Raw genomic sequence first — 140,285 nt, 5'->3', positions numbered from 1 at the left:
GACACATACACACCCTACCATACACTGTCACACACACACACACACACACACAGCCTACACACACAGGAACACACCCTGTAACACACCCACACAGAGCCTACACTCACAGAAACACACAGAGCCCATCACACGTGCACACTCACACAGAGTCTGCACACACAGAAACACACACAATGCATGTGTGCACATCAGACACTGTCACATGCACACTCACTCACACCATCATACACCCAGACAAATAAAGAGCTTCCACATGCAGAAACACATGATGCACTGTCACATGTGCTCACACACACCATCACACATGCACACAAACCATCTCACACACACACACAACTTGTCACACACACACACACACACACACATCTCACACACACAATCTCCCATCCTGTACACACAATCCTCTCCCCCCAAAACACACACATATCACCTCCAAGGGGCAGCAGGGACACACACACACACACACACACACAGAGCCTTTCCTGGTGGCCCAGGCAGCCCATGGTATGGGGAGTAGATGGGAGGACACAGAGCCTGTGTGTCTCCACTTTCCTTCCCCCAATGGCATCTGCAACTCCCTGAGGCCTGGTTGTGCCCCTGGGTGTCTGCCTGTGCCTGTGTGTCCTACTGTCTCTGTGTGTGTATCCACTTATGTCTGTACGTCCACCTGTGTCTGTGTCCATCTGTGTCTGTGTGTCCATCTGTGTGTCTGTCTGTGTCTCTGTGTGTCCGCCTGTGCCTGTGCATCCCCCTGTGTCTGTGTGTCCATCTGTGTGTCTGTCTGTGTCTCTGTGTGTCCGCCTGTGCCTGTGCATCCCCCTGTGTCTGTGTGTCCATCTGTGTATGTGCATCTGTGTCTGTGTGTCCGTCTGTGTCTGTCTGTGTCTGTGTGTGTGTGTCTGTCTATGTCTGTGCGTCTGTCTGTGTCTGTGTGTCTGGCCTTTCTGCCCCTCCCCCCGGCCCACGGTGGGGATTAGTGCGATCGGTGGATTATCCCCTCCTGGCACCGCTCACCCAGAGAAGAGAGAAGAGACACATGGATGGCCCCGTCCCTCCCCCGCAGCCAGCCCCTCCCCCACTGCTAGTCAGCCCCCTCCACACCAACCCCGCTCCGGCCTGCCCCATCTCCACCCCCTCCCTCCGCACCAGCTCCACCTCCCCACACATGGCCCCACACCAGCCTCATGTTCGCCCCCCTCCTCACCCTCCCACCACTGGAGCTCTGCAGAGGATCTAGGGGCACTTCCTACCCCCCCAGCCCTTGTTCCCCCTTCCCTCATATCAGGGGTGCTCCCCAGTCCTGCCCACTGGCATCCCCCTGCCCTTCCCCCACCCCTACTCCCCTCCCACCCCTGGACTCAGTCCCTGCCCACCCAGCACCAAAGCCCCATGACCACAGCCCCATGCCCCCAACCTGAGCCCAGAGAGGCTGGGGAGCCAGACTCCTGGGTTCTGTCCCCAGCGGTGTCCCAGACTTCCAGTGTGACCTTGGGCCAGACATTGCCCAATTCCCCATGCCTCAGTTTCCCCTTTGTATCTTGGTGGGGGCCTGCCCCAGAGTGTTCAGTGAGGGGCCAGTGCGGGGGGCCCAGATGTTGCTGTGATGGGCCTGAGGGACATACAGAGGCTCAGAAACCCTGACACCCTCCCACCCACCCAATACATCTCACCCCTTCCCTCCATGACTCTGCCCCAGAGAGACCCCCACGGGACACCCCACCACACACATCCAGCCCAACTCCCCCATGGGACACCCCACCACACACACCCAGCCCAACTCTGGCCTGGCCTCTGCAGTGCCCAACGCTGGGCTCCTTCTTCCCCTCACCACCTCTCAGCCATGCAAGGGTTAATTCCCCCTCCCCCCCCCATGCCAGGGCGGAGTGGCACAGGGCCTGGGCTGCACAGGGTTAATCCGAGCCTCAGCTTCCAGCCCCGCTCCCCGCTGCGCCCTGTTCAGCTGCAGGAGCCCAGGGGCGCTTTGATCTGGGAACAGGCAGCGGCTGTGATCTGCCTTCCAGCGCCAGCTGAGCTCAGCTGGGGGGGTGGTGGTGTCTCTGTGTGTGCAGAGTCTGGCTCTGCCCATGCTCCTCACTCCCGGCCTGCAGCCCCTGCTAGCCCAGCCCTGGGAGCCCCCTGCCCTGATGGTGCCCCTCACTCCTGACCTGCAGCCCCTGCTACCCCAGCCCTGGGAGCCCCCTGCCCTGCCCTTCTGGTGCGCCTCGCTCCTGACCCATAGCCTCTGCCAGCCCAGCCCTGACCCCCCGCCAGCTCTGCTGGTGCCCCTCAACCCTCACCCACAGCCCCTGCTATCCCAGCCCTCTGCCCTACCAGTGTCCCTCACCCCCAACCCGCAGCCCCTGCTAGCCCAGCCCTGGGCTCCCCCCAGCTCTGCCAGTGCCCCTCAACCCCAAACCCCAGCCCCCTGCAACCACAGCCCCAGTCCTGCCCCTGGGTGAGCGTTGGGGGAAGCCTGGGGGTGGGATGTGATGGGTTTGCAGGTTAGCTGTGATCTCTCCCTCCCTGACCCACTAGGTCCAGCCAGTCCCCAGAGTCTGTGCCTCACTCTCTAGTGGGTGAATGACCCTGGATGTGCTGGGCACAGGGGGTGACACCCAGTCCATGCAGCCTGGCCTCAGAGACCTCTTGAACTGTGCGTGCACACTGTATACACACACTGCAGCACACACATCACATTATACTCACCCTCTGCACACCGTGTGTGCACATGTACTCATCACACTCACCCTCTGCACACACACACATCGTACTGTACTCACCCTTTACACACTGTCATGCACACATACTCATCACACTCACCCTGTGCACACACACTCATTATACTGTACTCACCCTCTGCACACCATGCGTGCACACGTACTCATCACACTCACCCTCTGCACACACACACACACACACACACACACACACACACACACATCGTACTGTACTCACCCTCTGCACACCATGCACACGCACACACTACACCACATCTTCCTCTGCACACACTGCACAAACCGCACACACTGCATGTGCTCAGGAAACTACAGTCCCTCACACATACCCCCCCAAACCATTCGTGCACACACACACACACACATACACACGTGCATACACACATACAACCATTCACAAACACACTGACACATTAATTTTGCACATGCACACACATGCATAACCACAAATTCAGCACCAGCCACATGGACACTTGCACACTTGTGAACACTGGCTCTACCCACAGTGCGAGCAGGGACATGTGTACACCCATTGCACTCACACACATGCATGTGCACATACAGCATGCACACATACGCTCCCTGCTGTGTTCCCAGGGACGCAGAGGGCCCCAGGCCAGAGATGCTCTCACCTGCCACATCACACTGCACAGGCTGCGCTGATGGGCTGCAGGCCCCATGGCAGCTCCCCCATCCGCCTGGGAGACGGGCTCCTTAGAGAGGCCAGGTGGCCCAGAGGGGGATGGGATGGGGCGGAAACGCACAGAGCCATGCCAGGAAGGGCCTAGTGCCCCTGCCAGGGAAGCCCAGCTCATCTGCCCAGTGCCAGGGACATCGGGGATGCCCAGTCTCCAGGGATTTGGCCCCCTCACCTGCCCCACAGGGAGACATGGCCACAGATCCCCACCACACACACTGGGATGGGGCCCCCAGACTCAGTGGGGTTGAGCAGATCATAGAGAGAAGGGGTGGCAGGCTGGACTAGAGCACGGGCCTGGGACCCTGGGGGTCTGTTCCCCATTTGGCTGCTAGGTGACCTTTGGCCAGTCACGTCCTGCCCTGTGCCTCGGTTTCCCCATAACTCTGCTGGCCTCCATTGTACAGAGCTCTGAGCTCACCGCAGGGAAGTGAGGCGAGAAGAGACTAGGAGTGCAGAGGGGCCTGGACAAGGGACAGGCAGGGTGTCTGGGGCAGGGCCGGGGATGGACTCCGGAAGGGGAGGGTTTGCTTCAGTTGTTGGGGGGCTGTATTTATTGGGGGGTCTGGCCAGCGACCCAGCCAATCACCCCCTCTCCCCATACATATGCTTCCCGTTTCTCATCACCCCTTCCCAGTGATGAGCTGCCAAAATCTTAACAACCGGTTCCCTATAAAAAGTTCTGATTTAAGGGGGGGAAGCAGGGGAGGGGCTGGGGCGGGGGGAGACATACTCGTGGAACCAGGGGCCCCTGCAGGGCCTGGGGAAAATTGCCCCCCACCAGCAGCCCTGGAGCTTGCAGCCCCCCCCCCTTACCTTGCCTGCAGCTCAAAGCAGCAGGATGACTCAGGAGCTCAGATGGCCACACTGGAGCTGGGGGGGAAATGGGGGAGGGGCCAGGGGAACCTTAGCCTCCCCAGCTGGGAATCCTGGGAGCAACAGGATGGTCCAGCCCACTGACTGGAGTTCTTTGCCCACCCCCTGGCCCTTTAACAACCGATTCTCCACGGAGGTCTAATTTTAGCAACCGGTTCTTGGGAACTGGTGGGAACCTGCTCCAGCTCACCACTGCCCCTTCCCCTGGCTCCAGGTCTCCCTGTTACACAATCCCCAGCCATTCCCCCCACCACAGAAAGGAGATGTTTAAAAGGGGACTGGATAAATTCATGGTGGCTAAGTTCATAAATGGCTATTAGCCAGGATGGGTAAGAATGGTGTCCCTAGCCTCTGTTCGCCAGATCATTGCCTGTTAGGTTCACTCCCTCAGGGGCACCTGGCATTGGCCACTGTCGGTAGACAGATACTGGGCTAGATGGATCTTTGGTCTGACCCGGTCCGGCCTTTCTTATGTTCTTATGTTCTTATGAGAGAGAGAGTGTGTTCATTCCCCCTTCTCCATCTGTTTGCTGCAGGAGGCTACTGGGTTGGCCATTCCCTCCAGGTCTGGGAGCAGAGTCCAGGAGAAATGTAAGCCTGGGTGCAGGACCAGGGGCTGCTGAAGTAGAGTGAGGACTCCTGGATTCCACCCCTGGCTCTGGGAGGGCAGTAGGTTATAGTGGTTATAGCGGGGGGGGGCAGGACTCCTGGATTCTACCCCTGTCTCTGGGAGGGAAGTGGGTTATAGTGTTATAGCAGGCGAGGGCAGGACTCCTGGGTTCTATCTGCCGGGTGCTGGTCCAGCCCACTGACTGGAGTTCTTTGCCCACCCCCTGGCCCTTTAACAACCGATTCTCCACGGAGGTCTAATTTTAGCAACCGGTTCTTGGGAACTGGTGGGAACCTGCTCCAGCTCACCACTGCCCCTTCCCCTGGCTCCAGGTCTCCCTGTTACACAATCCCCAGCCATTCCCCCCACCACAGAAAGGAGATGTTTAAAAGGGGACTGGATAAATTCATGGTGGCTAAGTTCATAAATGGCTATTAGCCAGGATGGGTAAGAATGGTGTCCCTAGCCTCTGTTCGCCAGATCATTGCCTGTTAGGTTCACTCCCTCAGGGGCACCTGGCATTGGCCACTGTCGGTAGACAGATACTGGGCTAGATGGATCTTTGGTCTGACCCGGTACGGCCTTTCTTATGTTCTTATGTTCTTATGAGAGAGAGAGTGTGTTCATTCCCCCTTCTCCATCTGTTTGCTGCAGGAGGCTACTGGGTTGGCCATTCCCTCCAGGTCTGGGAGCAGAGTCCAGGAGAAATGTAAGCCTGGGTGCAGGACCAGGGGCTGCTGAAGTAGAGTGAGGACTCCTGGATTCCACCCCTGGCTCTGGGAGGGCAGTGGGTTATAGTGGTTATAGGGGGGGGGGCAGGACTCCTGGATTCTACCCCTGTCTCTGGGAGGGAAGTGGGTTATAGTGTTATAGCAGGCGAGGGCAGGACTCCTGGGTTCTATCTGCCGGGTGCTGGGAGGGCAGTGGGGTCTAGTGGTTATAGCACGGGGGGCAGGACTTCTGGGTCCTATCACCAGGGTGCCGGGAGGGCAGTGGGGTCTAGTGGTTATAGCACAGGGGGCAGGACTTCTGGGTTCTATCACCGGTGCTGGGAGGGCAGTGGGGTCTAGTGGGTAGAGTGGGGGAAGCTGGGAGCAGGACTCCTGGATTCCAACCCCACTCAGGAGGTTGCCCTGGATTGAGAGCCCTTTACTGCTAGCGTGACATATGGAGAGGAGGGTCTGAGAGTGGAGCCTGACTGGCCCCGGCTCAGCAGAGATGGGAGCCCAGCCTCTCCCCACACTTCCCTCTGCCCTCCCCACATGGCCAGACAATAACTCAGCTCATCCTGCATCCCCTAGCAGCCGCTGCCACGTTGTGGCTCATGGACAGGGGCAGGCGAGCCTGGGCTGTGCTGAGCAATCTGGCTTTCTGCATGCACAGCCCCCTTCCCCCGCCCCTCCCGTTCCTGGGCCCTGGCCCAGGGAGTGCACACATAGGCCTAGATTGACTTCTGTATGGGGACAGCTCCAGCCAGGCCACCGGGGGCAAATTGCCAGCTTGCCCGAGGGTGTAGGGCTGGGGGTCACCGCTGGGCTGTGGGGCCGGGCACCTGTCCTGGTGTTTGTTCAGATGTCGCACAGGGAACAGGCGGGTGAGGGGAATTTAACCAGTGTAATGATGCTGGCTTTGGTGGGACCCAACAGAGTGTCAATTCAGGACAAATTGCTTAAAGCTGGGCAGTTACAGCCCAAGGCTGGGGTCCTTTGCACACCAAGGCAAACCAAACCAGCCAAACAGAGAAGACTTCGGTTTTACTCACTGGCTAACCACAAGTCACACAAGCAATTCCCTTAGACACTCCAGTTTCCCAGTATCACCACCAGTGCCACTCATTATGGGGACGAATGGTTATGAAAACCAACACCCCAATACAAGAAAAAGGTTGTCCCGATCCCAAAGGACCAAGCCCCAGACCCAGGTCAATATACAAATCAGATCTTACCCACAAATCACGCTGTTGCCAATCCTCTAAAATCTAAAAGTTTATTCATAAAAAGAAATATAGATGAGAGCTAGAATTGGTTAAATGGAATCAATTCCATACAGTAATGGCAAAGTTCCTGGTTCAGGCTTGTAGCAGTGATTGAATAAACTGCAGGTTCAAATCAAGTCTCTGGAGAACATCCCCAGCTGGGATGGGTCATTCAGTCCTTTGTTCAGAGCTTCAGTTTGTAGCAAAGTCCCCCCAGAAATAAGAAGCAGGATTGAAGACAAGATGGAGGAGCTGCAGCAGCCTTTTATAGTCTCTTACCATGTGGTCTCTGCTTTCTTTGCCCCAAAGACACACTACCCAGCACATGGCATGAAAAACCGTAGAGTTCTGTCCATAGGCAGGTCCCTGCCTGCCTTGCTGAGTCACCAGCTGTATCTGCCTTGTCTCAATGGGTCAGTTGTATAGCTGATGGTCCTTAATGGGCCATCAAGCAGGCTAGGCAGTGCTGACGCCATATTATCTGGGGTGTCACCCGGAAGCATAGCACAAGTTTGAAATACAGACAGTATAGAGCCAATACTTGTAACTTTAAATACAAAAATGATACCTGCATACAGATAGCATAATCAGAACCAGCAACCAGAACCTTGCCTTAGACACCTTATTTGACCCCCTTTATACAAGATTTGGTGCCACAACAGGACTTTGGTTGCAACAATGATCTACACGGTCCCAGTTCATATTAATATCGTCACAACCAGGGCCATGGGGTGGGTGCAGGGCTGCCTCACTCCCATGTGTGGGTTTCTTGTTGACTCAGAGTAGCCCCCCCCTTTGGAGGCCGGGTGAACTGCTAGCCACACCCTGCAGGGAGAGGCAGGAGCAGCAGCTGGGTGCTGCAGGGAGGGGCCACTGCTTTCTGGGAGGGGAGACTGAGGCTAATGGGGCAGGGGGCCTGCCCAGGGGGGCCATGACTCAAGCTGTTCAGGGGTGGACAAACCTTTAAATTGTGTCCCCACCCCCACTATCAACATATACAATGTTGGGGGGGCAATGCCCCCCCCATTCCCACCCAACTCCATCTATAAGTGCACTGGGTTTGCATGGATAGTTCCGTGTTCCACACCGCCGTGGTAACGGTCGGGGGCAGGGGGTGGGGGTTGCACACAGGGAGCAGGTGTCCGGTTGGGCTCGGATTTTGCACAGACCATGCTGTGTGCACAATCATGGTAAATGCACACACACAAGCAGGCCTGGCTGCTGTCACAGGGCCACCCCGAGTGGTGCATCTGACTCCCAGAAGAGAGAAGTCAGACGCACATCCCCTTTCACTGGAATAAAAGTTTGATCGGTAGCTTCCAGCATCTGAACTGCCTCCTTCCCCAAACCAGCAGAGCAGGTCTGCTCTGGTCCTGACTAGCCCCAGACTCTGCTTTCTTCCAAGGCCACCTCCCTCCCGGGGTCAGGAGGGAGGGCTGGAAGTGGCACTTGTCCCCCGGTCTCCAGGCAGGTCAAGGATCAAACCATGACAATTAGCCCCTGTCTTTCCTGGCCAGATAGGGGTTAAGGGCCCCTTGCCATTCCCAGGGGTCAGGAATCTCTGCTGTTCATTTCATTCCCAAAAGTGAATCAGAAAGGAACTGAAATAAACAAACCAAAGATGCTGAAGCAAAGACAGATGCTGTCCCTTTGCAAGGAAATTCCTGTTTAAAAACCCTTAACTCTGCCCCTTTGAAGACAAAGGAATTTAACACTCTTAATTTTGCCCCTTTGAACGCAAGGGAATTCCCAGCCAAACACCTTTAACTCTGCCCTGGCATGATCAGAAGTTCTATAAGACTGTCCTGCCTTTCCCCCAGTGTGGGTGTTACTGTACACGTTGTCCTGCCCATCTCCATGGCCTTTCTCTGCCCCGGAGGTAGTATGGTGAGCTGCGTCCCAGAGCTCCAGAGCAAGAAGAAGGGGAAGAGAGGTTCCCGGGAACAGCCGGTGAAGGTGAAGATGTGTGACATGTTCCCAGCATTGTAGAAGGCCAGGCTGCCCCGCTCGCAGTCCAGGTGCACCCGGACTATCCTGGGTGCTGACTCCAGCTGCAACAGGGTCTCAGGGCAGGTGAGAGCGCTCCACTCCCCCTCCTGGCACTGCAGGGCCCAGACCCCCACATCTGGGGACAGCCGGAACGCCCTGATGTGCTCCATGGAGACCCGGGCTGCCACCATGGCCCAGTCTCTCCGGGCTGCCCCCATGGCCCAGTCTCCCCCCTGACCCACCTCCACATCCCAGTAGCGTTGCCCAGCTGCAAAGCACTGGGAGGCCAGGACGCAGGGGAGGGGGTCGAATCTCCGGTCGCTCTTGGGGACGTCTTGCCAGAGGATGCCGCACGTCACACTCCTGCCGTCCACTGAGAGCACCAGGAAGGGGTTGGCGGTGCTCTGGTCCAGCGTCACCTCTGCTGCTGACAGGGACACTACAGGCAGATGGATACAAGCTCTAGGGCAAGTCACAGCAATATCCTCTCTGCTCAGCTCCTCAAGTCTCTCGCTATGGGGCCTAGTGGGTAGAGCACTAGGACACCTGGGTTCTATTCCCAGCTCAGGCCTGCTGGCTGACCTGGGTCAGTCACTTCCTTTCCCCCCCCCCTCGCTTTCCCCATCTGTAAAATGGAGCTAAACATGATTTGGATCTTTTCTGACCCAAGTAGTCAACCTCTTTTGGGAGGACCTCTGAATGGGACACTGGTGGGATATTTTCCATGGGAACAGTTTTTGGCTGGAAAAATTGGACAACAGGGGATGGATCACGTGATGATTACCTGTTTGTTCATTCCCTCTGGGGCACCTGGCATTGGCCCCTGTCTGAAGACAGGATACTGGGCTAGATGGACCTTTGGTCGCACCCAGTCTGGCCATTCTTATGTTCTAAAATTCTATGCCTGCTTTCTGGGGACAGAGTGGATGCTTTGTTGAGAAACCAAATGCTCCAAAACCAAAATATTTTGGCCAAAAAACCAGACAAGCTTCACCCAAATCCAGAACGCTTTGGTCCCAAAACCAGAGTTTGCCCAAAATATTTTGTCCCCAAACCAGATCATTTTAATCTAAAATACAGAATACTTTGGTCAAAAGCCGAATAATTTTCATCCAAAAACCAAACTAGGGGGATTTTCAGCTGGAATGTTTCAGGTTTTGGCATTTCGATGGAGAGTCGGAATTATCCACAGAAAACAGGAACAAAAATGAAAAAAAAAGAGAAAAATCTTTCTTCTTGGACTTTTCCATGGGAACAGACCCCTCTTTTCCACCCAGCCCTGTGCCCAGAAAGGATCTCACTGGGGCCATCTACAGAGGTCACGGCATCTCCATGCTCTTGCTGGGGAAAGCTGACGGATATCACAGTGGTGTCCTGTGCTCTGTATTACACAGCAGAGCTCCAGGGGTCAGGAGGGAGGGCTGGAAGCGGCACTTGTCCCCCGGTCTCCAGGCAGGCTGGGAGCACAGCCGAGCCACCGCAGGGCTGCCTGATCACGCATGGATGTCAGCCCACCAGCAACAACAGATTGTGCCCCCAGCTGCGATCTCTCCTGGGCCAGCCCTGCTCCCAGCCTTGTCCCCTGTCCTGCCCAGTCTGCTCCATCCCTGACCCGGCTCTGACTGTCAGCACTGTTTCTAGCCACTGACTCCAGCTCCAACCACGAGGCCTGGCTGCCCATGCACCAGTTCTTAACACCCGTCCTCATGGTCCTAGCCTGGGAAAGATCCATGGTCTAAGCTCAGCTGGGAATCTCAGATCCAGGCTTTCAGTGTGATGACTGTGGTCAAGCCTTTTAGGCCCAGCTCCTCAAAGGTACTTAGGCACCAAAGGGAGTTGGGCACTGTTCCTTCGAGCCCTACCTCTGGCCTGTGCTAGTCAAGACATGGAAGACAGGGAGGGAGCTCAGAGACAGCAGGAGTCAAAACCATGTGAGTACCGGAGAGAAGTAGAAAACATTTTTTTTTACCTTTATCTAGAAATTGTCTCCATTCTGCAATGATAAAAAAGGAGGTCACAATTAGCTGGGGAAGCAGCGAGAGCAGATGAAACAAATCCCATCTAAATTGTTGGGTTTTTTAAACAAATCCCAGCCATTTTCTCCCCAATGAAAGTTTTCATTTTGTTCAAAATTCTCCTTTTTTTTAATACAAAACCACAATTTTTTAAAGTAAAGAAACAGTTTTGGTTTGCAAATATTTTCAGTTATTTGCTAAAAAAACACTTGGAAAATTTCTATGAAAAGTTTTTTTTTAAAAATCTTTTTAAACTTTACTGAGGGAAATTCCTTCCCATTTGCTCAGCAGCCCTTTACTGAACCCCAGCTCGCACACTCATTGGGCTGGAGTCTGATTCCGGCAACCGGAGAAAACGGAGCAAGCAGGCCAGACCCCCAGCTGGTGTCAATCAACCATACCATTTGGGTAAACATGATCACAGCAACTGGCAGCAGCTGTGGGTCTGGACCCCTCCCACACTGGGAGTCATCCCCTGCAGATCTCTCTCCACCTCAGCTGACTCTGGCCCCAGACAGCATCTTTTGCTTTCCCCAGTCCAGCCTCTGAAGCATCTCTGGTCCTTCACCCTCTTCCACGTCCCTCAGCCTCCTTCCTGGCTATGCAGGTGTCTGTACAGAGCCTGGCACGATGTGGCCCTGATCTCGATCACTGTGTGTCTGTGCAGCACCCGGCGCGACGGGGCCCTGATCTCGGTCACCGTGTGTCTGTGCAGCGCCCAGAACAATGGGGTCCTGATCTCGGTCACTGTGTGTCTGTGCAGCGCCCAGAACGACGGGGCCCTGATCTCCGTCACTGCGTGTCTGTGCAGCGCCCGGCGCGACGGGGCCCTGATCTCGGTCACTGTGTGTCTGTGCAGCGCCCGGTGCGACGGGGCCCTCATCTCGGTCACCATGTGTCTGTGCAGCGCCCGGAACAACGGGGCCCTGATCTCGGGTGGGATCTCTCAGTTCTGCCCTGATAAACTATTATGCGATGGGCACTGAGGCGATGTTACAGAAACACGAGTGATTGTGTGCCGGGAATACTCACCGCGCTCTTTGGACGTCTCCTCTGGAAGAGAAAGGAAGAGGTGAGGCAGTGAGCAGGAGCGACACTCAAGGGGGATTTCCTGCGCTCTGTGCGGCTCATCTCTACCATCCCGCTACGGCTGTTTCTCCCTCACCTCCCCACTGAGCACACACGCCATTCCCATCCCGTTCCCACCTCCTGGGACAGACCAAGGGGCGCGCGTGGCTCTGGGGAAATGTATGCGTGTCCTAGAGGGGGCAGCCAGGGAGAATCCATTGGCCCAGGCCCCCAGCGGGTGTCCATTTTCACCCTCTAGGAATTAATTCTTAGCCAGGTCTGTGCTCCCGGAAACCCTCCAGAAAGTGCCTCATTGCCAGAGGCCATACAGGCCGATCAAGCCTGAGAGAGAGACGCGGCTGGCCAGGCACAATGCAGGGACTGGCTCGCCCAATGGCCAGTTTCCCTGGGATCCATGGTGCTGGGCAGAGCTTAGGCACAATCATTTGGGCTTATCTCTCTCCTTCCTCTCAGCTTTTCCCCTAATTAAGCCAAAGAGGCAGCATGGGCCAATGGTTAGAGCACTGAAAAGGCCTTTAGAAGTGCTGACCTTGGTTCCTGGATTTGCTGCTAAACTGCTCGGAGAGCTTGGGAAAGACACTGCCGCTCTCTCTGCCTCAGTTTCCCCTCCCACCCTTTGGTTATTTTGACTCTTTATTTTGCTCTTTAGGGAAGGGAGGCTGTCACCATGTGTCTGTGCAGTGCCTGGCGCAATGGGGCCCTGATCTCAGTCACTGTGTGTCTGTGCCGTGCCTGCCACGACGGGGCCCTGATCTCAGTCACTGTGTGTCTGTGCCGCGCCCGGCGCGACGGGGCCCTGGCTTTGTTTGCACAGGGGTGACTAACTTCCGCCTTCCAGGAAAGTAGTTTTTATGGAATTTTCTGTCTGTAACCCACACGTTCCCCTAGGAAGAAGTATGGGCCTCTCAATGAAACACGTTCCCTACTGCACTGCCTGGAATGAGGTTGTTACCTTTGAGAACCCGGAGCTTTCGGAAGAGATAAACCGCCAAGGGCACGAGGAAGAGAGATACTGGTAGAAAGATGAGAAAGGCCGTCATTTCCGGAGCATGCCTGGGGAAGAGCCCTAAGGGAGAACACACATTGCAGCTTCTCAGAGGAGCAGAGAGAGCGCTCCTCAGCACTTTGCTGGGAAAGGTGAAGTCAATGGAGGTACTGAGGGTTGAGAGCCAGATTCTGAGCTCAGCTCCCATGGGCTAATCTGGAGTCACTCCCCAACTGCAATGGGGACAGGGCTGGATTCCGATCTCAGCTCCTCTGGGGTCAGTCTGGAGTCACTCCCCAATGGCAATGGGGACAGGGCTGGATTCTGATCTCAGCTCCACCAGGGTTAATCCAGAGTCACCCCTGCCTGCAATGGGGACAGGGCTGGATTCTGATCTCAGCTCCACCAGGGTCGATCCGGAGTCACCCCTGCCTGCAATGAGGCCACGCAACATGGCTAAGCATCAGGGAGGAACCTGAGGTTTGCGGGCAGCCCACCTGTGATACGAATTGTTGTCTCTCTCTCTGGGCCAGAGAAGACGGCTCTGATGGTGCAGGTCAGTGCTGGGTCCGAGCTCTCTAGCACCACCAAGGAGCTGGAGACGTTGAATAGGCCGTCGTCACTGAGCGGTTTCTGTTCAGACTCGGGGCTCAGGGTCTCCCCACGGCCATTCCTCCAGAGCACGTGGGGCTCTGGGTACCACCCCGCAGAGAGACACAAGACCCACACCCCTGAGTCCTTGTGCCCAGCCATGTGCAGGACGGGGTCTGAGCCAGGGCCTGGGGGATGGACAATCAGTGGCAAAAAGTTAACACAGTAAGAATGACTAACACATCTGTGATAGCAGTGATCTCAAAGCACTTTACAAAGCCGTGGCTATGCCCCACTGACATCAATGGAGCTGCGACCCATTGACCCCAGCTGGAGATCTAGCCCCATTGACTCTCATGGAGCTACAGCCCATTGATCCCAGCTGGGGTCTGGACCCACTGACTCCAATGGAGCTACGGCCCATTGACCTCAGCTGGGGTCTGGCCCCATTGACTCCAGTGGAGCTACAGCCCATTGATCCCAGCTGGGGTCTGGCCCCATTGACTCCAATGGAGCTATGGCCCATTGACCTCAGCTGGGGATCTGGCCCCATTGACTCCAGTGGAGCTATGGCCCATTGACCTCAGCTGGGGTCTGGCCCCATTGACTCCAGTGGAGCTACGGCCCATTGATCCCAGCTGGGGTCTGGCCCCATTGACTCCAATGGAGCTATGGCCCATTGACCTCAGCTGAGGATCTGGCCCCATTGACTCCAATGGAGCTACAGTACCGGCATGGGGTCTGCCCCCCACAATTTTAAGCCTTTGATTCTGGGAATGGCACTTCTAAAGGCTGCACTCGGGGGTGGCATCCCAGGGAATTTTAATGGGAGCTGGTTACCCAAATCCCCATTTCTTCCTCCTGCTGGGGCTCAGCGTGACAGGTGAGCAGCTCTGACGCATGCGGCTTGCTCCCATGGGAGCTCTAGGTGTCACAGTGCAATGGGGGATCGTGATGCGCCCTCAGACCTGTGCGCTGTCCTGCTGCATTTCACCCGCAGATTCAGGAGCAGAGGCGTGACAGGGCTCTGATCTCGGCCACCGTGTGTCAGCGCAGCGCCCGGGGCGACGGAGCTCTGATCTCGACCACCGTGTGTCGGCGCAGCGCCCGGGGCGACGGGGCTCTGATCTCGGCCACCGGGTGTCTGCGCAGCGCCCGGGGCGACGGAGCTCTGATCTCGACCACCGTGTGTCGGCGCAGCGCCCGGGGCGACGGGGCTCTGATCTCGGCCACCGGGTGTCTGCGCAGCGCCAGACACTATGGTACCTCTAGGTGCTACTGTAACAGTAATTACCTCCAATGACACTACATCAAAAGAATACTAGGTAGTCAATCAAGCATTCAAAGTCAGGAGCGCTCAGATTTCCAGAGGCTTGAACAACCTCAACTCTGCTCCCCTTGTGGGCTCGTATGATGCGCTGAAGAAGTGTAAAACCAGTGTGTGAGTGTGTTATTACAGACCAAGCCCAGAATGAGGAGGCCTAGCTACAGCCGTGATGTGAAATAGATTTAACTGGACCTGTGGGTGCGTGTTTGCACGTGTGCATGCTCTTAAACCAGTTTAAAATTGACTTTTAGCCACGTAGCTCACACTCATCAATTTCCAGGCCTGAGGCCAACTGGGAGAACTAGTGGGAAGCCACCAGAGAGGTGCCCACACTAGTGGTAGGGCCAGTTTAACTAGAGAGCTTTTAACCCATTCGCGTTGGCAAATTGTGGGGTGTAGATGAGCCCCAGTAGAGGGTGGCGGGTGTATCTCGGAGCACCGCCCCGCTAACTAACAGGGCATCTTCTCTAGCCCCCAGCACCTTGTGAGGGTTCGATCCGCCCATGGCTCGCTGGGCACTGGCCACCTGAGATGGTTTGGGCCCTGTGCTACCCTTGGGATGTGGAACTGAGATGCAGCAGTTGTGAAATTGCACCGGAGGTGGGGGAGCGCTGGTTTGGAACAGACTGGATCACACCCTGACGGTGCCCCTTGGCACACATGCCAGTCTCACCTGGGGCTGCTGCCCCAATGCCCAGGAGGAGGCAGAGGGCAACTGGTATGGCCTGAAAGCAGGGTCGGGCGCTCTCCATCCTGCAGGCCTCTGGCAGATGTCTCCTGGCACTGCCACAGAGCATGGGGCACCGCACAGAGCAGGCATCGGGCTCCTCAGCCGCGTGGGACCTGGGAAGGCACAACACCCGTGAGGCCCCAGCGGGTCAGGTCTTCAACCAAAGCTTCCCCCTTGAAACAGCCGGGCCCCTGCAAAACCAGCATCTTCTCCTAAGACATCGCTTTCACTTTCCACAGAACCGTCAGCGCCAAAACCTGCCAGGGAAGCGCCCCCCGCGCGTTTACCTGGCTCTGCCAACCTGCGTTTTGCTTTGAAATGGCAGCAAAAAGCCCGACTTTCCCCCTCCCTAGTGCAGAAAGGAGGAAGAAATGTCAAAGCGAAAGTCACCCCGCCCCGCGCCCAGCCCTTGACTGTCTCCCTCTCGGAGCTGGAGGAAGTGACAGCCAGTAACATGGCGGTAAAACTAATTCAGCGGGAGAGAAACTAGTTAATTAACTCATTACAAAGCGGGGAAATGGAGAAACCGCCCTCCCCCCCCCCCGCTGGTGAATAAGCCCCGGGGCTGGAACTAGGGGGCTGCCGCACCCCCTGGGGAAGTGGTTTCCCGGGATTTACATTCCAAAGCCCCCCGCACATTGTTCCAGCGCCGCTGCAACTGATCCTGTCCTGGCGTTGTCCCCCGGAGCCCCCCGTCTTTCTGGCCAGGGGTCCCCCCTCTCTTTGCCGGGGGAAGGGCTGCCCCAGTCCTACCGGCGGAGGCGGGCTGGGAAGCGGGGTGCCAGCTCACAATCGCCCCTTCCCGGAGGCAGCTGGCCCAGGAAGTGTGTCCGGGCGCTCAGGACCAGGGCGGCTTCAGGGGCTCAGGAGCAGGCGGATGTCCTGGGGATTTGTAAACGCGAGACCCGGACGGGAACCAGGCGGAGCATTTTGGAGCGTCTCCCGCGGGCTGAGCTGGCCCCTGACGCGTCCCGCTCCGCTGGAGGGCAAGGAAACCCCCCCCCCCCCCCCGCCACGCGGGGGCGTGCCCAGCCTGGCCACTGCGTCCCGCCCCAGAACAGCCAGACATCGCCTGGCTGGGGCTGGGCTGCACAGCAAGGCTGCGCCCTGCGGACTCTGACGTTCCCCCTCCCTCCCTTAAATCCCTTTTTTGGATTAAAAAAAAAAAAAAGCTTGTGTTCATTGTGTAGACCAGGGGTTGGCAACGTTTCAGAAGTGCTGTGCCAAGTCTTCATTTATTCACTCTAATTTAAGGTTTTGTGTGCCAGTAATACATTTTAACGTTTTAGAAGGTCTCGTTCTTTAAAAAAAAAAAACTAGACAAATTAGAGGATTGGGACAAAAGAAACCTGATGAGGTTCAACAAGGACAAGTGCAGAGTCCTGCACTTAGGACGGAAGAATCCCATGCACTGCTACAGACTAGGGACCGAATGGCTAGGCAGCAGTTCTGCAGAAAAGGACCTAGGGGTTACAGTGGACGAGAAGCTGGATATGAGCTGACAGTGTGCCCTCGTTGCCAAGAAGGCTAATGGCATTTTGGGCTGTATATGTAGGGGTATTGCCAGCAGATCAAGGGACATGATCATTCCCCTCTATTCGACATTGCTGAAGCCTCATCTGGAGTAGTGTGTCCAGTTTTGGGCCCCACATTACAAGAAGGATGTGGAAAAATTGGAAAGAGTCCAGCAGAGGGCAAAAAAATGATTAGGGGGCTGGAGCACATGACTTATGAGGAGAGGCTGAGGGAACTGGGATTGTTTAGTCTGCAGAAGAGAAGAATGAGGGGGGATTTGATAGGCGCTTTCAACTACCTGAAAGGGGTTCCAAAGAGGATGGATCTAGACTGTTCCCAGTGGTAGCAGATGACAGAACAAGGAATAATGGTCTCAAGTTGCAGTGGGGGAGGTTTAGGTTGGTTATTAGGAAAAACTTTTTCACTCAGAGAGTGGTGAAGCACTGGAATGGGTTACCTAGGGAGGTGGTGGAATCTCCTTCCTTAGAGGTTGTTAAGATCAGGCTTGACAAAGCCCTGGCTGGGATGATTTAGTTGGGTTTGGACCTGCTTTGAGCAGGGGGTTGGACTAGATGACCTCCTGAGGTCCTTTCCAACCCTGAGATTCTATGATTCTATGATTCCCTGCCCCCCCAGCGGTGCCAAAACTGGGGTTCAAAACCAAGGGGCTGTTTTCTTAGCCCCCTGCTAGGATTATGATCATTAATAAGAACACCGAGCAGCTGGAGCGCTGGGACAATGTGTATGGGGGGGGGGTGCTGAGAGCCACTGACCCAAGCTGTGAACCCCATGTATCTTGCAACACTTCTACCTTCACCTGTGCATTTCTTGCTGCTTTCTGCAGCACTCGGCAACTCGCCATCTTGTTGTACAGAGATGAAGAAATAAGGGACGTCCCTTGTAATAAGGGACTGTTGGCAACCCTAGGTCAAACCCACAGGCTCAGCCAGTCTGGTACTGCCCCCCTTGCCACCCCACATTAGATCAGTGGGTCCAGCCAGCCGGTATCTCACCCCCCGCCACCCCAGAACAGATTGGGGGGTCCAGCCAGCCGGTATCTCACACCCCTCTACCCCAGAACAGATCGGTGGGTCCAGCCAGCCAGCATCTCACCCCCCACCACCACCACCCCAGAACAGATCAGTGGGCCTAGCCAGCCCAGTGTCCGATTTCCAACAGCACCAGCTGTGCAGTGGCAGGTGTAACAGCCCGGTGATGGATGTTTTGCGTCCTAGGCAAAACTTCCACCTTGTGCCCTCCCCCATCCCCGAGCCCCTGCCCTGAGGCGCCTCCTCACTGCGGCAGCTCCCCACCCTCCGCCCTGAGGCACCCCCCCGCCCCAACTCACCCCTGCCCTGCCTCCTCCCTGAGCACTCCGTGGATGCTTCACTTCTCCCGCCTCCCAGGCTTGCAGCGCCTAAGCTGATTGGTGCCACAAGCCTAGGAGGCGGGAGAAGTGAAGCAGCGATGGCGTGCTCAGGGAGGAGGCGGAGCAGGGGAGAGCTGCTTCACTTCTCCCGCCTCCCAGGCTTGTGACACCAATCAGCTTACAGAGATAATTTTTACCTTTCTTTCTTTAATTAAAAGCTTTCTTTTTAAGAACCTGATTGATTTTTTCCCCCTTGTGTTAAGATCCAAGGGGATTGGATCTGTACTCACCAGGAATTGGTGGGGGAAAGGAGGGGGGATGGTTAAATTGTCCTTGTGTTAAGATCCAAGGGGTTGGGTTGGTGTTCACCAGAAACTTGGTGAAAAAGCCTCTCAAGGCTGCCCAGGGAGGGGAAGGTTTTGGGGGGACAGAAAGTGATCCAGACACTGAAATTTCTGGATGGTGGCAGTGTTACCAGATCTAAGCTAGTAATTAAGCTTAGAAGTGTCCATGCAGGTCCCCACATCTGTACCCTAAAGTTCAGAGTGGGGGAGGAACCTTGACACAGCACCTCTAGGGTATGTCTACACTACCCGCCAGATCGTTGAGCCATCCCCGAATGCGCTCCCCGTCGACTCTGGAACTCCACCAGGGCGAGAGGCGGAAGCGGAGTCGACGGGGGAGCGATCTAAGATACGTCAACTTCAGCTATGCTTTTCTCATAGCTGAAGTTGCGTATCTTAGATCGATCCTCCCCCCAGTGTAGACCAGACCCAAGTGTCACACAGGGCTGGATTAACCTTTTGTGAGCCTGGCGCCAAGCATATTTGTGGGCCTCCCATGGAGGCAATGGAGTGTGTTGTATGTGTGTGTGGGGGAGTGTTGGTCGGTTCCCGGAGCAAGGGGCAGGCCAGGGGCATGGCATGGGAGGGGCAGCCCCGCTCTGCCCAGCCCAGTGCGAAGGCACAATTTACAAACCAGCAGTTGCCAGATGCACAATGGCCTGCCCAGCCCTGTGCTGCCAGCGTGCCCTTTCCTGTTGAAGGTGGGCCCATGCCGTGCCACACAGCCCACACTGGCCTGCCTCGCCCTGTGCTGCCAGCCTGCCCCTTCCCCTCAGGGGCGGGCCCATGCCACACCACACAGCCCACACTGGCCTGCCTCGCCCTGTGCTGCCAGCCTGCCCCTTCCCCTCAGGGGCGGGCCCATGCCACACCACACAGCCCACACTGGCCTGCCTCGCCCTGTGCTGCCAGCCTGCCCCTTCCCCTCAGGGGCGGGCCCATGCCGTGCCACACAGCCCACACTGGCCTGCCTCGCCCTGTGCTGCCAGCCTGCCCCTTCCCCTCAGGGGTGGGCCCATGCCACACCACACAGCCCACACTGGCCTGTCCAGCCCTGTGCTGCCAGCCTGCCCCTTCTCCTCAGGGGCGGGCCCATGCCGTGCCACACAGCCCACACTGGCCTGACCAGCCCTGTGCTGCCAGCCTGCCCCTTCTCCTCAGGGGCGGGCCCATGCCACACCACACAGCCCACACTGGCCTGCCTCGCCCTGTGCTGCCAGCCTGCCCCTTCCCCTCAGGGGCGGGCCCATGCCACACCACACAGCCCACACTGGCCTGCCTAGCCCTGTGCTGCCAGCCTGCCCCTTCCCCTCAGGGGTGGGCCCATGCTGTGCCACACAGCACCCTTGTCCAACATCAGAACATCCCCCCTGATTCCCTATGGCCATAACCCCCCGGACCCACTATACCCAGTGCCCCCCCAGACCCTGCCACAAATGCACAGAGCCCTGCACACCACCACCCCTGCCCAGCGCCTCCCTGCCTACAGCCCCAGCACCCCACACGGAACCCCCACTCCCTTGTGCCCCAATACACAGAGATCTTCCCCGCCCCCTCACAGCCCAGCACCCCCTCCCTCCAGGCCCCCCAGAGACCCACTTCTCCACACTCTGCCTCCCGGCTGCACTCACCAGCCCTCTGGGAGGTGACTGTGTCTGCCAGGCTGAGCTGCCCATGCAACCAGGGCTGGTCCTGGGGCGGGGAATTGCTCCGGCCCTTCAGGAGTGGTGCAATCAGCCAGGCCAGGGCCTGCCTCAGGTGGGCTCCTGCAGGACCCACTTGCCTGGAGGGGCCCAGCCAAGTCCCCCACACTGTCCCCCCCAACTGGCCAAAACTGGCCAGGCTTCTGCACCAATCCCAGGCGCCTCAGCTCCAGGGAGACAGGCGGAGCCCCTCAGGTGGTGGGAAGCAGAGACTGCCCAGAACCGGAGGCTGGCCAGGGGGCAGAGAGAAGCCAGCAGGTGGGGCCTGGGAGTGGAGAGGAGCCCTTGGCTAGTAGGCCGAGAGGAGCAAGTGGTGGGCATGGGGGGAGTCAGCGGCTTGGCGGGGTCTCAGGGCACAGTGCGAGCAGAGCAGGCTGGGACCCTTTCTGAGCATGGGCCCTGCTCCATGGCACCACCAGCCACACCACTGTAAACCCGGTACTGGTGTCACTGGGTCTGGTCTGTGTCAGGGGCTCCCAGGCACTGCCATACTACAAGCACAGCCATAAATATTAATCACGTAACAGCTGGGGGGCAGGGGTGTTCTTTATCTTTGTCCATTCAGTACCACACGTCTGCAGCTTTGGCAAAGTGACAGAGCAGCAAAAAGAAGAGAGAAACTAGGTGCTGACCCGCTGCAGTCTGGTTACCGGATCCCCTGTTATCTGGGCACCTGGCCAATGTTCCCTCTAATCTTTCCCAGCCACATGCAGAATGAATTTTGTTATGTGCACCAATATGGAGGTGATGTGTCACACATCACCTTCATATTGGTGCACATAACAAAATTAATGTGGCGGGGGTAGGGCCAAGGGCTTTAGAGTGTGGTAGGGGACTCAGGGCTGGGACAGAGAGTTGGGTACAGGGGATGCGGGCTCTGGCTGGGGATGCGGGCTCTGAGGTGGGGTTGAGGGGTTTGGGGTGCAGGAGGTTGCTCTAGGCTGGGATTGAGGGGTTCAGAGGGCAGGAGGGGGTGCAGGAGGGTGCTCTAGGCTGGGATCGAGGGGTTCAGAGGGCAGGAGGGGGTGCAGGCTCTGGCTGGGGGTGTGGGCTCTGCAGTGGGGTTGAGGGATGAGGGGGTGGGGGTGCAGGAGGGTGCTCCGGGCTGGACTGAGGCGTTCGGAGGAGGGGTTGCTGGCTCTGGCTGGGGGTGTGGGCTCTGCAGTGGGGTTGAGGGGTTTGGGGTGCAGGAGGGTGCTCAGGGCTGGGCCTGAGGGGTTCAGAGGGCAGGAGGGGGTGCAAGCTCTGGCTGGGGGTGCGGGCTCTGGGGTGGGGTTGGGGATGAGGGGTTTGGGGTGCAGGAGGGTGCTCTAGGCTGGGATCGAGGGATTTGGAGGGCGGGAGGGGGATCAGGACTGGGACAGAGAGTTGGGTACAGGGGGTGCAGGCTCCGGCTGGGGCTGCGGGCTCTGGAGTGGAGCTGGGGATGAGGGGTTTGGGGTGCAGGAGGGTGCTCTAGGCTGGGATCGAGGGGTTCAGAGGGCAGGAGGGGGTGCAGGCTCTGGCTGGGGGTGCGGGCTCTGGGGTGGGGCTGGGGATCAGAGGTGTGGGGTGCAGGAGGGTGCTCTGGGCTGGGATCAATGGGTTTGGAGGGCGGGAGGGGGATCAGGGCTGGGGCAGGGGGATGTGGCACGGGGAGAGGCTCAGGGGTACAGTACGGGTGGCACTTACCTCAAGAGGCTCCCGGAAGCAGCAGCATGTTCCTTCTCTGGCTCCGACACAGAGGCATGGCTAGGCAGCTCTGCACGCTGCCCTGTCCGCAGGCACTGCCCCTGCAACTCCCATTGGCTGTGGTTCCCAGCCAATGGGAGCTGCAGGAAACGGCACTTGGCTGCCTCTATGCGTAGGAGCTGGAGAGGAGCCATGCTGCTGCTTCCGGGAGCCACGCGGAGCGGCCCCCGACCCTGCTCCCCAGCTGGAGCGCCGGAGTGGGGCAAGCCCCATACCCTGCACCAGTGGGAGATCGAGGGCCGGATTAAAATGGCTGGTGGACTGGATCTGGCCCGCAGCCCGTAGTTTGCCCACCCCTGTCGTAGAGACTTGTTCACACTTCAGGGATTCACACATCTCAGCCAGGATTTGTAGTGACACTCAAATAGCATTGTCCAAAAGTCGGGTTTATTAGTCAGCTGGACACAGCCTAGGAAGTCCTTAGGTTAGCACAGAGAACTGAACATTAAAGTATAGACCTTTCTGGTCAGTCCAGAGCCCAGCCAAGCTGTAGTGAACCCCCCTGGTCAAGCTCCATCTGTCTCCCCCTCTGACCTCTTTGGTCAGACTCCAGGCGAGCAGCCAATTCTTATACCCGCACCTCCTGACTCTCCAGTCCTCTGTTCTCCAGCTAGCAGATGTTGCTCTTCTCCCTGTGGAGATGGAATCCATCTCCCTCTGGGTCCTTGGATGGTAGGTGCCAAGGTCCTGGTGACTAGATTTGCCATGGTATTCCCAGTTGCTCCACTGATATGGGGACTGAGGCCCAGACAGCCGGGCGACACCCACACCTATGTCTCTTAGCCTGCTCTGAGAGCAAACAGCCCTTTTCCCCCCACTGGGTAACAAAGCAGCATGTACGGGAAACTGAGGCACATATAAGTGTCATAAAAATATCACAGACGATTTCCACTTTGTCAGAGGTGGATGTTACCTTTGCGTGTGATGGAATTTGCGTTTCTTTTTTAAAGAACAGGTTTATTCCCATTCACGTAGTGTGAAAACAGCCTTCCAGCAAGGGGTCGTCACTAATAAAACATGGCCACAGCCTATACCGACACCACATGCATCCCCCCACCCATTGTGGTGGCTGGTGTGTTGCGTCGGCAGGTTTCAATGTGCAGCGATCTGGCTGGGAAAGGCTCAGGGACACAGTCTAAGGGAGGTCCCTACAGACCAGACCCAGAAGAACGGGTAGATCTTCCCTGTAAAGAGGGCAGTGAAGGTGTGGAGGGGGGCCATGGTGTCAGCATCGTAGAAGCACACAATCCCTCCTTCATAGTCCAGATACACTCTGATCTTGCCAGGGGTCTGGGGCGGGTCCAGCGGGCTCCATTCTGCAGTGACTTCCTGGTACTGGCCCCTGGAGAGCTGGATGGCCCACGTGCCTTGCTTGGGGCTGAAATTGAACCATCCCTTCCTGCTGGCAGACTCCCTGGTGACGCCCAGAGCCCAGCCCCCTGTGCCGGCCACCTCCACATCCCAGTAATGAGTCCCCGACTCGTAGCCGTCAGAGCCCAGCACGCAGGAGTAAACGTCGAATCTCCCCGGGCCATCAGGCAGTGATTGTCTCGGACCTGTGTTCCTTAGGCTCTTCCTCTCTGCAGACAGCTCCAGACTGGGGTGAGCTGTTCTCGGGTCCAGGGTCACGTCCGCTAGAGACAGACACGTGTGGGGTGGAGGGTGGGGACAGTTTCAGGGAAGGCAGTTTGCTCATTTCAAAGACTTAAATTGGTCCAGCTGGAGAATGAGACGTTTTAAAGCAAAACTCCAGCAAAAGCTGGGAGAAACATCTGCCTAGGAGCACAGTGCACGCTGCTTAAACCATGACTCTCCACGCCCCTCCCAGAGCTGGGACAGAACCCAGGAATCCTGACTCCCAGCCCCCACTTCTCCTTAACTACTAGACTCCTCTCCCCTCCCACAGCCAATCTTAGAACCCAGAAGTCCTGACTCCCAGTTGCCCACCCATATCCCACTAGACCTAACTCCCCGTTTTGGATTTACCGGCTTTGCGAAATGCTTCTTTCCAACCTGAAATGAGAAGAGAACAACAGGCCAGGGCTTAGTCCAGGGCAGTCAGCTGCCTAGCTAAGTTACATATAGTCTAGAGATCAAATTCACACTCACTCGGTCTGCCGTGGCTTTTCTCTGTGGACACAAGGAGACAGCACGTTAGCTGGGGCCTGGGTTCCAAACCCGTCCATTTCTTGCTCTGGGCCCAGCATTAAACCCACCCCGCTGGAAGAACCGATGCTCAGAAACACCCAGGGCAGCCTAGGTCTGCCCACCTCCCTTGTCCCAGCAGAAGAACCTCCTCAACCCAAACAAAACCTTCAGTTCCAGAGTCGAGCCTTTTTAAACTTATTTTTGTATATCTGAAATTCAAGGCAATTCTGAGAGGAAAAATCCGCATGGTTCACATAGGGAAGGTTGAATCCAAACATTTTGATTTTCTTCAGCATTTTAGTTGATTTCATTTTTTCCCCAACTCAAACAACTGGGGGAAATGGACATGAATTCACAACACATTTCAGTGTCATTGAATTTGCATTTTTCACTGAAAACAAAGTTTCAGTCCAAAAACGGCACCCACAATCTAGACACCACGCTGGGTGGGAAGGGCTGATGGATCCCCTAAGGGAACCACTCACTGCCTCTCTGGGCGTGACACCGCAGCCCCGGATTTGCTAAGGCATTTGCCTCCCCCAAGTCGCTTGCGCCGGCGCCACCAGAAACCTTGCCCGGTAGAGCCTGATTTAAAGGAGTCGCTACCCAGTCTGAGTTAACATGGCCCAACCCCCACGAATGGCTGAAGGTGAAGAAGAAACTTACTTAGCTCTGTGTAGATGGCACCTGTAAAACAAACGGAGAAACACATTCACCGACAGAGGGTGTTGTTAACTCTCAGGACAGCAGGGACCATCTCTTCCTGGGTGTCTGTGCAGCGCCCGACACAAGGGGGCACAGATCTCAGGTGGGGTATCTAGAGGCTACTGTGGTACGCACATAGGTGACGACTGGGGGTGCTCCGAGGCTGAAGCTCCCGCGGAAAAAAAATACACCCACAGACCACACTCCCACTCCATCCCAAGGCCCCGCCCCCACTTGGCCTCTTCCCCGGTGGCCCCACCTGTGCTGCACCTCTTCCTGCCTCCCCGCTTGCTCCTCTCTGCACTCTCCCCCCATCACTTGCCCTCAGGGCAGGAGGGGTAGAAAGGAGCAAGTGGTAGATGGGCAGGTGGGGGGGGGGCTCAGGGAGGGAGCAGGCAGGAGTGGGCAGGAGACATTCAGGGACAGAGAGGAGTGAGTGGCAGGTAAGTGGGCGGGGGGACATTCGGGGCGGGGCAGAGAGGAGTGATCGCAGGCGGGGGGCACTCAGGGTGGAGAGGAGCGAGCAGCAGGTGGATGGATGGCGGGGATACTTGGGGCAGGGGCAGAGAGGAGTGATCACGGGCAGGGGGCACTCAGGGTGGAGAGGAGCGAGCAGTGGGTGGGTGGATGGTGGGGACACTTGGGGCAGGGGCAGAGAGGAGTGATCACGGGCAGGGGGCACTCAGGGTGGAGAGGAGCGAGCAGTGGGTGGGTGGATGGTGGGGACACTTGGGGCAGGGGCAGAGAGGAGTGATCACGGGCAGGGGGCACTCAGGGTGGAGAGGAGCGAGCAGCAGGTGGATGGATGGCGGGGACACTTGGGGCAGGGGCAGAGAGGAGTGATCACAGGCAGGGGGCACTCAGGGTGGAGAGGAGCGAGCAGCGGGTGGGTGGATGGCGGGGACACTCGGGGGAGGGGGCAGAGAGGAGTGAGCGCAGGTGGGAGGCACTCGGGGACAGAGAAGAGCAAGCGGCAGGTGGGGGACACTCAGGGGAGGGGCTGAGAGGAGCCAGCGTGGGCGGGAGGCACTTGGGGGTGAAGGGGAGTGAGTGGCGGGTGGGCAGGCGGAAGCACTCAGGTAGGGGGCAGAGAGGAGCAGGAGGGAGGCACTCGGGGGCAGAGAGGAGCAAGCAGCAGGTGGGTGGCTGGAGGACACTCGAGGGAGGGAGCGGAGAGGTGCAAGAGTGGGCGGGAGGCACTTGGGGGCGAAGAGGAGCGAGTGGTGGGTGGGCAGGAGGGACACTTGGGGGAGAGGGCGGACAGGAGTGGGCGGGAGGCGCTCAGGGGAGAGGGCGGACAGGAGCAAGCGTGGGCAGGAGGCACTTGCAGGTGGAGAGGAGCAAGCGGGGTGGGTGGGCAGCGGGACACTCTGGGGAGGAGGAGGAGAGACGTGGGCGGGAGGCACCCAGGGGTGGAGAGGAGTGAGTGGTGGGTGGGTGGACGGAGGGATACTCAGGGGAGGGGGCAGAGAGGAGCGGGCGGGAGGCGCTCGGGCGAGGGGTGCGAGCTTGAGCAGGTTGGAGAGGAGCGAGCAGCGGGCAGGTGGACACTCAGGGGAGGGGGTGGAGAGGCGTGGGTGGGAGGCACTTGAAGGTTAAGAGGAGCGAATGGTGGTGGGTGGATGGGGGGGACATTCAGGAGGAGGCAGAGAGGAGCGAGTGTGGGTGGGAGGTACTCGGGGATGGAGAGGAGGGAGCACATTGTGGGCGGGTGGAAACATTTGGGGAGGGGGTGGAGTGGGCAGGAGGCATTTGGGGATGGAGAAGAGCGAGCACTGTGTGGGCGGTGGGGGGAAAGCACTCGGGGAGGGGGCAGAAAGGAGGGAGCGTGGGCAGGAGGCACTTGGGGGTGAAGGGGAGTGAGTGGCGGGTGGGCAGGCGGGTGGGGGGAAGCACTCAGGGAGGGGGCAGAGAGGAGCAGGAGGGAGGCACTCGGGGGCAGAGAGGAGCAAGCAGCGGGTGGGTGGCTGGAGGACACTCGAGGGAGGGAGCGGAGAGGTGCAAGAGTGGCGGGAGGCACTTGGGGTGAAGAGGAGCGAGTGGTGGGTGGGCAGGAGGGACACTCGGGGGAGGGGGTGGACAGGAGTGGGCGGGAGGCGCTCAGGGGAGGGAGCGAACAGGAGCAAGTGTGGGCAGGAGGCACTTGCAGGTGGAGAGGAGCAAGTGGGGTGGGTGGGCAGCAGGACACTCGGGGAGGAGGTGGAGAGGAGCGAGCGCAGGCGGGAGGCACTCGGAGGGTGGAGAGGAGCGAGCGGTGGGCGGGCGGGAAGGGGGACACTTGGGGGAAGGGGTGGAGAGGGTCAGGCAGGAGGCGCTCAGGGATGGAGAGGAGTGAGTGGTGGGTGGGTGAACAGAGGGAAACTTGAGGGAGGGGGTGGAGAGGAGCAGGTGGGAGGCACTCAGGGGTGGAGAGGAGCGAGTGTGGGCAGGAGGCACTTGTGGGTGGAGAGGAGGGAGCAGCAGGTGGGTGGACACTTGGGGAGGGGGCGGAGAGGAGTGAGCGAAGACAGACGGCGTTCGGGGCGGAGAGGAGCGAGCAGTGAGTGGACTGGCAGGGGGACACGCGATAGAGGGGGCGGAGAGGAGTGCGTGGGAGGTGCTCAGGGGAGGGGGCGGAGAGGAGCGAGCTGTGAGTGGACTGGCAGGGGGACATGCCGGGGAGGGGCAGAGAGGAACAGGCAGGGGGTCTTAGGGGATGGCGGAGAGGAGTGTGCAGGAGGTGCTCGGGGGAAGGGATGAAGAGGAACAAGCAGAAGGCGGGCGGGTGGTCTTGGGGGTGGGGACAGAGTGGGGGCAGGGCTTCAGGGCGGAGAGGGGGTGGAGCACCTACCAGCAAAAACAAAAGTCAGCACCGTGGCTACACACAAGGAAAATACTGATAACGGAAGGGCTGGGAAATGTTATAACATTTGACACCCAAGTGAAGATTAATTTCCTTTGCTCTCTTAACATGAATTACCAGCAATGGGGAAAATATGCCCAAGTAGAAAGAGGGCGGGTCAAGTCATGTGAGCATCCGAGGATCTATGCGGCCTACAGCGCCAAGGACCTGCAGATCTGTCGAAGGACGGTTCGTTTCTTTCTTTCCAGTGGCAAAAGGGCTAAACAGGAGCTTTACCTTTCTCTTTGTGAATCCTCCATAGGAAGAGGGCAGCCAAGGCGAGGAAGCAAACACAGATCGTCAGGATTACAAAGAAGGGGACCCGCCAGGAGGAAACTCTGGGGAAGAAAGTGTCTGCAGGGAAGAGAAGAACACAGCTTAACTCACATCACCCATTCTGCCCCATGCAAATGTAACACAAAATAATTAACAAACCTAGTAACAGGTTGTGGGACCCTTTTAGCTCCTTGTGCTAGATAGAATAGGCTGGAATCAGTTCTTTTGTTAATATTTATTTCCTGAGATTGCTTTTTAACATTAGAAATATCGGGCAAACTGGTTGGAAAATGGACTTTCCATTCCACCGGAAATTTTGATATATCAAAATTTGTTTGTGTTCCTGGCTGGAATGTACGGGTGAAATGTCAGAAAGAAAATTTTAAAAAATCCAGTTCTGAGCCCTCAGAATGTTTCGTTTCAATGACGTCAACCCGTTTTGGTTTTGGTAATGTCAAAATGTTACAATACAATACAAACTATTAAATAAAAATATATCTTATGGGTTTAATATTGTGACAGAGTCAGGCCAGATGGCTACAAGAGAGTGATAGACAGCAGATATATTAGCCCCAGGTTAAGTAGGTCCCCTTTCCCTGGGTGAGGTAACAGGGAAGGTTCCAGAACAATCAGGATCTTTCTGGAAACAATTAAGGCAGACAGGCTGATTAGAACACCTGAAGCCAATCAAGAAGCTGCTAGAATTAATTAAGGCAGGCTAATCAGGGCACCTGGGTTTAAAAAGGAGCTCACTTCAGTTTGTGGTGCGTGTGTGAGGAGCTGGGAACAAGATAAGGTGACCAGATAGCAAGTGTAAAAAATTGGGACGGGGATGGGGGGTAATAGGAGCCTATATAAGAAAAAGCCCCCAAAATTGGGACTGTCCCTATAAAATCGGGACATCTGGTCACCCTAGAGCAAGAGGCGCAAGGAGCGGAGAGTGAGAGGGTGTGTTGCTGGAGGACTAAGGGTACAAGCGTTATCAGACACCAGGAGGAAGGTCCTGTGGTAAGGATAAAGAAGGTGTTTGGAGGAGGCCATAGGGAAGTAGCCCAGGGAGCTGTCCATGCAGCTGTTACAGGAGGCACTATAGACAGCTGCAATCCACAGGACCCTGGGCTAGAACCTGGAGTAGAGGGCGGGTCCCGGTTCCCCCCAAAACCTCCCAACTCCTGATCCAACACAGGAAGATCTTTGAGGCTAGCAAAATCTGCCAATAAGCGCAGGACCCACCAAGATAGAGGAGGAACTTTGTCACAATATAAAATATATAAATATACTATAATCTAGTACAGTATGAATATGCCAATATAATATCAAAGTCCAAACAAACTGAATCCAAAGGATGACACTTTTGGAACAAAATGAGAAAGTCAAAATGATTCGATTTGACTAATTACAGTCAAATATCTGGTTGAAATAGATACGTTCCCAGTAGAGGTTTGCTTCCAACAAAAATGCATCTGCCTTGAACATTTTCAAACCAGCTCTAATCAGGATATTCCACTATTATTACTTATTATTCGTATGACCTCAAGTCCCTAGCCATGGACCAGGAACCTACTGTGCTAGGGGCTGGACAAACACAGAAAAGGTTTCAGAGTAGCAGCCGTGTTAGTCTGTATCCGCAAAAAGAACAGGAGTACTTGTGGCACCTTAAAGACTAACAAATTTATTTTAGCATGAGCTTTCGTGAGCTACAGCTCACCTCTTCGGATGCATCCGAAGAAGTGAGCTTTAGCTCACGAAAGCTCATGCGAAAATAAACACTGCATTTAGCCGTATGGAGTGGAAATCCATCAACTTCATGAAAAAACTCGTACAGATACAGACAGACATCCTCTTCCTTTCCAAATGCAAACAGAGCTATGCATCCGAAGAGGTGAGCTGTAGCTCACGAAAGCTCATGCTAAAATAAATTTGTTAGTCTTTAAGGTGCCACAAGTACTCCTGTTCTTTTTACAGAACCAAAAGACAGTCTCTACCCCAAACAGCTGACAATCTAAGAATAAGACAGGAGACAACAGATGGATAAGACAGATGTGGAATACAATGGAAAAATGAGACAACAGGGGTCAGCATGATAGATGAGGGTCCCAGGGCTCCAGCAGCCTAACTGAGATCAGATTCCTGTTGTGCTGGGTGCTGCACAGACACACAGTGACCGAGATCAGGGCCCCATCACCCCGGGAGCTGCACAGACACACAGTGACCGAGATCAGGGCCCCATCGCCCTGGGAGCTGCACAGACACACAGTGACCAAGATCAGGGCCCCATCGCCCTGGGAGCTGCACAGACACACAGTGACCGAGATCAGGGCCCAATTGCCCTGGGAGCTGCACAGACACACAGTGACCGAGATCAGGGCCCCATCGCCCTGGGAGCTGCACAGACACACAGTGACCGAGATCAGGGCCCCATCGCCCTGGGAGCTGCACAGACACACAGTGACCGAGATCAGGGCCCCATTGCCCTGGGAGCTGCACAGACACACAGTGACCGAGATCAGGGTCCCGTCGTGCCGAACACTGCACAGACACACAGTGACCAAGATCAGGGCCCCATCGCCCTGGGAGCTGCACAGACACACAGTGACCAAGATCAGGGCCCTGTCGTGCCGAACGGTGCACAGACACACAGTGACCGAGATCAGGGTCCCATCGTGCCGAACGGTGCACAGACACACAGTGATTGAGGTCAGGGCCCTGTCACGCCTGGCGCTGCATAGACACACAGGGATTGAGATCAAGGCCTGCTGCGCCAGGCGCTGTACTGACACACAGTAAGAGATTGCCCCGCCATAAGGTTCTCACTATCTATAAATGCCATTCTCCACCAGCTCTGTGTTTCCTTGTTCCATCAGCAGCTCACCGGAGATGAAAATGGCCGACACTTTCTCTGGGCCGGGCGAGCCAGGGCTGAGGGTGCAGGTCAGTGCTGGATCCGAGCTCTCGGTCATCACCATGGTGCTGGAGACGTTGAATAAGCCGTCGTCACTTTGCAGTTTCTGTTCGGACTCTGGACTCAGGATTTTTTTATGGCTGTTTCTCCAGAGCACATTGGGCTCCGGGTACCACCCTGCAGAGAGACATGTGACCGAGACCCCCTTGTCCTCGTACAAACCGACGTCGAGGAGGGGATCCGAACCAGAGCCTGGGGGAAACAAATCAACAGGAATTCTCCCTTGATTTCATGCACTCCTCGTTGCTGCTGCTCACACCAGGGCCTGGTTCCCCTCTCGCCCACCCCCGTGTAAGTCAGTTTACCCAAGAGAAGACTTACAGTCACAGAAATGTTGGGCTGGTTGGTATCATCATGTCCAGCCCCCTGTGCTGAGGCAGGATCGAGCAAACCTAGACCATCCCTCACAGGTCTTTGTCCAACCGGTTCTTACAACTCTCCAGTGACAGGGTTTCCACAACCTCCCTTGGAGCCTGGTCCAGAGCTTAATTCCCTAGAGTTACAAAGTTTTCCCTAATATCTCACTTCAATCGCCCTTGCTGCAGATTAAGCCCGTTACTTCTTGTCCTACCTTCAGTGACCCCCCAGCTTGTCCATGGTTTTGTGGCACCCTGAACCGGACACAGGCCTCCAGCTGATGCCTCACCAGCACCACAGAGAACAGGACTTTTGCCTCCCGCGGCTTACAACACTTCTCTTGCTGGGTTCTACCCAGGGAAGAGTCTCTGAGGGTAGAAGGCTCCTCAGACACAGGGAGAGGGAGAGCCGACGGCTGGGCACTGGAGCTCAGATATCCACACTGGAAATAGGGGGCACATATCTGCCATTGCAGGGCATCCTCTATGGAAGGAGGCTCTGTCGGGCTGCTGGGGAGCCCACATCCCTCGGGGTCCTTACGTGCAGCCTGGGCGTCTCTGCCCCACAGGCTCTGCTCTGGCTCACCAGGAGAGCTGGGCTGGATGGAGGAGTCACTGGGGGAGGTTTTCTGGCCTGTGACTGCAGAAGGCTGCATGGGGAGGTCCCCCCCGCGACCCCCCACCCACCCCCACCCCAGAGCTGCACAGGCTGAATCCAGCCTCTCCCCACCCCAGGATCACTCACTTGTCAGGCGGAGCTCCAACGCGGCATCGCTGAAGTAGGTTTCGGACTGGAAGTCACAGAGGTAGCGCCCTTCATCCCGCAGGGTGAGGTTCCAGATCCGCAGGGCCAGGCTGCCACTCTGGATCCCGTCCCGCAGGAGCTCTGTCCTGCCCCGGTACCTCTCACCCTGCACCTCTCTCCCGTCTGGCAAGTACACGTGGACGTCCTGGCCTAGCTGGGGCCGGCTCCATTTCACCTGCATGGCCTGGGCACTGAGCGCGGGGGAGAGGTGGCAGGGCAGCAGCACAGTGCCCCCCAACGGGGCAGAGAGGGGGCCGGCGGGAACTAGCACCTGGAAACTCACTGGGGAAAGGGGCAGAGAGACAAGCCTGGGGTCAGAGGGGAGTGGTGGGAAGCGGCTTCACCTCTCACACAACCCAGCTCCCAGCCCCATCACCCAGTGGATCCTGGAGAGAGGGGCTCAGGGAGAGCTGTGGGAGAGGGAGGGGTAGAGTGGGGGGAAGGAGGCAGGGAGGGAGGAATGGTGTTTATGTGGAGGCCAGGATGGAGGGGTGTGTGTATGGGAAAGGAAGGAGGATGGATGGATGGATGACGGAGGGGTATGTATGGGGATGGTTATGGGGGGATGGGTGGAAGGATAGAGGGGTCAATATGGGGATGGATGGAGGACTGTGTATGGATGTGGGGGGATGGATAGAGGGGTGTATATGGGGATGAATGGAGGGCTGTGTATGGATGTGGGGGGATGGATAGAGGGGTGTATATGGGGATGGATGGAGGGCTGTGTATGGGGATGGATGTGGGGGGATGGATGGGAGGGGATAGATGTGGAGGGATGGACAGTGACCCCATTTGTCACATGTTACTCTGCGTGTGAGCGAGCACTAGATCCTGCACTCTCACCCCCGAGCCCAGTGCATTACCAGGGCAGTCACCCCAGACTGTCCCCACCATACGTGAGAGCCGGCTGGGGCCCCGTGACCACCCAGCACCGTTAAGGACAGAGTCTCCTTACCAGCCGCTGCAGCCTGAACGTGCAGGAGGAGGACAGCGGAGAGCAGGGCAGCGCCGGAGTGTGGGCGACGGGCTCCCAGCATCTGGCAGGGCGGCTCTTCCTGGCCTCAGGGCTGGACAGGAGCTGATGAACTACGGGGAAACCAAGGAGACAAGGGATGAGAAGGGGACTAGCTGCTCACCCAACAACTCCCTTCTTGTGTCAGTGGGAACCAGGAGGGTGGTTCCTCCCACGAGGGAAAGCTGCTGCACGGGGATCCTACACAAGCATTGGGCGTGTCCCCCTTTGGGCTCTGCTCCATGGAATAGGATAATAGTCTGCTATTGCCACCACCTGGAGGAGCTACTCCTTCAGCTCCAGCAATTGAGGCTCCTGCTTGAGCGCTGAAGGCCTGGGGGTCAAACCCCGCAGTCCACTTACATGCCGGCTGGGGGATGCTGGACAGCTTGCTGGGCAGGCAGCACGTCTGGGACTCTAGGCTGCACGTTTCAAAGGAGCGGAAGGGAATCAGGGGCCTGAGCGGAAGAGGGGGTGGGAAGTTTTGGGGGGATGGGCGCCTTTTCCATTGAAAAGAGCCGTTTAATCATAACTGAAATATTTTGCAGGAACATGTCCACTTTTCACAACATTTTACCGGGGAAAAGTCAACGGGACTCAGTTCAGTTCAATAAGGGGAAAATATTGCCTTGGAAATGTGTCCTTCCAATTAATTTCACTGTGACTTTTATCCCATTAAAGTCTGAAATAAAATATATATTATTTAATATTCCATATCATGCACAGTATTTAATAATGTATATCATATACCGATTAATGACTACAATATATATTATAAAATAATAATTATATAGCCTTGGGAGAATTCTTTTTTTTTTTTAAATAATTTCAATGGATGAAATCAAAGTTCGTTTTAAGCATTTTTTCCCCAGTTTTTATCGATTTAACTTTCCACAGTTGCGCCAGATCACGGGTTTAAACATTTTCCCACATTTTTATTTATTTGAATTTTCACAGCGGTGGGAAATTATTGGGGACAGGGTCAGATAACTATTTAACGACAGTAGGCGCTGAGATACCACAAGTGAACACTTTATAACTGGTAAATCACAAACTGTTCACATCGCATGGCAAAACATACAAAGTAGCACGTTTAAATAACTCTAAGAAGTTCCCAGGCAGCGGTATTCTTATTTGCCTATCTGCAAATTTCCAGTATCATCGAGGGAAATATTTTTTTTATCCGTTTGGTAAAATCGATGTTTACTGACATTTACAGATACAAATCGAATTCTTCTGAGCCTACTTAGCATTTAATATAATAATAAATGTAATATACACTCTATATTAGTTAATATAATATAATATAGACCATAGTATACATATCATAATAAACTTAACAATATTATATAATAGTTTAATATACAATAGGACTTGCTAAACAAAATGAACTGAAACAATAAGGTTAAAATGAACCAGTTTACCTCCCCAAATGCAGGCATTTGTATAGAAAAGAAATGATGAGTGAAACAAAGATCGAGATTTCGCAGAATTTTCATTTCATGGGAATTTTTGGGGTGGGGGAGAAACAGGGGGTGTCACGCCAATTTAGATCAGAAACATTATTCAGCCTGTCAGAATTCCCCACGGAAGGGAAATTCTGGTTCCCACCCGGCCCCACCGCGTGGCCCGTTGGCAAAGTCAACATGCCCAGATTTCAGGAAGGGCCTCAGCAAGGCCTGACGCTAGACGACCCTTTGTGCTGGAGTGGCTGCAGGGTTTTGAAGGCGCATGGGGCACAGGGGCCATGGATGGAACAAATCTGCTGTGCAGGCCTGTGTTTGGGGCCATGATTCTCAAACCTTGCATGGGCAGAGCATGCTATCAATGCAGGCTGAGGATCTGTGGGATGGACAGACAGACAAAGGGGTGAATATAGGTTGCACAGACAGGCAGAGGGTGTTTGGGATGCACAGACAGACAGAAGGGAGAGCATGGGATGCAAAGACTGATAGAGGGATATGGGATGCACAGAAAGACAGAGGGGTGTTGGGGATGCACAGACAGACAGAGGGTGTATTGCATACACAGACAGAGAGAGAGTGTGTATGGGATGCACAGACATACAGAGAAGTGTATGGGATGCACAGAAAGACAGGAGTGTATGGGATGCACAGACAAAAAAACAGAGGGGTACATGGGATGCACAGACAAAACTGTGGATGTGATATACAGACGGACAGAGTGGTGGTTGTGCTGCACAGACAGACAGAGGGCGTGTATGGGATGCACAGACAGACACAGATGGTGCGTATGGCATACACAGAAAGACAGAGGGGTGTTCAGGATACATTAATAAACAGAAGGGGTATGGGATGCACAGACAGACACAGGGCATGTTTGGAATGTAAAGACAAACGGACGGTGTATAGGACGCACAGACAGTCAGAAGGAGTATGGGATGCACAGCCAGCCAGAGGGTGTTTAGTATACACAGACATAGGGGTGTATGGGATGCTCAGACAAACAGAGCGGTGTTAGGGATGCACAGAAAGAAAAAGCTGTGCATGGGATGTACAGACAGACAGAAGGTGTCTGGGATGAACAGATGGACAGAGGGGTATATGGCATGCACAGATGAACAGAGGGGTGTATATGATGCACAGTCAGAGGGATGTTTGGGATGCACAGACAGAGAGGGGTGTTTGGGATGCACAGACAGAGGGGTGTTTGGGATGCAGAGAGAGAGAGAGGTGTATGGGATGCATAGACAGGCAGAGGGTGAATGGGATGTACAGATGGATAGAGGGCTGGATGCGATATACAGACAGACAGACAGAGGATGTTTGGTATGCACAGACAGAGGGCTGTACTTGATGCACAGACAGACAGAGGAGTGTATGGGATGAACAGAGGGACAGAGGGGAGTATGGGATGCACAGACAAACAGAGGGATGTATGGGATGCACAGAGAGCGGTTTATGGGATGTACAGACAGAGGGACGCTGGGATGTACAGAAAGAAAGCGGTGCATGGGATGAACAGACAGACAGAGAGGAGTATGGGATGCACAGACAGACAGAGGGGTGTTTGGGATGCTGGGACATACAGAAGGGTTTGGGATGCATGGACAGATGGAGGTGTGTTTTGGATGCACAGACAGACAGAGGAGTGTATGGGATGCTGGGACATACAGAAGGGTTTGGGATGCATGGACAGACGGAGGTGTGTTTTGGATGCACAGACAGACAGAGGAGTGTATGGGATGAAAAGATGGACAGAGGGATGTATGGGATGAACACACGGACAGAGGGGTGTATGGGATGCACAGACAGAGTTTATGGGATGCGCAGATGGACTGAGGACATGGGATGACAGACACAGGTAGTGGGTGTATGTGATACACAGACAGAGGGGTGGACGGGATGCGCAAACAGAGAGAGGGGTGGATGGGATGCACAGACTGAGGGTCTATTGTGTGCACAGACAGTATCAGGAGTGATCCCTGAGCCCCTCTTGGTACCTGCAGTCCCTGGCAGCGCGTTGGAGCTGATCCCCTAGTGCGTGGGAGGGTGCGCCCAGTCCCTCACTGCCTCTCGTGGCCAGGCCTAGCTCTGGGGCGATTCTTGTCTCCAGCCACTCTGAGGGCCCAGACCCCCAGTTCAGCCAGTTGTCCTCCGTCCCTGCAAGCTGGGTGGAGCATTTCCTGTCATATGCACTTGCTGAGTCTGTCCTGAAAGCGGGTTCCAGCCGCAGCAAACGCCCCCAGGGGTGGAACCTAACTGGGCGTGGCAGTCCTGCCCTCCACTCTCGCTCCCCCCAGATTAACCCACTGGAGTCCCTGGGGCTGGCTCTCCTCTCGCTCACCCGGTGTAAATCAGGAGTAACCCCACTGGAGTCCCTGGGGCTGACTCTCCTCTCGCTCACCCGGTGTAAATCAGGAGTAACCCACTGGAGTCCCTGGGGCTGACTCTCCTCTCGCTCACCCAGTGTAAATCAGGAGTAACCCACTGGAGTCCCTGGGGCTGGTTCTCCTCTCGCTCACCTGGTGTAAATCAGGAGTAACCCCAGTGGAGTCCCTGAGGCTGGCTCTCCTCTCGCTCACCTGGTGTAAATCAGGAGTAACCCCACTGGAGTCCCTGGGGCTGGTTCTCCTCTCGCTCACCCGGTGTAAATCAGGAGTAACCCCAGTGGAGTCCCTGAGGCTGGCTCTCCTCTCGCTCACCCGGTGTAAATCAGGAGTAACCCCACTGGAGTCCCTGGGGCTGGTTCTCCTCTCGCTCACCCGGTGTAAATCAGGAGTAACCCCAGTGGAGTCCCTGAGGCTGGCTCTCCTCTCGCTCACCCGGTGTAAATCAGGAGTAACCCCACTGGAGTCCCTGGGGCTGGCTCTCCTCTCGCTCACCCGGTGTAAATCAGGAGTAACCCACTGGAGTCCCTGGGGCTGGTTCTCCTCTCGCTCACCCGGTGTAAATCACGAGTAACCCCACTGGAGTCCCTGGGGCTGGTTCTCCTCTCGCTCACCCGGTGTAAATCAGGAGTAACCCCAGTGGAGTCCCTGGGGCTGGTTCTCCTCTCGCTCACCCGGTGTAAATCAGGAGTAACCTCACTGGAGTCCCTGGGGCTGGTTCTCCTCTCGCTCACCCGGTGTAAATCAGGAGTAACCCACTGGAGTCCCTGGGCTGGTTCCCCCTCACTCACCTCGCATAGATCACGTGTAACCCCACTGCATTCCCCGGGGCGGGTTCCTCTCTGGTTACAAATGTAACTTTCGCTTTCGCTTTCCGTATCCTCTGCTGCCCCCGTGTGGCTATTTCCCAGAATTGTGAGTCTCTGCCACAGGCTGCCTGGGTCACCTTGGGCAAGGTCCCTGAATGCTCTGTGCAGACAGTGCTCGCGCCTGCCCACAGGGGGTGTGGTGGGTGAACACACCCTTTGGTGGGAGGTGTTCAGATACTACAGTGAAAGAAGCAAATAAGCACTGGAGCTCCATCCATGACTAAAACCCAGGAACCGTGACACCTCCTCTGCCCTTATGGGACCCCACCGCCCCTCCCAGAGTCAGGAATAGAACCCAGGAGCCCTGACTCCCAGTCGTGTGCCCCCATGTGGAGAGGAACAAGCAGCCCTCAAGTGAAGTGCTGCATTTTGCACAGCTAGGTTTACTAAAGCCATGACAAATATCAGCGCATGTATTAAAGAAATCCATAAAGTCCCAACCCAGATTGGGGCCCGTCATATTGGGCGTTGCCCAGACACACAGTGACCAACATCAGGGCCCCGTCGCGCCAGGCGCTGCACAGACACACGGTGACCGTGCTCAGGGCCCCGTCACTCCGGGCGCTGCACAGACACACGGTGACTGAGATCAGGGCCCCATCGTGCCGGGCACAGCAGAGACTCAGTGAGAGGCAATCTCTCCCCCAAACCTCAACAGAGAACAGTTTTCTCTCCATTTGCAGATGAAGAATAGAGGGAAAGAGCAATGAAGTGTTAGATTTTTAAAGTTATTTAGGTGCCTAATTTTGCAGAGAAGCACCCTGGGGACTGTGCAAGGCACCTACTGGCCTAACTCCTCTTTAGTGCAATTTAGGCCCATGGGCACGTTTGACTTTCCCCAGCTGGGGATCTAGCCGCATTGACTCCAGTGGAGTGACACTGGGGGTTACGCTGCCGCTGTGGTGTAGCAGAGCCTTCTCCATGGCCAAGGCTGTTGCTCCGCCCTGGGCAGCCCTGGCTGTGGTCTGTGGTCTGGCTGAGCCAGGCCCCTCTGGGGCGTGTGGGGGTCTCTGCCCTCCCCTGCAGGCCTCATCTGGGCGCTGAGCTCCCCATGTGTTGACCTCTGCCAGCCTGGCCCCAGTTCCAGGAGGGGCGGGGGAGGGGGGATGAGATCCCTCCTGGCTGTTTGGGGGACTTTGGGAGGTGTGTGCACAGCCGTGGGGTCAGCGAAACAGGCCGTAGCCGCCTGCTCTGGGCTAGTCCCCCGTGGGGTGACTCGGGACCAGTCACCCTCCCGCACTCCCCATTCATTTTCAAGTGCTGATAAGCCCCAAGCCGGGAGCTCGGCCTGCCCCGTGCAGCTGACAGGAAATGATTGGGTGGAGGGGAAGTTTCTCACTGAGCTGTTGCACCCTGGCTGTGCAGAGCTGCTCCTGAGGAGCCTTTTCCTGCAGCTGGGCAGGCCGGGACAGCAGAGATCTGAGAACAGGACAGGGCAGCTGCAGAGAGGACTCGCTCCCCAGTGCTTCCGTCCTGGCCGGGATGCGGTGGTGAGGGGCTGGGCCTGCCCCCATCCCTGCCACTCAGGGAACAGCTTCACTACAGGATCCAGGGCTCCAGGTACACAAGGGATTCCTGGATCAGTGCAGATCCTGCCTGTCTGTCTGTCTGTGCAACCCGTCCATGCTTGGCTGTTTCTCTGTCGTGAGGCTGAAATTGGCTCCTTTCCCCTAGTTTCTCATGCCGAGAATTGTTGCTGTTTTTCATTCTGCACTGGCAGATCAGACTTTCCGAGCTTTCCCCACCACTGTGCGGCTGAACGCAAGGACAGTTTGTGTCAGTTGCTCAGCATGTATTGAACCCTACAAGTGAGCAGCTGGGTTTGCCTGGCTGGACACGACACACTGTGTTCTGGGGACCTCCAGGTGATGTATCCCCATGGCCGTCAGGCTGTCCAGAAGCAGCTGGCACGTGCCACTCACTGATCCAAAGCTTTTTTTCCTGCACAATGTGCTGCCACAGGTCATGCCCCTCTCCCCCCCCAGCCACTTCCAGTCTATTTAGGTGCTTGAATAAGTAACTGGGAATAAGGAAACTCATTTCAGCCTCATCTGTCTGTCTGTCCATCCCCAACCATCCCCACCTGCCTGTCTCTTTGTTCCCATCCATCTATGTATCCATCTTTATATACACCATATCTAATCTATCTATCTATCCATCCCCCTTTCATTCTCTAGCCACCATCAGTCATCTAGTCACCTAGGGCATGTTTATTTCCACATGTGTGTGCATTTGGGGTAGGAGTGACTGCAGCTCCCATGTGTCCCCCCTGTCTGTGTGCAGACCAGGGCACTCAGACAGGGGCCAGTGTGTTTGTCAATATCTGTGCCAGTCCTTCCTCACTAGCCCAAGGCTTAGGCAGATCCCCAGAGCAGACCAGACCTTGCTTCATCCAGCCCTGTGGCTGGCCTTGCCTGCAATGTAAGGGCCCCGCAGTGCTGGGTGAGCTGCCCCCAGGAGAGGTGTACTGTGATGACACCCCCACCCACCCACTGCAATTTCCTGGTGCCAGCTGTTTGGGCAGCACTCATGGGTGACTGAGGCCATGGTGGGAATGGGATAGGAAAGAAAGGATTAACCCCCAGCGGATGCCTCCACCAGGAGTCGTCCCATCTGAGTCTGGTTGGTGCCATGTGCAGGGTTGGTGCAAGGATGTTTCATGCCCTAGGCGAAACTTCCACCTTGCGCCCTCCCCCCACGCTGCGCCACCGCCCTGAGGCATCCACCCCCCCGCGGCAGCTCCCCCCTCCGCCCTGAGGTGCCCCCCCGTGGCAGCTCCCCACCCCCCACCCTCCGCCCGGAGGCACCCCCCCAGCTCACCCCTGCTCCGCCTCCTCCCCGAGCACGCCATCGATGCTTCACTTCTCCCGCCTCCCAGGCTTGCGGTGCCAATCAGCTTAGGCGCTGCAAGCCTGGGAGGCGGGAGAAGTGAAGCAGCCACAGCGTGCTTGGGGAGGAAGTGGGGCAGGGGTGAGCTGGGGCGGGGAGTTCCCCTTCGTGCCACCCCCCCCGCACTTGCTGCAGGTGGCCTCCCCGCGCTCCCCTGCCCCAGCTCCCTCCACCTAAATGCCGGCGGCGACTGGGGCGGCCGAAGATCCAGCTGCCGCAGTTGCTGCCGAAGAAAATGGCGCCCCCCCAAATCCTAGCGCCCTAGGCGACCGCCTAGGTCACCTAAATGGTTGCATCGGCCCTGGCCATGTGCCTCAACCCCACACCCACTGGCTGTGTCTGTGCCCTGCAAGTCTGCTGGCCACGCCCACCAATGCACACTCGCACTGCCTATGCTAGGGTTAAAGCCCGGGGCCTAAAATCCAGCCATGCTCAGCAGATTTGTGGTGTCCTAGGCAACTTGGAAATGCTGGCACTGACCCAATCCAAGGGAGCGATGAGAGGCGGGGAGTGTCAAAGGTGACAGGGAGAGTTAGGAACACAGGACGCCTGATGCCCTGCAGCTCCTTTGAAACACCCGGTCCTGAGTCCCACCACTCCTGCTGCCCATCCAGCAACACCCATCACCGCTTCAGCTGACTGGGGGTTTGAACCCCAGGCCTTCAGAGCAGAAGCCCCTTGCACCGGAGCTGAAGGTGTAGCTCCACCAGGTGGTGGCAATAGCAGGCTATTATCCCATTCCGTGGAGCAGCCCCCAGAGAAACACATGCCCCACATTAGTGTGGGATCCCAGCATTCAAGAAATGTGAGAAGAACACATCTTGGGCCAGTAACGTCATACAATACGTCTTGGCCCTACGAGAGAAGCTTGACACCCTGGGCTCATTTGCCAAGGAGAACCGTCTACACACCCAGAGCACCCAGGACGCAGCCTATAATTAAGGATATGATTTTGTCACGGAGATCATGGGATTCTGTGACTTTAATGGACCTTCGTGACTTCTTTAGCTTCAGCCCCCTGCCTGGCCCTACTGCAGGAGTAGTAGTGGGGCTGGAGCAGTGGCCAGCAGTCAGCCACCAGGGCTGGGGCGGAGGCTGGGGCTGAAGCAGTGGCCGGCAGTCAGCCACCAGGGCTGGGGCGGAGGCCGGGGCTGAAGCAGTGGCCGGCAGTCAGCCACCAGGGCTGGGGCAGAGGCCGGGGCTGAAACAGTGTCCAGCAGTCAGCCACCAGGGCTGGGGCGGAGGCTGGGGCTGAAGCAGTGTCCAGCAGTCAGCCACCAGGGCTGGGGCGGAGGCCGGGGCCGTGACTAGAGCAGTAGCTGGGGATGAGTACAGGGCTGGAGCAGCCATAGGAACTAGGCTGGAGCAGCAGCTGGGGCTAGGCCAGCCCCCCAGGCTGGAGCAGTCCCAGAGGCTGGACCAGCCCCCCCTGCAGCAGCAATGGCCAAGCTGGAGCAGCAGCCAGCACCCCTGACAGTCCCCTCCCAGTATTTTTAGTAAAAGTCAGGGACAGGTCGTGGGCTTCTGTGAATTTTTGTTTATTGCCAGTGACCTGTCCCTGACTTTTACTAAAAATACCCATGACAAAACCTTAACCTTACCTGTCATTAAAGGGCTGACCTCCGGGAGTTCCAACCCAGCAATCGTGTTCTCTTGTTATTACTCAGCTCCAAATCAAAACTCCCAGCCTGCTGGCAAGGGCCCCAGGAGGTGGTGCGCTGAGTGGAGCAGGTGAGTTATGAAATCTGACAACCAGACAAGTGACAGGCACAACAAATCCACCACGTGAATCTTTTAAAACCATGGAAAGCCCAAGAACGTTCACTAATAACCCCCTACGCACCTGAACCCCAATAGCCCCCTACGCACCTGAACCCCAATAGCCCCCTACGCACCTGAATCCCAATTAGGCCTGCAGGTTGTTGAAGACTCGGAGCCAGGGATGGTCAAGACTGGAAACACCCTCACCCCAAACCAGAGAAGCCAGGCTCCACAGGTGATCACCACTTTCTCTTCCATGTTTTCTACCTACCCTGGATGGACCCATTTAATAACCCATAACAGTTAGACAGAACAAGAGCTTAAAGTCAGAGAAAACCCTCGACCATTTCCCCCAAAGTTGAGGGAAACCATGAAGCAAGAACTCCAATCAGTTCTAAAACTGGGAGTAATCAGAGAATCATGCAGCACCTGGAAAAGCCCCGTAATGTTGCTCCTCAAGCCTGATGGGACCACCTGGTCATGTATCAATTTCCAGAAGGTCAGTGCTGTCTCAGAAATTGATGCGTACCTGATGCCATGTGTTGATCAACTTCTCGACCAGCAAGGGGAAGCAGAGTACATCACTACTCTGGATCTGACAAAGGGATATTGGCAGAACTCTGTCACAGAATCCAGGGAAAAGACAGTTTTTTCCATCCCCTTTCAGTTCCGGACAATGCCCTTTGGGTTGCATGGGACTCCAGAAACATTCCAGTGGCTAGCAGGCCAGATCCATGTTACAATCCCTCCAGGAGGCTGGCCTGACAGCAAATACTGCTGAATGTCACTTGGGGAAGGATGAAACAACCTGCCTCGGGTACACTTTAGGAAAAGGTACGGTGCAACCCTTGGTCAATAAGGTGCAGGCCCTCCAGACATGCCATGCCCCTTCCTTGAGGAAACAGGTACGCCAGTTTTTAGGACTAGCTTGGTACTACTGCCGATTTATTCTGGTTTTCTCAACCATTGTGGCCCCTCTCACTTATCTGCTCAATAACGGCAGCCCAAACACGATCCAGTGACCAAAGCTTGTGAGGAGGCTTTTCAAGCCCTGAAGAACCCATCTTGTACAGCCCCGATTTCACCAAGGAGTTCCTGCTAGAGACCGATGCATCGGATGTGGGTCTAGGAGCTGTTTTGTCCCAGGTGGCGTGAGGTGGCGACCCTCTTGCCAAATTCCAAGTCTCCTGGAGTAGTAGGGGGTTCGGAAAGTGGCGCAGTCTCTTAAGGATTGCTCACTGAATGCCACTGTATCCAGTGCTGTGGTGTTGCCCAACGGCATTAAGCCGGCCATTATCTGCATCAGACCCCATTGGGTTAAATAATTCTCGGGGTTTGCATTGGGCTCTTGGGTTGTGGCTACAGCTTGTGCTATAAAATTGCGCCTGCCTATTTGCTCTCCAAAAAGTCCCATTAGAGTCAATATGCTGCTGTTCTCGTCGACTCTAATCCTATCTAGGACCCGCTGAATCTCTGAAGCTGCACAGACGCCCATCAAGCGGCGAACTTCAGTGGCGTTCAGCTCTTCCCTTATTGCGAGCAAAACCGCATTAGAGCATCATCTGGAGAAATTGTCCTTTTTTAGGGGTCCCAACTATCAGCCATGGCTTTAAGTCAGTGGCTGATACAGAGACAGTGGTACTTCCCCCTCCCTCTGCAGGTGTTGTGACTGTAGCTCGTCGTATTGCTGTGACAGGGCTTTGTTCGATAGGTTCCAATCCCTGGGGCTCATCCCACATATCTCCAGTCCAAGCTTTACTAGGGTCCCATTCGGGGACCTCACTATCTTGGGCTTGGCCCCGTTCTCCTGGCATCACAGCTGCTACTTGGCGGGTGGCAAACCCCAATTTTGTTTTAAGATGCTTAACAATAGATGCACTGTGGTTGTGATTGGCAGGGGCTCTACCTTGTTCTAATGTTAATGTCTTTATCATTCCCTGTAAAACCTGATTCTCTTTTTGTATTTTGTTTTTTTTCCCTCTATTTGTTCAGATAATCTCCTCTCTTTTATTTTAACCTCTCTTAGGGTATCTTTGAGAATGTCTAACTGGCTTTGAACTCCAGTGGCCGGTATTTTCCATTTATCAGTTTCTCCTTCAGATACATCAAGTTTCTCATGCAGTGCAGCATTCTCCTCCTGGCAGCTAGCCAAGCGAAGGAATGCCTCACTGCATGCTTCCCACAATAGCCAGATTGCAGCTGAGTGTCTTTTTATCGGGGTCGATGGCCTGTAGACCAACAAATAATTTGCCAATCTATCTTCCAAATTAGCTATAGTATGGACATCGGGTAATGCTTGTTCAGTCCGTGTGCTCTGCCCAAACTTTTGCAAAATTGTCTTAAAAGGAGTCATTTCCTGTATGGATGGTAATTTTTCTGCTCTTCTTGAGCTTTGTCCTGAGGGGACTCCTTTCGCCTAAACATATTTCTTTATAAATCTCTTTCAACTTTATAACAGTTCTTTGCCCACGCTTGTGCTGGGACTTACACAACACAAAAGTCTATACCCACTAAAAACTGCCTGACAGAGCAGGAGGGGGAAACGCTAAGCCTCCTACCTTTTGGGCTTGATCCTGCTATGACTGAGGGTATATTCACCTATGCAATTTTTCCCTGCCAGACAGGTAGGACCGAGGACTCTAATCCTCCCCCTTATGGCCCAGCACCTTTACGACCAGGGGTGTATATACACCTGTACCCTGATATAACGCGACCCGATATAACACGAATTCGGATATAATGCGGTAAAGCAGTGCTCCGGCGCGGTGGGGCTGCGCACTCCAGCGGATCAAAGCAAGTTCGATATAACGCGGTTTCACTTATAATGTGGTAAGATTTTTTGGCTCCCGAGGACAGCGTTATATCAGGGTAGAGGTGTACCTGGACAGTTCGTATATATCTTATCTCTATAGTTTTCCTCAACAGACGGGTCGGAGCGAGGACTCTAATCCTCCCCCTATTGCCTGGCATGTCTATGACCGGGGATGTGCACATCTGAATGATCAATCCCTTTATACGTACGGTATAACCTTTTAGCAATATTTGGCAGTATTTTCAACAATCACAGTGCATGTCTTCCCCCTTTTGCAATTCTCCACCAAAAACATTATGCTGATAAGAAGCACACGGGATCTTTTTCAGGGGAAAAGGCAATACGCAGCGTTTATTGAACATACAACAATTAGCATATGCATTCAGTCACACCACACACACACACACTCACACTGTCCTGCCAGTTGATGTTATAGTTACCAGCCCAGAGTCTGGATCTAGCTAGTGGCCAGCTAGGTTGATCACAAATGGGGAGGAGCCGGGTTCCGTCTGTTGTGACACGATACTCTGGGGAAGCCTTGGCAGGACGAACCCAAAGTTTCATGGCAAGTCACCCTGTTTATATAGTGATTTTCCTTCATTGGGACCAATGAGTTTTTCATTGTCATGCTGTTTGACGAGTGCTTGTTTTCTTAACTTGTCCTTCTCATTCTTTACATCATGTTCCTCTGGGAGTTATCCCAGGCTGGTTTTGATCACCGCTATCTTGTCCCCATTGATAAGTACCTGTCTCATTGTTAGAGTCGTCAGTCTGCCCTGTGATGCTTCAGTAGAGGCGAGTTGCAACCTCCTGGCGCCCTTGCATCTGTCTTCGGCTCCTCCCTAGACCATCCGGTTCAGCAATGGCCTTCACACTTATCTCTTAACCCACACGTTCCTCAGTCACACACAAAACAAAATTAATGTACAACAAATTGGTGACCCTCAAAGGATCTGTTACTGCCTTGAAATCAGTCCAGACACAGATTCTGGCTGATGGCCCATTAGGCCATTCCTTTCTGCTGTTCAAAAAGGGTGGCTGGCCGAATATGATCAAATCATACACCAATACATTTAATACATACTATATTATTATTCTTTATCCTTCATTCTAAATTATATAAAATACAAACATAAAATCCTACTACTACATCAGCAGCTGCTGCTCTCCTGCCCTCTCCTTATGCAGCCCAGGGGATGCATGAGGCAGAGGAGCAGCCGTCCAGTGTGGGAGTAAGCAGCAATGCCAGCTCCTTTGTGCATCCAGTTGGGTCAGTTTCCTCACATGGGTGCAGGAGGAGGATACAGGGGTTAGGGGCACAGGAGGTAGGAGTGAAGGGGGCACAGTGAAGGGGTTAGGGCACAAGATAGAGGTGCAGGGGTTGGGGTGAAGGGAGCACAGTGCAGGAGTTAGGGGCACAGGTGGGGAATGCAGGGGTTGGGTGAAGGGAACATGCACAGTGCAGGGATTACGGGCACAGGAGCAGTGAAGGGATTAGGGGTGAAGGTGGCACAGTACAGAGGTTGGGGGGAAGAGAGGGTGGGGAGCCTAAGGAGCCCATGGGGGACCAGGGACAATGGGGGGCACCATGCCCATGAGGGCCAGGAGCACCAAAATGCAAGTTTGCGCAGGATGCCATTTTCCCTAAGACTGGCCCTATCTACAGTCATTGGTGTTGGCATCTGTCAGCTTTAAATACAATACCACTGCTTAGCATGCGTTTGTAAGGGGAAAGCTGTGCTTGCACAAATGGAAATAACACGGTGTTCATCCGAGCCCAGATGGTTTCATTTTCACTTGCTAAAAGAGAAAATAATTTCCCCTGCACCCTCTTTGCTTAGGGGAATGAGCGACCTTGGAGTCCAGGATCCTGTTTCATGGCTTGCCTTGAGAATTTGATTGCTTAGAAACATCTGTAAGGCATTCCCTTAGTGCAGCCAGCCGGCAGCTGTAACACCTGCTGCTAGCAGGCCAAATGCCGACTCTCAAATGTTTCTGAACTGGCATGCCATTTCACTGCATGCACGGTCACTCTTTCAATGCAAGCAGGGAGGAAAAAAGTCTGTTTCTTTGGAGGAAATGTTACCAGACTGTCAGCAGATAGCAGACATGCAAGGTGGCTGAGATAATATATTTTATTGGAGCAACTTCTGTTGGTGAAAGAGACGAGCAAAACTTGTCTCTGTTGTCTCTTTAATCAACAGAAGTTGGTCCGATAAAAGATATTAACTCACCCTCCTTGTTTCTCTGATATCATGGGACCGACACAACTCCAGCAACACAGTAAACAGTAGATAGCAGGGGAGTTAATAGAAATAACTTAAAAAAAACTAAACAAACAACCCAAACTCCCAACCACAAAGGGAAAATTATTTCAGTCTCTAAACATGGAGAAACGTCCCAAGCAAAGTTTTTTCTTGGCTCTCTTCCAGAATTTCAGCATTTCTACACTGCTATAGGGTGCTTGGAGAGCTGGCATTCCCAATTGAAATCATGGGCACTGTGTCAACAAAAGGGAATCTAGAGTCCTGCATTTGCTCCAGTAAAAATTGCTGATCTCTGATCTGCTAAGAGAGATCTTCCAAGAAGCGTGTGTCTTTTCCAAACATTGATGTGTTGCTTTGTTCTTAATGGGGTGGTGTCTAGAGAAGGATCGGACCAGATCTTATTTCCGAAACGCATGTTTTTGCAGGAGGAAAAAAATATTTTGAAGAAAATTTTTTGGTTAAAAAAGTCTCAGATGGAATTTCCATATTGGTAGAAAATTATAAATACCTTGGCATGAGCTGTCCACTTCGGACAGTGGGTTTACTGACAATATTACATGTTGGTGGTTAAAAACAATGCTTTTAAGGAGATTATTTTCAAATTTTTATGCAACCTGGGAGGCTTCACCCACCCAAACACCCAAGTATAGGGGCTCTGCTCCATCCACCTCACTGGGGGCTCTGCCCCTCACCCATGGGCCCCACCAGAAGACTTACAAACCCAGCATCTGCAACTCTTGGGTCTTTCCCCACAAGGGCTCAGTCCCCAGGTGCCCCTACTCCACCCATGGGTGAAGGGAGGGAGTTATCGGGTGAGCAGCTATTCCCCTTCTCATCTCTTGTCTCCTTGGTTTCCCCATAGTTCATCAGCTCCTGTCCAGCCCTGAGGACAGGAAGAGCCGCCCTGCCAGATGCTGGGAGCCCGTCGCCCACACTCCGGCGCTGCCCTGCTCTCCGCCGTCCTCCTCCTGCACGTTCAGGCTGCAGGGGCTGGTAAGGAGGCTCTGTCCTTAACGGTGCTGGGTGGTCACGGGGCCCCAGCCGGCTCTCACATATGGTGGGGACAATCTGGGGTGACTGCCCTGGTAATGCACTGGGCTCGGGGGTGAGAGCGCAGGATCTAGTGTTCGCTCACACGCACAGTAACGTGTGACAAATGGGGTCACTGTCCATCCCCCCACATCTATCCCCTCCCATCCATCCCCCCACATCCATCCCCATACACAGCCCTCCATCCATCCATCCATCCATCCTCCCACATCCATCCCCATACACACCCCTCCATCCACCCATCCCCACACCTCTCCATCCTTCTCCAGATACACTCCTTCTCCATATGTCTGTCCTCTCCCCAATCCATCAATATACACCTCTTCCATCCATCTCCCCCATTCATCCATCCCTATACACATGCCTCCACCCTTCCTTTCCCCTCCCCCGCTCACAGCTCTCCCTGAGCCCCTCTCTCCGGGATCCGCTGGGGTCTCCAGGCTGGGTGATGGGGCTGGGGGCTGGGCTGTGTGAGAGGCAAAGCTGCTTCCCATCGCTCCCCTCTGACCCCAGGCTTGTCTCTCTGCCCCTTTCCCCAGTGAGTTTCCAGGTGCTGGTTCCCGCCGGCCCCCTCTCTGCCCCGTTGGGGGGCACTGTGCTGCTGCCCTGCCACCTCTCCCCTGCGCTCAGCGCCCAGGCCATGCAGGTGAAATGGAGCCAGTTAGGCCAGGACGTCCATGTGTACCTGCCAGACGGGAGCGAGGTGCAGGGTGAGAGGTACCGGGGCAGGACGGAGCTCCTGCGGGACGGGATCCAGAGTGGCAGCCTGGCCCTGCGGATCCGGAACCTCACCCTGCAGGATGAAGGGCGCTACCTCTGTGACTTCCAGTCCAACAGCACCTTTGGCAATGCCACACTGGAGCTCCGTGTGACGAGTGAGTGATCCTGGGGCAGGGAGAGGCTGGATTCAGCCTGTGTGGCTCTGGGGCAGGGCGGGATCATAGAATCATAGCCTATCAGGGTTGGAAGGGACCTCAGGAGGTCATCTAGTCCAACCCCCTGCTCAAAACACGACCAATTCCCAACTAAATCATCCCAGCCAGGGCTTTGTCAAGCCTGATCTTAAAAACCTCTAAGGAAGGAGATTCAACTACCTCCCTAGCTAACCCATTCCAATGCTCCCAGTGAAAATGTTTTTCCTAATATCCAACCTAAACCTCCCCCTCCGCAACTTGAGACCATTACTCCTTGTTCTGTCATCACGTACCACTGAGAACAGTCTAGATCCATCCTCTTTCGAACCCCCTTTCAGGTAGTGGAAAGCAGCTATCAAATTCCCCCTCATTCTTCTCTTCTGCAGGCTAAACAATCCCAGTTCTCTCAGCCTCTCCTCGTAGGTCATGTGCTCCAGCCCCCTAATCATTTTTGTTGCCCTCCGCTGGACTCTTTCCAATTTTTCCACATCCTGGCCTGGGGTGGGGGACCATCCCATAAAGCCTGCTGCAGTCACAGGCCAGAAAATCTCCCCCAGTGACTACTCTGTCCAGCCCAGCTAGCTGAGCCAAAGCAGAGCCCAGGCTCCATGTAAGGACCCCAAGGGATGTGGGCTCCCCAGCAGCCCTGTGACAGATTTTCATTACCAATCTGCCTGGGGCCACAGTTGATCAGGCTGGGGCCACAGGATCTTTTTGGGGAGGAGATGATGAGGCACACACTAAGTGTCTAAATTTTAAAGCTTTATTAATAAAATAAAATAACAGCAGAGAGTGCTGGGAATGCTCCCACATCACTCAGGGGAAGAAAGTGTTAATGCCCCAGCCCTAACCCACTTTCACACTCACACATGCACGACCCAGACTGGTCGAGTCTGGGTGTAACATCAGAAGGAGGGGGAAGAGGTGGATGGGAGTGCTGTCTTGGGCCCAGGCCGTCCAATGATCTGCTGTGCTCTCCAAATTGCTCCAGCTCTCAGGAGGGTTTTAAGTCCTGGCTCCTCAGGGGTGTTCCATTCTGCAACCTCTGTTCCAGGGGCTCTTTGTGCCAGTCCAAACCGGCTTTCTGTGGCCTTCTCGGCTGTCCAAAACACACCGGCTCCCGAGACTTTGTTTTCCGTCCTGTTGGCTTCACCATTGCCAACTCATTCACTCTCACTGTTCTTACTGCTATCTCTGCAGCTCTGCATCTCATTCGCTCTCACTGTTCTCGCTGCTATTTCTGCAGCTCTGCTTAACTTAGTTCTCCTCTTCTCATGGCTGTGCAGCTGTACGGTTCTCATCTAGCCCATGACCTTGGGCCGGGGCCAGTGTCTTATCTTTGGACTGAGCTTGCTAGTGCAGTGTTGAGTTAACTTGTTCTCTGGTCTTTTCTTCTTCTTCCCCCCTTCTCAGCCTCTTGTAACCTACAAAGGAAACTTCCACTCTCCACTCACACACCTTTAACTCTCCCCAAAATGCTTTGCAATGCTTTCAACAACGTTAGCAGTATACAGTGCTGATCTACCTTCCCAGGGGACTCCCTAAGGGGAGGGGGCCATTGGGTTGTGACAGCCTGACAGAGCCTCCTTCCATAGAGGATGCCCTGCAGTGGAAGATATGTGCCCTTTATTTCCAGTGTCAATGTCTCAGCTCCAGTGCCCAGCCATTGGCTCTCCGTCTCCCTGTGTCTGCTGGAGTAAAGAGCCCCAGATCTCAGAATCCCACTCTCTGGGGTGGTTCATAAGGGGATTAGGAATGAGGATAGCATGAAATCAAGGGAGAATTCATGTTGATTTCACTCCTCCAGGCTCTGGCTCGGACCCCCTCCTCCACATTCATGGATACAATGGCAAGCAGATGAATGTGACATGTCTCTCTGTGGGGTGGTACCCGAAGCCAACGGTGCTCTGGAGAAATGGCCACGGGGAGAAACTGACCCTATCTCAGAAGGAAAAAATCTCCAGCAACCGGGGCCTCTTTGATGTCTCCAGCTCCGTGGTAGTGACCGAGCACTCGGACCCAACACTGATCTGTGCTATCAGACCCAGCTCACCCGGCCCAGAGAAAGTCTCAGCCATTCTCATCTCTGGTGAGCTGCTAATGGAACCAGGACACAGACCTTGGTCCCGATTGGCACTGACAGACTGTGTGAACTTTGGGGTAGTGATTGTCTCTTACTGCGTGTCTGTGCAGCACCCGGCATGAGGGGGCCCTGATCACAGTCACCATATGTCTGTGCAGCACCCAGTGCGACGGGCCCTGATCTTGGTCACCGTGATCTTGGTCACTGTGTGTCTGTGCAGTGCTTGACCCGAGGGGGCTCTGATCTTGGTTACCGTGTGTCTGTGCAGTGCCCGGCATGAGGGGGCCCTGATCACAGTCACTGTGTGTCTGTGCAGTGCCCGGCGTGACGGGGATCTGATCTCAGTCACTGTGTGTCTGTGTAGTGCCCGGCGGGATGGGGATCTGATCTCAGTCACTGTGTGTCTGTGCAGTGCCCGGTGTGACGGGGCCCTGATCTTACTTGGGGCCTTTAGGCGCCACTGAAATGAAAAAATGAAATACAATTATATTCACTAAACCATATTGAAAATGTCATTGTTTAGTTCTAGGACTCAAATGCCCAAGCAAAACCTCTCTTTGTTAAGCACACTGTTATTCAAGAATTGCCAAAACTCTCAGCCCACATCTCTGGGTTCTCCAAAGACAGCTCCAGTGTGGAAAACCTGAATTCAATATTTCTGGGGTTTGACTGCTTAAAAAACAAAAAGGGAGAAAATAAACAACTTTAAGAAAATAGCACTGAGGGCCTTTCCATGCATCATGAAGGAGCCAAAACAGGGCCCATGTCCAATTATTTTGTTTGTTTATTTGCCTGTGCATGTTGCAGAAGACTAACATGAGGTCTCTTCTTTCTTGCTTTTGCAGATAACTTTTTCCCCCAAGGCTCCTCTTGGAAGGTTGGCCTCTTCTTGTTCCTGTCAGTGTGTGTTTGCCTCCTCTCCTTGTCTGCCTGCTACTTATGGAGGGTTCAAAGAGCAAAAAGGAAAGCCTCCAATTTAACCACAAAGAAGTGATGGATCCTTCAATACAGGGGAAAGGAAATTACAGCCCTACATGAGTATCAATTGTTATAAAGCAACACACCTGCTCTGCTCCCCCAGCTAGCATTATTTTCATTATATGTATTACAGATATACTTATGTGACCCAACCAAGATCAGGGCCCTGTAATGTCAGATACTGCACAGACACACAGTGACCGAGATCAGAGCCCTGTCGTGCCGGGCACTGCACAGACACACAGTGACCGAGATCACATCCCCGTCGCGCCAGGCACTGCACAGACACACAGTGACCGAGATCACAGCCCCGTTGCGCCGGGCACTGCACAGTCACACAGTGACCGAGATCAAGGCCCCATCGTGCCGGGCGCTGCACAGACACACAGTGACCGAGATCAGAATCCTGTCGCACTGGGCGCTGCACAGACACACAGTGACCGAGATCAGGGCCCCATCGCACCGGGCGCTGCACAGACACACAGTGACCGAGATCAAGGCCCCATAGTGCCGGGCACTGCTCAGACACACAGTGACCGAGATCACAGCCCCGTCGCGCTGGGCGCTGCACAGACACACAGTGACTGAGATCAGAGTCCCCTTGCGCTGGGCGCTGCTCAGACACACAGTGACCGAGATCAGGGCCCCGTTGTGCCGGGCGCTGCTCAGACACACAGTGACCGAGATCAGAGTCCCCTTGCGCTGGGCGCTGCACAGACACACAGTGACAGAGATCAGGGCCCCGTTGTGCCGGGCGCTGCTCAGACACACAGTGACCGAGATCAAGGCCCCATAGTGCCGGGCGCTGCACAGACACACAGTGACCGAGATCAGGGCCCCGTTGTGCCGGGCGCTGCTCAGACACACAGTGACCGAGATCAGAGTCCCCTTGCGCTGGGCGCTGCTCAGACACACAGTGACCGAGATCAGGGCCCCGTTGTGCTGGGCACTGCACACACACAGTGTTAAGTTGTCCAAGGTAACAGATGTCCAAGGCAGGGAAAGTTAAAGGCAGACTGAATTAGTCCAAACACAATGGCCAAGCAATACCACCAAGGAGTGTGCTGAGAGCGTGACTGGTAAATAAGAGGAGAATGGAACCAGAAAGGAATGGAGCAAAACAGGCTTGTTGGAAATTTGGCTTAATTGGTGGACAAAATAATGAGGGGAGGAGCTGTTCCCCCCCTCGTTCTCTTTTAGGGTCCTGAAGAAGAGTCTTTGGTGGGGAGTCACAATGGTGGAAGCTGAGTGGACTGCAAGGAGTCAGGCCTACCTAGGGTGACCAGATCGCAAGAGTGAAATATCAGGACACATTGGGCGAGCGGGGAGGGGGGGGGAAGAGGACGACAACGGCATACACAGGTGCACAGAGCCATGAGAGGGGGCCCTAGAAAGCTGCGAGAGGGGCCTCTAGGAAGCTGCAAAGAGGGGTTGTATGGCCCCCGCTGCAGCCCGCACCACAAGCCACAGGACAAGGACACCTATTGAATTCAATGAGAATTTTGCATGTGAATCGATGTACCTAGTTCTGAGATTATAAAGCCAGAAGGGATCCGGTGATCACCTGGTCTCACCGCCTGTATAGCACAGACATAGAACTTTCCCAAAACAATTCCTAGAGGGTAGCTTTTAGAAAACCCCATGACCCTTAGTATATTGTTAATGGTTAATTACTCTCCCCATTGACAAGGTATGCCTTCTATCCAGTCTGAATTTGTCTAGCTGCAACTTCCAACCGTTGGCTCATGCTCTACCTTTCTCTGCCATTATTAACTATTTGTTCCCCATGTAGATACTTACAGTCTATAACCAAGTCACTTCTTAACCTTCTTTTTGTTAAGCTAAATAGATTGAGGCCCTTCAGGCGATCACTATAAGGCATGTTTTATAATCCTTTAATCAGTCTTGTGACTCTTCTCTGAACACTCTCCAATTTATCAACATCCTTCTTAAATTGTGCACACCAGAACTGGACACAGGATTCCAGCAGTGGTTGCACCAGTGCCAAATACAGAGATAAAATAACCTCTCTACTCCTGCTTGAGATTCCCCTATTTAGACATCTGGTCACCCTCTTTCTGTATGCATTTCCCCAGGTTTTTTTGTAAAAATCAAAACTGAACTGCCCCAGAAATTCTGTCATGTGGAATCATCATGAAACTCACATGACTCCAACTCTGCCAATGAACCTTTAGATCCACTGCACAGACTTCTGCCACTTGAGCTAATGGAGTAAGTGATGGCAGAGACAGTAGATTATCATCCTATATGTGGTAGAGCAGCTCTATAGGGGGATGAGACACTGTTTTTGCCACTGGGTTTCACAGATATCTGCTGACAGAAGAGGAACTGTGAAACTCAGGAATCCTGGGTCTATTCCAGGCTCCTGAACGGAGTGGTCTCTAATAGTCAAAGACCCTTCTTCCCCGTCCCCTCCAGTCTATGTCTATCCTATTGCTGTCTAACCCCCACCCCAGCTCCTCATCTGATTTCAACTGCCCCCCACTACCGGTCTGGATTCCTTGTCCCAGTTTCCTGGTCCTGTCTCACTCTCCTCTCTCCCTGCCCCCATCCCTCAGATGGGATGTTTGTTCCAGACTGGCAAAATTATAAGGCTTGCCAACATTTCAACACTTCCCATTCTAAATTTTCGGTTGCTTAACTATAGGCTAGCTCTGCCTACAACAAAGCATATTCAGAACCTCTGATTAAAGGGATTATAAGTGTAGCAACCTCCATCATAGCTAGTCACCAAAGATTGAACCCAAGCCATCCAGACTGAAAAGCATGAGCTTCTACTACTTGAGTTCAAGATATAACTCCCTTAGCTGGTAGCTATACAGTTATCCTCTAAAAATCCACCAGAGGAGGGCACAAAACACATGTTGGACAGTGAATTACAGAAATGCCAAATATTATTATTAGACATGCAATACTTTTCACAATGAACATCAGCGGCGGATAAACTGGGAGTTTAAAAATATTTGGAAAACAATTTTAGAATAACATTCAGTGCTGTGGTTTAAAAGAAAAAAAACTTGTTAAAACTCATAACTTAGCAGCATTCAGTGTTTGAAAAAAAACAACTTCTAGGAGTTAAGAATGTTGAAACAGGAAGACGTTATGCTTAGTTACCGCTTGGGCAAGGCGACGTTCTGTGTAATACTTGCAAGATTTCACTGTAATATTTTACAATATACAGCAGCGCAATGCTGATTCCATTGATATTGTTGAGCAATTCATGTTGATTTTATTGCAGCCCACATCTTAATAGTTTTGAATACTGTAGATCACAATTTTCAGCTCAGTCAGTCTGAACATGCAGAGCTTTAAAATTGCTATGCTTTAAACTGTATATTAACTACAATGTTATAAACCTGCATGTCAGAGAACTGTGTGACACTACTACTAGACAGTGGCACAAGGCAATTCAGTGTGAATCACAGAAATGTAGGACTGGAAGGGACACCAACAGGTCATCTAGTCAAACCCCTGCATTGAGGCAGGACTGAGTAATAACAACTAGACCATCCTTGACAGGTGTTTGTCTAACCTCGTAAAAAACTCCAATGACTGCTATTCCATAACCTCTCTAGGTAATTTGTCCAGTGCTTAACTACCTTTACAGTCAGGAAGTTTTTCCTAATATCTAACCTAAATCTCTCTTGCTACAATTTTAGCCCATTGCTTCTTTTTCCTGCATGTCCTGAGTGGGACGGGGTGGGTCCAGGCAGTGGGATTGGGGGAGGGAGTTCGTTGTGGGGAGGAGGGGTGGGTGGGTATGGACCGGGGAAGCAGGGTGGAGGAACAGAGGGGGACAGGACTGGGACTGAGGGAGTCGGGGAGGCTGAGGGGGATGGGACAGGACTGGGATGGGGGGAGTAGGGTAGGGGCTGAGGGGATCATGAATGGGACAGGGTAGAGAGAGCTGTGTAGAGTGGGGCAGGGCGGGGGAGACAATGGGGCTAGGCTGGGGAGGGTTGTGGGGGTTGGGGAGAGGGACAGGGTCTGGAGGGGATGAGACAGAGGGGAGCAGGACTGGAATGGGGGGAAGTTGAGGGGGTGGGACAGCAGGGGGAGCAATGGGGGTGAGATGATGGGAGAGGCTGAAGAAGAGATTTTGGGTAGGGCAGGGCTGAGGGCAGTGGGTTGTGGGGAGCAGGGGAACTGGGGGAGGCTGTTGGAACAGAGGCAGGGTCGGGGCTGAGGGCAGTGGGTCAGGTCTACACTAGCACCTCTCAGCATTGCTGTGCCAGGTGGCAGACCTGCACCACCGCTACCCTGGCGACGGAAGAGTCCTCTGTGGAAATGCAGACTCCATGACACAGACCCTCCTCGTCACTTCAAACCTGGCGCTGCTCTGGTCAGTCGCTAGGCTCCTGTCACTTTCAAACCTATGCAGGGTATCTAGCTCTTTTTCAGTTCTCAGGTTAAGAAAAGCCTCTGCATTTTGTGAGGGCTTCAGCATTCACTTTCCTACTTGACAAACTGTCTGCCTGACACATTGCTCCCAGGGCATTCATCTTTATTCATTATAGGCAGGTCCATCAGATTAACGAGCAACACAGTGGGAAGCAACACAATGGTGTCATGGATTTTTAATTTTTCAAACCACTTTGGCCTCAACAGGGATAACAGCAAATCTGGACAGAGCAGATGCGTGTCAGGATGGGTTTGGGTATTTATTTATTTTTTAAGTGAAAATGTTTGGGTCTGAGCAAAGGCTGCAAACTTCCCTTTGGAAACCTCTGCTGATCTTTTGCCCCAGGGGCTAACGACAGCCGGGACAGATTTCCACATACATGCAGGGTGAGATGCTCGGGGGGGAAGGGCACCGGGCACACAGAGGCAGCGAATTTGTCCTGAATTTGCTTTTTTATTTTTTGGTCTCTGCTGCTGCCTGATTGCATGGTTCTGGTTGCAACCGAGGTGTGGGTTTGACCAGTCAGTTCGTAACTCCAGGGTTCATAACTTTGAGATTCTACTGTATCTCCATGGGGTGTGGGGAGGAGGAAGCCTCTGTCCCCTGTGTCAACTGGATGCTCCTACAGCCTTAATCCTTTTAGGGCACTGAAGAGGCTTAACTCCTAACTGTTCCCAAGCAGAAAAGTAAAGTTAACTCACTACTGGGCTGTCCCCAGTCTCCTAAACAGTTTCTTAGCGGAGTGGCACTTTCTCCTGGGGGCTGAGTGCTTCTCCCCCAGCAGCTGCCCTACTACATCAGCCTGTTTCTCCACCCTTCCTGCAGAGAGGCAGAGCTCTGTCTCCCTTCCTCGTCAGCCAGCCCTGAACTTTGCCTCTTTTTATCTATGGCCGCCACTTCCTTCATTCACTGCTAGATGCGTTTTTTATCTATCTCCTTTTGCACAGTCTAGTAGCCTTAAGAAAACGCAGCCAGGCTTTCTTTGCACAATTCCATTTCCCTGGCATTCTCACATAGGGTTACCATAGTTCAGGTTCCCAAAAAAGAGGACACTGCTGGGGGTGGGGTGAGCTGGAGGGGGGTACAGTTGGGGGTGCCAGAGGGGGTACCTGTGGCAGGGGTACTCACTGGAGGTGGAGAGCTATGTCACTCCCTGTCATGGTGGCAGGGCAGCTGGCGCAAGCTCAGGATGCAATACCAGTCATCAGTCAGCCCCTCCCTGCGGAACCCCCTCCCCAGGGCTGGGAACTGAAGCCTAGGTGGGTGGGATCTGGCAGCTGTTGCTTGCAGGGGAATGGAACAATCAGCTGCAAATGTAGGGGATGGACCAATCAGGAAGCAGACCAGTTGGGGGCTCTTTCTGAGCAGGGCTTGTCTGCTCTGCAAACCCCCTGGAGGTTGCCTGTTATTTGAAAAATCCACCTGGACAGAGGAAGGAGGCTCAAAAAAGAGGCTTTGTCCAGGAAAACCCAGATGTATGTTAACCTGCTTCTCACCAGACCCTTTGGGGACAAATCTTTGATCCCAAGCAGATTCCATTTTTCATAAAGAAACTTTCTTTCCATAGAATGTTGCCCACTGTGCCATACCCCATGATGAACAGTGTCTTTGGTTTTGCACATTTTCCCCAGACCGCCTTTATGTCTTTTTCAATAACTGTAACTTATCATTTAAGGCACAATGACCTGTTAATGCTTAAAATGAGGACTTCACTTTTCCTTTCCTGACTGCAGAGCATAGTATTATCGTGGATTTTCAAGCATACGTCATAGAACCTTAGTCCATAGTTCTTGTCACTCCTTTGCAAGTTCCTTCATGACTTTCAGATTCCAGCCTATTTAAGGGTATTTTAATCTCCACCTCCTCATTTTTTAGAGCATGTTTTGTTGCTTTGTCAGTCATCTCATCGCCGGGTATTCCAATATGGGCCGGAATCCATGCTATTTGTTATACAGATAGCTGCCTGCATTGTTTCCGGAGTGAGAAACTTTATTTCATTTATGACGTTATTTCTGCTTTCTGAAGTCCCTGTTCCAATTGTCGTTTTGTGTGACAAGGAATCAGATAAAATTACGTCTCTGGCCCGCATAGGTGGTGGGTATAACAGGCCAGAGGACGCTAAGCCTTCCCTGGCACAGCCGCTGGACACCTGGGCCGTGGTGGCCCCACTAGCGTTCTACCTCTTCCCTTCCCTGCTCCTCCCCTTCCCCAAGGCTCCCACCTCCCACCCCTGGCCGAGTCCCTCCCTCCTCCAGCCCCCTGCACCCACGAGACACCCCCCACCCGCTGCTCATTGTGTCCCTGCAGGTCGGGGGCCTCACGGGGGAGGGGTGAGGAGAGGAGGAACACGATGAGTGGCAGTGGAGAGGGGCTGAGGCCGAGCGGGGGCAGAGCCTGGGGTGGAGTGGGGATGGGGAGTAGGTGGAGTGTGAACCGGGCTGCAAGCGGAAGAGGCAGGACAGGGAACTAGCCTCCCCCAGGGGCAGCTTCACCAGCCACCCATGCCAGCCAGTTGCACATCTCTTACCCAGCTGAGTGCAAACAATATCAGTAGTAATGAACTCGATAGTATTCATCACCCTGCAATTTTGACAGGTTTCCACGCCCCTTTTAGGGCTTATGTCCCACCTTCCCACCCCGTTTCTGTTGGCGCTGAAGTGTGGCGCCATCGACCATTTTGAAAAAATGTGTATGTGTATGTGTTTGAGTAGGGGAAGTGTTGTGTATGTTGTGATAGACCCAGGCCGGTTGGGTACAGCAGAATAGCAGAAGGCAGATATACTGGCCACTGGATTAACAGTTTTCTGTTCCCTGACTGACCAGAGCAGGGGCTGCTCCAGGCTAATGAGAACACCTGACTCTAATTAACCTGTAAAGAGTCAGGTGAGGCCATTCAGTTAATGTGACCACCTGACTCTAATTAAGGCCCTGCAGATACTATAAAAAGGGCTCACTCCAGTCAGGCAGGGGAGTCAGGGAACCAGAGGAGAGGAAGTGCGGCTGAAGGGCTGGTTACTGAAGACACCCCCAAACCATCGTTAAGGGAGCCCTAAGGTAAGGGTGAAGAAGGGAGAAGCAGGAGAGCTGTGGGGAAGTGGCCCAGGGAAATGTAGCAACTCTGGCAGTGAAAGGCTGGCTGCCAACAACTGCTACCATTAGGGTCCCTGGGCTGGAACCCGGAGTAGAGGGCGGGCCCGGGTTCCCCCCAACCCACCACTACAGGAACAGCTCCTGAGAGGGGAAGTCAAGTCCCTGTCAGGACAGGAGGCTGAACAGAGACTGTGGGAGTTCTCTCACCAACCTCCTTGCAGCCTATGATGAAAAGGGCTCAGCAGACTGTAACCCTGGCCCTAGAGAGAGAAGGGCTACGTGGAGGGTCACAGTGAGCCACTGAGGCTAGCATAAACCGCCTACAAGCGCAGGACCCACGGGAGCAAGGTCAGAGCTCTGCCACAATGTTTGTGCTTGGGTACATGGAGAGAAAAAGGTTGAAAGAAGAGAGTGAGAGAGTGTAAAGATGAAAAAAGAAAGTTTGAGTAAGGTTTAGAGAAAAAAGGAAAGAAAGGTTATTGGATGTGATTGAGTAAGGAGAGAGGCTGGTAAAGGCAGGTTATTCAAGAATAGAAAGATTTTTGTTTTTAAAGAGTTAATTAGTTTGAAAGAAGAGAGATTTGTAGTGAGTTTGAGTAAGGAATAGAACATTTTAAGATAAATGTAAATATCAGGATGGGTTAAGAAAAAAGTTAAATAATATTGAAAACTAGGTTTAAAAAGGGAAAGGCAAAACCTGTTTGGTAAGCACATGGTTAAAAAATGAACAAAAATGCATTTAAACTATTCAATACCAATGTAGGGTAAGAAAAAAGCCTTTAAAATTATTAAATAATATTAAAAACAATAAAAATAGGTTTAAAAAGGGAATTTACTAAGGCAGAGCCTGTTTAGTAAGCCCCTGGTAAAAACTATAAGGAGTGGCTAAGAAAAATACAGTGAAACTATTTAATACCAATGTAGGTTAAGAAAAAAGCATTTAAAATGATTAAAAACTAGGTTTAAAAAGGGAGTTTACAAAGGCAGAGCCTGTTTGGTAAGCACAGGGTAAAAAAGTGAATTAAAAAAAAAGCATTTAAACTATTCAATACCAGGGTAGGTTAAGAAAAAAAAGAGAAGTTAAAAGAAAGAACAGGACAAGAAAAAAGAAGAGAGAGCCCCTTTGCAAAGAGCAAAGATAGAGAGCACATGGTGGAATCACAATGAGAGAGAGAGAAGCAGGCAGAGTCTGTTTAGTAAGCACATGATAAAAAAGTGACTAGAAAAGCATTCAGTATCCGGGTAGGTTAAGAAAAAAAGAGAGGTTAAAAGAAAGAACAGGGCAAGAAAAGGGAAAAGAGAGCCCCCTTTGCAAAGGGCAAAGATAGAGAGCACATGGTTGAATCAGAGAGAGAGAGAAAACGAGAGAGAGAATTCTCACCTTTTAAGTCTTTCTGTCCCTGGTTCAGACCCTCTCAGACTTGTTATCACTGCCTTTGGATCGGCCCAATCAGAGGTTGTTCTACAGCAGCGTCATATAATTCATTTTCCCGAACCAATCCTAGAGTCCCAAGATTTTAAACAAGAGCCAACTCCCTCCTTTCCTCCCTTCCCTCCTCTCTCCCCCTCCCTTTTAACTGTTTTATTCTTATCTAAAGAAACAGACTTTCAACATTTTTTTCGCCATGTAGCCCTTTTACAGAGGAGTTTTTATAAAAGTTAAACCCATAAGCTTTTATTAACACAAATTTTTAAAAAAAAAATTTCCTAGGTTTTAGACTAACAGGTGTTCTTTTTTAGTAAAAACTGTGAAGCTGCAGCAAAGCTCCTGTTAGCAAAGCAGCCTCTGTGAGTCAGTGGATCACAGAGAAGCAAAGCTCCTGTTAGCAAAGCAGCCTTTGTGAGTGTGTGGATCACAGAGAAGGAGTTTGCTTCTTTACCTGCTTTTTAATAAGGAGTTTGCTTCTTTACCTGCTTTTTAACAAACACAGGTTAAAGTTACATTAAGCTCCTCCTTACAATGACAGCCCTAAACTATTGGCTAAGAGTATCATGCACCGTCCCTCCCTAAGTGAGGAGGAGCTTCTATTTAAACGGGTCTGATGATTAAAGATGCCTGCACCTCGAAGGCCCTGGCCAACACCGACAGTCAAGCTTCTCATGAAGAGACGTTATACGGTTGCTGCTATGGGCCCTGAAGAAACAAACACGCCATTTTGTCAAACAGTGTTTGAGACGGGTCATGGAAGCGGGGAGACAGGGATAGCTAACGATGCCTGTACCCACAGAAACAACGCGGTGGAGAAACACGAGGCCAGACCGCTGGGCCATGATTTGTTTGAGACTCCGGCCCCTGGCCAGGAGAACCCAAACGAAGGTCTGTACAGAGACAAGGCACAGGTACGTTGTATGTAAGAACGTTCAAAGGGGTGGTTTGGCAGGAACCAATGCTCAGTTGGCTAGAGCCTTTTGGATCAAGCCTGCCCAGAGACATATTTCAGTTGTTGTTGTTTGTTGTTTTTAAAAGCTGCCTGCGGAAGGGATCTCTTGATACACGGTGTAAGAAGTTTTAAAATCATGTTATGAAAAAGTACAAAGATGCCTTACACGCATTTCTTACTGTCAATTTTTCAGCAGCTGAGCGATGGTTCTTCAGAGGACTTGGAGATTTTGGACACCGAAAGCTCCGAAGGACCGGGTGGTTTGGGCCCAATCTGTTTTTGCCCAGACACAAAACCAGATGCTCCACAGAATGCCGAAACAGCGGGGGACGCTTATTCTATAGGCCTGTACTATCTAAAGTTGAGAGACACATTCGGTATTAAGCCGGTGCGGTTCATAACCGTAAAACTGTGATGCGCGCAATTGTGAGAGCGGCTGTGCACAGAATCATCAAGCACTGCCTGAGAGAAAAACAAAATGAGGATTGTCCTGGGTGCGCCATAGATGCCCCCGGTCAGAGGCATCATGCCTGCGTGTACTGGTCTTTAGATGATGTGAATTGTAAAATTAAAGAAATTAGCGGTAGTTTGTGTATGGAGAGTGTGTTAAATATCATCATCACGCTGGGATACGCGCTGCAGTGCCTCTGTTTAACCCAGGAACATTTGGCTCTAGGGGCAGAATTGGTGGACAAAGTGACAGAGGCCGAGAACCCAAATAGCGTTTTAGATGAAATCATCAAACCAACAGATAAATGTTTAATGCAAAATGTTGAACATCTTCTTTGTTCAGCAAATTACAAAATCTTGCTAAGAAAAAACACTAACAGTTAGAGCGTGTTTTGGGAACAAAACAGGCCGTGTTGTCAAATAAAATGTCAGTTGAAAATAACTGTGTAAAGTGTGTTTTTATGGAGTTCCAGGGATGTGGGGTTTGTCAAAAGGGTGGTAGGTTGCCCCCGTAGTATATGTGCAGTTAGGTTACAGTTCATCAATAACAACAAAAGGTATATGAACGGCCTGGTCCTCTAACACCTCACCCACCCCTGGTGTTTGTGCATGAGGGTTATAGGCTCCCTAGGCCCAGGGACTGTTGCAAAGCAGCCCCAGAACCTCTCTTAAATCATACCATCTTCTGCTTCGGCTGTACCTTTTCATTTTCCACCCCAAGGCCCTCTGCATTAGGACTTAATCAGAGCCCCTCTGATTTCAACAATGTCTCAGGTCTCTCTCGTCTACTATTTCATATTATTTAATGCTGTACATCACCTAGGGTTACAGTTTGCATAAAAGTGTTTTATAAAAACAAAACAAAATATATTGTCTAGGGGCTTAGACAAGGTAATAATCAACAATATTGTAACTATTGCTTTGCAGACCTTGCTACAATGTATCTTTTAGCTTGTTTTTGTTAATATTTCTGATAGGCCATAAGATGGGGGGAGATAATACCTCATAAAGTGGAAAAGTGCTTTCAAATAATAAACACTTGCCCATGCTAAAGCATAACAACCTACAGACAGGCTGCCTACAAAACCGTTTCACTAAAAGAGTTATCAACATGCCCCCTAAAACTCAGGACAGCTTTCTTACCCCCATGGCCTGATCTCTGTGGCTCTGGCTTTTTTTAAAAAAATGTTTGTTCTTGGTTTAGATTAAAAAAAAACATTAAAAAAAGAAGAAAAAAGGGGAAGGGTGGGGGGAGAAAAGTAAGTGTGTGTGTGTGTAGAGCGGGGGTGAGGCAGGCTCCATATCTCTGGTACAAAACAGCTAACTTTTTTTACATAAGCTATTTTTTCTTGAAGTTTTTTTGTATAAATCCAAACTTTAAAAAGCAATCTTGGGGTTTTTTTTTAATTAAAACACATATGTAAATGCCCCTTAATCGCCAGTTTTCATATTCTTACCCAGTTGTTGTTTTGGTCCTTTAAAAACACTATTTTTAAAAGAACAGGCTAGTATCTTAAGCCTTTTTAGTTCGCTAAACTTCTGCAAAATATCCCTAAGAGGGGCCTTGTTTTGTTACAGCTCAGGCAATACTGCTTTTTCATAATAAACTTTAAAAAAACATAATGCTTCAAATATATGAGGAGGAAAATAAACTTCTCTCTAATCCACTGGATTACAAAATAAGGGGGATATAAACTAGCTGTTAGTAAGGTTCTGTGGTTTTCACTCTGGCATGTTTTCTGCATGCTCTTTTTTAAATTAAAACACGCATGTAAAAATGTTAAACAAGGGGCTCTGTCTTGATATAGGCTTGTCTTTTAAAGTGTTTTATTCTTCTACAAAACTTAATATAACTTTCACTTGTATGTGTTAAAAAACAGGCAAAGAAGCAGCCTTCTTATCTCTGATCTACTGGCTTACAGAGGCTGTTTTTGCTGACTGCTGCTTTGCTGCAAAAACCTGCTGTCCTTACTAAAAAAATGACCAGTGCTAGCCTAAACCTAGGAAAAAACTTTTATAAACAGGCTTTCTGTGTTTTTACGCCTGGGTTGTTTCTGCGGACTTGCATGTTATTGAAACACCTATGCCTAAGGGACTAAATGCAGGTTATGGGTCTTCAGGTAGGCTTGTCTTTTCAAGTGTTTATTCCTTGTTAAAAAGTGGGAAAAGAAACAAACTTCTTCTCTCTAATACAATGGTTTACAAAATAAGGGGTATATAAACCGTCTGTTACTAAAAACCTGGGGTTTAAAACCTGGGGTGCTTCTGCCTGCTCTTTTACATTTTAATGAAACACTTATGCCAAGGGGGCTAAATAAAAAAAAGTGTCTTCAGGTAGCCTGTTTTTCAAAGGGATCTTCTTCTTTTCTAATCCACTACCTTCAAAAGGCTGTTTCAAGTGGTTCTCACTAAAAACCTTGGGGGGAAACTTTTTCTTAGTAAGAGTTTTGTGTGTTTAGGTCTGGGGTGCTTCTGCCTGCTCTTTTTTTTTTTATTGAAACACCCCTACAAATAAAGGAATGTGTCTTCAGGTAGGTTTGTTATTTCATGAGTTTATTCATGTTAAAAAGAGGGGGGTTTAGACATTACTTCAAAAAAACACATTTTAAAATGGTTTATAGTATGTGGTGTTCAGCTTTTGTTACAGGGTCCTGGTTGTTTAGATAAGAGCAGAGCGGGGCTTTGCTGCAGTTTCACAGTTTTTACTAAAAAATAAGCAGTGCTAGTCTAAAACCTAGGGGGAAAAACTTTTTTTGTCACTATACATTACTTTTATAACCCTAGACTGTTTCTGCCTGCTCTTTTTTTATTAAAACACCTATACCAAAGGACTGTGTCTTCATTTAGGCATGTCTTTTCAAGTGTTTATTTCTTTCCAAGACTTTTACCTCTCTTTGTTTAAAAAGTGGGGGAAGAAGCAATCTTCTTCTCTCTAATCCAGTGGTTTACAAAATAAGAGGAATATAAACTGGCTGTTACTAAAAACCTGGGGTTTTAAGCCTAGGGTGCTTTTGCCTGTTCTTTTTTTATTATAACACATACAAAAGGGCTGTGTTTTAGGTTTGTCTTTTTAAGTCATTATCCCTTTGCAAAACTTAATGTAACTTTAACCTGTGTTTGTTAAAAAGCAGGTAAAGAAGCAAACTCCTTCTCTGTGATCCACTGACTCACAGAGGCTGTTTTTGCTGACAGCTGCTTTGCTGCAAAAGCCTGCTGTCCTTACTTAAAAAATGACCAGTGCTAGCCTAAACCTAGGGGAAAACTTTTATAAACAGGCTTTCTGTGTTTTTAAGCTTGGGTTGTTTCTGCGGACTTGCATGTTATTGAAACACCTATGCCTAAGGGACTAAATGAAGGTTATGGGTCTTCAGGTAGGCTTGTCTTTTCAAGTGTTTATTCCTTTCCAAGCCTTTCACCTCTCTTTGTTAAAAAGTGGGAAAAGAAACAAACTTCTTCTCTCTGATCAGGGGTGGCTCCAGGCCCCAGCACGCCAAGCGCGTGCTTGGGGCGGCATGCCATGGGGGGCGCTCTGCCGGTCGCTGGGAGGGTGGCAGGCAGGGTGCCTTCGGCGGCATGCCTGCGGAGTGTCCACTGGTCCTGCGGCTTCGGTGGACCGAGAGTGAGGGTACTGGGGTGGGGGGAGACACCCCGGAGTCCCTGGAGGCATGCAGCCAGGAGCTCTTCTCAAGCCAGGAGGAAGGTAGCCAGTCACAGCAGCCGGTACTTGGTGGAGGACAAACAGAGGAGCGGGTTCCCGGTAAGCGGCTTTTTATTTTCAGGATGGAAATTTTTCGGGAGAGGAGGGAGGGTTCTGCATGCATGCATGCATGCCTAGATGTGGAATAGCGCATTTATGTGGTCTATCACGTTGCGGTAATCGGCCTCGGTAATCTCTTCAAAAGTTTCAGCCAGAGCGTGGGCAATGCGCCTGCGCAAGTTTATTGGGAGAGCCACCGTGGTCCTTGTCCCAGTCAGGCTAATGCGTCTGCGCCACTGTGCCACGAGGGGTGGGGGGACCATTGCTGCACACAGGCAAGCTGCATAGGGGCCAGGGTGGAATCCACATTGCTGTAGAAGACCCTCCCGCTCTTCCCAGGTGACCCGCAGCAGCGAGATATCTTCCAGGATCAACTCCTGTGGAAAATGTTCAGTGTAGGTGCCCCCTGCAGCTGTTTGCTTTCCCCAACACACAGAAACCCCAGTACAGCCCTGAAGCAATCAGTCCCCCTTACTCACCATTTTGGGGTTCCTGTGGGTTATGTGTGCCCTCTTTGGTATGGGAAAATTATGCTATTGTGAAGAATGTTACTCCTTCACTGTGTGGGAATAACTGTCTGAGATATAAACAATGCTGCCTCTGTTAAGTGTTGCCTTTTTTGCCTTTCCGCAAGCAACCTTGAGTTCTCGGCTGCCCATGTTATCAACAGCTCAAAGACTCCAAAACCTCCGGAAGAAGCCGCAAAAAAAGCAAAGAAGACCTGCTGCAAGCAGTTATGGATCACTCTGCCAGAGAGAATCAAAAAATGCAGGACTGGAGGGAAAGGGAAAGCAGGAGCTGCCAGAAAAACTCAGCAGCCAGGAAGAAAAGCACAAAGCAGCTGATAAGCATCCTGGAGCACCAAGCGGACTCTATCCAGGCGCTCGTAACCATGCAGGCAGAGCACTACCGCGCCAGCCCCACCTCCCCTCCCCGCATCCCAAAGCTCTTTCCCTTGTGCCCCAATGTCAGCTCAAAACCCCCTTCCCCAGCATCCAGATTCTTACCACCACGAGCGCCTCCAACACCTGTACGTTCACCAACCAGCCCTGAGAATTATGACCCTTACCCTCTGCACTCAACCCCCATCACCATGCAGTATAGGCATCCTGAAGTGCAGCACTCATTGCACAGCACTCCAGACAGGACATATTCAAACCTGTGACTGCACAGTTTCCCCCCCACCCTTTAGGTTTCCAAAATGATGTGTGTCTGTCAATAAAGTTATTTTCTTTTCAATAAAAGAATTCTTGGCTTTGAAAACAGTCTTTATTATTGCAGAAAGTCAAAGATACCATAGCCCAGGAAAGAAACAGGCACTGCAAATCAGCTTAGGAAAAACAGATTCCTACTAACATTGTAACCACTGCACTTCACTCCCGTGCAAGGCACCAAACATTACTGTTGGTTTTCAGCCTCAAATTCCTCCCTCAAGGCATCCCTAATCCTTGCAGCCCTGTGCTGGGCCTCTCTAGTAGCCCTGTTCTCTGGCTGTGCAAATTCAGCCTCCAGGACTTGAACCTCGGAGGTCCATGCCTGACTGAATGTTTCACCCTTCCCTTCACAAATATTATGGAGGGTACAGCACGCGGATATAACCACAGGGATGCTGTTTTCCCCCAAGTCCAGCTTCCCATACAGAGATCACCAGCGCCCCTTTAAACGGCCAAAAGCACACTCCACAGTAATTCGGCATCGGCTCAGCCTGTAGTTGAACCGGTCCTTGCTCCTGTCAAGCTTTCCTGTATATGGTTTCATGAGCCATGGCATTAACAGGTAAGCGGGGTCTCCAAGGATCACAATGGGCATTTCAACGTCCCCTACTGTGATCTTCCGGTCTGGGAAAAAAGTCCCGGCCTGCATCTTCCTGAACAGGCCAGTGTTCCAAAAGATGCATGCATCATGCACCTTTCCAGGCCAGCCTGTGTTAATGTCAGTGAAACGCCCACGGTGATCCACAAGCGCCTGGAGAACCATAGAGAAATACCCCTTCTGATTAATGTACTCAGATGCTAGGTGGGGTGGTGCCAGAATAGGAATATGCGTCCCATCTATCGCCCCTCCACAGTTAGGGAAACCCATTTGTGCAAAGCCATCCACAATGTCCTGCATGTTCCCCAGAGTTATGGTTCTTCTTAGCAAGATGCGATTAATGGCCCTGCAAACTTGCATCAACATGATTCCAGTGGTCGACTTTCCCACTCCAAACTGGTTCGCGACTGATCGGTAGCTGTCTGGAGTAGCCAGCTTCCAGATTGCAATAGCCACCCACTTCTCCACCGGCAGGGCAGCTCTCATTCTCGTGTCCTTGTGCTGCAGGGTGGGGGAGAGCTCAGCACACAGTCCCATGAAAGTGGCTTTTCTCATCCAAAAGTTCTGCAGCAACTGCTCGTCATCCCAGACTTCCATGACGATGTGATCCCACCACTCAGTGCTTGTTTCCCGAGCCCAAAAGCGGCGTTCCACGGTGCTGAGCATTTCCGTGAATGCCAGAAGCAATTTAGTGTCATACGCGTCAGGCGACTCGCTATCATCGTCGGACTCCTCATCACTTTGGATCTTAAGGAATAGCTCAACTGCCAAACATGATGTGCTGGCGAGACTCGTCAGCATACTCCTCAGCAGTTCGGGCTCCATTTCCCACAGAAATCGCGCTGCACAGAAACCATTGAGAGAGTCAAGATGGCGCCAAACATGGACGGAAAAACAGGGATTGCTGGGATGTGAAGCGATGCATCACGGGACGTTGGGACAGGAAGCAGAATGACCCGCACCCTCCACCCCCTTCCCACAACCCACGGCGCCAAAATGGCATCAAAATGGGACGAGGTGCTCTGTGGGATAGCTGCCCATAATGCACCACTCCCAACACCGCTGCAAATGCTGCAAATGTGGCCACACTGCAGCGCTGGTAGCTGTCAGTGTGGCCACACTGCAGGGCTTTCCCTACACAGCTGTATGAAGACAGTTGTAACTCCCAGTGCTGCATACCTGCAAGTGTAGCCAAACCCACAGAAAGACTTAAAAGGTGAGAATTCTCTCTCTCATTTTCTCTCTCTCTCTCTGATTCAACCATGTGCTGTCTATCTTTGCCCTTTGCAAAGGGGGCTCTCTGTTCCCTTTTCTTGCCCTGTTCTTTCTTTTAACCTCTCTTTTTTTTAACCACTCTTTTTTTTCTTAACCTTTTTCTTAACCTACACTGGTTTTCTTTTTTTTCTGTCATTTTCCCAAAAGCTGGAGACGTTTTGAAAAGTTACCAAATGGAAAAAAGAAAAAACAATTTTCTAGATATTATGATATTATTTATGTCTTTGTATTGGGGTCATGCCTGGGAACCCCAGTCATGGACTCGGACCCCACTGTACTAGGTGCTGGCCAAACACAGAACCCTGCCCCACAGAGCTAAAGATCTAAATAGAAACAAAGAAAGCTCTATGGATGCCATTTGTTCCTTGCATTCAGTGGCAAGAGAGGGAATAATAGGGAAGAAAAAAAAACCAAACTCTGAAATTTCCAAATAGTCCAGAAACCAAAATGAAAATTTCAGTTCAAGACAAAGTGAAAAATGCATCGGATTGAAATTCCCCATTGAGGAACCTAGCTGAAAAAAACACTTTCCTGCCTCCCCAAATGATGGTTTCGATGAATTTCCATTTTCCGGTGGGAAAAGGGTTCGGTTAGACCATTCCCAGCGGCAAGACTCGTGGTGCTGTTGTCTATTATCTGCATTGTGTCAGCAGCTGAAAGCCCAGCCACACAGGGCTGAGCAAGTAGCAGAGAGAAGAGCTTTGTGCAGTGACACACTAACTCACAGACACGAACATGTGTGGGTGTGTTTACACTGGGAGGGATTCCCCTGATTATAGGCATGAGCCCACAGCTGGAAACCAGCCCTTGGGCTAGCCCCATGCCTGAATCACCCTCTCACATAAGCCCAGCAAGGGTCAGGCCCTGCTGGTGTAACTCATGGGCAGAACATCTAGGGCTGAGTTACACACACACTTGCATCAAACATCCTGTTTATTCCCACCCCACCCCAATCTGTGGGACCTCACTCAGCTCAGGCCAACAGCATCATAGGTCACGTTGAATGAGGAGTGTGGAAAGAAAAAGTAGTTACCCTACATCACAGGTTAATTGGCAACTGGTTTAAAACAAACAAAAGGAAGTATTTCTTCACACAACACAAGTTAACCTGTGGAACTCTTTGCCAGAGGATGTTGTGAAAGCCAAGACTATAACAGGGTTCAGAAAAGAACTAGATAAGTTCATGGAGGATAGCTCCATCAATGGCTATTAGCCAGACTGGGCAGGGATGGTGTCCCTAATCTCTGTTTGCCAGAAGCTGGGAATGGGCAACAAGGGATGGATCACTGGATGATTACCTGTTCTGTTCATTCTCTCTGGGGCACCTGGCATTGGCCACTGTCAGCAGACAGGATACTGGGCTAGATGGACCTTTGGTCTGACCCCAGTCTGGCCGTTCTTATGTTCTTACACGGGTGGGGGAGGTAAGAGTGATGCAGTATGTCACCCAGATGTCTCTGACAGAGCCAGGAATGGACCCACATCTCCAGGGTCCCAGCCAAGTGCCCTTTCCACCAGGCCAGTGATCTCCTCACTCCAGCTGGCCCCTGAATCTGGCACTGGCGCTCTGTTAGACCCTGACCACACTGGTGCCGGCGTCACTGCCCCAGAGCCCTCTGCTGCACACATTCTTTGTGTCTCCTTTCATGAAGCCTTTTCCAACAGGCCCGATTCAACATTTCCCACCTAGCTCTTCCAGGCAGGGCCAGCGATTGCAGACATTGGGCAAGATCCCCAGCTGGTGGGAATCAGCCGTAGCTCCACTGGAGTCAATGGGCCAGATCCCTTGCTGGTGTCAATGGGCTGTAGTTCCACTGGAGTCAATGGGCCAGATCCCCAGCCATAGATGCCGGCTTCCTCCAGGCACGGCGGTTGCTCAACCCCCCACTTTGCCCAAGGTCCCTCCCCCACCCGTCCTCTTCCCTCAAACCCCCACCCTCATCCTGCCTCTTCCCACCCTGCCTCTTTCCCTCCTCTTCCCACTCAGTTCCGCCCCCTCTCCTGAGCGCGCCCCATCCCTGCTCCTCCCACTTCCTCCCAGAGCCTCCTGCATGCCGTGAAACAGCTGATCGTGGTGGATGGGAGGCACTGGGATGGAGGGGGAGGAGTTGATCAGCAGGGCCACTGGTGGGTGGGAGGTGCTGGGGGCGAGAGGGGAGCTGGCTGCCAGTGGGTGCTCAGCACCCACTAATTTTTTTCTATGAGTGCCCATGGAGTTGGTGCCTATAACCCCAGCATTGGAGTCAATGGGGCCAGATCCCAGGTTGGAATCAATGGGCTGTAGCTCCATTAGAGTCATGGTGCCAGACCCTCCAACTGGTGTAAGTTTACAAGAGCTCAATTTCTATCGATTAGGCCAGATCCTCAGCAGATGTAAATCAGTGTTGCTTCACTGGAATTAATGCCAGTTTACACCAATTGATGATCTGGGCCAGTAATTTCTGCTCTGTAAAAATGTATTATTTGTTGCCAAGGACAAAGTGACTGAATGGTTCAAGGTAATACAGTAACAAACATACCGACCTGATTCTCCACTCGTTCGCCCCTGTGTAAATCAGGAGTAACCCCATTGGAATCACTGGGGCTGGTTCCCTTCCATTTATACAGCCTAGCTTCCGCTGGGCCCGCATAGCTATTTTCCAGCATGGTGATTCTCTGTCCAAAACTGCCCATGTCACCTGAAGCCTCCGTGCCCTCTGTACCTTGGGGGTAACCATCGCTCCCTGCCTCAGAGGAGGTGGTGAGGGTGAACTCATCAATGCATGTGAGATGTTCAGATACCACAGTAATGGGAGCCAGATAAGCACTGAGAGTTCCATCTGTGACCAAAACCCAGGAGCCCTGATTCCCAGCCCCCACCCCACCCCCTGCTCTAACCAACTAGATCCCACTCCCTTCCTAGAGCCGGGAATAGAACCCAGGAGTCCTGGCTCCCAGCCCCCCTCGCTCTAACCTACTAGACCCCACTCCCTTCCCAGAGCCAGGGATAGAACTCAGGAGTCCTGGCTCCCAGTGGTGCCTCCACATGCAGAGGCACAAGCCTAGGCCCCCAGGCCTGTCCCGGGCTGCATTCTGCTTAGCTGGCTCGTTATCTCAACACAGGAGATTAGCTCTCTCTTGGCAAGGTTGCCATGTCCCCAGCGTGATTAGAGGTGATCTGTGACTGGGACGAAAGTCCATCCTCCTTGTTCTGTTGCACTTTGAGTTGTTTTCCAGGCAACCAGGAGCCCCCCTGGAGGGAAGAGAACTGAACCCAGCAGGGTGGGAAATTGCCTGGTCTGCAGCCCCAAAGCATATTCTAACTGCCCAGCACTGCTGAGGGCTCAGCTGGGCATCCAGCCTCATCTCGGCAGGCGCTTCAAGGGCTGGGAACATGATGGGGATTTGATAAGCAGCCCCCAGAGGATCTGTACGGGCCAGGAGGGGTCAGACAGCAGCTGGGCCTGAGCAGGTAGGAAGGAAGGAGGTGAGTGCTGGGGCCTTTCAGGTGTAACAAGCACGCACAATGCCAGCTGAAATCAATGGGGGTGATCAGCGATGTGTAGGGGGGAACATTGTGGGTCAGCGGATAGGGCACTAGACTAGGCAGGACTCCTGGGGTCCATCCCTCGTTTGGGGAGGGGAGTGCAGCCGAGTGGTTAGAGCAGGGGAGTTGGGAACCAGGACTCCTGAGCTCATCCCTGGTTTGGGGAAAGGAGTGGGGTCAAGCAGGTTAGAGCAGAGGGGCTAGGAGTCAGGTCTCCTGTGTGATCATAGCTAGACTGTCTATGCCTCAGTTTCTCCTCTATAAAATGGGGATAGTGGTCCCTCCCCTTGCAGGGGGGTTGTGGGGATTATTTAAAGTTGGCTAAGGGGGCTTGGACAGTCCGGCAATGATGGTGGGGTGGCTCAGAGACATGCCTACAAGTACAGTAGAAAGGACAATCCCATTTGGGGTGGAGGGACAGAGAGTGGAAGTTATCTCTGGCAGACTCTTTTTCCAGAGCAGAGATTCTCCTAGAACAGGGGTGGGGAAACTTTTTGGCCTGAGGGCCACATCTGGGTGGGGAAATTGCATGCAGGGCCATGACTGTAGGGCTGGGGCAGGGGGTTGGGCTGCGGGAGGGAGTGCTGGGTGTTGAAGGGGGTGTGGTGTACATGAAGGGGCTCAGGGCAAGGGGTTGGGGCACAGGAGGGGGTGCGGGGTGTGGCAGGGGGCTCAGGGCAGGGGGTTGGGGTGCGGGGTGCAGGAGGTGTTCGGGGTGCAAGCTCTGGCCTGGCGCCACTTACCTGGAGTGGCTCCAGGGTGGCAGAGGCGCACAGCGGGGCTAAGACAGACTCCCTGCCTGCCCTGGCCCTGTGCCACTCCCAGAAGTGGACTTCACCACATCCCTATGGCCCCTGGAGGAGTGGAGGCAGAGGGCTCCGTGCGCTGCCCTCACCCGCGGGTACCTCTCCCAAAGCTCCCATTGGCCACAGTTCCTGTTCCTGGCCAATGGGAGCTGCAGGGGGCGGTGTCTGCATGCGAGGGCAGCGCATGGAGCCCTCTGCCCCCCTTCCCCCAGGAGCCACAGGCGGCCCGCAGCGCCACAGGGTGGCAATCCCATGGGTTGGATCCAAAGCCCTGATGGGCCAAATCCATCCTGCAGGCCATAGTTTTCCCACCCTTGTCCTAGAAGGATCCACTCTGGACAACAGTTTTCCCCCGGTTGGTCACGGCAGATCCATATTCCCCATCGGCTGCTCACATCTTAGCCGTCCTCATGGGCTCTGATTCCTTGCTGGGTTACCCCAAGATGAAGGTCTACAGAGAAAAAGGTAACTACTCCTGTGTGGTTCCCAGGGCATCAAAGAACCAGACCCCTGTGGGTGCCGGTGCGACTTCACGGGGTGCTACACACCAGCTAGCCATACCATTGAGATACCCCATCCTCCCCTGGGAAATGGAAGGTTCCCACTGGCCTTTGCTACCCTTTAGTGCCCATTATACAGTATAGACACCCTTTCTTATCCCTCACCCTCTGCTGCCCCAGTGCCCATTACATGGTATAGCCTCCCCTTCCCCACCCCTCACCCTCTTCTGCTCCTAGTGCCCATTATACAATATAGCTGCCCCTCACCCTCTGCTTCCCCTAGTGTCCATTATACAGCATAGCCGCCCCTTCCCCACCCCACCCCACCTTCTGCTGCGCCTAGTGCCCATTATGCAGTTTAGCCACCCCTTCCCGAGCCCCATCCTCTGCTGCCCTGTTCCCGTTATACACTGTAGCTGTCCCCTCCTACCTCTCACACTGTGAGACCCGGGGATACCAATCCTCTCCCAAGTCTCTGACTGTAAATTTTAAATTTTCTATTGAGACTCTCTGCCCAGGGCCCTCTGTCCTTTAGTTATTTCCCAGAGCCTGAGAAAGCAGAATGGAGGAGCGCTTGCCTGAGCAACTTCAATACCATTTTCTGCTTCTATCTATAAGCTTAGGCTCTCTCCTGCTGGGTTGTCTCTCCCCACAGAGGATGTCACTCTGGACCCAGATACAGCTCACCCCAGTCTGGCCCTTTCCAAGGACCAGAGAAGCGTGACAGCCACAAAAACAAAGCTGACTCTGGCCAACAACCCAGGGAGATTCGACATTTACTCCTGCGTGCTGGGCTCTGACGGCTACGAGTCGGGGACACATTACTGGGATGTGGAGGTGGCTGGCACAGGGGGCTGGGCTCTGGGCATCACCAGGGAGTCTGCCAGCAGGAAGGGATGGTTCAATTTCAGCCCCAAGCAAGGCACATGGGCCATCCAGTTCTCCAGGGGCCAGTACCGGGAAATCACTGCAGAATGGAGCCTGCTGGACCAGTCGCAGAGCCCTGGCAAGATCAGAGTGTATCTGGACTATGAAGGAGGGATTGTGTGCTTCTACGATGCTGACACCATGGCCCCCCTCCATGCCTTCACCTCCTCCTTTTCTGGGAAGATCTACCCGTTCTTCTGGGTCTGGTCTGTAGGGACCTCCCTCAGACTGTGTCCCCCACAACCCTCCAATAACTGAGGGAACAGTCTAGAGGCTGCTATCATTTCTGAGGACATCAATGGACATTGGATCATGTTTTGTCTCAGCCAGAGATTGAATCATGAACACTGTGATGCGTCTGGATTTTAGCCCATGAGGCAGCATCTCCCTTAAACACCTCTTTGCTGCCTGCCACCCTGCCCCTCATGCATGGGAAATGCTCCCTAATAAAACCCAAGCAACTGCTACCTTCTCCTCCCCTAGGTCCCTTCTTAATTGTCCCTTCTGCCATGATGCCTCCAGAACTCAGCCTGGTGATCAGGGCTAGACAAGTGATCTGCTGTGAATATGACTCTTCTTCATCTTTCCTATCCTGCTCTACCTTTACCTCTGTTTTACAAGTTTTATTAAAGTTATGATTACCCAAGCATATAGAAATACCATACAAACCTATGCACAAGTTACAAATAGTTATACTCACATCCTCCTAGATAGTGTTAGGGGCTGTTGTGTCTCTCATGACTTGATCATCAGTAGAGGGGTGGTTCCTGCTGGGGCTTCCCATAGGGAACTCCGTTTTTCTAATCTAGGTGCCCGCTTTATAATTTGATTCTGATTATACTTCATTCTGCGCATGTCCATAAAAGTGTCAACCCTTTTTTCTCTTATTGGTCTGCTGTCCCCCTGAAACTTAGGCTGTGTAAGTTCCCTTTGTTCTCACTAGCATTGACATACAACCTGTATCCTGTGGTTAAGATACATGTCAGAGACAGATGTGCCTTTACAGTATTGTTATGATCTAATTTTAATCTTCTGGGTATTTTTTTTGCATTACCACTTGGTACCTCTTTTCCCATAATCTTAGGACATTGGGTTATTTCTCAGTCATTGGCTTATGTCATCATTTCTTGTCTTTAAGACCTAAAATAGCTAAGCTGAAATCTTGCAGGCCTCAGCCTACAGATTCTTGCATTTCAGCTTGTTTTACTTATGTCTAATACATTATTCTTTTATATAGTAATTCATTTTATACTATTATAATCCTACAAATTAACTCTAATTAACATAAAATGAATATATAATATAACATGTTGATAAATGAAATGAAACTAAAATCATTGGCTATACTAACCACCAGAAGAGTGAGGCTCTGGAACATCCTCCCAACAGGAATCATGGGGGCAAACAACCTATTTGAGGATGAATTGTGAAAAGTTTGTGAACAAGATAATATATGGGGTTGCCTGCAAATGGATCATCACCCAGGAGGTCCCTTCCAATCCCATGTTCCTAGGTGAAAAGAAACAAAGACAAACCATGAGCTTTAACACATTGGGTGCCCCCCTAATTTTCTTGCTTGAAAAGAGAAGACTAAGGGGGGACATGATAGAGGTATATAAAATCATGAGTGATGTTGAGAAAGTGGATAAGGAAAAGTTATTTACTTATTCCCATAATACAAGAACTAGGGGCCACCAAATGAAATTAATAGGCAGCAGGTTTAAAACAAATAAAAGGAAGTTCTTCTTCACGCAGCGCACAGTCAACTTGTGGAACTCCTTACCTGAGGAGGTTGTGAAGGCTAGGACTATAACAATCTTTAAAAGGGGACTGGATAAATTCATGGTGGCTAAGTCCATAAATGGCTATTAGCCAGGATGGGTAAGAATGGTGTCCCTAGCCTCTGTTCGTCAGAGGATGGAGATGGATGGCAGGAGAGAGATCACTTGATCATTGCCTGTTAGGTCCACTCCCTCAGGGGTACCTGGCATTGGCCACTGTCGGTAGACAGATACTGGGCTAGATGGACCTTTGGTCTGACCTGGTACGGCCTTTCTTATGTTCTTATATTAAGAATGTGACAGCCTGTCATGAGATAATTTCCAGAGTGTTGAGACAATATGTGTGTGGGTGAGAGCAGAGCTGCTGGGTAGGCCACTAGCAGTTTTTAAGAAACTACTTAGGCCTATAATGGATGCTGATGCAAATGGGAGGCTAGAAGTCCCTGTCTTCTCCTATTTTTATCTTTTGAGAAAACATGGCATGCGGTTGCAATGGCAGATCTTTCCAGGGAACGGTCACCCCTGAGCAGGACTTTCCATAGTGACCGCAGGTGCCCACCTCAATGAGGATTGGACCATGGTGACTGCATGCAGGGGAGTAAATGGACTTGATTGGTCCCAAGAGTATGAAGGTGATGCCATAAGATGGAGTAAATGAGAGTCACCTCCTAGACCCCCTAAGACAAGGCGGGAGAGGCCTGTGTGCTTTCTTGGTCCACCAGCTATATCAGAAGGATGCAATCCTATGATTTCCCTCGGCAGGCCTTGTAGGTGGTGAAGTTTCTGGTCTTTGGCTATGCCAGTCTGACCAGCCTGCTATTATCCAAGAGCCCACTATGGGAGTCAAGTGTAACCAGGTTCTCCATTGGCTGCTTCCAGACACTGCAGTCACAGCCCTGCAAAGCGGGACACAAAGATCCCAAGACCATGAAGCAGAAAACATTCAAACCTTTTTCTAATCTTAGATATACGATTTTTCTTTTATTTATGGAAAGATGTTTCTGTTGTCTTAGCTTCCGGTGTGAGTGTGTGTGTGTGAGTCTGTATGCATCTATGGGTGTGTACACCTTTAAAGGTCCACACTGGGAAATGGGCTGGTATTGATTCCCTAAAGCAGTGGTTCTCCAAGTTTAGCCACCCAAGGACCCTCATTTTGATTTTAAAATTTTTTGCGGATTCCCAACGCCCTCTGCTCAGCCCCAGGCCCCCCCCTCCCAGTGCCGCCCAGCTCCCGCCGCACGCTGCTGACCAGCTGTTCTCCTGCATGCAGGGGGCACTAGGAGGGAGGGGGAGGAGTTGATCAGCGGGGCCCGTGGACCCCCCGGAGTCTGCAGACCCCAGTTCGCTACAAGCGGGCGCACGCTGAGCGCTCAGCCTCCAAGCGGCAGCCAGAGAGATCGATGCCGGCCGCCGCGGCCCCGCCCGGAGACACCGCACGTTGCAGTGCGGGCGGATGAAGAGCTCGGCGCTCCCCTTGTCAGGCCTGGCTGGGAGGGGAGGGGAGGGAGAGGCGGGGCTAGGGAGGCTCGGTTGGGCGCGCGGGCGGAGCCCCCACCCGGGAGGCTCCCTCAGAGACTCTGCCCCGCCCCCCGTTGGGGGAAGCCGCCCCCCTCCCCCCGGGGCGCCCCTCGCTCAGGGAGGGGGGAGCTAGTCCCGCCGTCCTGTGCGGGCCGGGCGGCCCCGTGGAGCGTCCTGGCTCGGAGCCGCCCTGCCAGCGCCGCCTCCACTGGGAGCCGGGAGCCCGGGCCGAGCCGCGGCTGCTCCCCAGCGGGGTGTGTGCGGGGAGAGCCCTTCCCTAGCGCCCCTCTGTGCCCAGCCGGGGGGACTCTCTGCGGGGGCCGGGCTCTGCCGACACCAGCCCCTGAGCCGGAGCCTGCAGGTGAGGGGAGAGACCCGGGGCCAGCAAAGCAGGCAGCTGCCGAGTGCTCCAGCCCCGCCCGCCCCCTCCCCCAAAGGCCCGGCCCGGCCCGGCCCCGCCCCCGAGACCTGCAGCAGGGCCAGGCCTGCGCTCACTGGCGGCTAGAAGTGCAGCGACCGGGCCCCAGCCGCGCCGCCGGTGAGTGCGGGGGGCGGTTCCGCCGGCCCCACCTCGTCTGCGAGGGGCTGCTTAGGGCCCCAGGGTAGCTCGGGACGGCCCTGCCTGCGAGGCTTTCCTGTGCACATAGGCGCCATCTGCACTTTCACCTGGGGGATGGGGGTGCGTGGAAATAACGGGGACAAATTCAAAGGGGGATCCCGCACACCAGGGCAATGGAAATGGCTGAGGGTTTTCCCAGCAGGGCAGAGTCCAGAGTGTCTGTGTATGGCCTGGGGGGGAATCTGAAGCGTCCCCCCCCGCCCTTTGCACCCTGACAGGCTGCGAGTAACAACCACCTTTTGCTCCAGATTCACTCCAGATTGTCACATCACCCCAGGGGCCGGGGAAGGGGAATGGCGGCAGTGGACCCGACTCAGGTAGGGGATTGTCAGGGGGTTGTGCGGGTGGAGCGGGGCTTTGCCTGAATGTGCGGTGGGAAGGGGAGGGAGCAGGACATGTAAATGAAACTCCTGCTGGAAGCCTTTAATGTCAAGAGATGGGCCTGAATGTCACCAGCTTTTAAGCAATAAAATAACGCCCCCCCCTCAATTCAGCTGCCTGTCCCTACTCCCCTCCCTGGCATGCATCTCACTGCCCCCCCTCCCACACACGCACATCCAGCACCCTCCCTAGTGTGCTGCCTGTGCCTTTACCAGTGTGCCTCTATGGCACTCTTTATGTCAAGGTAGCACCCTGGCACCCCCATATTCACCTCTGTGATATGAGTATTGTATGTTGTGTACAAAGTATGCCTTGGGAGGTATCATTTTAAAAGCCTGAATCTGTTGAACATTAATATTCTCTTGGATTGTATGTGCTAGCATTCTATGTGAAGAATTGCCATGTGTGTTAACTGAAATATGTAGTGAGGTTGGGAACACCCATAATCAACCTTGCCGTTACAACAGAGGAGTAGCCATCAATACCCAGGAGGTTAATTGCTCATCAACACATGGTTCCGTAGCCCAGAGAAGGCACATAACGCCACCGAGACAGACTAATCCACATTACAGCAAATATCTTTCCAGCAAGCTGGAAGAAAGTATAAAAGAGATGCAGTGACATCATCACTTGACCCCTTCCGCCCCACCCCCACCTCAACACCTGGAAGTATGTCTGAAAGACTTAGGGTACGTCTTCACTACTGGCCGGATCAGCGGGTAGCAATCGATTTCTCGGGGATCGATATATCGCGTCTCATCTAGACGCGATATATTGATCCCCGAACGCGCTCCTGTCGACTCCGGAACTCCAGCAATGCGAACGACGGTAGCAGAGTCGACATGGGGAGCTGCGGATGTTGATTCCACGCCATGAGGACGGTAAGTAATTCAATCTAAGGTACTTTGACTTCAGCTACGCTATTCACATAGCTGAAGTTGCGTATCTTAGATCGACACCCCCCCCAGTGTAGACCTGCCCAAAGGCTTTGAACTGAGGAAGTTTGGCCCCAGGCTGGAGGGTAGTCCCAGCCAATGTACTGAGGACCTGTAAGGCTATGGCTACGCTCGCAGCTGTACAGCGCTCCCGTGGCAGCGCTTTGAAGTGCGAGTGTGGTCGCAGCGCCAGCACTGCAGGTACTCCACTTCCCCATGGGGATTACCTTACAGCGCTGGGAGCCGCGCTCCCAGTGCTGGGGCACTGTTTACACTGGCGCTTTACAGCGCTGTAACTTGCTGCACTTGGGGGTGTTTTTTCACACCCCGAGCGAGGAAGTTGCAGCGCTGTAAAGCGCCAGTGTAGCCAAGGCCTAACCTGCTTTTACCATCTGTCAGAGTGAGAAAAGCTGTTTGATACAACTCTTGCTTAGACTAAAAGTTTAGGATTTAGAATGCATGTTTACTTCTTATTTTCTTAAGTTAACTATATCTGACCTTTATGCCTACTACTTATAATTACTTACAATCTATCTTTCTGTAATTAACAGACTTATTTTAATGTTTTATCCTTATCAGTGAGTTTGTCTAAAGTTCTTGGGAACGCTCAGATTACAAAAGCTGGTGCATTTCCACTTTCCTTTGACAAAGTGGCGAACTAGGTATGAGATTACACTGATCAGGCTTCTGACCAGTGCAAGACAGTACAGTTCGGGGATGCAAGACTGCAGAGGTGGGGGGGAATTGGCTGGAGTCTCTCTGAGTGGCTGGGAGATCATTCATGCAACACAGTTGAGTGTGTCCCTGCCTGTGGATGTCTGTGTAAGTGCAGTGCCTGTCAGATGCTTGTAGCTTGACATCAATATCGCAGAGTGAGAAGCGGCCCAGGTTGGTGGAACAGAGGTCTCATCAGTCGCACAATCCAGCTTGTACCCCAGGGACCCTGTCACAGCCTCTCAAACTACGCCTCTCAAATCTCCAGCACCCCCTCAGTCTGCTACTAGAGAAATTCTCTAGCCTCCATTTTATCTGCCTCACCTCTATTTCAGAACAGACAAGCTGTTCCACTCTATGCTGCTGATTTTAAGCATGCTCAGTACTGAGATAACTGAATTTTACACCTTAATTGGCAGAAAGTCCATAACTTCTAAGATGGTGCCCTGGCAAAGAGCCAGATATGAGTGTGTGTATGGACGATATCACACCTGTGAGGTAAAGAGTCCGTGAGCATGTGGAAAATTAGTAGCTACTGAGCATGTGTAGTATGGGGTGAGGAAGCCAGTCTGTTAGCTGATCAGCAGGCTGCTTACAGCCCACTCATATCAGCCCACTTGTCCTAAACATCGGAGCTGTCAATCACAACTCTGAAATAGTGGTTAATACTGAGCATCTGCAAATGAGGTAATTGCTTCTAAAACTAGAAAGTTATTCTAGAAGAGAGCCAGCATACAGGAGGATTTGGATTAGAAAAAAAGAGTCAATTGGGAAAAGTGGGACAAATTAGAAGCCAGCCAGGGAAGCTAAAGAAGAGCTACTGGAAATATATTAGAGATGGTGCTGCAGAGAGAGAGAGAGAAAAGAAATCGGAGTGGAGCAAAACTGACTGACCGGGGGCTGAACAGCAATAGCGATTAAAGAAAAATACCAAAGCATTTATAAAGCAATACCAGTGATTTAAAGGGATACTAACAGATTTATAAAGTAAGCCTGCTATTCTTTCAATTATAGTAGAGTATAAGCATAAAACTGGGTTACTGATTGCAAGTTAACTATGTAAACTTTAAAGCAATTTAAGAACTGCTGTCAGCAATTTGTTACAAAGTGGCAATTTGTAGCAAAGCGCTTTGCTTAGAATCATTTTAACAGTATGTGATTGCAGTTTCAGTGCTTTGTAATTTGCAGTAAAGGATTTGTGTTTATTTTCTATTTCTAGATTAGATTGTAGTAGGGATTATTAGTTACTTTAATAAAAAGACACTGTTGTTTAGGAAAGCATACTGCCTGTGTCAATTACTTTGTCTGAAGGTTATATCTGTGTCCTTTAGTGTTTTCCCTAACAACCCTGGAAATGTATACCTTGGGGAGGACAGATTAAGGGAGCAATAGGCAGGTCATTTACCTAAGGGCACCCAAAATCTATTTTGGTGTAACAAGTCTGCTACCTGTTCCCTCTGAACCTCTACACCTGCAGCACCTTCCTCAGCTTGCTACCCACCTCCCCCCACAAGTAAATCCCCCTGCACCCTCTTCATTCTGCCTCCCATACCCCCGTCTCCTGCTGATTATTCCCCTCCTCCACATCCCCCTGGGGCCTCTTCTAGCTACCTCCCGCCAGTCCCCCACAACACACAAATCCCTGTGCACTGTCTGCCTCCCCACTTCCCACTCATCCCCCATGCATCCTCCTGTCCAATCCTTGGTTTGCTCCCACCCCTTCACAAACACATTCCCCTGTGACCTCCTTTGTCTGCCTCCTGCCCCCACTCAGTCGCCCAGACCACCAAGGGGTCCCACTCTTCTGTAACGGCCTCAGCGCCTCCAAGAACAAGTGTCTGGGCTCCAGCCTTGCTGCTTCATGCTGTGAGCTCTGTCCAGCGAGTCCAAAGGAGCCAGACTCCTGGGCAGAAACCTGCCCACTCTGCAGGGCCCAGTGCACCTCAGCCAGGATTTGCAGTGACACCCGGAAGCCTTTTCCAAACAGAGCAGGGTTTATTAGTGAGCTGGGACCCAGCATGGGGAAGCCCTGAAGTTAGCAGAGAGAAGCAAAGGTTAAGGTTAAGCCATAGCTCATCTTGGCCAAGCCAGTGCAGTCAGGCAGCCAAGCTATGATGGATTCCATTACTGGCTCCGTTTCTTTGGGTGTGTCTACACAGCAACTAGGTACCTGCAACTGGCCTATGCCAGCTGACTCGGGCTCAGGCTGTCGGGCTGTTTCATTGCTGTGTAGACATCTGGGCTTGAGCCCAGGCTCTAGGACCCTGTGAGGTGGGAGGGTCCCAGAGCTGGGGCTCCAGCCCGATCCCAGAAATCTACACAGCAATGAAACAGCCCCTTAGCCAAAGTCCCATGAGCTTAAATCAGCTGGCACAGGCCAGTAGTGGGTTTCTGTTTGCTGTGTAGACATACTCTCTGTCAGTCATAGAATCATAGAATCTCAGGGTTGGAAGGGACCTCAGGAGGTCATCTAGTCCAACCCCCTGCTCAAAGAGGACCAACTGTTGCAATAAATAAAGCCAAGTTTGTTAGTTTGTTTTAGTGGAGCGCCCCAAGCGGGGGTTTTCCACGTCCTTTTATTATAATGGTTACATAAATTATTCTATTATGCGCATGTGCAACCCCAATTTAACTACTTTGCCCCCTTTTCTGATTGGTGCTTTATGCATTGCGTGTTTTAGTGGTACACACCTGGTCGGCGCTTAATCTGTGTGTCTCCTGATCGAGTGTGGGGGGGTGGGAACCACTTCAGCAGCTCTAAATTCGGGGGCGGTTTTCCAACCCCCTTAGTGCTTGAGAACTGTAAAGTTCCTACAACCAACCCCAACTAAATCATCCCAGCCAGGGCTTTGTCAAGCCTGACCTTAAAGACCTCTAAGGAAGGAGATTCCACCACCTCCCTAGGTAACGCATTCCAGTTCCTCACCACCCTACTAGTGAAAAAGTTATTCCTAATGTCCAACCTAAACCTCCCCCTCTGCAACTTGAGACCATTACTCCTTGTTCTGTCATCTTCTACCACTGAGAACAGTCTAGATCCATTCTCCTTGGAACCCCCTTTCAGGTAGTTGAAAGCAGCTATCAAATCCCCCCTCATTCTTCTCTTCTGCAGGCTAAACAATCCCAGTTCCCTCAGCCTCTCCTCATAAGTCATGTGCTCCAGTCCCCTAATCATTTTTGTTGCCCTCCGCTGGACTCTCTCCAATTTATCCACATCCTTCTTGTAGTGTGGGGCCCAAAACTGGACACAGTACTCCAAATGAGGCCTCACCAGTGCTGAGTAGAGGGGAATGATCACATCCCTCGATCTGCTGGAAATGCCCCTACCTATACAACCCAAAATGCCATTAGCCTTTTTGGCAACAAGGGCACACTGCTGACTCATATTCAGCTTTTCGTCCACCGTAACCCCTAGGTCCTTTTCTGCAGAATTGCTGCGCAGCCATTCGGTCCCTAGTCTGTAGCAGTGCATGGGATTCTGCCGTCCTAAGTGCAGGACTCTGCACTTGTCCTTGTTGAACCTCATCATATTTCTTTTGGCTCAATCCTCTAATTTGTCTAGGTCCCTCTGTATCCTATCCCTACCCTCCAGCGTATCAACCACTCCTCCCAGTTTAGTGTCATCTGCAAACTTGCTAAGGGTGCAGTCCACACCATCCTCCAGATCGTTAATGAAGATATTGAACAAAACCGGCCCCAGCACCGACCCTTGGGGCACTCCACTTGATACCGGCTGCCAACTAGACATGGAACCATTGATCACTACCCGTTGAGCCCGACCATCTAGCCAGTTTTCTATCCACCTTACCGTCCATTCATCCAGCCCATACTTCTTTAACTTGCTGGCAAGAATACTGTGGGAGACTATATCAAAAGCTTTGCTAAAGTCCAGAAATAGCACATCCACTGCTTTCCCCTCATCCACAGAGCCGGTTATCTCATCATAGAAGGCAATTAGGTTAGTCAGGCATGACTTGCCCTTGGTGAATCCATGCTGACTGTTCCTGATCACTTTCCCACCTTTAAGTGGTTCAGAATTGATTCCTTGAGGACCTGCTCCATGATTTTTCCAGGGACTGAGGTGAGACTGACTGGCCTGTAGTTCCCTGGATCTTCCTTCTTCCCTTTTTTAAAGATTGGCACTACATTAGCTTTTTTCCAGTCATCCGGGACCTCCCCCGATGGCCATGATTTTTCAAAGATAATGGCCAATGGCTCTGCAATCTCATCGGCCAACTCCTTTAGCACCCTCGGATGCACTGCATCCGGCCCCATGGACTTGTGCTCGTCCAGCTTTTCTAAATAGTCCCGAACTACTTCTTTCTCCACAGAGAGCTGGTCACCTCCTCCCCTTACCGTGCTGCAGAGTGCAGCTGTCTGGGAGCTGACCTTGTCTGTGAAGACAAAGGCAAAAAAAGCATTGAGTACACTAGCTTTCTCCACATCCTCTGTCACTAGGTTCCCTCCCTCATTCAGCAAGGGGCCCACACTTTCCTTGACTTTCTTCTTGTTGCTAACATACCTGAAGAAACCCTTCTTGTTACTCCTAACATCTCCGGCTAGCTGCAACTCCAAGTGTGATTTGGCCTTCCTAATTTCACTCCTGCATGCCTGAGCAATACTTTTATACTCCTCCCTGGTTATTTGTCCAATCTTCCACTTCTTGTAAGCTGTTTTTTTGTGTTTAAGACAAGCAAGGATTTCACTGTTAAGCCAAGCTGGTCGCCTGCCATATTTACTTTTCTTCCTACACATCCTGATGGTTTGTTCCTGCAACCTCAATAAGGATTCTTTAAAATACAGCCAGCTTTCCTCGACTCCTTTCCCCGTCATGTTATTCTCCCAGGGGACCTTGCCCATCAGTTCCCTGAGGGAGTCGAAGTCTGCTTTTCTGAAGTCCAGAGTCTCTGTTCTACTGCTCTCCTTTCTTCCTTGTGTCAGGATCCTGAACTCGACCATCTCATGGTCACTGCCTCCCAGGTTCCCATTCACTATTGCTTCCTCTACTATTTCTTCCCTGTTTGTGGGCAGCAGGTCAAGAAGAGCTTTTCCCCTAGTTGGTTCCTCCAGCACTTGCACCAGGAAATTGTCCCCTACACTTTCCAGAAACTTCCTGTATTGTCTGTGCACTGCTGTATTGCTCTCCCAGCAGATATCAGGGTGATTAAAGTCACCTATGAGAACCAGGGCCTGTGATCTAGCAACTTCTGTTAGTTGCTGGAAGAAAGCCTCGTCCACCTCATCCCCCTGGTCCGGTGGTCTGTAGCAGACTCCCACCACGACATTACCCTTGTTGTTCATACTTCTAAATTTAATCCAGAGACTCTCAGTTTTTCTGCAGTTTCATACTGGAGCTCTGAGCAGTCATACTTCTCTTTTACATACAACGCAACTCCCCCACCTTTTCTGCCCTGCCTATCCTTCCTGAACAGTTTATATCCATCCATGACAGTACTCCAGTCATGTGATTTATCCCACAAAGTCTCTGTTATTCCAATTACATCATAATTCCTTGACTGTGCCAGGACTTCTAGTTCTCCCTGCTTGTTCCCCAGGCTTCTTGCAAGGCTTCTTGCAAGGCTCCCAAGGTGAGAGCTCTGTCTCTCCAGAAGGCAGCATCTAACCTGGCCACTTGACACCTTTCCCCTTTGTTCTCTAGCTGGGGCCTTGGCTCAGCTTCCCATCCCAGCCGTCGGGGGAAATCTCCTTCCTCTGGGTCGTTGGTTGCCAGGGGTGAGTGTCCCAGCCACAGGGACTACCACTGTCTTTTCAGATTCTCCACTGATATGTGGGTTGGCTTCCAGCCAGCCCTTTAGTTATCAGTCATTCCACCCTAGACAACGAGGTGGCACCCCCCCACTCCCTGGCCCCGCATGTCTTCTCTGCTGCTCCAGGAGCAGCGTTAACCCTCCTGCACCCACTGGGTAGCAATGTAAAGCAGAGAGGGAAACTGAGGCACACACATGGGAGTCATAAACATATTACAGAAAATTCCCACTTGGTCATACCTCCCCGCATCGCGCATCCCTCTGTGTCCTCCCCAGCACCGACCCTTGGGGCACTCCACTTGATACCGGCTGCCAACTAGACATGGAACCATTGATCACTACCCGTTGAGCCCGACCATCTAGCCAGTTTTCTATCCACCTTACCGTCCATTCATCCAGCCCATACTTCTTTAACTTGCTGGCAAGAATACTGTGGGAGACTATATCAAAAGCTTTGCTAAAGTCCAGAAATAGCACATCCACTGCTTTCCCCTCATCCACAGAGCCGGTTATCTCATCATAGAAGGCAATTAGGTTAGTCAGGCATGACTTGCCCTTGGTGAATCCATGCTGACTGTTCCTGATCACTTTCCCCTCCTTTAAGTGGTTCAGAATTGATTCCTTGAGGACCTGCTCCATGATTTTTCCAGGGACTGAGGTGAGACTGACTGGCCTGTAGTTCCCTGGATCTTCCTTCTTCCCTTTTTTAAAGATTGGCACTACATTAGCTTTTTTCCAGTCATCCGGGACCTCCCCCGATCGCCATGATTTTTCAAAGATAATGGCCAATGGCTCTGCAATCTCATCGGCCAACTCCTTTAGCACCCTCGGATGCAGTGCATCCGGCCCCATGGACTTGTGCTCGTCCAGCTTTTCTAAATAGTCCCGAACTACTTCTTTCTCCACAGAGAGCTGGTCACCTCCTCCCCTTACCGTGCTGCAGAGTGCAGCTGTCTGGGAGCTGACCTTGTCTGTGAAGACAAAGGCAAAAAAAGCATTGAGTACACTAGCTTTCTCCACATCCTCCGTCACTAGGTTCCCTCCCTCATTCAGCAAGGGGCCCACACTTTCCTTGACTTTCTTCTTGTTGCTAACATACCTGAAGAAACCCTTCTTGTTACTCCTAACATCTCCAGCTAGCTGCAACTCCAAGTGTGATTTGGCCTTCCTAATTTCACTCCTGCATGCCTGAGCAATACTTTTATACTCCTCCCTGGTTATTTGTCCAATCTTCCACTTCTTGTAAGCTGTTTTTTTGTGTTTAAGACAAGCAAGGATTTCACTGTTAAGCCAAGCTGGTCGCCTGCCATATTTACTTTTCTTCCTACACATCGTGATGGTTTGTTCCTGCAACCTCAATAAGGATTCTTTAAAATACAGCCAGCTTTCCTCGACTCCTTTCCCCGTCATGTTATTCTCCCAGGGGACCTTGCCCATCAGTTCCCTGAGGGAGTCGAAGTCTGCTTTTCTGAAGTCCAGAGTCTCTGTTCTACTGCTCTCCTTTCTTCCTTGTGTCAGGATCCTGAACTCGACCATCTCATGGTCACTGCCTCCCAGGTTCCCATTCACTATTGCTTCCTCTACTATTTCTTCCCTGTTTGTGGGCAGCAGGTCAAGAAGAGCTTTCCCCCTAGTTGGTTCCTCCAGCACTTGCACCAGGAAATTGTCCCCTACACTTTCCAGAAACTTCCTGTATTGTCTGTGCACTGCTGTATTGCTCTCCCAGCAGATATCAGGGTGATTAAAGTCACCTATGAGAACCAGGGCCTGTGATCTAGCAACTTCTGTTAGTTGCTGGAAGAAAGCCTCGTCCACCTCATCCCCCTGGTCCGGTGGTCTGTAGCAGACTCCCACCACGACATTACCCTTGTTGTTCATACTTCTAAATTTAATCCAGAGACTCTCAGGTTTTTCTGCAGTTTCATACTGGAGCTCTGAGCAGTCATACTTCTCTTTTACATGCAACGCAACTCCCCCACCTTTTCTGCCCTGCCTATCCTTCCTGAACAGTTTATATCCATCCATGACAGTACTCCAGTCATGTGATTTATCCCACAAAGTCTCTGTTATTCCAATTACATCATAATTCCTTGACTGTGCCAGGACTTCTAGTTCTCCCTGCTTGTTCCCCAGGCTTCTTGCAAGGCTTCTTGCAAGGCTCCCAAGGTGAGAGCTCTGTCTCTCCAGAAGGCAGCATCTAACCTGGCCACTTGACACCTTTCCCCTTTGTTCTCTAGCTGGGGCCTTGGCTCAGCTTCCCATCCCAGCCGTCGGGGGAAATCTCCTTCCTCTGGGTCGTTGGTTGCCAGGGGTGAGTGTCCCAGCCACAGGGACTACCACTGTCTTTTCAGATTCTCCACTGATATGTGGGTTGGCTTCCAGCCAGCCCTTTAGTTATCAGTCATTCCACCCTAGACAACGAGGTGGCACCCCCCCCTCCCTGGCCCCGCATGTCTTCTCTGCTGCTCCAGGAGCAGCGTTAACCCTCCTGCACCCACTGGGTAGCAATGTAAAGCAGAGAGGGAAACTGAGGCACACACATGGGAGTCATAAACATATTACAGAAAATTCCCACTTGGTCATACCTCCCCGCATCGCGCATCCCTCTGTGTCCTCCTCAGCCTGCCCCCTCCCCCCCATGAGCTTGTACTGTCCTTGGTTAAGCTCCTCTCCCTACACACACATCCACCTGCACCCTTTTCATTCTATCCCACATATCCCCCTTTTCCCCCTCAGACTGACTCCGTGTCATCCCCCTCATCCCTCCTCAGTTTACCAGCCCCAACATGCATTACTAAGCGCCCTCCTCTGCATCCTGCCCCTCCACACATGTCCCCTGTGACCTTCCCAGTCTGCCCAGCTCACTCCCCCACACACTCCGTCCACCTGCTTCTTCCTCTCCCCACTTCTAGCACCACACGTTCCCATTGTTCCTCATAGCTATGTACACAGCCTGCCAACCCCAGAGCCCCAACCATGTCCCCCCAAGAAAACCTGGCTTCAGCCTCCCTGAAAACAATGGGAGCTGGTGGCCACCTTCACTAGGTGCAGCCTCTCTTCCACATGCCAAACAATGGGGAAATGGCGGCCATCAGGGTCTCCTCTCCCACGAAAGCAATGGCTGAGGGGAACCCTTAGAATCATACAGTATTAGGGTTAAAAGAGACCTCAGGAGATCATCTAGTCCAATCCCCTGCTCAAAGCAGAACCAACACCGACTAAACCATCACAGCCAGGGCTTTGTCTAGCCGGGCCTTAAAAACCTTTAAGGATGGAGATTCCACCACCACCATCCTAGGTAACCCATTCCTGTGCTTTACCACCCTCCTAGTGAAATAGTGTTTCCTAATATCCAACCTCGACCACCCCCACTGCAACTTGAGACCATTGCTTCTTGTTCTGTCATCTGCCACCACTGAGAACAGCCGAACTCCATCCTCTTTGGAACCCCCCTTCAGGTAGTTGAAGGCTGGTGTCAAATCCCCCCTCACTCTTCTCTTCTGCAGACTAAATAACCCCAGTTCCCTTAGCTTCTCCTCGTAAATCATTTGCCTCAGCCCCCTAATCATTTTTGTTGCTCTCTGCTAGACTCTCTCCAATTTGTCCACATCCCTTCTGTAGTGGGGGAGAGAGAAATAATCACTTCCCTCGATCTGCTGGCAATGCTCCTACTAATACAGCCTAATATGCCATTGGCCTTCTTGGCAACAAGGGCACACTGTTGACTCATATCCAGTTTCTCATCCACTGTAATCTCTGGGTCCTTTTCTGCAGAACTGCTGCTTAGCCAGTTGGTCCCCTTGAGCTCCTCCAGTTCCAACTCATTGCCCCCAGGTCAGGACTGTGCCCCGCAGGTGTCGTGTCATCCCGGCAGATATAATTCATGGCTTTCCACACACCCTGACTGACACCTGACAGTAGCTCCCTGCCACCCGAGTGTTCAGATGGGATGTGGAGGCAGAATTGGTGTTCTCCTTCGAGGTGTGTGAGTGCTCAGGGATCTGTAGCCAGAGGCCTTCCCTTAGTGGTACCTGTCAGTTTTCAGTGCATGTCTTCATGTATCTAGGCAAAGGAATAAAAGGTGGAGTCACCCCAGCACCTTCACGGCTCCTTTTTGCCACCAGTGTCTGGTGGTCGGAGCTCTCCGTCGGCTCTTGTTCATGGGTTCCCTTCCTTCTTCCTAGGAAACTTTATTTTTTCTGTAAATAGTTCTAGTAGCATACTGTGTACCCATGTTTTTCCCACTGGAGATTTGATTATTTCATATTTTATAAAGTTTTTGTTCTTGTTTTTCTCTGGTACCAGGGGGGCTTGGTTATGCCAAAGTCTCCTGGAGTTACTATCCAGCACTGGAGTTACTTACCCAGCACTGTCTTACTTGCAGGGTGTCTAATGCACTGAATGACCCTTATACTCGTTGTTTATTTTGCCTTGGTGAGGGCACATGAGAGACAAGTACTCTATTTTTAGATCTTTCAAGAAAAGAACACAAAAATCTAGGGACATAAATTTAAAAGATTATCTTATGGAGCGTGCTGTGCATCCCTTCTCAGACCTCAGTCATCTGGAGTCCAGTACTTTGTCCTGGGCCAGGAGTTCTCCTATGGATCTTTCTGACTCAATTGTTCCTCTTCTCCCACCATGTCTTGTAAGAGCTGTAAGTCAGTCTCCAGACAAGACTTGACTTATAAATCAAAGAGCTCTTCTTCTTCTTCTTCAGAACTGGACTCTGGGAACTGAAAAGCCTCAGCAGAGTCCTCATGGGAACTGTCAGGTACCAAGGTTGGAGCGCAAGCTGCTCACTGGTACCAACAGTGAATCAGGACAGGAAATCCAGCCCCTGATTCCCTGACCAGTGCATGTGTCCTTGAGAATGGCTCTGACAATTTATTAGAGGCGTGAATTTCAGTACTACCATAAGTATAATTGGTAATCAAGACACCTGATGCTCTTGCAATATCATGAGATTTGCTCTGTCTCTGGGTGCAGGAATCCCCGTGGCTGCAACAAGACCCAACTCTGACTACTCATAGAATACAGACTTTATTACAGCTGAAGCTGCCCTGAGCACTGGCTAGAACGTCTGTAGGAACGATACCACCAGCCATGGCATCCTCGGCACCTTTGAAGCCTCCAGTACTGGTTTCTTGTACACAGATAGTTCTGATAGGACTCAAGCCATCAGTACTGACATTTACACCTACCACCAAGAGGCACAGCTCCAGAGGCTGTACTCCAGTGATTCCTCCTAGTATCACACCACCGGTGACAACCAACTGCCCATATTCATTATCAGATTCAGAAGAAGAACCCTATAATTCTTTGTCTAGAGGGATTCTCTCCATTACATTCTTCAGTAACAAAATAGAGCATTTGATGGAGATGATACTATAATGGTAGATCTAGACATCGATCTCCATGATCTTGCAGATGAACCCTGTGTCATACAGTACATGCAATAGCTGAACAGGAACCCATGTGACATCCCTCCAGCTTCTAGGCTGGCTTCTCCAGACTGTTTTCAAAGAAGTTTTGTGTGGGCGAGAGTTGAGTTAGGGGCAAGACTCACATTATACCTCAAACTAGCTGTGCTGTGAAGACATATGCTCTGTCAATAAGATTTGTGAAAGGAATAACTAGTCTTTTTTCTCAAGTTACAGTGCCAACAACCCTGACATTAGAGTTTAGTATTGTCTACTCCAGGAATCCTCCCTTTGAGCCGATGGCTTTTTGTCCTTTTCAGTACTTACCCTAGGGTGGCCACTCACGTGCTCCAGGAATATGGGACATTCTGGTACTTCCCAAAACATCATGAGCCTGTTCCTGCTGAAATGACCCCATGCCCACCAGAGTGACTTCTCATGCATGGTGTGTGTGAGCTCACGCCACGTGGGAGGCGTTATTTTTAAGTGCGCAGTACCCTGCCCCCACCAGAGTGACCTTATGGGCAAGGTCACACTGGCAGGGATAGAGCAACATGCTCTTCAGTATGGCATCCCCCATCTGATATTGGACAAAACCAGTTTCGTGTGAGTATGGGATGGGGACACACCCAAGGAAAGCAGGACTGTGTGGTTTAATACCAGATGAGTGGCCTGCCTAATTTATCAGCTACGGTCGCCTTTCCAGTGGCAGTTACTTCCACTAGAAGGATTTGGAAACCGGAAGCATGAATTTCATACCCTCCCCCCACCCCTCTTTCCACTATTTTTATGGGGATAAAGTTGCTTTAAAGCCTCATCAAACATTCTTTATCAAGGCTGGTTACTGATTTTCATCTCAACCAAACCAGCTTTTTACCTCCCTTTTCCCCCAGACCACATTCACGTAACCTTGAGGACAAACAGCATTTTCTGGTCATCTACTGGGCCCTTACCTTTTATCTGGACAGGACAAAACAGTTTCAGTCTTTGCCACAATTAATTATTTTCTGTGTGGAGAGACTGAAGGGGAGGAGGTTCCCTTACGGTGAATTTCTTGGTGGGTCACCTCTCGTCTCACTACAAGTTATGATTTTGCAAAGTTAAAACTACCTTCCAAGCTGACTCTATGTTCAGTGAGAGCCTTGGCAGCTTTCCTAAGGGATATTTCAATCCAAGATATCTGCAGGGCAGTGACCTGGTCTTCAGTTCACACTGTTCCCAAGCACTGACATTTCAGCCACTTCCAGAGACTGCGCTAGCTTTGGAAAGGTTGGTCTGCAGTGGTTTTGCAGATACCTTCTGAACATTCCTCCATAGAACACTGCCTGGGAGTCACCTGAAGTGGAATAGACACATGAAATCACTCAAAGATTAAAAAAAAAATTAGATACCTCTGTGACCTGAGGTGCCTAGGGCAGCCCACACTGAAAATGCCAAAGTCAGGGCAGGCTGCAAAGAAGAGAGCAGATTCTCCCAAAACTGGTGGTTAACACTGTAGGTAGATTCACCAACCAGTCACAAACTGTGCTCCTGATCCCCTACGCTAGTTATGAAGAAGCTAACCAAAAAAAAAAAAGCAGCCATCACACAGCCCCTTTTCATCCACTCCAGTCACTGGCTCCCAGTCAGCAAATCCTGTAAAGTGAGTAGTTACTTAAAACTCTATTCACTATACAAAATGTTCTTCTGATCCCTAAAGAGCCAGCCACATTACCAGATCAATACCAAAATACCACACTGCCAGCTAGTCCTTTAGTATCTAAAACTAAAAATGTATTAGAAAAGCAAAGAACGAGAAGAGAGTTGTTAAATGTTCAAAGCAATCAGATACATACATATGACTTCAGATGCCATATGGCAGGTTCTTAGCAACAGTGGTGAGTTTGCTGGCTTGGAAAGTCCTTCTGGAACACATCCAAAGCCTAGATGGGTCTATCAATCCTTTGTCCAAAGCTTTAGTTTGTAGAGAAGTTACTCCAGAGGTCAGGAGCAGGATTGAAGACAAAATGGAGGTGATGCTGCTGCCTTTTTCTTTTCTCTGTCATGTGGCTTGTACATCTTTTGGCCCAAACACAAGCTCACAGCACATGGGCATGGAAAGGTTCTTAGAGTCCCCTGTCTATAGGCATGTCCCTACATGTTCTGCTGACTCATAGGCATAGCCCCTGCCTTTTCTCAGTGGGTTCATTGTACAGCTAATTGCCCTTGATAGGCCAGTAAGCAGGCTGGATAGTGCTGATGCTAATCTGTCTGGGGCGGTCACCCAGAAACACAGCACAGGTTTGAGCTAGCACTATACCACACATATTTATAACTCATGATACAAAGATGGTACATACATATAAAGAAGCTTATCATATTTAGCAAATTGTAACTTTTTCACTGATACTTTATATGACATGTATGAGTCACTGCAATTTTGTAATATTAATATTGATAATATTATAAATGGTCACCCACATTCCATACAGCATCACACTGGTTGTTTTCCAGAATGTTTTGCACATGTCTGTTCCACCACCCGTCCTCTTCTCTTCTGCTTCAGAGTCCATTATGTTAGGATGCTGGTGCAAATGAACTGAGATGATGCCCGGGGCAGATCTGCCCTTCATGCCCTCAGCTGGATGCATGAAGACATGCATGGCGCATGTACCACTACAGAAAACTCTCCCACTACAGTGCCATGCACACCCCTAAAGTGGAATAGTCGTGTAGTGGAATAGACATGCACAACATCTTGAAAAACAGCAAATACGGTAAAGGTTGGGAGCTGATTTTTCCCTTCTCTCTTTCTTCCGGGGAATGGTTTGTGCAGGATTCAACATCTGATTTGTCTGTCTTCCCAGCAGTTATTTTGGTTTTGTTTCCCCACTTTCCCGTTCCCCTTTTCTCACCTTCCCTTTCCCCGGCACAGGGACTGACTCTGTGCAGATTCTCTCTCTGTCCCAACAGGTGATGAGACAGTGAGTGAAAGCAATGAAGAGAATCCTTGTCCGGCAGGTCCTTAGCAAATGGAACTGAAGGGGATGTTGCTGGGAAGATGTGAAGGGGATGATTCCCAGATTCCTGGGCAAGGAGAAGCCCAAGAAACTCAGTGCAGGCCAGAGAAGCAGCAGGGAAACCCCCTAGGAAAGATACTGGGTGAATCCACTTGCCGAGGGGGAGGTTTGGAAGAACCTAATGAAGCCACAATCCAACCAAGAACCTGCACTAAGGAGAAGCGTTTTGAATGTGCTGAGTGCAGGAAACGCTTTAGTTGTAAAGAACACCTTGTTAGACATCTGAGAGTCCACACGGGAGAGACCCCCTATCACTGCCCCGAGTGCGGGAAACAATTCAATGACCAATCAATCCTTATCAGACATCAGCGAACCCATACAGGAGAGAGACCCTATAAGTGCCATGACTGCGGGAAAAGCTTCAGTCAGAGGTCAGGCCTTATTACACATCAGACAGTCCACACAGGAGAGAAATGCCATAAATGTCCTGACTGTGGACAAACCTTCACTCAGAGAGGGCATGTTACTAGACATCGGAGGACTCACACAGGTGAGAGACCCTATGGATGCCCAGAGTGTGGGAAAAAGTTCGCTTCCACCTCTGACCTTATTATACATCAGAGAATCCACACAGGAGAGAAACCCTATAACTGCCCCGACTGTGGGAAAAGCTTCAGTCACAGCCATCACCTTACTGACCATCGGAGAATCCACACAGGAGAGAGACCCTATACCTGCCCCGACTGTGGGGAAAGCTTCAAAAGTAAATCTGGCTTCAAAGTCCATCGGAGAAGGCACACGGGAGAGTGCCCCTATCAATGTTCCGTCTGTGGGGAAAGGTACAAAACCAGGAACTCTCTAACATGCCACATGAAACACCACACAGAATAGTGCCAGACACTTCCCCTCCTCTCGGCATCTGTAGAGATGGGAGGAACGATAGAAATAATAAACAGTTGCCCAATTCCTTAGAGAATCAAGTAGCACTACTGTTTACTTGTGTGCTGTGTATCTCAGGAGGACGGAGGCACCAGGAAAGTGACATTATTATTATTACTTTATTGCATTATTCTCTGACACTCGACCATCCCATCCCATCTCCCTGTGTCATGAGGAGGCTTTTACTGAGCCGAAGGGTTTACCTGGATTTCCTGGTCCCTGTTTTTAGGCAGGGGCTCGGTTCACATTGTTGCCACTGGGATTATTCTATAAATTGCTGCTCCGGGAGACATTTTCTCCCTGTTTCTTCATGGTGGGGAGAGCAGGGGTCTGAAATTTCTGGATAGTTGGGTGTCAGTAGATTGTTTATTGTTCACTGAATTATTTTCTGGGTATTGCTCAATTATGTGTTTTTTCCCTCCCAAATAATATGTAAATAAAACTTTTCTGGCAAATCTCATTTTCCTGAACAGCCTGGGATTGTCATTGGTTCTTGAGGGTTCTTGCTCTGGGAGGGAGAGAGGCCAAGTGTCCCAGACTGTGTGAGTTGTCTCCCTCTGCAGGAATCGCTCATTCCCCCATATTCAGCCCTTTCACTGACGTCTTGGCCCATCCATCTTTGGAAGCTGGAGCATAGGCACACCTGTGTCTTTACTCTTGCAGCTTTGATGGCCCCTGGGTTCTATCCTTGGGTCTTCCCTTCCCCTCTACAAGGGGTTTAATTGGGGCAGGAGAGAAACATCCTCAGAGGCAGAATCCAGGAGCCCTGGAGGACACTCACAGCTAGAGCCGATGGATAGATGGACATTTCCAGATGGGGAGCATCTCGTCTCCTCTCCAGCAGCATCTCCAGCATCCGTCCCAGAGTTGGAAAATCCGAGTGGGGTTGGAGAAGGCCATAAGGGCAGATAATCCCTATGGGTCCAGGAGAGGCTGGGAATAACCGTGTGAGAGTGGGAGGGTGCTGGGGTGGGAGAGATGGCAAAACTGGGTAGGTGGGGGTGAGAATAATTTGCCATGCAGAGACCATATGGGAGGGCAAACATGGGCAGCACGAGTGACTGAGGGAGACAGACAAGAAGCCATGAGTGGGAGCAATTGACCCTGGAGTTTGCCATGTGACAAAGCAGCAGCAAAGGCCAGTGTGATTCTCAGGGCTGTGTAGGCAAAGGTGTGCGTGGGGCAGGGAGGGAAGAGTCACTCTCTGCAGAGCTCTGGGGACTCCCACCTGGGAGCCTGGACCCAGCCTGGCTGCTCAGGGCCCTGAACTGCAGGGGTCCTGATATTCCTGTTTCAGGGCTCTCATTCTGGGGGGATTTCTTAAGGAAAAAGGACTGTGCCCAAAGATCTCCTTGGAGGGGAAAGTTGCATGTCTTGGCTTGAGCTTCAGGGGCTCTCGTGTGGGTCTGTAGAGAATCTGGAATCTCTCCGGAGTTTGCCAGATCAAATTGATTAGTGCAGTATCTGTAACTTGCCATGATGCTCAGGAAATAAGCACACATTTTAGATCGACACAAAGATAAAATGCACAGATTTGACCCTACTCCCAAATGCAAATTACACTTAGAAAGACCCAAGAAAAATACAACTACAAAAATGAGAATGTGGATACATTTAGTTCATAAAGAAAATTAATTTCACCCAATTCTTTTCCCGTTTTTCTCGCCGAAACAGTGTCGCTGCATCCCCAATGCTCTTTTTGAGCCAATGAAGTAAAAGGCATCTGTGCCAAGGCTGGAGAGAGTCACTTATTTCCCTCCAGCAAAATGAAAATTAGAAAATAATAAGTAACATGGCAATATCTTTACCCTGGCCAGACGTGCTTAGGCATAAATGGTTGAATCTCTGCCAGTGTACCCCCTTCTGACTGAGCCAACAGCATTGTTTGGAGACTTAGATCTGTAATTGCCCTTCTTAGGTTATTACTTTTCAACAGTTCCAAATATTTCACTGATGGGACCATTTCAAAGCGCTGTTCTGGATTTGTTTTTTAGGGAACTTTTTCACAGGTTTTATGCTACAATCTAATATTTTGTAATAAAAACAGAGTTTTAAACATAGCTTTACTTTTTTTTTACAATGGAATATAGTTAGGCCCCATTTCTACTTTGAATGAAAGGAAGTGATAAACTAATTGTATTTTCACAAGTAGACTTATATTGCAAAGGTCTGGAATTGGTGGTAACCTGTTAACTGCAACTGTTTCATCTAATTTTAAACACTGTATGATTATTCAGAGAGGGAGAGGAGACAAAAGGGGTGGGGGGAGGAGTGTAACAGACCTTTTGAGCATCCAGGTTATACATAGCATAGTCATACAGAGCATAAATTTTACTTATTCCCATAATACAAGAACTAGGGGTCACCAAATGAAATAAATAGGCAGCAGGTTTAAAAAAAATAAAAGGAAGTTCTTCACACAGCACACAGTCAACTTGTGGAACTCCTTGCCTGAGGAGGTTGTGAAGGCTAGGGTTATAACAGGGTTTAAAAGAGAACTGGATAAATTCATGGAGGTTAAGTCTATTAATGGCTATTAGCCAGGATGGGTAAGGAATGGTGTCCCTAGCCTCTGTTTGTCAGAGGGTGGAGATGGATGGCAGGAGAGAGATCACTTGATCATTACCTGTTAGGTTCACTCCCCCTGGGGCACCTGGCATTGGCCACTGTCAGTAGACAGGATACTGGGCTAGATGGACCTTTGGTCTGACCCAGTACAACCGTTCTTATGAACTATAGAGCTACAAAAGTTTCACAACATTTTACAGGCAGATATTTACTGCCTCATTAGTTTAATAAAATATTTTTTTTCCTTGCAATTCAAAAAACTTCTCTAGGGCACTAGCAGTCAACCAGTTGAACTGGCAAAGAGCCATAAAGAATGACCGAAATCTCAATAGCTTAAGAAGAACCATAAAGAATCACAAACATGCCATCAGCAGCCATTTTTTCTTAGATCTCTAAGGGTGTGTCTGTACTTCAGTATAGACTTCTGGGCGCCAGCTGAGACCTGGGCTTTAGGCCCCTGTGAGGTGGGAGAGGCCCAGAGCTCAGGCTGGAGGCGGAACTCGGAAGTCTACACTGCAACTAAATGGCTCCCCAGCCACAGCCGGAGCCCCACATCCGCCCGAGTCTGCTGACACAGGCCAGCCACCAATGCCTAACTGCTGTGTAGACAGACCCTTAGATGACTGATGTCACCAAAGGATATTCCAGTGGTTAGCCGGATATTGGGTTGCATGGCTGAGAAGAGTATGTTCTCAATTTGAAACGGGGGAAGGCAGGGGTTCCCAAAATATGGGCCGGGGCCCACCACTCCTGGGTGGTCCACCAGCGCAACTGCGTTCACCAGTCACATTCTCAGTGAATGTTTGACTCCATGTGACTTGCGTAACCTAAGTAAAAGCTACATCAATATAATGATTTGAGTGTATATGTTGGTCAGAATATAGAAAAAACTTTATTAAAAAAAAAAAGCTGCAATTCGTCCGGTGTAAGTCTCACTAGTACAACGGTGCATTTCACTGCAAGGTGACCTAGCAACGTACACACCGTCCGCCATTTACAACTCTACTTCAGTCTGACAAAGATGGATTTCTTTTCTGAAAATGATAAGGGTGCACTGGTGGAGAACATAATGAAAGTCACGGGCCAGCTACACGAAATGAGCCAGCCAAAAAAATAGTGTTAAGAAAATAGGATGAGACATAATTGAAGTTTGGATTCTCCTTTACTGGGTCAGGTCAGGTGAGAACCTGTTGCTGTTACCCGATATTGGGCCAGCTAGTAATAAGTGTAGGGAGGACTAATGACGCACAGGCAGAAAGCAGCGTGTTTATTACACTGATAGCTAAGCTCAAAAGAATGGGGGCAGGGGTCACACTCACACTTGCATACTCACGCTCCCAGGATAGGCACGGCACTGGAGATGTCAGGATTGTTCAAGGTAAGTGTCCCCCAACGCAGCGATGGATGGTGTGATGAAGGTAAGTCTTCCCAAGGCATGATGGAATGCAACACAGCGAACCACTGGCTAGGCAGTCCGGGCAAAGGGCCTTCATGGGAGGTACAAGCTTGTGCGTGCACTGCTGAGCACATGGCCCCTTCCCCTTTTAAGGACTTGTTCCTCATGGCCTGCGACTAGAGATGACTTGGCCGCATCTGGTTGGTCACACTCCACCTTGGGCAGTGTCCATGCAGTGTCCATTCACTGGGTGTGTGAGTGCTGCCTAATTAGAGTCCCAGACACCTTGTCTACCTGGGAGCTCTTCTGATCTTCCAGCTGTTCAAGCAGCCCATTCATCCCACAAGCATTCCAAGAGGGAGGGGGAGGGGGAAAGACACTTCACAGGTATTCAAAGAGGAAGAGGAGACAGAACGGGGTGGGGGGGGGAGTGTAACAGACCTTTTGAGCATACAAGTTATACACAGCATAGTCATACAGCTCACTGCTGCTCCTACAACAGTTGCCTCAGTGTGTTATAAAGGAAAATAAAACATGTACATAGTTTATTCACAGTGTTGTAGTTTATATGGATGTAATCATTAAAATTAATAATTTTCCTCAAGAACTGTTAATTGTTAATACTCAGCCACGGTGCCTACTGCAGCTGCACAGGGGTCCTCAGGGAAAAAGGTTTGGGAACTCCTGGGTGAAGGGAGTAGACCACCATGTAGAAGAAATGCATAAGATCATTCATGGTGAATTTCTTGTGGAGTTTACATCAACATTTATTAAACCATTAGTGGGCAAAATCCTGAACCAGTAACTTCAAGAATATAGGCTGAGCAAGTGCAGAATGGTGGTAGAATGTGCATTTGGACATTTAAAAGTGCGCTGGTGCAGTTTACGGACTCGGTTAGACCTCAGCGAAACCAATATTCCCATAGTTATTACTGCTTGCTGTGTGCTCCATAATATCTGTGAAAGTAAAAGGGAGACGTTTATAGCAGGGTGCGAGGTTGAGGCAAATCGCCTAGCCACTGATTATGCACAGCCAGACACCAGGGTGGTTAGAAGAGCACAGCAGGGCACGCTGTGTATCAGAGAAGCTTTGAAAATCAGTTTCATGACTGGCCAGGCAACGGTGTGAAAGTTCTGTTTGGTTCTCCTTGATGAAAACCCATCCCCTTGGTTCACTCTACTTCCCTGTAAAACAATCGCCCTCCCCGCCCCTTTGATCACCACTTGCAGAGACAATAAAGTCATTGTTGTTTCAAATTTATGCATTCTTTATTAATTAGTCACAGAAATAGGGGAATAACTGCCAAGGTAGCCCAGGAGGGGTGGGTGGGGGAGGAGGGGAAGACAAGGCCACACTGCACTTCACAACTTATTGAATGCCAGTCTTCTGTTGCTTGGGTAGTCCTCTGGGGTGGAGTGGTTGGGTGCCCTGCGGGGAGGAGGGCGGTCAGTTACACAGCTCCTGCTGCCTTTCCTGCAGCTCAACCATACGCTGGAGCATATCAGTTTGATTCTCCAGTAGCCTCAGCATTGCATCCTGCCTTCTCTCATCACGCTGCCGCCAGTTCTCCTCTTGCTCCAGCCATCTATCCTCTCGCCTCCTGTCCTTGCGTTCATTTTGTGCTTTCCTGCACTCTGACATTGTCTGCCTTCACACATTCTGCTGGGCTCTTTCTGTATAGGAGGACTGCATGAGCTCAGAGAACATTTAATCACAAGTGTTTTTTTCACCTCTTAGCTGCGCTAGCCTCTGGGACGGAGATGATAGGGAGAGCATTGAAACATTTGCAGCCACAGTAGGGAAAAAAAAGGGAGAGTAGTATTTAAAAAGACACATTTTAGAGTACAAGGTTGTATTTTGCCTCGTATATTGAGGGTCTGCCGGTTTGGTGTGAGATCACACACACACAGGACCAGGCAACAGAATTTGGCTTGCAGGCAGCCATGGTAAGCCACAGTCTTTTGGCTTCTTTAAGTCTTCAGGGCAAATTAATCATTAAACCTGCTTGCTTTTAAACCATGTATTATATTTACAAAGATACACTCATCAGAGGTGCCTTTCCACATTCAAGGTCCAGGAGCCCACGTTGGCAGGGTTGGGAGGGTATTGGCTATAGGGTGATAAACAGTTCCTGGCTGTCGGGGAGAATGATTTCTCCACTTGTGTGCTGTGCGCTATCCTCATCATCCTCCAAAATCCTCATCCCTGTTGCATGAGACTCTCCCCTTGCAGGTGTCCACGGACAGAGGTGGGGTAGTGGTAGGAGCCCCCCCTATAATTGCATGCAGCTCATCATAGAAGCGGCATGTCTGGGGCTCTGATCCGGAGCAGCCAATTGCTTCTCTGGGTTTTTGGAAGGCTTGCCTGGGCTCCTCAAGTTTCACATGGCACTGCTGTGGGTCCCTGTTATAGCCTCTGTCCTTCATGCTCTTGGAGATTTTTTTCAAATATTTTGGCATTTTGTCTTTTGGAAAGGAGTTTGTATAGCACAGATTTCTCTCCCCATACAGCGATCAGATCCCGTACCTCCCGTTCGGTCTATGCTGGAGCTCTTTTGTGATTCTGGGACTCCATGGTCACCTCTGCTGATGAGCTCTGCATGGTCACCTGTGCTGATCAGCTTGCCACGCTGTCCAAACAGGAAATGAAATTCAAAAGTTCCCGGGGCTTTTCCTGTCTACCTGGCCAGTGCATCTGAGGTGAGTGCTGTCCAGAGCGGTCACAATGGAGCACTCTGGGATAGCTCCTAGAGGCCAATACCATCAAATTGCATCCACACTACCCCAAATTTGATCCAGTGATGTTGATTTCAGCGCTAATCCCCTCATCGAGGAGGAGTACAGAAATCGATTTTAAGTGCCCTTTAAGTCGACAAAAATGGCTTCATCGTGTGGACAGGTGCAGGATTAAATCGATCTAAGGCTGCTAAATTTGACCTAAACTCGTAGTGTATACCAGGGCTAGGAGGGTGGTGAAGCACTGGAATGGGTTAGCCAGGGAGGTGGTGGAATCTCCATCCTTAGAAGTTTTTAAGGCCCGGCTTGACAAAGCCTTGGCTGGGATGATTTAGTTAGTGATGGTCCTGCTTTGAGCAGGGGGTTGGACTAAATGACGACCTGAGGTCCTTTCCAACCCTGATCTTCTATGATTCTATGAGTCTCAGTGGGGGACATGGCTCTTCCCTCTGTACAGGATTTTGTATGAATATTTAATAACTAGAGGGGAAAGGAGGAAAATCATAAGCAATTTTATTTCAAATTGCAAGAATTAGGGAGAAAACAGCAAAATCTGCAGTTGGGAGTCCAGTGTCTGGTACTTTAAAAATGGCCGTTCCTCAAAGATGACTTAAAGAGGAAAGAATGAAGGCTCTGTGTGTCCTTTGGTTTTTGTGACAGGTTTTTTTCCTCCCCTAAAAAAATCCAAAAATGTCTTCTCCTCTCTGTTATTGTTGGGGAGTGGTTGGTTGGCTCCCAGGTGTTTTGGGAGCTTTGTTCCATTCTCGGTATAGATGGAAGTGCTGAATCTTGAACCTCCAAGCTCTTGAGGTTTAACGTGTTACAAAAGCAAACCATTTTAAAAAAAAATGCTTAAACTGACTGAATAAACTGAATAAAAATCCACATCCCTTCTTCTTCCCCAGAATTAAAGACAAAAAATAATAAAATACCTCCTAGGCCTTTTTACTTGATCATAAAGGAGCAGAAATTGACACAAAACTAATTATTTCATCTTCTTCAGGTCACCTTTAAAAATTCTGACAGCACCATCCTCATAATCTCATGTCCTAATTCAGGCTCAGTGCCTGCTAGGGCTAAAGGCAGCAGGATGAGTTTGATAAAATCCTGATCACACCTTTCTGCCACTAGGGAACTATATTAATAAATAAAACCTTGCTGGGAAGCCATGCGCACACAGGCAGGTGGAATTCCAGAGTCACAGACTTTAAGATCAGAAGAGAAGTACTACGATCATCTAGTCTGACCTCCTGCATAACATAGGCCAGAGAATTTGCCCCTGTAATTCCTGGATCGAACCCATAACTTCTCATTGAGCTCAGCAGTGGTTCTCAACCTATTTACCATTGTAGGCCGCATATATGGCCCACAATGTGTTGTGTGGGCTGCATCCAATACTACCTGCATGGCCCTGCATGGTCACATGGGCCGCAGCCATGTGCTGATTGGGCCACAAGTGGCCTGTGGGCTGCAGGTTGAGAACAAATCTGTTCGAAAGCCTCCACTCCCGGTTTAAACACTTCCTGCGAAGGAGAATCCAGTCCACCCCATTTCAGATTCAATTTGACAGGCCTTTTCTCCCCAGCAAACCAGAATTATTTTAAAGCTCTCCTGGAGCCCCCCAAAAGTGCTACATAGAAATTCATGGTTTTTAAAAATAAACTAGGTTTCTTGAAACACAAAATAGTCCCCCAGTGCTGACTAATAAGAAGCCAGTCCCGGATTGGAGCTACAGCTCTTTCTAGTGAGCAGCCATTTTCACTAAGATCAGGAAAATCACTCAGGGCCCCCATCCTTTATCATTTCAGAGGCTGTGCAATGATTGGCAAAGAAGGAGGTGTGAGTGGAAATGCTCAGACAGGACACCCCCCCCCCCCAGTTTAAGCCCCCTGGACTCATCCCTGAGGGGGTGAGTAATAAGGGGAGACTTTTAAATCTCCAAATACCCTTCCCACATACACACACTCTCCTGTGCCCCCAGCTCTGCTCCTTCCCCCTGTTACTCCCTGAACTGGGCAGAGCAGCTGGGTAAATCTGCCATGTTTCATGGGTCTCCTACTTCTCTCCCTTTTTTTCCTCTACCTCTTCATCTTACTTTTTGCCCTTAACCTTCCTGACAGCTCCCCGCTCCCCCAGACCGATGAAGGGGAATCCCCACTGGGCAGACTGAGATTCCCAGGGGGGCTGCAAGAACTGAGCCTCTGTGCGGTCACTTTCCTGCCTGTCCCCAGCCCTTTCCCCCAGGTCTCTCCCCTCACCTGCAGTCCCATCTGCTCACAGCAGCTCTTGGAAATGGTCCCATCAGAGAAATATTTTGAATTGTTGGAGAACAATAAGCTAAGGGTAAATACAGAGCTAAGTCTCCAAACAATGCTGTCGGCTCACTCAGAAGGGGCTCACTCTACCCTGGCACTGTAGAGGCCCAACCATTGATGCCCAAGCGCGTCTGTTCAGGGTAAAGATCTGCCATGCTGCTTCTTATATTCTAATTTTCATTGTCACTGGAGGGCAACAAGCAATGCTCTCTCCAGCCTTGGCACAGCAGCCTTCTGCCTCAGTTTCTCAAAAAGAACATTGGGGATGCAGCGACACCGTTTCAGTTGTTCTTGTTCTGGGTCAGCGACAAAACAGGGAAATTTTCCTTGTGGACTAAATGGATCCACTTATTCATTTCTGTAGTTATATTCTTATTGTTTGATGGGCTGTTTCTAAGGGTAATTTGCATTTGACAGCAGGGTTGACTCTCAATACATTTTATCTTTTGAATTGGTGTCGCTCTAAAATGTGTGCTTATTTCTTGAGCATCATGGCAAATTACAGAGACTGCACTAATCAATTTGATCTTGCAAACCCCTGGGAGATTCCCGGTTTTCTACAGACCCACACGAGAGCCCCTGAAGCTCAAGCCAAGACATGTAACTTTCTCCTCCAACTTCCAAGGAGATCTTTGGGCACAGTCCTTTTTCCTTAAGAAATCCCCCCAGAATGAGAGCCCTGAAACAGGACTATCAGGACCCCTGCAGTTCAGGGCCCTGGGCAGCCAGGCTGGGTCCAGGCTCCCAGGTGGGAGTCCCCAGAGCTCTGCAGAAAGTGGCCTTTGCAGTTGCTTTGTCGCATGGCAAACTCCTGGGTCGCTCGTTCCCACTCACACATCCTCCCACTCTCACACAGTTAGTCCCAGCCTCTCCAGGACAAGAGGGATTATTTACCCATATGGCCTTCCCCAACCCCCATCGGCTTTTCCAACTCCAGGGCCTTACTCCCCGCGGGCTCCCAGAGCCATTCCCCCTCCCTGGCAGGGCTGGTCTCTTTCCCTCCCGCTCAGACAAGTCCCCAGGGCTTTTATGAACACCTGCACTGAGCCATCGGGGCTGGTTGTTTCAGACAGTAGCAAACCCCTGGGATGTTCTGGCTGGTGGCTGCATTTGTTCACTGCCCTCTAGAACAGGTCCAGGGCTGGGGTTGCGCTCAGAGCCCTAGGGCAGGGGCTGGATGGCTCCAAGGTGCAACAGAGCCAAGGGGGAGAAGAGAGAACAGGACAGCAGGGTACTGGTGAACCAGGGGTTCTCCCCAAGACTGAGATGCAGGCACCACAACAGGGACCTACAGAATCACAGACACCCGCAGGAAAGTGGGGGTAGGATCCAGCACCCGATGGAAAGCAAACACCGGGGATGAAGCCTGGCCAGGGCTCTGCAGCTGCTCTGTGCCCATGAGAAATGTCACAGTTCTGCCCTGGAGTCACTGGATCCTCACTGAGCAGGGACAGGGCAGATGGGACAGATGCTGGAGATGCTGCTGGGGAGAAGAAGGAGACAGGCTGTTCCCCATCTGGAAACGTCCATCTAGCCATCGTCTCTAGCTGTGGGTGTCCTCTGGGGCTCAGCCCCAGCCAGGGCTCCTGGATTCTGCCTCTGAGGATGTTTCTCTCCTGCCCCAATGCAACCCCCTGTACAGGGGAAGGGAAGACCCAGAGTTCCAGCCCCAAGGCCATCAGAGCTGCCATGCGCTGAGACATCAGTGAAAGGGCTGAATATGGGGGAAAACATGAGATTCCTGCAGAGGGAGACAACTCACACAGTCTGTGACACTTGGCCCCTCTCCTTCCCACAGCTCAAGAACCAATGAAATCCCCAGGCTGCTCAAGAAAATGGGATTTGCCAAAAATGTAAATAAAACTTCTTATTGGGGGGAGACCCCAACAAATAACTGAGCAATATTGAGAAAATAATTCAATGAGTAAAGGACTCCACTGACACCTGATTTTCCAGAAACTTAAGACACCCCACCTTCGCCATCCTGCAGAAACAGAAAGAACGTTTCCTGCGGTGACAATCTAAGGAATAATCCCAGTGTGCATGTGACGAGGCGGTTCTGGCGGGACCCAACTGAGAGTGCCAATTCAGGACAAATCGCTCAAACAGGGCAGTCACAGCCTTAGGCTGGGGTTTTTCCACCTCTAAGGCAAACCAAACCAGCCAGACAAAAAGGACTTCGGTCTCACCCCACTGGCTAACCACAAGTCACACAAGCAATCTCCTTAGACACTCCAGTCTCCCAGTATCATCACCAATGCACTCGTCCTGGGGATGAATGGTTATGAAAACCAACACCCCAATAAAAGAAAAAGGTTCTCTCGATCCCAAAGGACCAAGCCCCAGACCCAGGTCAATATACACATCAGATCTTACCCACAAATCACGCTGTTGCCAATCCTTTAGAATCTAAAATCTAAAGGTTTATTCATAAAGGGAAAAAGGTAGAGATGAGAGCTAGAATTGGTTAAATGGAATCAATTCCATACAGTAATGGCAAAGTTCTTAGTTCAGGCTTGCAGCAGTGATGGCATAAACTGCAGGTTCAAATCAAGTCTCTGGAACATCCCCCGCTGGGATGGGTCATTCAGTACTTTTGTGCAGAGCTTCAGTTTGTAGCAAAGTCCCTCCAGAGGTAAGAAGCAGGATTGAAGACAAGATGGAGATGATGTATCAGCCTTATATAGGCTTTTCCAGGTGTAAGAACCTCTTTGTCCTTACTGTGGAAAATTACAGCGAAATGGAGTCTGGAGTCACATGGGCCAGTCCCTGCATACTTTGCTGAGTCACAAGGCGTGTTTGCCTTCTCTCCATGGGTCAATTGTGTAGCTGATGGTCCTTAATGGGCCATCAAGCAGGCTAAGCAGAGCTAACACCAACTTGTCTGGGATATCACCCAGAAGCACATCACCAACTTGAAATACAGACAGTATAGGGCCAATATACATAACTTCAACTAAAATGATACATGTACACAGACAGCATAATCATAATCAGCAACCCATAACCTGGTCTTAGACACCTTATATGACCCCCTTTACCTAAGATTTGGTGCCACTACAGGACCTTGGTTGCAACCCATGTTCTATATGGTCCCAATTTATATCAATAACATCACAGTGCAACAATGTGAACGGAGCCCCTGCCTGAAAACGGGATCAGCAAATCCAGTTAAACCTTTCGGCTCAGTAAAAGCCTCCTCATGACAGAGAGCCAGGAAGGGTCAGAGATTAATACAATACAGTAATACTAATAAAGGTACTCTCCTGGTGCCTGTGTTGTCCTGAGCGACTGAGCACACATGTAAGTAGTGGTGCCACTTGACTCCCTTGGGAGTCGGGCAACAGTTGTTATCCCAATTGTAGAGATGGGAGAAACGGACACAGGAAGAGGTGGGGAAGTGGCTGGCACTAGTCTATGTGGCGTTTCAGATGAAATATCAGAGAGATCTTGGCCTTGTACCTTTTCCCGCACACGAAACATTCATAGGGGCACTCGCCCGTGTGCGTTCGCTGATGTCTAATGAGGTTAGATTTATGACTGAAGCTTTTCCTGCAGTCAGGGCAGTTATAGGGTCTCTCTCCCGTGTGGATTCTCCGGTGGACAATGAGGTTAGGGCTCTGGCTGAAGCTTTTCCCACAGTCAGGGCAGCTATAGGGTTTCTCACCCGTGTGGACTCTCTGATGTACAATAAGGTCAGAGGAGCAAGAGAAGCGTTCTTCACAATCGGGGCATCCATAGGGTCTCTCGCCTGTGTGAATCCTCCGATGTCTAGTCACATATGAGCGCTGAGTGAAGGTTTCTCCACAGTCTGGGCATTTATGGCATTTCTCTCCTGTGTGGACTCTCTGATGTGCAAGAAGGCCTGAGCTGTCCCTGAAGCTTTTCCCGCAGTCAGTGCACTTATAGGGTTTTTCTCCTGTGTGGGTTCGCCGATGTCTAACAAGGTTGGAGTGGTCATTGAATTGTTTCCCACATTCAGGGCAGTTATAGGGGGTCTCTCCTGTGTGAGATCTCTGATGTCTAATAAGGTGGGATTTACAATTGAAGCTTTTTCTGCACTCAGGGCAGTTGTAGGGTCTGTCGCCTGTGTGGACCCTCTGGTGTCTTATAAGGTTTGAACTGCACTTGAAGCTTCTCCCGCACTCAGCACATTCGAACCACTTCTCCTTAGTACAGGTTCTCGGCTGGGTCATGGCCTCATTACAATCCTCCAAACCTCCCCCGCTGCGAGTGGATTCACCCAGTGTCTTCCCTGGTGGGTTTCCCTGCTGCTTCTCTGGCCTGCACTGAGTTTCTTGGGCTTCTCCCTGCCCAGAAAACTGGGAATCATCCCCTTCACACCTTCCCAGCAATGTCCCCTTTGCTTCCATTTGCTCAGGACTTTCCAGACAAGGATTCTCTTTGTTCCTTTCACTCAAGATTTCATCACCTGCTGGGACAGAGAGAGAATCCGGCAGGAGTCATTCCCTGTGGTGAGGCAAAAGGGAAGGTGAGAAAAGGGGAACAGGAAAATGGTGAAACAAGCCAAAATAATATCTGGGAAGACTGACAAATCAGGAGCTGAATCCTCCCCCCCCCCCCCATCCTTCCCTGGAAGAAAGAGAGGATACGATACCTGCTGGGTACAATCCTGACCTGGGGACAATGAGTTAGAACTGGAGGAGCTCAAGGGGCCTGTGTGGGAATCCCAGCACTTTAAGTCAATGAAGGATGGTTTCCACATCCGTTTAACCAATCTCTCACCTCTGGGGATGTTTCTCTGGATCTCTCTAGCCTGGAACCCCTGGAGATCAGGGACCCACGGCTCTTCCCCTCGGTTCAGCTGGGAGATCATGCTGGGCTTGGGAATTGGAAAACCTGCTCTGGGAAAAGAAACAAAATGAGATCAGAGTTTCCGTTGTTCTGAGACAGCTGTTTCCAGATGTACTGGGTGGGTGGATGCCCTTGTATACAACAAAGGGATGGAAAGTGTTCCTGGAGACCCTTTGGGGAGGGCACAAGGGGATTCAGGGATCTCCACACACTGGGGGATTTTATGACTCTGGCACAGCATCACTGTGCAACCTCTTTACACCTTCCTTGTAGGAACTTTACACTTCTTAAGCACTAAGGGGGTAGGAAGACCGCCCCCGAATTTAGAGCGGCTGAAGTGGTTCCCCCCCCCCACACACACACTCGGTCAGGAGACACACTGATTAAGCACCGACCAGGTGTTTACCACTGGAACACGCAGTGCATAAAGCACCAATCAGGAGAAGGGGCGAGAAGTTGGACTGAGTTAGTACATGCGCATAATAGGATGATTTATGTAACCGATTATAATAAAAGGATGTGGAAAACCCCCGTTCGGGGCGCTCCACTGGAACAGACTGACGGACTTGGCTTCATTTATTGCTACACTTCCTAACCCTGCTGAGCCTATGGAGCTGATCCCTCTGAAATCTAAGGGATCAGAGAAGAACCCTGAGCAGATGCCGACATGGGCACTTCCAAGATGCCCAGTTTCTAAGGTCAAGGGCACAGGAATCCTTACCCAGTGAGCAGGGCCGGCTCTAACATTTTTGGCGCCCCAAGCAAAAACAAAGAGCACAGCCCCCCCTCCGAGCATCAGGCCTCCCAAGTCCCCGCCCCCTGTCGTCAGTCCCCCCCCCCCCGCCCCTCAAAGCATCCCCAAATCAAGCCCCCGCGTCGTGTCGCTCGCCCGCCCCCCCTCTCAGCGTCCCGTCCGTCACCGCCCCCCGCCCCCGTCGCCCAGCCCCCGCCCCCGTCCCCGTCAGCCCCCCCCAAGTCCCCCCCACCCCCGCCCACGCCGCCCCAATCGCGCCCCCGCGCTCGCCCGCCCCGCGCCGCGCCCGCCGCCTCCCGCCGCCCGCCCAAAGTCCCCATCCTGCCGCATTGCGCCCCCCTGCCGCCACCCCCCCCAACCTCCCCCCCCACCCCGCTGCCGCGCCCCCGCAAAAACAAACAAAACCGCAACAAAACCGTGCCCCCCGGCCTGCCGCCATTCCCAAGTGGCCGCCCCTGAGCTGGGCTGGCCTGGATGACGTCCCTGTACAGGGCTCTCTGACCCAGGTCCAACAGCGCCCATTCCCCCTCGGTGAAATACACAGCCACCTCTTCGAAGGTCAGGGCATCTGTATCAACAACAAGAGTCGCCCGCTCAAAACCTGCTGCCCCAGCCACAGCCCCCCAGGCACAGTCACAGAAAGATCTGGGAACACCCCCCTCAGCCGGAGAGCAGGAACATTCCTGCGGGAGAAGAACCTGGTTGGCTCGGCCATGATGGGCTCTGACTTAACCTTAACTTTTCCTTCTCTCTGCTAATCTCCAGGCTTCCCTGTGCTGGGAATAAAGCAGACTAATAAATTCTGCTCTGTTTGGAAAAGGCTGCCGGGTGTCACTGCTAATCCTGGGCCCTGCAGAGCAGGCAGGTCTCTGACCAGGAGTCTGGCTCAGTTGGACTCATTGGGCAGAGCTCACGGTGTGAAGCACCAGGGCTGGAGCCCAGACGCTCGGTCTTGGAGGCAGTGAGGCCATGTGGCCTCCCCTTGCACAAGAGTGGGACCCCTGGGGGGGTCTGGCCCACTGAAGGGGAACCCCCAAGGCACTGTTAAAAAGCTGGGGGGCAGCACCAATCCTGTGGATCTGCGACAGCAGCTAGGATGCATACCAAGGAGGGTGAAGGAGGATATGGGGGTGGAAGTGGGAGGTAGGCCAAAGACTGGACAGGGGTTGCACAGGGTGTGGGAGGAGACAAAGGGGGCACAGAGGGATGTGCTTGTTGGGGCATGGGAGCAGATGAGGGTTGGATGCATGGGGAGGCAGATGGAGGAAGGCGCACAGGGATTTGGGTGTTGAGGAGACTGTCGGGAGGTAGCTGGAAGGGTTCCCAGGACATGAGACGGGATCGGCAGGAGACAGGGGATATGGGAGGCAGAATGAAGAGGGCGCAGGGGGATGTATTTGTGTGTGTGTGGGGGGGGGAGATGGGAAACAGACTGAGGAGGGTGCTGGGGAGGTGGGGTTCAGAGACACACCGGGGAGGAGACAGGCCCAGACTGAGCAGGGGGTGGTCAGATATTTTATAGCTTAAAAACTGGTGCTACTCAGGCCCAACTTCTGACATTAAAGCAGGAATTTCATTTACTGGTCTCCTCCCCTGCATGTCCTTCTCCCTCCCCTTCCCACCACACATTCAGGCAAAGCCCCCTGCCAGCTGCGAGGCAAGCACGCGCGCGGCGCGCCTTTCGGGGCGGGGCATTGGGCCGGCAGCAGACCCCCCAGGCATGCATGACGCAGCAGGCTCAACCGCCCCGGCTGACCAGCGCGCCCGCGGCTGCGGAGAGGAGCAGCGAGCGCGAGCGACCGGCGGACCCTCCTCCAGTCGCCCATGCGAGAGGCGCTGCTCCTGCGCGGCTCCCGCCCCGCCCAGATGACTGCTGGGGGGGGCCAAAAAAGGAGCCGCCCCTGCCAATCCCCTACCTGAGCCGGATCCACTGCCACCATTCCCCTTGTTACTCTGCAGCCTGTCAGGGTGCAAAGGGCAGGGGAGAGGTTTCCTGGCCTCTGTCCTGCTGGGAGAATTCATGTAAATTGCCCTGTGTTCTGGGATCATCCTCTGAATTTACTCCCACAATTATTTCTCATGCATTCCCCCCCCCCCCCCGCCACCAGCTGAATGTGCAGATGGCAGCTGTGTGCACATGAAAGCCTCCCAGGGGAGTCCCACATTGGGGGGGGCGCAGGGGGCACTGTTGTCCCTGAATTTTTGGGGGTGTCTGTTTTCTATGGGAAGCCACTAAACCAACCCTCCTGCCCCTCCCCTGCCCTGCCTCTCTTTAGCTCTTCCTCTTTGGGACTTTCAAAGGGCTTCACCCACATTCACCCCGCAGCCCCTGTGCGGTGGGTCAGGCTCGGAGCCCTGCCCTAGGGGCGGAGCCAGCCGAGCCGGATCACCCTGCGCCAGCGAGCTCCCAGCGCTTTATGCCCGGCCCCAGCCCTTCCCCCGGGTCTCTCCCCTCACCTGCAGGCTCCGGCTCAGGGGCTGGTGGTGGCAGAGCCCCGGGCTGCCCCAGGGGCTGGTTCCAGCCCCCGCAGAGAGTCCCCCCGGCTGGGCACAGAGGGGCGCTAGGGAAGGGCTCTCCCCGCACACACCGCGCTGGGGAGCAGCAGCAGCTCAGCCCGGGCTCCCGGCTCACTACGGAGGAAGCACTGGCAGCACGAGGTGCAAATCTGTCTGACCCAGGAAGCTCAACCCCTGAGATCCTGAGCAGAGCCAGCGTTAGCAGCCGCCGCTCCCTCAGCCACAAACAGAGCCCTGCCCCCGCCCGCCAGGAATGAAGGATCTGCATTAAAATCCACATTCTGATGAAAGAACTAGAAGGCCAGGAAATCAGCAGGGCGCAGGTTCAATGGATTAACGGCTGGATAGTTGATAGGTCTCAAAACTGTACCACGGATTCAGCATTAAGTGGTTGAGTTTCCAGGGCCCCGCGCAGGGACTGGTTCTTGGCCTTTCCCTGTTTAAGGTTTTATCAATGAGCTGGGAGGATAAAGTTTGCAGAGGACACAAGATTGGGGGAGTGGCAAGTATGGAAAGGGCAGGCCGCTGATTCAGGGCAACCTGGATCGCTTGGTGAGCTGGTCACAAGGAATCTGTGTTACAATACTGCAAAATGTCAATGTAGACATCTAGGAACACAGACTGTCAGCTGTACTTATTGTCCAGGGAGACAGTGTGGTGGATAAACAGCTGAACATAAGGCAATGCAATCCTGGGCTGCATTCTCGAGTAGGAACAGAGAGGTTATTTTACCTCTGGATCTGGCACTGCTAGAATATTGTGTCTAGTTCTGGTGTCCACAATTCAAGAAGGATGCAGATCTATTAGAGAGGGTTTATTGGAGAGTCTTGAGACTGATTAAAGGATTAGAAACCATGCCTTAGAATGATACACTCAAACAGCTGAGTCGATTTAGCTTATGGAAATGTTAAAGGGTGACTTGATAAGGGTCTATAAGATCTACATGGGGAATGAATATTTAATAAGAGGCTCTCCAGCCCCTTATTAAATAAATAATAAATGTAAATAATGTGTACATTTTTAATAGTGAGAGTAACTCACCATTGGAACAATTTACCAGGTGTCAGAGACAGAGTGCATTCTCTATCACTGACCACTTTTAAAACAAATTGGATTTTTTTCCCTAAAAGATCTGCTCTAGAAGAGCTGCTCTGGCCTGTGTTACACAGGGAGTCAGACTAGATGATCACAGTGGCTCCTTGGAGCCTTGGAATCTATTAATTGACTTTAGGATTAAATGGAAAGCTGAGACAGAGAGAGAGATCGAGAGCGGCAAGACCGGAGGAAGAATAGTGGGGAGGCAGAAAGAAACGCGCAAGGGAAGGGGAGACAGAGACAGAGGTGGAGTCTTCACTGGTGTGGTGGTGATGGCTGAGATTGACGGGCAAAGCATGACATCCCTGGAGCAGAGTGGAAACCTGACAATCATCCCCCTCCTCCAAGAATCCCTCAGTCGGGCCCCCTGTCCTCCCAAAGTCTCTTCTGAAGGGCCTCGAAAGAGAGGTGACGGGCAGAATAGCCCAGCCTCTCATTACTGTGTCCACCAATCATAGGTGCTGGAACTAGGGGTGCTGAGGGTGCTGCCACACCCCCTGGCTTGAAGTGGGTTCCATATATACAGGGTTTACAATTTGGTTCAATGACTCTCAGCACCCCCACTGTACAAATTGTTCCAGCGCCCCTGCCACCAATTAGGCCTAGTACTCAACATGCCAAGTTTGGTCAACTAACTTCCGGTTCCGTGCTTTCTTTGTTTCCCTGGCATGGTCTCAACACAATCCCGGAGCTCCATCAGTAAACCTTTCTGTTTAGACTAACGTAGGGGGTTTTGTTGTTACTATTTTTTTACTTTTGCTGATTTTATAAACAGTTTTATCTACCGGGCTGATTCGGACCTGTGTTACCTTCTGCCATTAACGTTTGTTGTGATGGGTGATTGGACCACTTTACAACCTTTCATCTACTCTCTCATAGTTAGGCTCACAATGGGGGTAGGCCTACTATTCCCCAACTATCTCTACCAACACCAGAGTGCTGATGGTCTCCATGGTCAGGAGACATCCTTGTGTACCTCTACTGACACAGCCTAGATCAGTGGTCCCCAACCTTTTTGTGGCCAGTAGCACATTCATGTTTTCAGAAGAGTGTGGTGGGTGCCAACAATTTGTCAAGGCTTATTTTGCATTTGTACATTAAATAATATGAAAATCATATTTAATATTACATAATATATGAATCCATAAGATAAAAAAGGTAATTGTACATGTAAAAGGTATTAATTAAATTATTCGTCAATTACTCTTTCACCTTACCATGTGAATTTGCTCTTTTTTATCTATCTATAAGAAAAATTAAGGAGTTTTTACAAAATAAATATAATAAACAGTTTTCATCTTATTTATTTTAAAAAAGTAAAACATTGTTGAACTGCTGGTCCAAATATATTTATTATTCTTACTTTAACATAGATAGCCAGTTATGGTTAATTAAAAATATTCTTTGTATTGTTACTTGTATCTGAATTTCAATAAACAAACAAACAAAGAAGTATAAAAAAAGTTAAACACAAGTTAATCATACGTGCTCATCAGCACTTAATGGAAAACAGGTATAATTAATTCACGTGGTTATTCTAATAAAGTCACTGTGATTTTTGGCACTGCATTTCTTCAGCCAATTTTTCGTAGTTGGGAGAGTAGGATGATATTCCCGTTCATAAGCAATCATCAAGATGGGCATCTGTAAGCTGAGATCTGTATTTTGATTTTATGATGTTCATTGTTGAAAACAGAACTTCGCACAGATAAGTGGAACCGAAATAAGATTTTATTTTGTATGCTACATTCCAGAAGTTTTCATCTGTTGCACAGGATTTTAGTACAATATAATTTTGAAGGTCCAAAATCTCCAGTTCCATGTCTTCTGTTCTTACTGGAATGAGACTCGCAATTGATGTAGCCATTTCTGTTACCTCTATTTGGCAAGTAAAAGGATTCACAAGAAAGGAAACTACAGGTTCAATGATGGTGAACTGTTGAAATCTCTTTTAAAATTGTTCCAGAAGTGTTTGAATGTGGTTAACAAATGGTGATGGGTTAAAATCACTGTCACATACCATTTTCTTCACACTTGGGAAATGTTCAAGAGACTTTGTCTTCATATGTGACATCCACAAGATCAGTTTTGCTTTGAATGATTTTACAGAACCTATCATTTGAGCCACATGTTTGTCTTTTCCCTGGAGCTCAAGATTTAAAATGTTCAATTTGTCAGTGATGTCGGCAAGAAAAGCCAAGTCCCATTAACCAGCTGGAGTCTTCTAGTTGCTCAAAGTTCTGATTTGTGGACTTCAGAAATTCTTTGATCTCTTCTATTAGGCGCAAGAACACAAGAAGGATGTGGATAAATTGGAGAGAGTCCAGCGGAGGGCAACAAAACTGCAGAAGAGAAGAATGAGGGGATTTGATAGCTGCTCAAAGAAGATGGATCTAGTGGTACTGGAGGTGTTGGATATTAGGAAAACTTTTCACTAGTAGGGTGGTGAAGAACTGGGAGGTGGTGGAATCTCCTTCCTTAGAGGTTTTTAGTCAGGCTTGACAAAGCCCTGGCTGGGATGATTTAGTTGGGTTTGGTCCTGACTAGATGACCTCCTGAGGTCTCTTCCAACCCTGAGATTCTATGATTCTATGATTCTCTGAGATCAGATTGTTAAAAGTCAAGGTTTCACTCGAATAGAGTTCATTATTTTAATAACAACAGTGTTGAAAGAGAGAACTTTGAGGCACAAATAATGCAATGATAAGACATATCAGAGGTGATGGCATACTAATTGATGTTGCATATAATTTGATTAAATTATAGATGTCCTCACTTTTAGTAACTCTTCTTTTATCTGTCGACTCATCGAATTGCAGTGAAAACCAGTCACATATTTCCAAGTCATCCTTTAGCTGAGTTTGCATGTCGCTTGCAATTGCATGTATCCTCCTCATAACTGTGTTGTCTGATAACTGCAAGCCTTGTATTGCCGACAAAATCTCACCCTTGTTAGGAAAGCCTTGAAACAGGCAATCAGCACCTGTCAAAAATGCTTCCTTCAGCAATTCTCACCATCTTGAAAGGGTTTTTTCTTCTTTGCAAGCAGATAAGCAATTTTAAAGGAAGCAATAGTAGCACTTTTAGACTTTACCACTTGTCTAGTGAAAACAGATTGCTGGGCAGATAGGTATGATTTGAGTTGATTAATTTTCTTCTTTCTCAACTCAGATTTGAGTGGATGGCTAATGTCAAAAGAGGCATGATTAGTTTGAAAATGGCGTTTGACGTGTTTTTAATAGGATTCTTCATGTTGTCTCTTATTTGAACCATTCATTTTGGAATAAATGTGCAGGAAGCCAGCTCCAGGCCCCAGTGGCGCAAGCCGGTGCCTGTGTCAGCAGGCAGCATTCGGTCCATTCTGCAAAGGTTTGGGTTTTTGGTGGCAGTTCTGAGCAGTGCAGAAGCCTGAGAGAAGCTGCTCTGCCCCCAGCAGCGGGGGGGCTGGCTCCCCTGCTGAGCACTAGGTGGGCATACATAAATGCCCTGGCAGCAGAGGTGAAAGTAAGCCAGTATGGGCCGGTACAGAGGACCAGTAAGAAAAGGAGACTGGCTGAGGGAGGGAGAAGCCTTCCCCCTGCATAAGAATAGTTTAAACTCAGCTGTTCCCTGAGTGGTTCAGCCCTCGGGGTTAGGAGTGATTTCTGGCATCCTTGTTAATTTCACTCACAGTACCTGTGAGGAGGGAGGAGGGTGTGTTTGACCATGGCAGGGGCAGTCCTTATCTGCCCCCTGGGATGAGGGGATCTTGTCTCCAATACTAATATACACAACAAATACAAGCAATTGGCTGCACAGCTTAAATCCAGAGCTAATAAAAGCAGGTGGAAAGGGAAAACTCACTGTCACATTGATTTCTCCTCTCCTCAGTGAGGAGAGGAGTTATCTTACATGCCTATACACAAATGCAAGAAGCCTGGGGAACAAGCAGGGAGAACTAGAAGTCCTGGCACAGTCAAGGAATTATGATGTAATTGGAATAACAGAGACTTGGTGGGATAACTCACATGATTGGAGTACTGTCATGGATGGATAAAACTGTTCAGGAAGGACAGGCAGGGCAGAAAAGGTGGGGGAGTTGCGTTGTATGTAAGAGAGCAGTATGACTGCTCAGAGCTCCAGTATGAAACTGCAGAAAAACCTGAGTCTCTCTGGACTAAATTTAGAAGTATGAACAACAAGGGTGATGTCGTGGTGGGAGTCTGCTACAGACCACCAGACCAGGGGGATGAGGTGGACGAGGCTTTCTTCCAGCAACTAACAGAAGTTGCTAGATCACAGGCCCTGGTTCTCATGGGTGACTTTAATCACCCCGATATCTGCTGGGAGAGCAATACAGCAGTGCACAGACAATCCAGGAAGTTTCTGGAAAGTATAGGGGACAATTTCCTGGTGCAAGTGCTGGAGGAACCAACTAGGGGAAAAGCTCTTCTTGACCGGCTGCTCACAAACAGGGAAGAAATAGTAGAGGAAGCAATAGTGGATGGGAACCTGGGAGGCAGTGACCATGAGATGGTCGAGTTCAGGATCCTGACACAAGGAAGAAAGGAGAGCAGAGACCCCGGACTTCAGAAAAGCAGACTTTGACTCCCTCAGGGAACTGATGGGCAAGGTCCCCTGGGAGAATAACATGACGGGGAAAGGAGTCGAGGAAAGCTGGCTGTATTTTAAAGAATCCTTATTGAGGTTGCAGGAACAAACCATCCCGATGTGTAGGAAGAAAAGTAAATATGGCAGGCGACCAGCTTGGCTTAACAGTGAAATCCTTGCTCGTCTTAAACACAAAAAAACAGCTTACAAGAAGTGGAAGATTGGACAAATAACCAGGGAGGAGTATAAAAGTATTGCTCAGGCATGCAGGAGTGAAATTAGGAAGGCCAAATCACACTTGGAGTGCAGCTAGCCGGAGATGTTAGGAGTAACAAGAAGGGTTTCTTCAGGTATGTTAGTAACAAGAAGAAAGTCAAGGAAAGTGTGGGCGCCTTGCTGAATGAGGGAGGGAACCTAGTGACAGAGGATGTGGAGAAAGCTAGTGTACTCAATGCTTTTTTTGCCTCCGTCTTCACAGACAAGGTCAGCTCCCAGACAGCTGCACTCTGCAGCACGGTATGGGGAGGAGGTGACCAGCTCTCTGTGGAGAAAGAAGTAGTTCGGGACTATTTAGAAAAGCTGGATGAGCACAAGTCCATGGGGCCGGATGCGCTGCATCTGAGGGTGCTAAAGGAGTTGGCTGATGAGATTGCAGAACCATTGGCCATTATCTTTTAAAAATCATGGCGATCGGGGGAGGTCCCGGATGACTGGAAAAAAGCTAATGTAGTGCCCATCTTTAAAAAAGGGAAGAAGGAAGATCCAGGGAACTACAGGCCAGTCAGTCTCACCTCAGTCCCTGGAAAAATCATGGAACAGGTCCTCAAGGAATCAATTCTGAACTACTTAAAGAATAGGAAAGTGATCAGGAACAGTCAGCATGGATTCACCAAGGGCAAGTCATGCCTGACTAACCTAATTGCCTTCTATGATGAGATAACTGGCTCTGTGGATGAGGGGAAAGCAGTGGATGTGCTATTTCTGGACTTTAGCAAAGCTTTTGATACAGTCTCCCACAGTATTCTTGCCAGCAAGTTAAAGAAGTCTGGGCTGGATGAATGGACGGTAAGGTGGATAGAAAACTGGCTAGATGGTCGGGCTCAATGGGTAGTGATCAATGGTTCCATGTCTAGTTGGCAGCCGGTATCAAGTGGAGTGCCCCAAGGGTCGGTGCTGGGGCCGGTTTTGTTCAATATCTTCATTAACGATCTGGAGGATGGTGTGGACTGCACCCTTAGCAAGTTTGCAGATGACACTAAACTGGGAGGAGTGGTTGATACGCTGGAGGGTAGGAATAGGATACAGAGGGACCTAGACAAATTAGAGGATTGGGCCAAAAGAAATATGATGAGGTTCAACAAGGACAAGTGCAGAGTCCTGCATTTAGGATGGAAGAATCCCATTCACTGCTATAGACTAGGGACCAAATGGCTGGGCAGCAGTTCTGCAGAAAGGGACCTAGGGGTTACGGTGGACAAAAAGCTGAACATGAGTCAACAGTGTGCCCTTGTTGCCAAGAAGGCTAATGGCATTTTGGGTTATATAAGTAGGGGGATTTCCAGCAGATCGAGGGATGTGATCATTCCCCTCTATTCAGCACTGGTGAGGCCTCATTTGGAATAGTGTCCAGTTTTGGGCCCCACACTACAAGAAGGATGTGGATAAATTGGAGAGAGTCCAGCGGAAGGCCACAAAAATGATTAGGGGGCTGGAGCACATGACTTATGAGGAGAGGCTGAGGGAACTGGGATTGTTTAGCCTGCAGAAGAGAAGAATGAGGGGGGATTTGATAGCTACTTTCAACTACCTGAAAGGGGGTTCCAAAGAGGATGGATCTAGACTGTTCTCAGTGGTAGAAGATGACAGAACAAGGAGTAATGGTCTCAAGTTGCAGAGGGGGAGGTTTAGGTTGGACATTAGGAAAAACTTTTTCACTAGTAGGGTGGTGAAGCACTGGAATGGGTTACCTGGGGAGGTGGTGGAATCTCCTTCCTTAGAGGTTTTTAAGGTCAGGCTTGACAAAGCCCTGGCTGGGATGATTTAGTTGGGTTTGGTCTTGCTTTGAGCAGGGGGTTGGACTAGATGACCTCCTGAGGTCCCTTCCAACCCTGAGATTCTATGATTCTATGATTCCTCCAGCCAGGCTGCAGACAAGGCTCTGCATTCCTTTCCCCCTCCCAGCCGGGTTCTCCTCTAGGCTCTTGCTTGCAGTAGCGAGACTGGGTGAAATGCCTGCTGCTGCTGCTACCTGCATAGGAACAGTTTAAACTCAGCTGTTCCCTGCGCAGTTCAGCTCAGGGTTAGAAGCCGTTTCTGGCATCCTTGTTAATTTCACTTCCAGTTGTTGTTGGGGGGCAAGGAGGGGAGGGTGTGTGTGACCATGGCAGGGGCAGTTCTTTTCAAAATCAGGAACCATTTTCAAGTTCAAATCTATCCCATTCCTTCCCCAGCAGAGGATCATGGTTGTGATGTCCAAACTGCATGCAGATCCTCTTTGAAATGTTACTGAACCGTGCAGGGAACAGCTGAGTTTAAACTGTTCTTATGCAGGAGGCAGGCTTCTCCCTCCCTGAGGGTAGCCCCTGCAGCTGCTGCTCAATGCCAGGCAGGGAGAAAGCACAGAGCCTAGTGTCGGCAGCCTGGCTGGAGGAGGAGGGAAGACACAGAGAAAAATGTGATAGTGAGTTTTCACTTTTTCAGACTTATTCCAATAGTAAAGTTTTATGACAGACAGTACTGGTAGTAGTAATAGTAGCCTTTATTTTCTCTATCCATGTCATGTAATGGGAGGAATCCATGAAGTATGTAGGAGGTGGGTTGCTTGCGATTGGACCATACGGGTAAGAAATGTAAATTACTTTCACCCCTGCCCAAACCCCAAGGCTCCCAGCCGCCTCTGCAGCTGGTAGCTCTAGGGGTGATTTAAAGGGCCTGGCTCCTAGCTTCAGCTGAATCCCCGAGCCCTTTACATCCTGATTTAAAAGCCCTGGGATTTAAAGGCCCCACCTCTTCTTATAGAGGCCACGCCTCTTCCGGTTGAGGCCCCTCCCCCTCTGCAGGACTCTGGAGTACCGGCAAGTCCCTGCCCCGCGGGCACCATGGCATCCGCGGGCACCGTGTTGGGGACCACTGACTTAGACTAACCACTTTGTTTCAGACCCCAAGTCCTCAGTCCTGTTTCTATGACCTCTTTCCAAACTCATGCAAACCTGTCGAACATTCACTCCCACCTTTCAGCTGACACCGGTGATGCTGGGCTCTGACTGGCTAAGTCTTTACCCATCCACCCCCTTCTGGAGGCAGGTCAGCTTCCTGGGGTTCCTCTGTTTTAGACTGTGCTCCTGTCATCTAATAAACCTTCTGTTTTACTGGCTGGCTGAGAGTCATGGTGAATTGCAGGAAGTGGGGGGTGCAGGGCCCTGATTCCCCGACACTCCGTGACAGGGTGTTAGCTCCCTAACACCATCAGTCTGTCAGCCACGCAGGCCCTCTCCTCTGGGTGAGGCCAGCCCCATCTTTGCCTTGCAGCTTAACAAGAGGTGCACCCCTGACCTTGAGTCCCTTTGAATCATTCCCTGTGATAGCCAGCCCCTAACACTGGCTACTCACAGAAATCCCAGATCCTCAGCCCCCAAAGGAGCCGGGTACCCCAGTTTAACTTTAAACCACACAGCTTGTGAATGCTTGTAATGAAACAAAAGTAGGTTTATTTTAAAAGGAGACTTACCTAGAAACAAGAGTGAGCAATAGAAACAAATGGTTACAATACACAACAAAATCATAAACCATGAACCTGGCTCAACATTTATTACTTGTTACCTCTCCTAGCTAATAATGAAGTAAGTTTTCTGCCAAAAGTTCAGACTGTTGCAGAGCTGGCTGGCTTCACAGGTACCAGGAACTAAAACGTTGATAAAAACACCCTCATTCCACAAGCTGTTTCCTCACTGAATGAATCTGGAGTGCCTTTCCTCACTCCGTATCATACTGGGCCAGTCTTTGTTCAGAGGCAGGGTGATTCCATCTGTTGTGAGATTCCTTTTTTATCTCCAAGTGTTTTAGATAGTTTACAGTTGTCTCTGATGGTTTTCCATGGACCGTCTTGGGATGGAACAAGGATTATATCACTGACTAACCAGGGTGAGGTGTCAACACCCCTCTGCTTGAATTGCCCATCACCAAGACATATTATTCCATGGTGACTAACTTTTATTCCAAGTCCATGAAGCATACTTTCAATCTCAATACATTACTCCTTAAATATTAGCTGTACATACATCTCACAATGATTATGAAACTTCAAAAGTTATGCGCATTCTGTAGATACCTTACATGTTACCCTTATGGATCAATATTCTGCAAGATGTGTTTGGTGCAGTGAGTTTGTCAGGTCTGAGGTCAAAATTTTGGCAAAGAACAGGGGATCCTTTGCCAAGGAGCTTCTGTGTCACAAAGTCTTTTCTTTTCTGTTACTGAATATGCCCACTCCCAAGGGAACAGTTCGTTGCTCAGATAGAGTACAGTATCTTCCACTCCATTAACTACCTGGGATTATGTCAGTCTGCAAAATGAATTATTTTGAGAAGCTGGGACTGAACAGGAAAGATGGTTTTTCAACTTCTCAAAAGCCCTTTTGCAAGCCAGTGAATCCTCCTGGGGGCTACTGGCCTTAATTAAGTTAATGAGGGGAACTGCTACCATAGAAAACCCTGGTACAAATCAGCAGTAGTAAACAGCATGTCCCCAAAACCTTCAGACCTGTTTCTTTGTGGCTGGGAAAGGGCATGCTTTGAGAGCCTGGATTTTGTCCACTAGGAGGCAGCCTTGGAGCTTCCACAAAATATATCCCAGTAGTGGCCTTCTCTTTTCCAGTCCTACACTTCGCAGAGTTTGCAGTATTGGAGCTGCTGTCATAATATGCTTTAAATCATTGAACGCTCTTCCATTTGGTGACCTTGTGGCAGAGACCTCATAGATGAGTTGTGCGAGCTGCATGGTTAGGTATGAACTTGCTGACATAATGCAGCATGCCTAGCAGCCTTTGAATTCCCCTTTTAACATCAGGTGTCGGCCTGTTCAGTATTGCCTGAATCTTTGGTTCCCTTTGCTGTCAGTCTCTTGCCCAAGAAGGCTAGTTCCATGGTTTGAAATTAACATCATTTCAGTGTAAGAGTCTTAGCTCTTACAGTTTCCAGTACTCTCCTCTCTGCGGCCTGATGTTCAAAGGCAGTGCTGCCCCAAATCAGTGTATCATCAATGTGCACTCTGACATCTGCCGGAGCTCCCAGCATTTGGCTTCCTGGACAGTGAAAGACTGAACCTCTACAGAAAGGCAGCTTAGTCTTCAGAAGCAGTATCTGCTAATCAGTGGGTAATCGGTGTGTTGAGAGTGTAGATCTTGGAGCACTCTCGAAGACAGAGGTCCCCAAAGTGTGGGGGCGTGGCCCCATATGGGGGCATGGAGGAACATCTGGGGGCGCACAGTGGGGGCCTGGGCCCTCCCCCACGGAAATGTGGGGAGGGAGCGACACCCAGCCCTTCCCTGCCCCCAGCTCTGCTCTGGTCTCGCTCCCAGCTGCATCCCTGGCTCCACTCTGGGCCCTGTGCCAGCCCCCAGCCTCAGCGACTGGCCATGGCTCTGTTCCTGACCAGCGGCCGTGGCTGAGGCTGGGAGCGGAGCCACACCTGGCCGTGGACCTGGCTGCTAGCCCCCAACACTGTCTGGCTATGACTCCGGTTCTGCCCCCAGCCTCGGCTCCTGGCCACGGCCCCAGACCCAGCTCAGGGGGGAGGGAAAGCGGGCTGGCAGGGGAAAGGGAGAGGCACGACCTTCAAAAGTTTGAGGACCATTGGTCTAAGACAGGGGTCTCAAACACGTGGCCCGCAGGGCTCTTGCGTGTGGCCCACCAAGCTCCCCCCGCCTCTCTGCCTACCTGCAGGATTGCCCCCGGTGGCGTTGCCAGCTGCTTCAGACAGTGGTGCAGGGCTCGCAGCACACCCCTTCGGTCGGGAGGGGAGAGGGGGCAGGAGGCAGACGGCTCCTGCATTGCCTCCTTCCAGGCACCGCCCCTGCAGCTCCCATTGGCTGGGAACAGTGGCCAATGGGAGCTTCATGGGAGGTACCTAGAGGAGCGGCAAGAGCAGCGCACGCACAGAACCCTGAGCCCCACCCCCTTCCCCCAGGAACGGAGCAGTGCGGGGGCCAGGGCAGGCAGGCAGGCAGGCAGCCTGCCTTGGCCCCGGTGTGCGCCGCTGCCACCGCTTTAGGTAAGCGGCGCCGGGCTGGAGCCCACACCCTGCACCCCAACTCCCTGCCCTCAGCCCCCTGCCACATCCCACACCCCAACTCCCTGCCCTGAGCCCCCTACCACATCCCACACCCCAACCCCCTGCCCTGAGCCCCCGCCACATCCCACCCCCCAACCCCCTGCCCTGAGCCCCCTGCCGCATCCCAACCTCCTGCTCTGAGCTCCCTGCCACATCCCACACCCCTCCTGCACCCCAACTCCCTGCCCTGAGCCCCCTGCCGCATCCCGCACCCCTCCTGCACTCCCTGCCCTGAGCCCCCTGCCGCACCCCTCACCCTCTTGCATCCTACCCACCAACGCCCTGCCCTGAGCCCCCTGCCGCACCCTGCACCCTTTCTGCACGCCCTGGGGGCAGTGTTGGGGTGGGGACTTCGGGGAAGGGGTTGGATGGGGCAGGGAAGGTGTTGGAAGAGGTGGGTCAGAGGCGGAGCTTAATGGAAGTGGTGGAGTGGGGACGGGGCCAGAGGCAGCGAGGGGGGGGGGTCAGTGATGCGGCCCTCGGTTCAATTCACTAGTCCTCATGTGGCCCTCGTGGTCATTTGAGTTTGAGACCCCTGGTCTAAGAGGATCTGCCACTACTTTGCCAATGCATCTAATTTGGTGAGGAGTTTGGCTCCTGCCATCTCAGATAGTTCACGTTTTGTGGCCAAGTGTACTTTTTCTGTTTTTGTTCAGTCTCCATCCTTTTCTCTCTAGTTACTAAGGAAGGAACCCGATCTGCTGGCTCTTCTGTTCTCCAAATCATACCATTGACTGTCATGTTTCACAGCTCTTCCTCTACCCTCTTTCCTAAGGGGTGTGAAACGTCACATAGTATGTACCATAGGTTCTGCACCTTCTTCTAACTGCCTAATGGCTGTTACTGGGAGGCACCTGTTTCTTGGGAATCCCTCGTCATTGCTGCTCTTAATACTTTTGTATCTGGTTCTGCCTTGTCTTCCTGTCTCTCTGAGGTTTACGCGTCCTCTTCATGAGACCAAACTCCTGACGCATGTATAGGCCCAAGGCTGGGCTGGCCTCTGTACCACCACAAACTCTTGCTTTATCATTTTCCATTTGCACTGAAGTGTCAGCGTTCACTCTTGCAACACTGGCATTGTTCCTCCATCATAGTCTTCACAGACGCTTTTGACTCTTCCACTTTTCCATGCTCCTTACATCTCTGTATTTCAGTTTGTGTTATTACATTTATTTGCGACCCAGTGTCTATCTTGCATCTTGCCAATCTTCCGAGTTTTCACCCTCCTCTATTTGCTTTAGAACAGCAGTTCCTCTTCACCCAAGGAATCCCTTTCTGCACTTGATACATGAACTTTCCTGCTTTCTGTGCACATTTTAGTATAATGGTTGGGTTTATTACAGTTTCTACATATCTGCCCAAATGCTGGCTATTTTCTATAATCAGACTGGTTGCCACATCATTGACATTGTTTCCTGCCTGGCCTGTACATAGGGCCCTTCGTTTTCAGTTTTAATTTAATTTAATTTTTCCCAAGATTTTATCAGTGTTTATTACCACAACAAAAACAGGTGAAAATCAGTGCAAAAAACTATTAATAATTTTTCTGGGTAAATATCAGGGTTTATTCTGGTGGACGGAAAGACTGGGGAGAAAAGCATTCAGTAAATTAATGCTTTGAATTCCATTCATCAGTGTGCTTTGCTGCAGAACTAAACCAGAACTCAAAACACAAGGCCACCTCTGCATTTAAGAAAACAACACATCTCTAATCCGCAAAGAAGGCTTTTCATTTGAATAAACAGTTTACTGTTGTAGACTTAGAACTATTGGCCTATAACTATTTACATTTAATAATTGGGCCACACCGTTTGCAGTGCATATACTCAACTTCATCCCTTTCTCCTACTTTTGTTTTTTTAAAACTTTCGAACATTTCCTTGTGTTCTGTAACATATTCTGATACAGATTTTTGTTTTCTTCCCATTTTAGAGTGTCAGATCTTTAACCCGTTATCTGCTAACAGCTTGAAACGTGTACGGGGTGGGCATGAGATTCATCAGTACGTTCAGATGCGCACTTGCATGCCCGCCCGTTTATTGTGTGTATCTTCTAGATTAATACATAGCCTGACTTCAACAGGCAGCTTCGCATATATACACAGACTAATGTATGATCGTAATACATAGATCTCATGCCATGTATGGTATTTCCCTAATAAAACATGTTATTTTTTTATATATTTGAATGATATAAAAGTAGGGTGAAAATCAGAAAAAACAGAATAATACTTTTTGTAAAACCTGGGAATTTTTCAGTAAAAATCAGTTTAAACTGAAAACAAAGGGGCTTACCTAAACATATTGCCCTTTCTAGTGACAGATCCATCTCCCTTCATAACCATTCACAGCCTTTTTTAGTATTACACCCCAGGATAATTTGGTCTTTAATGAGAGAATCTTTTACGATTCCATAATCACAGGACTGACTTTTTAGCTTTAAAACTTTGACAAAACTTCTCTATTGTTTCCCCTTCATTCTGTGTTCTTGTCTTGACCCATCTCTCTCTCATAAGTAACATTTTTTTCTAAGAACACAATGAGCCTCAAACTTTTTTGATATTTCTGCACAACTTTCCTCTCTTTTTCCACCACCATCTGGGACTTCTGTGCCTGTCACAGTAAGGATCAAAGCAATCTTTGGCTTCGCCTCCACTTTATTTGTCCCTGTGGCTGACTTTCATAAGCAGCTCAAACTGCTGTTTGAATCCTTTTCAGGCATATCCTCTGATTCTCAGGATGGGTGGAGAATTACTTGTAGTTGTAGAGGCTCTGGAGTGGCCATTGCAATGTGACCTCTCTCACTGGGTCTTCCAGCATGCTGGGTGCCTTCCACTGCTGGTACCATGTGGTATCTTTCTGATGAGCAGAGGTGTCAAGATAAATCCTTTATTATGGACACTATGTACAACATGCAATGAGGTAACCAAACTGCCAACTGCTTTGTATAGCTGCAGCCTGCAATTGTCCTGTCCTGAGCTGCTTTGTTTCTGCCCTCTCGCAGGTAAGGTGCCACAGGAAAACTAAAAAGACTTCAGGAAGTGGCACATCTCTATACTGACTAACGCACCGATCCTGCCAACCCCCTCTCCCCAAACTGAAACCATCCACCCCATAGTCGCTGACTTACAGAGATCCCCAGGGGTGCTCGACCCCCACTGTGCTCCAGGCCCCGCCCCCACCCCTTCCTCCAAGCCCCCACCCTGCCTCTTTCTGCCCGCCTTCTTCCACCTGTTCCTGCTTCTCCCCCTCCAGTGCCTCCAGCACACCATGGAACAGCTGATTGCAGCAGGCAGGAGGCGTTGGGAGGAGGGGGAGGAACTGATCAGGGGGCCACAGGCAGGCGGGAGGCACTGTGGGGGAGGAAGAGGCACTGACCCATAGTGGGTACTTAGCACCCACTGGCAGCCCTATTTTTTTTTCCCGTGGGTGCTCCAGCCCTGGAGTATCCATGGAGTTGGTGTCCATGCTCCACCCCCCCTTGCTCCTCTCCCAAGACTATCCTCAAAGGAAGCACATTTACACTTTGCTTCAGGAGGGCACAGAGCCATTGCCCCGCTGTGAGTGCTCCCTTTGCCTCCTATCCTGTGTGGAGTTTCTGGTGGGAAATAAGGGAGTCCTTCACCTTGTAGCTTTTCCCACAGACAGAACAGCGATAGGGTGCCTCTCCTGTGTGGACTCTCTGATGTACGATAAGGGCTGAGCTCTGAGTGAAGCTTTTCCCGCACTCAGGGCAGTCATAAGGTTTCTGCCCCGTGTGGGTTCTCCGATGCCTAATGAGTCCTGAGCTCTGACTGAAGCCTTTCCCACAATCGATGCACTTGTAGGGTTTCTCTCCCGTGTGGGTTCTCCGATGTCTAATCAGGCCCGAGCTCTGACTGAAGTTTTTCCCACACTCCGTGCATTTGAAGGGCCTCTCTCCGACGTGGATTCTCTGGTGTGAAATGAGCTCCGAGCTCTGCTTGAAGCTTTTCCCGCAGTCGGCGCATTTATAGGCTCTCTCTCCAGTGTGGTTTCTTTGATGTACGATGAGGCTGAATCTTTGCTTGAAGCTCTTGCCGCAGTCGGTGCATTTATAGGGTGTCTCTCCCGTGTGGATCCTCTGGTGTGAAACCAGGTTGGTGCTCTGGGTGAAGCCTTTCCCGCAGTCATTGCATTTATAAGGGGTCTCTCCAGTGTGACTTCGGTGATGTACGATGAGGCTGAATCTTTGCTTAAAGCTTTTCCCACAGTCGGGGCATTTATAAGGGGTCTCTCCCGTGTGGATTCGCTGATGTTTACTGAGGTCTGATCTCTGCCTGAAGCTTTTCCCACACTCAAGGCATTTATAGGGTCTCTGCCCTGTGTGGATTCTCTCATGTATAATAAGATTTGATGTCTGAGTGAAGCTTTTCCCACATTCGGGGCAGTTATACGATTTCTTTTTAGTGTGCATCTTCGGCTGGATCATGGTCTCTTTAGGATCCTCCAAACCTCCTCCTGGATGAGTGGATTCAGCCCGTCTCTTCCTTGGCTGGTTTCCCTTCTGCCTTGTACCGACTCCCACAGGCTTCTCCTTGCTTGGGTCTCTGGGAAACATTTCCTTTGGATCTTCCCAATACCGTCCTGTGTCGTTCCACTTCCTCAGGACCTTCCTGCTCAGGATTCTCCTCCTTAATCTTACTCATCATCCCATCACCTGCTGGGCAAAGGAGAGAATCCAGACAGGAGTCATTCCCTGTGCCAGGGAGAAAAGGAACCTCAAAAAGGGGAATGGGAACATAAAAACATAAGAATGGCCATACTGGATCAGACCAAAGGATCATCTAACCCAGTATCCTGTCTACCGACAGTGGCCAATGCCAGGTGCCCCAGAGGGAATGAACAGAACAGATAATCATCAAGTGATCCATCCCCTGTCACCCATTCCCAGTTTCTGGCAAATCGAAGCTAGGGACACCATCCCTGCCCATCCTGGTTAGTAGCCATAGATGGACCTATCCGCTATGAATTTATCTAGTTCTTTTTTGAACCCTGTTATAGTCTTGGCCTTCAAAACATCCCCTAGCAAAGAGTTCCACAGGTTGACTGTGCGTTATGTGAAGAAATACTTCCTTTTGTTTGTTTTAAACCTGCTGCCTGTTAATTTCATTTGGTGACCCTAGTTCTTGTGTTATGAGAAGCAATAAATAACACTTCCTTATTTAATTTCTCCACACCAGTCATGATTTTCTAGACCTCAATCATATCCCCCCTTAGTCATCTTTTTTTCAAGCTGAAAAGTCCCAATCTTATTAATCTCTCCTCATGTGACAGCCATTCCATACCCCTAATCATTTTTGTTGCCCTTTTCTGAACCTTTTCCATTTCCAATATATCTTTTTTGAGCTGGAGCAACCACATCTGCACACTGTATTCAAGATGTGGACGGACCATGGATTTATATAGAGGCAATATGATCTTTTGTCTTATTATCTATCCCTTTCCTAAGGATTTCCCACTTTCTGTTCGCTTTTTTGACTCCTGCTGCACTTTGAGTGGATGATTTCAGAGAACAACCCACAATGACTCCAAGATCTCTCTCTTGAGTGGTAACAGCTCATTTTGACCCCATCATTTTATACGTATTAGGAAAGGGGGAAAATAAATCAAAGTAATTGCTAAGGAGATCAAGCAATCAGGAGCTGAATTCCTCTCCCACCAAAAAAACAAACCCAAGAACCTCTCCCCAGAGGCAAGGAGAGACCAATCCAATGCCATTTCCCAAGTTAGAACTCTGAGGGACGGGAGCTACTGTGAGGTGTGAGCAAGGACGAGGAGGGGAATATTCAGCCCTGAGCAAATGGAACCACATGGAATAGTATTGGGAAGAACCAAAGGGAAAATTTCCCATAGTCCCAAATGGGGAGAAGCCTGTGAGAGTGAATGCAGGTCAGAGAGGCAGCAGAGGAATCAGCCAAGGAGACAGGGAGGTTTGGAGGACTTTAATGCAATCATGATCCAGCCATGAATCTTCACTAAAGAGAAACGATATGAACGTGCTGAGTGTGGGAAAATCTTCAGTTGGAGCTCAAGCCTTATGTCAGCATACGGCTGTTCAGTAATTAGATTGTTTGAACGTGACACTTTGCTCATAGCTCCTCCCGATACCCTCCCATGTGGTTCCACTTGCTCAGAACCTCCCTGCTAAAGATTCTCGTCCTTGTCCTCAATCACTGTCCCAACAGCTTCTGGGACAGTCAGGGGATCCAGACATTCTCTGTGCTGGGGGAAAGGGAACCTCAGAAAGGAGAATGGGGAAGGGGGGGAAGTAAACTGAATTAACTGCTGGGGAGATTAAGAATCAGGAGCCGAATCCTGCCCCCAAATCATTCTTCAGAAGACAGAGAGGAGGGAAGCAATTTTGCCTCCACATATCACCTGAACTCTCAGAGGGAAGAGAGCTACTGCCAGGTGCCACTCAGGATGGGTGGGAAGCCAAGCATGAGGTCTGCCAAGAGGATACAACATTCTGACCTGGGTGAGATGAGGCAGAGGAGCGAATGGGGCCTTTGTGGGAATTCCAGCTGTTTACATCAATGATGGATGGTTTCTGTATCACTTTAACCAATTCCTCACCTGTGAGGGTGTTCCTCAGGGTCACACTTTCCTCAGAGTTCTGAGAGTCTGGGACCCACAGCTCTTTTCTCCATTTCCTCCAAGAGATCATGTTGGGCTTGGGAATTGAAAAACCTGCTCCCAGGAAAGAAAACAGGCAAGATCAAGGCTTCACAGTTGTGTAGTACCTTACATTTGTCTATGCTGAATTTCATTTTGTCTGTAGCCCCGTTCTCCAATTTATCAAGATCCCTCTGAATTTTAGCTCTGTCTTCCAAAGTATTTGCAACCCTCCCTAGCTTTGCATCATCTGCAAATTAGATCCGTACGCTCTCTATTTCTACATCCAGGTAATTAATAAAGGATGTTAAATAACACCGGACCCAGAACAGATCCCTGTGGAACCCCACTTGAGACCTCCCTCTAATTGGACATCATTCTATTAATAGTTACTCTTTGGTTGTGGGTATTTAACCAATTATGTATCCACTTGATGGTAGTTCTGCCAAGCCTACATTTCTCCAGTTTACCTGTCAGAATGTCTTGTGGGACTGGGTCAAAAGCCTTGCTAAAGTCCAGGTATATTATGTCCACCACATTTCTCCCATCCACCCAACCCTGTCAAAGAAAGAAAGAAAGCTGGTCTGGCAGGATTTGTTCTTGGTAAATCCATGCTGGCTGCTAGTGATCACTCCTTCATTCTCCAGGTATTTGCAAATTGAATGTTTTATACATTGCTCTAGTAGCTTTCCAGGTATTGAAGTCAGGCTGACTGATCTGTAGTTCCCCGGCTCCAACTTTTAATGATGGCCACTATGTTAGCCCTTCTCCAGTCTTCCGGGACCTCTCCTGTTATCCATGAGTTTGCAAATATTATTGCCAGCGACTGAAATTTCTGCAGCTAATACCTTCAGCACTCTGTTGACTTGAACTGATTGAGATTAGTCACAAGATCTATGATATGTTCTCTATTTATCTTAATCTGCATACTATTGTCTATAGTAACTTCACTAGTCATCTGGTCCTGTTATTTTTTGTGAGAAGACAGAAGCAAAGTAGGCATTGAGCAGTTCTGCCTTCCCATCATCTTCCGTTACCAACTCACCTTCTCCATTGAGCAGCGGACCCACATCATCCCTGATCTTTCTTTTTGTCTGACATACACCTCTACCTCGATATAACGCAGTCCTCGGGAGCCAAAAAAATCTTATTGCGTTATATAGAACTTGCTTTGATCCACTGGAGTGCACAGCCCTGCCCCCCCGGAGCACTGCTTTACCGCGTTATATCTGAATTCATGTTATATCGGGTTGCATTATATCGAGGTAGAGGTGTATTTGTAGAACTCCTTCTTGTTGTCTCCAACATTCCTTGACAGCTGTAACTCATTCTTTGCCTTGGCTTTCCTGATTTGGCCCTTACATGCTATTCCCATGTGTATACTTCCTTGGTGACCTGCCCCTCCTTCCATTCCCTGCCTGTATCCCTTTTGGCTTTTAGATACTAAAAAGCTTCTTGTGCAGCCCCATTGACCTCCTGTGGCTCTTCTTAAATTTCCTTTGCATGGGAATAGCTTGATATTACATCTTTTAGGAACTGCCAGCCCCCTTCAACTGCTTTTCTTCCCAATTAGTCTCTCCATGGGACCTTGCCTAATATTTCTCTGAGCTGGCTGAAATCCACCTTTCTGAAGTCCAGTGTCCTTGGTTTGCTGGTCCTCCTTTCCTTAGGATCTTGAATTCTATCAGATCATGATCTCTTCTTCCCAAGTTCCTGACCACCTTCAGGTTCGCAACTAATTCATCCCTGTTGGTCAAAACCAGATCCAAAAGGGATAACCCCCTAGTGGTTTCCTCAATTTTCTGAGCCAGAAAGCTGTCCCCTACACACGCTAAGAAATTGCAGGACACACTATGTTTTGCTGTATTAGTCTTCCAAGTAGATATCAGGGAAGTTAAAAGCCCCCACCAGTACTAACTCGCAGGTTAGCTAATTCCTGTTACCTGTTTGGAAAATGCCTCATCCACTTCCTCTTAGAATCATAGAATCATAGAATTCAAGATCAGAAGGGACCATTATGATCATCTAGTCTGACCTCCTGCAAGATGCAGGCCACATAAGCCGATCCACCCACTCCTGAACTAATTCTCTCCCTTGACTCTGCTGTTGAATGCTCCAAATCATGATTTAAAGACTTCAAGTAGCAGATAATCCACCAGCAAGCGACCCCTGCCCCATGCTTCGGAGGAAGGCGAAAAACCTCCAGGGCCACTGCCAATCTACCCTGGAGGAAAATTCCTTCCCGACCCCAAATATGGCGATCAGCTGAACCCCGAGCATGTGGGCAAGACTCTCCAGCCAGACCCTCTGGAAAAGGCTAACAATATCCCAACATTGACCCTTTGTACTAATTACCAGTGTGGCACGTTATTGACCTATTGATAAACCCGTTATCCTATCACACCATCCCCTCCATAATCTTATCCAGCTTAATCTTAAAGTCATGGAGGTCTTTCACCCCCACTGTTTCCCTCGGTAGGCTGTTCCAGAATTGCACTCCTCTGATGGTTAGAAACCTTCGTCTAATTTCAAGCCTAAATTTCCTGACTGACAATTTATATCCGTTTGTCCTCGTGTCCACATTAGCACTGAGCTGAAATAATTCCTCTCCTTCCTGGTATTTATCCTCTGATATATTTAAAGAGTGCAATCATATCTCCTCTTATCCTTCTTTTGGTTAAGGAAAACAAACCGAGCTCCTCAAGTCTCCTTTCATACGACAGGCTTTCCATTCCTCGGATCATTCTAGTGGCCCTTCTTTGTACCCATTCCAGTTTGAATTCATCCTTCTTAAACATGGGAGACCAAAACTGTACACAATACTCCAAATGAGGTCTCACCAATGCCTTATATAACGGGACTAGCACCTCCTTATCTCTACTAGAAATACCTCGCCTAATGCATCCCAAGACCGCATTAGCTTTTTTAACGGCCACATCACATTGCCTACTCATAGTCATCCTACGATCATCCAGGACTCCTAGGTCCTTCTCCTCCTCCGTTACTTCCAACTGGTGCGTCCCCAGCTTATAACTAAAATCTTCCTGATTTGGTGATCTATAATAGACCCCCCCCCCACCATAACATTGCTATTATTCTTTTCTCTTTTATCCTCACCCACATACCCCTGGTTGAGAACCACTGTACTAACTAATTGAGGGCATGTTACCCCCCCTGGAGGTATGCAGAGGTCTTCCAAGGGGTACATCAGCTCATCTAGATACTTACCTAGTTTTACAACAGGCTACATAAAAAGCACTAGCGAAGTCAGTACAAACAATTTTCATTCAGACAATGACTTGTTTATACTGCTCTATGTACTATACACTGCAATGTAAGTACAATATTTCCAGTGGATTTATTTTATAATTATATGGTAAAAATGAGAAAGGAAGCGATTTTTCAGTATCAGTGGGCTGTGACACTTTTGTACTACATGCATCCGACGAAGTGGGTATTCACCCACGAAAGCTCATGCTCCAATATGTCTGTTAGTCTATAAGGTGCCACAGGACTCTTTGCTGCTTTTGTACTTTTATGTCTGATTCTGTAAGCACGTCATTTTTAAGTAAAGGGGAACTTGGGGTATGCAAGTCAAATCAGACTCCTACCAGAGGTACAGTAGTCTGGGAAGGTTGAGAGCCAGTACATTAGTATATATCACCTATGCATATAGCTAGCTAAACCCTCGTACAGTCCCCTGCACTCCCATAGACTGTATAGACCCAACATCCCTATACATATACAGCTCCTTGCACTTCTCCAATACCTTCACAAGCTCGCATCTGGCAACCTGCCACTGAACAGGAAAGGAGACTGCTGGCAGAGGGGGCAATCCTCCAATACAGCATGTAGCTGCCCATCCTGGAGAAATGATCAATAATGACTCCTGCATAGGCACATAGCAAAGCCCACACATCGGTAGCACAGACATCATTGCCTATGGAGCCTACTGATGCACTGGGGACATCCGGTACATTCTTCAGCAGCATATACACACACACAGCCCACCACACTGCACCACACACAGTCACACATACACATAGGCACTCTACTACAGAGGCAAGAGGCAAGGGCAAGAGCTGCTGCCATGTGAGTGATGTGCTCATACATGCATCACCTCAAGCATCATCACCCTTCTGCTATTATAGCTCCTATACACCTACCCACCTGAGACGCAGCAGTGTCTCCTATTTCTATAGGACAGTGGCTCTCAGTGAAGGGTCTGGGGCCGGATGGGGGGCCATGAGCAGATTTCAGGGGCTCTGCCAAACAGGGCCAGTGTTAAGACTCGCTGGGGCCCAGGACAGAAAGCCAAAGCCCCACTGCCTGGGTCTGAAGCCCGGGGTCCTGAGCCCTGCCACACGGGGCTGATGGGGAAACCTGAGCAATGTAGCTTTGCAGGGCCCCTTGTGGCATGGGGCTCTGGGCAACTGCCCCACTTGCTACCCCCTGGCTTTTACATGCAGAAAACCAGTTGTTGTGGCACAGGGGGGTCATGGAGTATGTGTGGGGGGGGGGGCTCAGAGAGGTTGAGAACCCCGGCTCTAGCATCTACAGACCAACACTGCGCAGCAGATACTCACATTCACGAGTTCCCATTTCCTTTAAAAAAGCTGGGGCGGGGGTGGGGGGAGGTTTCTGAATCAGAGCTAGTGTGCCATGTTCGCCAGCGGCTGCTTCGCTCTCTATGGTCCTTACCTGCTGGCCCCCAAAACCTAATACCTGAGCACCAGTTTTAAAAAAAATATTTCTCCTCCCAATACCCCCGAGTGACAGGAGAGCGCCATTCTCCCCATTTGCCATGTGGGAAACTGAGGCACCGAGCCATTAAGCTCTGGTTGATACTAGAGAAGTTACACTAGTATAATAATGTCACCTAAGGGGGTGCGATTTTTTTACCTATATATTTATGCTGCTATAAACTCTACCATGGATGCAGCTATGCCCAAAGTAGCCCCAACCGAGCACAGTCCGGTTAACTTCCCACACCTAACCTAGCTCCGCATTTATTTCTCCTGCGGCTCCCCCCCTTCATTATTCTCTCTCCCCCCGCGGCCATTGTCCCTTTCCCAGGGGCACTCGCTCTCCCACAGCTGGATCAGTTCTTACCTGCAGGCTCAAGGGCTGGTTCCAGCCCCCGCAGAGAGTCCCCCCGGCTGGGCACAGAGGGGCGCTAGGGAAGGGCTCTCCCCGCACACACCCCGCTGGGGAGCAGCAGCGGCTCGGCCCGGGCTCCCGGCTCACAATGGAGGCAGCAACAACTTCAAACAGCTCGAGTTAGGAGCAACTGCAATGCAGGAGCCGCAGTCGCTCATCCCTGGGATTACAGTTATTCATGATTAAGATTATTTGCAAAGCAGACGCACCTAGGAGCCCATATCTCTGCCTCCCCCCTGCCAACACCAGATACAACCCGCCGCTCTCAGCTGATCCAGCCCCTTCCTGTGCCCCTCGATACCAACCCGGGCTGCAGCCCTCCCTGGGGCTGGGACAGGCTGCAAGCAATGCCCAGAGCATCTGTCTGCAGAGATTAAGGGTCCCTGGGGGGAAGTGGCGTGTGAAAGGGCCTACAGCTCTCCCGCCCCCTGCTCACCCCCACAGGCTGCAGAACAATCAGATCCTCCCAAAAGGGGAGGGAGCGGGAATGTGCAGGGATCCGAGCATGCTCAGTAACATCTGCTGAAGCCCGCTGCCCTCCGATCTGCTCCCTGCTATACAGTACATGGGAGCCGAGCTAAAGGGGGAGGGGAGGGGTGCGCAGGGTTAGGCGGGTGAAATAGGTGGAGGGAGGCAGGGCTTGCCGGGCTGATCCCCCGCACCGCTAGGTTGGGCAATTCCTAGTCCGTCCCCTGGCACCTCTGGACTTGCGGGTTTCAGCCTTGCCGTGCCCTCCGCCCCGCAGCCACACTCCCTGTGTTCATCCCCCTTAACAATAGCCCCCGTGACTCCATGTACGTCCCTGCACTTTTCCTGCATCCTCTGCCCAGCTCCTCATCTGAGGAGCCCCCTCCACAGTGCACCCCTGTGAGGAGGAGTGGGGAGGGAGAGCCCGTCTGTGCTGGACAGGCAGAGAGACAGGAAGCCCCTGATTTAACAACACAGATGAGCTGCCACCTGCTCATTTTACAGCTAGATTAACAGAAAGCTGGCACCAGGTCAGTTCAGCCAGAGGTGGCAATACTGGTGAAATTCCGGCCCCACTGAAATTGATGGGAGTTGTCAAACCGGCTTCAAGGGAGCCAGGATTTTACTGCATGATTAGAGGTAGGCTCACAAAAGAACTTATTTGTGGATCAATCAATCTGAAAGGCAGCCTGGATGAGTGGCTAAAATCTAGCTCTAGCCAGGCTGCCTTTCAGATTGATTGTTCATGCATCTGACAAAGTGGGTATTCATCCACGAAAGCTCATGCTCCAATACATCTGTTAGTCTATAAGGTGCCACAGGACTCTGCTGCTTTTACAGACAGGGCTGGCTCTACAGTTTTCGCTGCCCCAAGCAGCTCACTGAATTGCCGCCATGGGCGGCGGGGGCAGTCCGTGTGCCCTTAGGGTGGCAGGCGCGTTTCCGCGGCGGCGGCAATTCGGCGGCAGCTTCTATGTTTAGCTGAAGCCACCACGGACAGCTAAACATAGAAGCTGCCGCTGAATTGCCGCCACCGCGGAAATGCGAGTGCCGCCCTAAGGGCACACGGACTGCCCCCACTGTCCCCAGTGGCAATTCGGCGCTCTGCTTGGGGCCCTCTGCTTGACTGCCGCCCCTTGCAGATTGCCACCCCAAGCACCAGCTTGGAATGCTGGTGCCTGGAGCCGGCCCTGTTTACAGATCCAGACTAACACGGCTACCATAGGCGGCAGGTTTGTATAATTTTTGGTGGGGCCCAAAATGGTGGTGCTCCCCCTGTTCCCGCCAGGGGCTGCTCTAGAAATTCCGCAGCCCAGGGCAGCGCGGCGGCGCGCCCGCCGCCTTTCCTTCCCCCCTCCCGGCCGGGGGGAAGCGCCTGCGGCCTGCCCCGCCCCCGCGGTCCGTGGTGGGAGGCCAGGCTCTCAGGAGCTCCATCCGGAGCATCGCAGGCAGGCGCCCGCGCGCAGCCGCCGCCTGGCAGCTCCCGGCTCCCCCTCCTCCCGCTGGCATCCTCATGACCTCACACGGGCACCACGCGGGAAGGTCCACCTGCCATAGGACCCCCCCCCCCGCGCCCCCCCCTTGGTATGCACGCTGGAGGGGTCCCTGGCTCCCTGGCCTGCCCCTAATCCCTGAAGCTACAATGCATCAGAAGCTACAATGCATCAGTGCCACAAGATTACAAAAGAAGCAATTGTTGCCTTGCTTACAGCAGTACAGTATTATATTTTGCCCTGTTTATTTATTTTTGGAATTTCTTTGTGTTTTTCTTGGAAATTTTCTAATATCTGCTCTGAATACTGTGTGGCCAGCTGCCTGCTGGGAAGAGACACCGAGGCCAGAGGAGGGAGTGTCAGTGGGAGCTGGCTAGATGGACCTGACAGAGGGGTTCTGTTTCTGTACCTACAAGCCTGTTTTAAACTGTGTTCCCGTCATCTAAAAAACCTTCTGTTTTACTGTCTGGCTGCTGAGATCATCTGACTGCGG

General features: G+C 51.2%; 5 protein-coding genes and 1 long non-coding RNA gene across 19 annotated transcripts; 2 read left to right on the top strand and 4 right to left on the bottom strand.

Moving 5' to 3' along the window:
• Nucleotides 1-7,046: 7,046 nt before the first annotated feature.
• Nucleotides 7,047-16,604, bottom strand: LOC120383019 (butyrophilin subfamily 1 member A1-like). Of its 4 annotated transcripts, none has more exons than XM_039500624.1 (8): nucleotides 16,238-16,604; nucleotides 15,907-15,968; nucleotides 15,563-15,732; nucleotides 13,469-13,750; nucleotides 12,939-12,998; nucleotides 11,930-11,950; nucleotides 10,852-10,875; nucleotides 7,047-9,321 (listed from the first exon to the last, which is right to left on the bottom strand). In XM_039500624.1, exons 1-8 carry the CDS (start codon nucleotides 16,256-16,258, stop codon nucleotides 8,657-8,659), a joined length of 1,305 nt encoding a protein of 434 aa, XP_039356558.1. In that variant the 5' UTR covers nucleotides 16,259-16,604; the 3' UTR covers nucleotides 7,047-8,656. The 4 variants fall into 4 exon arrangements, with proteins under 4 accessions (XP_039356558.1, XP_039356557.1, XP_039356559.1 ...); XM_039500623.1 differs by having other exon boundaries at nucleotides 12,939-13,052; nucleotides 16,238-16,603; XM_039500625.1 differs by lacking the exon at nucleotides 15,907-15,968 and having other exon boundaries at nucleotides 12,939-13,052; nucleotides 16,238-16,603.
• A 5,907-nt stretch (nucleotides 16,605-22,511) lies between these two features.
• LOC120383016 (butyrophilin subfamily 3 member A1-like) lies at nucleotides 22,512-38,142 on the bottom strand. Of its 6 annotated transcripts, XM_039500615.1 has the most exons (10): nucleotides 38,068-38,115; nucleotides 36,890-37,056; nucleotides 33,370-33,500; nucleotides 32,355-32,696; nucleotides 31,164-31,445; nucleotides 28,253-28,369; nucleotides 25,096-25,116; nucleotides 24,391-24,411; nucleotides 24,268-24,294; nucleotides 22,512-23,915 (listed from the first exon to the last, which is right to left on the bottom strand). In XM_039500615.1, the coding sequence occupies exons 3-10, from the start codon at nucleotides 33,449-33,451 to the stop codon at nucleotides 23,404-23,406; spliced, it is 1,404 nt and encodes a 467-aa protein (XP_039356549.1). In that variant the 5' UTR covers nucleotides 33,452-33,500; nucleotides 36,890-37,056; nucleotides 38,068-38,115; the 3' UTR covers nucleotides 22,512-23,403. The 6 variants fall into 6 exon arrangements, with proteins under 6 accessions (XP_039356549.1, XP_039356546.1, XP_039356551.1 ...); XM_039500612.1 differs by lacking the exon at nucleotides 36,890-37,056 and having other exon boundaries at nucleotides 38,068-38,142; XM_039500617.1 differs by lacking the exon at nucleotides 36,890-37,056 and having other exon boundaries at nucleotides 38,011-38,074.
• Nucleotides 38,143-39,470: 1,328 nt separating this feature from the next.
• On the top strand, nucleotides 39,471-76,886 carry LOC120383116 (butyrophilin subfamily 3 member A1-like). Its single transcript, XM_039500741.1, has 9 exons — nucleotides 39,471-39,705; nucleotides 42,702-42,765; nucleotides 48,737-48,867; nucleotides 49,464-49,799; nucleotides 51,646-51,927; nucleotides 52,767-52,913; nucleotides 73,483-73,553; nucleotides 74,743-74,884; nucleotides 75,575-76,886. The coding sequence occupies exons 3-9, from the start codon at nucleotides 48,786-48,788 to the stop codon at nucleotides 76,102-76,104; spliced, it is 1,590 nt and encodes a 529-aa protein (XP_039356675.1). The 5' UTR covers nucleotides 39,471-39,705; nucleotides 42,702-42,765; nucleotides 48,737-48,785; the 3' UTR covers nucleotides 76,105-76,886.
• A 2,084-nt stretch (nucleotides 76,887-78,970) lies between these two features.
• LOC120383032 (oocyte zinc finger protein XlCOF19-like) lies at nucleotides 78,971-97,398 on the top strand. Of its 5 annotated transcripts, none has more exons than XR_005588329.1 (3): nucleotides 78,971-79,103; nucleotides 80,013-80,081; nucleotides 95,938-97,398. XR_005588329.1 is itself a non-coding variant. In XM_039500662.1 (2 exons), exon 2 carries the CDS (start codon nucleotides 95,997-95,999, stop codon nucleotides 96,873-96,875), a length of 879 nt encoding a protein of 292 aa, XP_039356596.1. In that variant the 5' UTR covers nucleotides 80,007-80,081; nucleotides 95,938-95,996; the 3' UTR covers nucleotides 96,876-97,398. The 5 variants fall into 5 exon arrangements, 1 of the variants encoding a protein (XP_039356596.1); XR_005588328.1 differs by lacking the exon at nucleotides 78,971-79,103 and adding an exon at nucleotides 79,138-79,506; XR_005588327.1 differs by lacking the exon at nucleotides 78,971-79,103 and adding an exon at nucleotides 79,595-79,683.
• Nucleotides 97,399-108,952: 11,554 nt separating this feature from the next.
• On the bottom strand, nucleotides 108,953-130,561 carry LOC120383115 (zinc finger protein 2-like). The gene is made up of 4 exons (XM_039500740.1): nucleotides 129,617-130,561; nucleotides 113,424-113,515; nucleotides 110,685-110,798; nucleotides 108,953-110,370 (listed from the first exon to the last, which is right to left on the bottom strand). The coding sequence occupies exons 1-4, from the start codon at nucleotides 130,483-130,485 to the stop codon at nucleotides 109,349-109,351; spliced, it is 2,097 nt and encodes a 698-aa protein (XP_039356674.1). The 5' UTR covers nucleotides 130,486-130,561; the 3' UTR covers nucleotides 108,953-109,348.
• Nucleotides 130,562-138,256, bottom strand: LOC120383041. Of its 2 annotated transcripts, XR_005588340.1 has the most exons (4): nucleotides 138,137-138,256; nucleotides 137,784-137,991; nucleotides 132,633-132,746; nucleotides 130,562-130,716 (listed from the first exon to the last, which is right to left on the bottom strand). It is a non-coding gene; the product is annotated as an uncharacterized LOC120383041 (long non-coding RNA). The 2 variants fall into 2 exon arrangements; XR_005588339.1 differs by lacking the exon at nucleotides 138,137-138,256 and having other exon boundaries at nucleotides 137,784-138,109.
• Between the last annotated feature and the right edge of the window lie 2,029 nt (nucleotides 138,257-140,285).

This window comes from Mauremys reevesii, linkage group 15, assembly GCF_016161935.1.
Source record: "Mauremys reevesii isolate NIE-2019 linkage group 15, ASM1616193v1, whole genome shotgun sequence".
In the NCBI taxonomy this organism is placed as follows: domain Eukaryota; kingdom Metazoa; phylum Chordata; order Testudines; family Geoemydidae; genus Mauremys; species Mauremys reevesii.
This window is presented reverse-complemented; position numbering and strand designations above follow the sequence as displayed.

Bases quoted from the DNA above. Each gene is read 5' to 3' on its own strand.
- LOC120383032 (XM_039500662.1), top strand. From the start codon at position 95,997: ATGGAACTGAAGGGGATGTTGCTGGGAAGATGTGAAGGGGATGATTCC.
- LOC120383019 (XM_039500623.1), bottom strand. From the start codon at position 16,258: ATGTGCGGGGGGCTTTGGAAT. The intron at 15,733-15,906 runs GTAAACGCGCGG...GTGCCTTCCCAG, and splicing joins ACGCAGGTTGGCAGAGCCAG to GTCCCACGCGGCTGAGGAGC. The intron at 13,751-15,562 runs GTGAGACTGGCA...TCCATCCCCCAG, and splicing joins CATTGGGGCAGCAGCCCCAG to GCCCTGGCTCAGACCCCGTC.
- LOC120383115 (XM_039500740.1), bottom strand. From the start codon at position 130,485: ATGATCCAGCCGAAGATGCACACTAAAAAGAAATCGTATAACTGCCCC. The intron at 113,516-129,616 runs GGAGGCAAAGGG...GAATTCTCCCAG, and splicing joins CAGAAACTCCACACAGGATA to CAGGACAGAGGCCAGGAAAC. The intron at 110,371-110,684 runs GTGAGAGATTGG...CTGTCCCAGCAG, and splicing joins CCAGAGAAACATCCCCAGAG to GTGATGAAATCTTGAGTGAA.
- LOC120383116 (XM_039500741.1), top strand. From the start codon at position 48,786: ATGCTGGGAGCCCGTCGCCCACACTCCGGCGCTGCCCTGCTCTCCGCC. The intron at 49,800-51,645 runs GTGAGTGATCCT...TCACTCCTCCAG, and splicing joins ACTGGAGCTCCGTGTGACGA to GCTCTGGCTCGGACCCCCTC. The intron at 52,914-73,482 runs GATGGATCCTTC...TTTGATAAGCAG, and splicing joins CAATTTAACCACAAAGAAGT to CCCCCAGAGGATCTGTACGG.
- LOC120383016 (XM_039500612.1), bottom strand. From the start codon at position 33,451: ATGCTGGGAGCCCGTCGCCCACACTCCGGCGCTGCCCTGCTCTCCGCT. The intron at 25,117-28,252 runs GTAAAGCTCCTG...TTTGTTTTACAG, and splicing joins GAGGATTCACAAAGAGAAAG to GTGCCATCTACACAGAGCTA. The intron at 24,412-25,095 runs GTAAGTTTCTTC...TTGTGTCCACAG, and splicing joins TGCCATCTACACAGAGCTAA to AGAAAAGCCACGGCAGACCG.